The sequence below is a fragment of the Leopardus geoffroyi genome, chromosome A3 (assembly GCF_018350155.1).
Source record: "Leopardus geoffroyi isolate Oge1 chromosome A3, O.geoffroyi_Oge1_pat1.0, whole genome shotgun sequence".
Classification (NCBI taxonomy): domain Eukaryota; kingdom Metazoa; phylum Chordata; class Mammalia; order Carnivora; family Felidae; genus Leopardus; species Leopardus geoffroyi.
In genome coordinates, this window is record NC_059336.1 from 52,243,437 (window position 1) to 52,387,615 (window position 144,179).

General features: G+C 37.4%; 2 protein-coding genes across 3 annotated transcripts; both read right to left on the bottom strand.

Moving 5' to 3' along the window:
• Positions 1–4,885: 4,885 nt before the first annotated feature.
• GCC2 (GRIP and coiled-coil domain containing 2) lies at positions 4,886–71,510 on the bottom strand. Of its 2 annotated transcripts, none has more exons than XM_045445532.1 (23): positions 71,328–71,510; positions 70,906–70,962; positions 69,832–69,916; positions 68,632–68,699; positions 65,559–65,663; positions 62,390–64,858; positions 61,628–61,697; positions 58,811–58,911; positions 58,487–58,585; positions 51,817–51,936; positions 48,903–49,067; positions 48,499–48,603; positions 47,462–47,624; positions 31,569–31,669; positions 31,404–31,481; positions 30,591–30,728; positions 29,567–29,688; positions 27,670–27,846; positions 24,876–25,093; positions 23,018–23,212; positions 21,875–22,014; positions 12,239–12,440; positions 4,886–5,767 (listed from the first exon to the last, which is right to left on the bottom strand). In XM_045445532.1, exons 1-23 carry the CDS (start codon positions 71,331–71,333, stop codon positions 5,697–5,699), a joined length of 5,055 nt encoding a protein of 1,684 aa, XP_045301488.1. In that variant the 5' UTR covers positions 71,334–71,510; the 3' UTR covers positions 4,886–5,696. The 2 variants fall into 2 exon arrangements, with proteins under 2 accessions (XP_045301488.1, XP_045301489.1); XM_045445533.1 differs by having other exon boundaries at positions 71,232–71,447.
• Positions 71,511–119,068: 47,558 nt separating this feature from the next.
• On the bottom strand, positions 119,069–129,658 carry SULT1C4 (sulfotransferase family 1C member 4). The gene is made up of 7 exons (XM_045445534.1): positions 129,231–129,658; positions 126,039–126,164; positions 125,363–125,460; positions 124,957–125,083; positions 124,645–124,739; positions 121,355–121,535; positions 119,069–120,406 (listed from the first exon to the last, which is right to left on the bottom strand). The coding sequence occupies exons 1-7, from the start codon at positions 129,397–129,399 to the stop codon at positions 120,291–120,293; spliced, it is 912 nt and encodes a 303-aa protein (XP_045301490.1). The 5' UTR covers positions 129,400–129,658; the 3' UTR covers positions 119,069–120,290.
• Between the last annotated feature and the right edge of the window lie 14,521 nt (positions 129,659–144,179).

Genomic DNA, 144,179 nt, shown 5'->3' on the forward strand with positions numbered 1-144,179 from the left:
GTTAAGATATAAACCCTTACTTATGGCAAATGATTTTCAACAAAGGTGCCATGACAATTCAATAGGGAAAGGATCAAGTTTTCAATAAATAGTGCTGGGACAAATGGATGACAACATGCAAAAGAATGAAGTTGGACTCCTTCCTGTATCATATTAAAAAGATTAACTCAAAGCGAATCAGAGACCTAAATGTAAGAGCTAAAACTAGAACACTCTTTTAAGAAAACATAGGAATAAATCTTTGTAATTGTTGGATTAAGCAATGAAGTTTGGATCTGACATCAAAAGTACAGGGGATAAGCAAAAAGTAGGTAAATTGAGACTTCATCAAAATGAAAAACTTTGGTGCTGCAAATGAGTCATCGAGAAAGTAAAAAGACAAACCACAGAATGGTGGGAAATATTTGCAAATCATATGTCTGATAAGAGATTTATATCCAAAACTGTATATCACATAAAGTTGTATGTAAAGAACACTTACAATTAAATAATAAAAAGACAAATCATCCAATTTTTAGAATGGGCAAATAATTGAAACAGGACATTTTTCCAAAGAAGAAATACAAAGCACATGGAACACACTTTTTAAAAAAATTTTATTTATTTATTCTGAGAGAGAGAGAGAGAGAGAGAATGAGAATCCCAAGCAGGCTCTGCACTGTCAGCACAAAGCCCAATGCAGGGGTCTATCTCATGAACCTTAAGATCATGACCTAAGGCGAAATCAGGAGCTGGATGAATAACCGACTGAGCCACTTAGGTGCCCTGAAACACATTTTTAACATCATTAGTCATTAGGGAAATATAAATCAAACCACAGTGAGATATCACTTCATATCCACTAGGATGGCTATAATCAAAAAGACAGATAAGTTTTGATGAAGGTGTGGGGAAAATGAATCCATACCTTGTTGGTGGGATTGTAAAGTGGAGTAGTCCTTTAGAAAAGTTTGGCAGTTCTACAAATAAACATACAGTTACTATATGATGCAAAAAGTTCCACTCCAAGGTATGTACATGTACCCAAGAGAACTGAAAACATATCCACACAAAATCTTGTATGCAAATTTTCATAGCAGCAATATTCTTAATAGCTAGAAGTTGGAAATACTCAAATGCCTACCAACTGATGAATATATAAAACATAACATGTTATAGAAGGGATTAGTTTTCAGCAGTAAAAGGGATGATGCATGCTACAATGCAGAGGACCTTGAAAACATTATGCCAAGTGAAAGAAGTCAGTCACAGAAGATCACACACATGATTCTATTTATATGAAAAGCCTATCATAGGCAACTTGATAGGAAGTAGATTAGTGTTGTCAAGGACTGAAGTAGGCTAATGGAGGAGTGACTGCCAATGGGCAGGGAGTTCCTTTTAGGGGGTAATAAAAATTTCTAAACTCAGATTATGGGGATGATTTTGCAACCCTGTAACTGTACTAAAACCGTTGAATTGTACACTTTCAACAAGGGAATTTTATGATATGTAAATTATATCTCAACAAATGTGTAAAAACCAAAACACAATGTATAAGTGATGTCAGAAAAAAAAAAAGATGTTTGCTTATGGAGTGCATTGAGTGAAAATGTTTGAGTAGATAAGAAAACAACTTTCAACTCATTGTCAATCCTCTTTCACTGCCACCCTCACCCACTCTTCTCCCATAATACTTTGGATCAAATATGATTTCAACTGTAAATATTTCATCATGTTTTAAAAGTAATTCTTTTAAAACACAGACTCATCATCAAAACTAAACAAATTAAACATATTTCCTTTAGGTGCTCCTAAAAAGCAAGAGGTGATTATTTTTTTTATTAAAAATTTTTTTAATGTTTATTTTTGAGAAAGAGAGACAGAGCACGAGCGGGGAAGGGGCAGAGAGAGAGGGAGACACAGAATTCAAAGCAGGCTCCAGGCTCTTAGCGGTGAGCAGAGCCGACACAGGGCTCAAACTCATGAACTGTGAGATCATGACCTGAGCCAAAGTCAGATGCTTAACCGAGTCATCCAGGTGCCCCAAGCAAGAGGCGATTATTACAGGCATGTGCAGGTAAATGTTACATTCACTTGTTGATTAATTAAATAACTTACTCATTAAGCACACTTTAGTGTTATGTGCCGTGCACTTAAGTAAGGACTGGGCACAAAAAGAAAAGTGAATTGGTAAACCTTTTTGCAGGCTGAGGAAGTAGGAAGATAACTTCCAAAAGGGGGAATTAACATTGGAGTGCCCACTCTGTGCTGGGGTGATTATGTCATTTAATAACTCACGATTGTGTAATTTGTTGTCTTCCTCTTGCAGATAAACAGATGGGGTCTCAGAACTGTCAAGAATGGGCCCCAAGCCAGTCAGTAGTAAAGCGGACATTCTGTCCAGATCTAAGTGTAGAGTTTCTCCTCTCGTCACTGCACTGTGTTCCAGACACCTGATAGTCACTCTCGAAGCACATGTAGAAGTTTGCTGAGGATGCAGGGACATGGTCTAGAATCCACTGTACCTGTCTCAGGCATTAGAGCAGAATTGAAGTCTCCCAACATTCTCACCCCATATGTATTACCTCTGCCTGTCAGCTTAGCTTTCTTTGTGCTTTCTAGGTGAGCTTTCCTTGCTCTTTCTGGGTCTCCCAGAGCTCCTGTCTTTGTCATAATTTGAGTTACACAGAAATGTGGACTTGACTCTGTAGTACCAAATCCACATCATTGAATCTAATCAATTTTTCCTGGGTTAGGGCTCTGTGCCTGGTTCAGTTGATTCTGGTTGGGCCTATGGTTGCCTCCTGGTATGGTGGTGGGGCAAAAGTTCCCGGTGAGAGGCAGGGGTGGAGAGGATTGTTGTCATCTTCAAGTCTAGGCAGACATTTGGAGCATTAACCACTATGGGTTCTAAGTGAGCTCACCTCAAAGGGAAGCTGGGGTGGTCATCTACATTATTGAAACTGAAATCTTATTTCTTCACCATATTAATATTGAACAATATTCAGTGTTCTATTCATATGCACCTTGCTATTTTTTTTAAAGTAACAATTTGAAGGCCATGTAATCACATTTTGAATGCAGGAGGAAAAGATTTTTCTGCTATATATAACTTATGCATAAATAACCAAATCCTTTTTAACACTCATGGGTAAAAATTAGCTCAAAGACACCTGCAAAGTTGTATCAGGTTGTTTTACCTAGTGTATATTCATTTTGAAATAATAGCTGATTTTCAGATAACCAAATCAAAACAGAATAGTCTTAAACCAAATTGCAACCTACATTCCAACTTACTCATAGTACGAGTACTTTTTTTGTGTCACCAAATACCAAATTGTGTCTTTATTGGAAATTTCACATTCCTCAATACCATGTATTTCCAGTGACATCATTAGCTAACATGGGGCTTAAAAAGAACACAAAACGCTGCATGCCTTTCCAAGCCTTAGCTTTGCTAGTAGGCAATTCAATTACACTTCTGCCAAAGTTTGTTTAAAGGAATGTAATTATGAAAGTTTGTTTAAAGGAATATAATTCTTGATCTTACACAGTTTGGAGCATAAGCAAATCTCACTGTATACAAGAGAGGCCTACATCACAGAGGAGGCTGGAACTTGAGAGGTGCCCAAAGTAAGGCTAAATGTGGCTCCTGGATCCAGCTGGAAGGTAGATGTCAGACATGGAAGGCATCATGGCTACCCTTTATGCACCAAAATGTCAGTTCTCTCAAGCAAATGACATTCTAGGTCCCAACTGTTTGAAGAAAGCAGTGAAGGAATTTGCAATGCCAATTCATGGACTAAAAAACCCCAAAGAGACAGTGTTTAACAGAAAAAGAGTAGGCATAAAAATATAATATGCAGTTAAATATATTTAATAGAAATATTAAAATAATCATTACATTTCCTCTCATTGCTGAAGCCATGAAAGAATATCACTTTTGTAATCAAAGTAATAATTTTATCATGCAAAAAGGTATTTTTGTTATTACATTCATAAGCAGAGACTGTATTTCAAAACAAGTTTATATAGACTTCAAAAAGGCCTAGACTTAAAGTGAAATTTATTTAAATACTAGTAGTTACATAGTATGCTGCTGGCATACACATCTTCACAGTTCATAAAGTAAAAAAGCTAAACTTTTAAAGTCAGCTCTGAAATGGATGCATTTTCATTAATACATTCACTAGTTAAGTCTGTTCTTTTAAAACAGGAGGAAAGACAGAAATAGGAGATATTCTTTAAAGAACAAACTCAACATGTCAGCAGCAAATTTCAATTAAATTGGAAACAAATGTTCTGAGTAACCAAAATATAAAGTCAGTTCACCAGCTGAGACTGAAAATTAGGGTATAAATTGGAAGGCTTAAGAGAACTTTACAGAGCATACTGTGTGGTGATTTTTCCATCAAATAAATATTAAAAATGGAATTCTCAAATTTATGATTTAGGAACACAATTTTTTTTTTAAAATTTTTTTTTTTAACGATTTATTTTTGAGACAGAGAGAGACAGAGCATGAACGGGGGAGGGGCAGAGAGAGGGGGAGACACAGAATGGAAGCAGGCTCCAGGCTCTGAGCCATCAGCCCAGAGCCCGATGCGGGGCTCGAACTCACTGACAGTGAGATCGCGACCTGAGCCGAAGTCGGACGCTCAACCGACTGAGCCACCCAGGCGCCCCTTAGGAACACAATTTTTATCTAGTCTATAAAATATACTCAGAGGAATCAAAGGCAGGTACCACCACCACCTAAAGTTATTCACAAGACCTGTGGAACCATGACCCCGGCCTCTAAGGTGTCTTCCTGAAGCTCCTTGTGATGGAGTTCATGGAATGGCATGTCTGCTGGGCCACGGGAAGCACCACTCTCATATTAGATACAATGCTAATGACAGAGTCAATGTGCTGATAAGTTTTTATTAGGGGAGATGGAAAGAATTCTCAAAACAGATTCATGGCTTAAAAGTGGATGAGTCCCCTCAAGAGCCTGGAGAGACATCATGAAATCACCCCGAGGTAATGAGCTTGGTCCCCTACGTTCATGTTCCGTGTCACACCAGCCAACGGTAGAGTCTCTAACAACATAATGAGTTTTGAGATAATATACTTTAGAGGAAAAAAAGGACAGTTCATTTTAAAGTAATTAAACTGTATTTTAGTTTCATAATTAACTGCACATATTTGCTTTATAATCTCTTAATAAACATGCCAACTTTATTACCAATAAAGTATTTTCCTTCATATTCTAATTAACAAGTTTTCTTCAACAATTTATAATAATAATCCATCTGCAAGTCTGATCTTGCAATAAACAGTCTTGTAACATTATTTTAAAAACCTAAATTCCAGTTGGTACTGTACCAAAATTTAACTTCAAAATTCACAGTACTGCCCAGAAACAGGCGGGTCCTGAGGTTCTACAGAAGAAGGGAGTGACTTCGTTCTTGGTGTTTTCATCTGGTAGCACACATGGGAGGTCACAGAGTCAAAGGGCTGTGGACTGGTATCAACACTTCAGGCTGCTGTACTTACTTCATACTTTTACTTCAAGCGGAGACTTTTAAAATACATCTGACATAGATGTGTATAAATATATGTAGATGTGAATATATACACACACTATTGGACAAAAGAATGACAGCAATGTATGTGAAACTTTTTTGCCAAATGGATTCTATTTGGTAAATAAATAATGTTTTCCTGTCAATCTATCGAAGTCCAGACCAACTATGCAGATAGGATGCCCAGCCAGAGGAACGGGAAGCACTTTCTTCCTCACCTTTGGAAAGTTAAAAAAGAAAAAAAAAGGCATTAATCTTTTCATACCATACTTTGACATTACAAGTATGTTCTTGAACTTTCAGTATTTGCTTTCTCCATTAGACAATTCCAAAATAAACTCCCCAGCACAACTAAGTATTATTGACAGTAAGGGGAATTTTTACATTCTTTTAAAACAGAAGCCTTACATAACTTAGAATCTAAACCCAATAGTTTTGTGGTAAACCTCAAAATGAAACCAAGACAAACAAAAAATCATTGTTTTTAATCATTAAAAAAAATTTTTTTTTAACGTTTATTTATTTTTGAGACACAGAGAGACAGAGCATGAACAGGGGAGGGGCAGAGAGAGAGGGAGACACAGAATCTGAAACAGGCTCCAGGCTCTGAGCTGTCAGCACAGAGCCCGACGCGGGGCTCGAACTCACGGACCATAAGATCATGACCTGAGCTGAAGTCGGACGCTTAACCGACCAAGCCACCCAGGCGCCCTGTAATCATTTTAAAATCAAATACACTGAGGTATAATTTACTCATGGTAAAATTCATCCTTTTTAGGTATAACACCACCATCCCTACCTTTTTGCCTTTTCTAGAAAGTCATAAATTTAATTACATTGTGTATCTTTGGAGTTTGGTTCCTTTCACTTAGGAGGATGCATTTGAGAATTGTCCATGTTCCGTGTGTATCAGTAGTTCATTCCTTTTTACTGCTGAGTAGATTCCTCTGTGTGGCTGTACCAGACTAGTTTGTTTTATTCATTTACCAGTGAAGGATATCTGAGCTGTTTCTATTTTTTTCCAATTTAAAATAACACTGCTAAAAACGTTTGTGCATGGGTTTTTAATTTTAACATTTATTGAGAAATGATCTGCATACCGTAAGATTCACCCTTTTAAAGTGTATCATTCAGTGGTTAGGTTTGTGCAGTTTGTTGTGTGAACAAAGGCTTTCATTTCTCTTGGATAAATACCTCTGAGTGGGATTGTTATTATACAGTAAGCATGTTTAACTTTATAAAAAATGCCAAACTTTTCCCAGGGGATTATATCATTTTGTATTTAGTGTTCCAGTTTCCTTTTATCTTTTTTATGATCGACACAAACAAATCCTGTCTTAAAATTCAGAAAAATTCTGGGCTTCCAAGAAAATTTCAGACAAGGCCTCCTTTATTGTTGTCTTCTTACTATGACTTGAATATTAATATATGATTTGCAAGTTTTACAACCTTAAAAAAAGTGAACCCCTCTTCTTATTACATGTCCTTTGCCACCTTCCCACTTCTCCCCAAAAGTGATGACTATTAAATTCAGTATACTCTCTCCCAGATGCTCTTCTGTGTTTTCAAGCATGTATAATGTATCACAAGTGGATCTCATGCAGAAAGGCATTTTCAAAATTTTAAATAGAGGAACTTTATTTTATTATTATTTAACCTTTTAAAAAATGTTTATTTTTGAGAGAGAGAGAGAGAGAGAGAGAGAGAGAGAGACAGACAGACAGAGTGGGAGTGGGGAGGGGCAGAGAGACACGGAGAGACAGAATCCCAAGCAGGCTCCACGCCATCAGCACAGATCCTGCCGTGGGACCGGAATCCCCAAACTGTGAGATCATGACCTGATCTGTGTCTCAGATCTGGCAGGACTCTGCCCCATGCAGACAATGTTCTGGGCAGCTGGTTTTTTTTTTTTTTTTTTAATGTTTATTTACTTTTGAGAGAGACAGAGACAGAATGCAAGTGGGTTAGGGGCAGAGAGAGAGGGAGACATAGATCCGAAGCAGGCTCCAGGCTCTGAGCTGTCAGCACAGAGCCTGACGCGGGGCTCGAACTCACGAGCCGTGAAATCATGACCTGAGCTGAAGCCGGCTGCTCAACCAAATGAGCCACTCAGGCACCCCTGGGGCAGCTGTTCTTCTCTGGTAAACAAGGACCACAGAAAGGCTGAGATAGGGTGTATTTGCTCCTGCACTGAGTAATTGCTCTCTTCTGATAAAATTCTACATCCTCTTCAAACCAAATCAGGCCCATACAGTGAGTATGCGAGTGTTCTCTTCCTGCCAGTCTGGAGATGATTAAAAAAGCTTCACGGTCTTCACCTTTTTTCCTATTGAATTGTTAGCCTTTTTCTTTTTCTTTCTTTTTTTTCTTCATTGAGGTAAAATTGGTTCTTCTATTAGTTTTAGGTATTTTTCCTCTTTACTTACTTCTATAAAGTATTAGATTTTGGCAACACTGTACAGTAAGGAACAATACACAGTTCTGCAAATTATAACCTAGTTGGGGAGTAAAGATGTAGAGAAGCAAACTTTGCTCTTACTTGAGCAGCCAAGTTGAGATTCTAGTCTTTCAAAGAGAAGCACGATATGACCAACAACCTGCTTACCTCAAGTTGTGGCTCAAGAAGAAGAGAAATCCGCAGCCTGTGAATGGTGCTGGGATCCAACATGAGGGAAGCAGGGGAGTTAACATTTGCACCACATGCAGAGCAACAACCTATGCTACTGAGCAGTATTTCTTCATGTTACTTGTTTGGGGACTAACGTAGCACTTTGTGTTGTTTTGCCTTATGTAGAGATGTGACAGGCAGCTTTGAGCAGCTAATGACACTTGCCCATGGGGCAAGTTGGGTCCTTATTGGGTGTTTATTACAAGGAGTTGGACATCACCTGTCAGAGGTAGAAAACCTACTTTATCCCCTAAGTTAATGTTTCTCAAATATTTATGACCCAGATGCACAGAAAGGCAAACATCTGTCTGATACAGTCAGACAGAAACCAACATTCACACATATACCCAGGGAACTTCAAGAAACAATTCTTACCCTTATCAGATTCAAGATAGTCTGATGTTTGTCTCATTGTCTCAATTAAAAAAAATGTTCTGTATGTGACTCACCAAATTAATTTCAATATCCATCAGTGATTACCAACCTGAATGAAAAATATTGGTATAATCTCTACACAAAATCAGAGTATAAACCCTGCTTCAAAGGAGATGAAGGGGGCAAGAGGTACTTGTGTTCTTTGCTTTTATGGTCCCATTCCTTTCACTGTCAGGAAGAGCAGCCCTCAGACCCTCTCTTCTGGTACTCTGGACATCTGTAATGTGGTCTATTGTTTCCAAGTCTTGGTAAATGTCTTTGGTCTGGCTGGTGGGGCCCAGGACCCTTTTCTGTAGTGTGGTGACAGGTTTCCTGTGCATGGGATTCCTTCTTGTATCTCTGACCTTCCACTTAACTTTTCCTTATACATGAAGTACATAGTTGAGCATTTCCAATGGAGGTGAATTCTTGAAGTTTCTATCAGAAAAGATCTTGAGAAATATTTTCTCAAGGTTCACAGTTATTGTTTTTTTTTAATGTTTATTTTTGAGAGTGCACATATGCGCAGGAGCAGGGGAAGGGCAGAGAGGTGAACAGAGGATTGGAAGCTGACTCTGCACTGACAGCAGACAGCCTGACGTGGGGCTTGAACTCATGAACTGCAACATCATGACCTGAGCTGAAGTTGGACGCTTAACTGACTGAGCCACCCAGCTGCCCCAAGGTTCACATTTATATCTTATAGCATGCGAAAGACAGTACTCCACCAATGTCACGGAAAAGTACACTGTGAGCCTATCACTCCTTTAAAGGTAATGAGGTAATGGGTCTTCTTTTGAGACTTTTCTCTATTCTTTTAGGGGGCATTTTCACTTTTATGTGAAGAGGTACACTTCCTTTTATTTATCCTACTTGAAATTGTATTGAGATTTTTCAAATGTGCGGAGGGATGTCCTTCAGCAGCTCTGAAAAATTTTTAGCCACTCTCTTCAATACCATCTCTACCTCATTCTTTCCTGTCCTCTCCTTCTAGAACTTCAATTATTAAATATATGTTAGATGTCTTCATTCTATCCTCTACATCTATTACTTTTCTGGGTTTTTTTCCTCCATTGTGTTTCCATGCTGAATTCTGAATGATTCCTTCTGACCCATCTTCCAGTTTAATAATTCTCGCTTAAGCTGTATCTCTAGCTGCTGCCAGACTACAGCTGTTTTTAATTCAATTTTTATAAGTTTTCTTTTGTTTGTTCACATAGATAAGAGATAAGTGAATAATCTTTATAACGTATAGTAGTTTAGGGAATTTTCGTATATGTTTACGGGACTTAGCAAAAAACCTGTATTAGAGTTCTGGGTTTCTAATGAGCTTCTTATATACACCCTGTGGGATGATCACTAACATCTGTGTTATCAGAACCCTTAAGTTAGTCTCTTTGAGATCTTTTAATCAACAGGCACTCAACTTACAGGAGCCATGTGAATGTAACACCTACATAACATTAAATATCTGGGCCTTAAAAAAGACTGTTGGATATGCTAAGTATTTTGAGATCATTTCATTGAAGTATGTTTTAATTTAAAAATACACATGTCATTCCTAAAGTCCTGGTTAATTTTACAATGAAAAAAATAGTTTTAACTTTGGTAGAATAAACAAAAAGTAATATATAAAAGCAAATTTATTATCAGGATAACTAAATTACAAAAAATGTACATTATGTATTCTTATTTTGGTTCTTGTGACAAAAATACAATTGTAACTAAGGTAATGTGCCCTACAATTTGCAGAACTGAGGTTACTTGAGAATCTTCCTTCTTCATCATTACTCAGATATATTGTAAGACAACATTTTGAAAGAAACAATCAGCACTACGTACGAAGTATTTCTGCAAAACCAAAACCAAACAAACAAACAAACAAACAAACAAACAAACAACAAACCCCGAATCATATCAGTCCTCTAGATCAGGGGTTCTCAAGGTATGGTCACCAGACCAGGTCCCCAGAGCATCAGTATCATCTGGGAACTTGTTAAAAATGTGAACTCTTGGGGCGCCTGGGTGGCGCAGTCGGTTAAGCGTCCGACTTCAGCCAGGTCACGATCTCGCGGTCCGTGAGTTCGAGCCCCGCGTCAGGCTCTGGGCTGATGGCTCAGAGCCTGGAGCCTGTTTCCGATTCTGTGTCTCCCTCTCTCTCTGTCCCTCCCCTGTTCATGCTCTGTCTCTCTCTGTCCCAAAAATAAACGTTGAAAAAAAAAATTAAAAAATAAAAATGTGAACTCTTGAATCTATTGAATCAGAAACTTGGTGGGGAGGGGGGTATCCAGCAATCTGAGTTTTAATCATTGCACCAGATGATTCTGATACCTGCTCAATTTTGACCACCACTCTCCAGCATTACCAGTTTAATCAGGACTTATAGGGAATAGAAGAACATGTTAAAGAGCACCAACATGAGGTAAACCAGTCAAAAGTGGGACAACTGGACATTCTGGGCTTACTGATACGATGTCTCAGAAATTATACAACATTACCTATGAGGTATTTTTTGTTTCCCACCCCACCCATTTACACCTGGATCTAATCAGAGATCTAACTTCCTATTTATAGGCAATAATGGAACAAATGCTATCTCCAAGTGCCAAATTCAGAACTGAGCTTCTGTAGGACAAATGACCAGTTTCTTCAAATAATAATCGACATACTACAAAAAAGAACATGGAAATGCTATAGATAATAACAATAAGACAGAGCTTAAGGGACATCAACCAGGTGCAGTGTGTGAGCCCTATTTGGGATGCTGTAGAAAGACATCTGTGATAATGGGAACACTGAGGGTGAACTTGGTGTAGACAGCAGAGGGGTCCAATACACAGCAAATATTTGCTGGGGAAATCATATGATGTGTGGAACTTGTTTTAAAATCTCTAGGTCTGCTCTTCCCCTGTCAAAAGAAGTCTGACCATGAGTTGAAAACTGTTAAAGATGACTGAGAACTATAAGGGACATGACAGTATTCTGCCTGCATGCTTGAAAGGGTCAGTGATAAAAACATTTGAAACTAACAAAAATTAAACCATGATCCTTAAGACGCAGTCTTAAGTCAGGTAACTACAGCAGCTGTATGTGCATCATTTTAAAGGAGTTAATGAAATCACAGTATTAAATCTATTTGATAGAAAATCTAAACTCCAAACACAGGACAGCTTTAAAGCTGAATATTCCTTAAGAAATGGACTGTTGGGTATGATATGGACCAAGTGTTGAGCCATATCATTGTTGCTTTGAGACTCTTTGGGGGCAAAGAGGTAAAGGTGGACATGAAGCAAGAAAGACTAAACCAATACAAGTTAAAAAAAAAAAGTATCATATAAAATAAAACCACATTCTTTGATAGAATTCAATGCTAGAATTACAAGTCCACTATTCAAAAGATCTAACACTGTATTGTATTTTGATGCATCTTAAAATTACATAATGTTACCTTTTCAAATCTAGTCACAGGTTACACATATGATAGAACTCATATTTTAAGTCATAGTGTCATGAAAAAGGTTGTAAGAGTACACACAAAGTCTCATCCACAAGGCCAGCATTTAGTGTAAGTTATGAAACAGAAGTTCTAATACTTTCCTTCACGTACCTTGAGCAATTGCAGCAAGTTTTCCCTTTTCTTCAGGGCTGAGCTGCAGCATTGTATCTATAACAGGAAGCAGTCTTTCTTTCTCACTACCTGGTTTCAGGAAAATGAATTGGAGCAAGACATTCTTCAAGTACTCCAGGTTAGCTACAGACTTTTCTCGTTCCTGATTTCTTTCCAGTCTTCTTATTTCACTTTTGAGGAGCTGATGTTAAATAAATGAGTTAAAAATGGTTTTAGGAGCTTTGGGTTAAAAATGGTGGACTGAACACATGCACTTTTCTTCCCTTCCTGCTGAAATGCCCCCCAAAAATGACTAAAAGAGAGTAGGAGAAAAGAAAAAAAGCAGATAGAAATATCAAGAAATTCCTAAAAGATGAGAAACAGAAAAAGTGGACAAGACTCAGTCCAGCAGCTTACCAACTACCACTGACAGGAGGACACAATGGATTCCACAAAAATACCAAGAAGCTCCTGCCTCAGAAGTACAGAGGAGTACGGAAATTGGGGCTGAAAATGGGGGACTGATATAAAGCCTACATAGGTTGGTACTATGGTGCTGCCTCCATCTCCTATTCTCTACAGAAAGTAAACCAGTGGGTTCAGGGCTGTGGAATAAGACATGCTGTGAAGAGGGCAAGCCAGAGTTTGAAAACAAGGGCCACAAACCCCTTCCCTGCCCTGCTCACAGACTGCAGGTAGTCATGGTGTCCACAGTGAAGTTATGTTTACATGATGCACAGCATTTCACCAAAACAAAAGCCAAGTCTATGATAGAGTAAATATAAGGAATATAAGACGATCTAAGATATTACCAAAAAAAATGGGGCAAAGGGTGATAGAAAAGATGGTAAAATGTTAAAGTCTTTGGAGATTTGTGGGTTGAAACAGACAAAAATAGTTATACTTCATCATTTTATGTTAGTCCAGGAAAGTTAGCAAACTCGGTCCTAAAATCTACGGTCATTCTGAAAAGTGACAATAAGGTCCAAGAAATCATTCAGGAATGTAAATTTGTGGAAATATAACATTTGAATAGTCACTTAGACTCATTGGGCTAGTTAGCAATTTGTTATATGTGATAATGTTTGGAATATGTAGAAAATGTTATTTTATACAGATGCATATTACAATATTTAGAAGTGAATGCCATAGTATATACAATTTACTATGAATAATGTAATAACTCAGTATAAAACAGTTAACTGAACAAGGAGAGCTGAGGCTCTCCACTGAAGGACAGCCTATTTGGACAAGCATGTACAGGGCAGAAGCCATGTGCTCTCCAGACATACAAGAGCTGCAATGTTGGTCCCCACTTATCAGCTTCAATCATTTCTCTCATCAGTGATGTGAGGATTAAATGAGATGGTCTATGTAAAGCCAAGGGCCTGGCTCATGAGAATTGCACAATAAGTAATAGGACTATTTTTGGAGAAGTGACTTAGCAGTGAGCCTGGGTGCATTGTGTAACCCTCAACTGCACCACAATCTATCTATTACCACGTGTTTCTAGTGTCGCTTTTATTTATTTAATTTTTTAAATTAAAAAAATTTTTTAATTTACATCCAAATTAGTTAGCATATAGTGCAACAATGATTTCAGGAGTACATTCCTTAATGCCCCTTACCCATTTAGCCCATCCCCCCTCCCACAATCCCTCCAGTAACCCTCTGTTTGTTCTCTATATTTAAGAGTCTCTTATGTTTTGTCCCCTCCCTGTTTATGTATTTTTGCTTCCGTTCCCTTATGTTCACCTGTTCTGTGTCTTAAAGTCCTCATATGAATGAAGTCATATGGTATTTGTCTTTCTCTAATTTTGCTTAGCATAATACCCTTAGTTCCATCCACATACTTGTAAATGGCAAGATTTCATTCTTTTTGATTGCCGAGTGATACTCCATTGTCTATATATACCACATCTTCTTTATCCATTCATCCATCGATGGATATTTGGGCTCCTTCCACACTTTGGCTATTATTACTAGTGCTGCTATTAACATTGGGGTGCATGTGCCCCTTCGAAACAGCATATCTGTATCCCATTGGATAAATACCTCATAATGTAATTGCTGGATTGTACATAGTTCTATTTTTAATTTTTTGAGGAACTTCCATACTGTTTTCCAGAGTGGCTGCACCAGTTTGCATTCCCACCAGCAGTGCAAAAGAGATCCTCTTTCTCTGCCTCCTCACCAACATCTATTGATGCCCGAGTTGTTAATGTTAGCCATTCTGACAGGTGTGATGTGGTATCTCATTGTGGTTTTCATTTGTATTTCCCTGATGATGAGTGATGTTGGGTATTTTTTAATGTGTTGGGTGGCCATATGGATGTCTTCCTTGGAGAAGTGTCTATTCGTGTCTTTTTCCCTTTTCTTCACTGGATTATTTGTTTTTTGGGTGTTGAGTTTGATAAGTTCTTTATAGAATTTGGATACTAACCCTTTATCTGATATGTCATTTGCAAATATTTTCTCCCATTCCATCAGTTGCCTTTTAGTTTTGCTGATTGTTTCCTTCGCTGTGGAGAAGATTTTTATTTTGGTGAGGTCCCAACAGTTAATTTTTGCTTTTGTTTCCCTTGCCTCCAGAGATGTATTAAGAAGTTGCTGTGGCCAAGGTCAAAGAGGTTTTTGCTTGCTTTCTCCTCGAGAATTTTGATGGCTTCCTGTCTCACATTTAAGCCTTTCATCCATTTTGAGTTTATTTTTGTGTATGGTGTAAGAAAGTGGTCCAGGTTCAGTTTTCTGCATATCGCTGTCCAATTTTCCCAGCACCAGTTGCTGAAGAGACTGTCTTTATTCCATTGGATAGTCTTTCCTCCTTTGTCAAAGATTAGTTGGCCATACATTTGTACTGGCACAAAAACAGACACACAGATCAATGGTCAGAATAGAGAACCCACAAATGTATGTCCATTTCTGGGTTCTCTATTCTGACCATTGATCTGTGTGTCTGTTTTTGTGCCAGTACCATACCGTCCTGATGATTACAGCTTTGTAATACAGCTTGAATTCTGGGATTGTGATGCCTCTTTTCAAGATTGCTTTGGCTATTCAGGGTCTTTTCTGGATCCATACAAATTTTAGGATTGGTTGTTGTAGCTCTGTGAAGAATGCTGGTGTTATTTTGATAGGGATGGCATTGAATATGTAGATTGCTTTGGATAGTATTGACATTTTAACAGTATTTGTTCTTCCTATCCAGGAGCACGGATATTTTTCCATGTTTTTGTGTCTTCTTCAATTTCTTTCATAAGCTTTCTATAGTTTTCAGTGTATGATTTTTTTTTCACCTCTTTGGTTATGTTTGTTCCTAGGTATTTTATGGTTTTTGGTGCAATTGTGAATGGGATCAATTCCTTGATTTCTCTTTCTGTTGCTTCATTGTTGGTGTACAGGAATGCAAGCAATTTCTGTGCATTGATTTTATATCCTGCGATTTTGCTGAATTCATGAATCAGTTCTAGCAGTTTTTTGTGGACTCTTGGGTTTTCCATATAGAGTATCATGTCATCTGTGAAGAGTGTAAGTTTGACCTCCTCCTGGCCAATGTGGATGCTTTTTATTTCTTTGTGTTGTCTGATTGCTGAGGCTAAGACTTCCAATACTATGTGGTGAGAGTGGACAATCTGTCTTGTTCCTGAGGATGATACTAGCATTGGGTCTTTCGTATATGGCTTTTATGATCTTGAGGTATGATCCTTCTATCCCTACTTTCTTGAGGGTTTTTTTTTATCAAGAAAGGATGCTATATTTTGTTAAATGCTTTCTCTGCATCTATTGAGATCATATGGTTCCTGTCCTTTCTTTCATTGATGTGATAAATCACATTGATTGTTTTGTGGGTATTGAACCAGCCCTGCATCCCAGGTATAAATCCCACTGGATCGCCGTGAATAATTTTTTTAATGTATTGCTGGATCTGGTTGGCTAAAATCTTGTTGAGGATTTTTGCATCCATGTTCATCAGAATATTGGTCTATAGTTCTTTCTCCTTTTTAGTGGCGTCTCTGTCTGGTTTTGGAATCAAGGTAATGCTGGCTTCATAGAAAGAGTTTGGAAGTTTTCTATTTTTTGGAACATTTCTATTTCTATTTTTGGAACAGCTTCCATTTCTGTATTTTGGAACAGCTTCAAGAGAATAGGTGTTAACTCGTCTTTAAATGTGGGGTAGAATTCCCCTGGAAAGCCATCTGGCCCTGGACTCTTGTCTTTTTGGGATTTTTGATTACGAATTTGATTTCTTTACGGGTTATGGGTCTGTTCAAATTTTCTATTTCTTCCAGTTTCAGTTTTGATAGTGTATATGTTTGTAGGAATTTGTCCATTTCTTCCAGATTGCCCATTTTATTGGCATATAATTGCTCATAATATTCTCTTATTGTTGATTGTATTTCTGCTGTGTTGGTTGTGATCTCTCCTCTTTCATTGTTGAATTTATTTATTTGGGTCGTTTCCTTTTTTCTTTTTGATCCAACTGGCTAGTAGTTTATCAATGTTGTTAATTCTTTCGAAGAAACATCTTCTGATTTCATTGATCTGTTCTACTGTCTTGTTTTGTTTTGTTTTGGTTCTGATAGCATTATTTTGGCTCTAATCTTTATTATTTCCTGTCTTCTGCTGGTTTTGAGTTTTATTTGCTGTTCTTTTTGCAGATCTTCAAGATGTAAGGTTAGGTTGTATATCTGAGACCTTTCTTCCTTCTTTAGGAAGGCTTGGATTCCTATATACTTTCCTCTTATGACCGCCTTTGCTGTGTCCCAGAGGTTTTGGGTTGTAGTGTTATCATTTTCATTGGCTTCCATGCACTTTTTAATTTCTTCTTCAACTTCTTGGTTAGCCCATTCATTCTTTAGTAGGATGTTCTTTAGTCTCCAAGTATTTGTAACCTTTCCAAATTTTTTCTTGTGGTTAATTTCAAGTTTCATAGCACTGTGGTCTGAAAATATGCACAATATAATCTCCATCTTTTTGTACTTGTTGAGGGTTGATTTATGTCCCAGTATGTGGTCTATTCTGGAGAACGATCTATGTGCACTAGAGACAAATGTATATTCCACTGCTTTAGGATGAAATCTTCTGCATATATGTTAAGTCCATCTGGTCCAGTGTTTCATTCAAAGACATGGTTTCCTTGTTGGTTTTTTGATTAGATGATCTGTCTATTGCTGGAAGTGGGGTGTTGAAGTCCCCTACTATTATGGTATTGTTATCAATGAGTTTTTTTATGCTTGTGATTAATTGATTTATATATTTGGGTGTTTCCACAGTTGGCGCATAAATGTTTACAACTGTCAGGTCTTCTTGGTGGATAGACCAATTATTGGTTAATTGTGATATAATTATGATATAATTAATTATGATATAATGCCCTTCTTCATCTCTTGTTACAGTCTTTATTTTAAAGTCTAGATTGTCTGATATAAGTATGGCTACTCTGGCTTTCTTTTATTGACCATTAGCATGACAGATGGTTCTCCATCCCCTTACTTTCTTTTTTTTTTTTTTTTTTATTATATGAAATTTATTGTCAAATTGGTTTCCATACAACACCCAGTGCTCATCCCAAAAGGTGCCCTCCTCAATACCCATCACCCACCCTCTCCTCCCTCCCACCCCCCATCAACCCTCAGTTTGTTCTCAGTTTTTAACAGTCTCTTATGCTTTGGCTCTCTCCCACTCTAACCTCTTTCTTTTTTTTTTTTTTTTCTTTTTTCCTCCCCCTCCCCCATGGGTTCCTGTTAAGTTTCTCAGGCTCCACATAAGAGTGAAACCATATGGTATCTGTCTTTCTCTGTATGGCTTATTTCACTTAGCATCACACTCTCCAGTTCCATCCACGTTGCTACAAAAGGCCATCTTTCATTTTTTCTCATTGCCACGTAGTATTCCATTGTGTATATAAACCACAATTTCTTTATCCATTCATCAGTTGATGGACATTTAGGCTCTTTCCATAATTTGGCTATTGTTGAGAGTGCTGCTATGAACATTGGGGTACAAGTGCCCCTATGCATCAGTACTCCTGTATCCCTTGGATAAATTCCTAGCAGTGCTATTGCTGGGTCATAGGGTAGGTCTATTTTTAATTTTCTGAGGAACCTCCACACTGCTTTCCAGAGCGGCTGCACCAATTTGCATTCCCACCAACAGTGCAAGAGGGTTCCCGTTTCTCCACATCCTCGCCAGCATCTATAGTCTCCTGATTTGTTCATTTTGGCCACTCTGACTGGCGTGAGGTGATACCTGAGTGTGGTTTTGATTTGTATTTCCCTGATAAGGAGCGACGCTGAACATCTTTTCATGTGCCTGTTGGCCATCCGTCCATCCCCTTACTTTCAATCTGAAGGTATCTTTAGATTAAAGTGGGTCTCTTGTAAACAGCATATAGATGGATCTTGTTTTCTTACCCATTCTGTTACCCTATGTCTTTTGATTTGAGCATTTAGTCCATTGACGTTTAGAGTGAGTACTGAAAGATATGTATTTATTGCCATTACGTTGCTTGTGCTTGTAGAGTTGGGAGTTGCTGGTGGTGTTCTCTGGTCCTTTCTATCTTTGTTCCTTTTGGTCTTTATTTTTTTGTCTTTCTTCCAGGGCTGGTTTAGTAGTCACAAACTCCTTTAATTTTTGTTTGTCTGGGAAACTTTTAATCTGTCCTTCTATTTTGAATGACAGCCTTGCTGGATAGAGTTCTTGGCTGCATATTTTTTGATTCACCACATTGAATATATCCTGCCACTCCTTTCTGGCTTGCCAAGTTTCTGTGGACAGGTCTGCTGCAAATCTGATTTGTCTTCCCTTGTAGGTTAAGGACTTTTTTTCCTTTGCTGCTTTCATGATTCTCTCCTTGCCTGAGTATTTTGTGAATTTGACTATGATATGCCTTGATGATGGTTGGGTTTTTTTAATCTAATGGGAGTCCTCTGTGCTTCCTGGATTTTGATGTCTGTGTCTTCCCCCAGCTTAGTTTTCTGCTATGATTTGCTCCCATAACCCTTCTACCTCTTTTTCTCTCTCTTCATCTTCTGGGACCCCTATGATTCTAACGTTGTTCCTTTTTAATGAGTCACTGCTTTCTCTAATTCTTAAATTGTGCTCTTTTTCCTTAGTCTCCCTCTTTTTTTCTGCTTCATTATTCTCCATAAGTTTGTCCTCTATATCACTGATTCTCTGCTCTGTCTCATTCATCCTTGACGCCATGGCATTCATTCGAGATTTCAGCTTAGTTACAACATTTTTTATTTCATCCTGACTGGCTTTTACTTCTTTTATCTCTGCAGAAAGGGATTCTAATCTATTTTCGACTCCAGCTAGTATTCTTATTATTGTGATTCTAAATTCTGATTCAGACATCTTGCTTGTACCTGTGTTAGTTAAGCCTCTGTCATTTCTTCCTGCTCTTTCTTTTGGGGTGAATTCCTTTATTTCATCATTTTGAAGAGAAAAAAGGAATTGAGGTAAAAAAATTAAAATTAAAAAAATTAAAATTAAAAAAATATTAAAATTAAAAAATTAAACACGCGCACACATACCCCCCCCCCCCCCCACACACACAACTCGAATAAGTGATGCTAGATCCTTAGTCTGGGTGTTGAAAGGGGCTTAATAGATCAGAGAAAAAGGGAAAGAAAGAAGGAAAAAAAGGAAATCTTTTGAAAATTTGAAGAAATGAATAGACTAAAGTAGAATAAAATGAAGTGATGGAAATAAAATAGAATTCGAAAAAATTTACATAAATGTAAAAAATATAATAGAAAAAAATTAAAGAAAAATATTTTTAATAAAAATTGAAAACAAAAATAAAGTTTTTCTCTTTCTGTACTCAAGAAAAAGAAATGAAAAAGAGAAAAAAGGAAAAGAATAAAAAGGGAAAATTGAATAAATGGACCAGTGAACAGACTGAAATATGATAGAAACGACTTCATTTTTCTCTAGAAGTCCAAGTATGAATAGCTTTAATAATAGCTTTAGTTTAGTCCATAAACTAAGCAGATGGAGAGACTCATGTTCCTGAAGAGCGAGGTTGGCCTGGTTGGGTGGGGCTTAGTGTAACGGCTCATTCTTCACTAGATGGTGCTGCTTAGCTTACTGGGGTGGATTGGTGTGGCGCTTGTACGTGTGTATGTGCATGTGCAAGAGCGGTGATAATGGTGTCATCCAGCTACCCAGTCTCTCGTATCAGAACTCTGTTCTCCCTGATCAGCAATCACACACACATCCTTTGTCTTCAGTACCGTCCTTTGTCTTTGGCTCCCGTCCACTCCCCGGCTTTACACAGTCTGTGGCCATGCCCCAGGCAGAACCTCCTGAGTTTTATCTCACATGCGGCTGTTTTCCCCACCCCTTATTTCTGAGGAACTGTGGCTTTGACCTGTTCTGTCCCTCTGCGGGAGGGTGTCACCAAGCAATGGCCAGGTGCTGGCTGCACCCAGGAACATTCGTGGGACTGCGCTGCTGCTGGTACCCAGGGACTGCGGCTAGGTGTCAGCCCACCCCAGAAAAAGTTCACGCAATCGGGTAGCAGCAGCGTTTTAGGGATTATGACAAATCACCACACACATTTGGCACCAGGCTTCACCCCCAGCAACCTTGTTCCAGAACCAGTAAATACGGTTGTTCTTCCAGGTCCACTGGGGCCTTTGCCTTTGGGGGAGTCACAGAGCCTCTACCAGGTGTCCTCCCAGCAGGGGAACTGCCTCTCCCATGTGGTCCAAAGACCCCCAGGCTTCACTCTGCTCCTGGGGATTCACCCTTCTCACCAGAGCATCGCCAGGTATTGTGTTGCAGAGCTTCAGACTCTGTACTTGCCCTGTTTATAGAGTCTTAATAGAGTTTAAACCCTTTCTTTTTCCTTTCTCCATTTTTAGTTGAGTCCCTGCAGCTGTTTCCACGGTTCTACTTTCTTTCCAGATGCTTTTGGTGGTGGTGGTGGGGGGGGGGGGGTGCTTTTCCCGTATTCTCCTCACCTCCATCCTCTCCACATGCAAAAACAGCTCCCTGCCCTCCACGGCTTCTCTCTTCCCCAGTTCACCTCTCTGTGCTGCGTACCTGCTGAATTTTGTGGTTCAGGTTGTGCAGATTGTTGTGTTAATCCTCAGTTTTCTAGGTGTGCAGGATGGTTTAGTGTTGATCTGGCTGTATCTCATGGACGTGAGACACAAGAAAAACTTCCATGCTGTTCCGCCATCTTGGCTTCTCCCTTCTACTGTTGCTTTTAAATAGGAAAGCTTCCTATGCTACCTTCCTATCTCTACCCACAATTGTGATAAGTAGTTTAGGGCCATAAATATCAGCTGAATGATATGAATGAGAAGTGTCTACAGTTTATCTTTAGAACTTAAGGGCCCATACCTATTTGAGTTTTACATAAGCACATGTGGAACAATGACTTGTGAATCTACTCTAATCTATTTCTAAATCTATTATGGTTTCTTAGAAAAAGCAGGAATTAAAGTAGTCTTCCTATATATAACACATACCAAAGCAAGTAGTATTTCTCAGTTTCAGGAGTGTAGTGTCATAAACAATCAAGATGTGATGGATGTGTCTCATCTGTGAGAGCAGGGGGTGCGGTCAAGAAAACCAATCTGGTACAAAGAGTATTTTCTGGGTGGCAGTGTTTGATCTTACCTTAATTTGCTCCATAAGGATTGCATTGGTTGCTTCTGTTTCCCGAAGCAGGACATTTAAGTGATCAGCGCTTTTTGTGGTAGAACTGAGCTTTTGAACCAATTCTTCTTTGGTAAATTCAGCATGCCATAAAGGAGGCTCTGCAAGATGTTGTTCCAGTAATTAATTCTCAAAATCAGAGATTATAGATGAAGATTCTAAGTAAGAAGTGTATCTAAGTATGGATATTTTAGTTTGCAATATTACTCAGGTCCACTCTCTGTCATTCTTCTATTCAACATATCTCCATTACATGTTGAGTATAACACTAATAAGGCAGAATCTCTGTTGTAAAGCATGTAATCTAACTGCATTCAAGTTCTATGAACCCCAGTTCTAGAATTTGTAGACAGTTCTATCAGTTTCACTACTCACACTCCTCTATGTCCCAAGAGTTTATGTCATTTTAATTATAAACAAGGGGAGTAGTAATATTCACCAATCGTTTATATCATGGATGCTTGTAAGAATTTTATATGAAGTGGGTAGGTATCATTATTCAAATTTTATAGAGAAGGAACAGGCTCGAAGTTGACAAGGAATTTTGGCAGATCTGATTCTTGAGTCTGCTGCCAGTCTCTCATGATGCCTCCATGCCATTACTACTAACCTTGCCTGGAGGACTAACTGCAGTTTCCACCCACACCACAATCAGTGACCATGGACACAAACAGTCCTTACTCTAGATCCTGAAACTTCAGTTAGAGGATAGAGTCTCTCTGAATTATGAACATTAATGTTCATGACAGGTAAGACTAACATGTACCAAAACTTTACCATATTTAAATACGTTTAGCACTACTAAGTCACCCAGAGGAATAAATGAAAGCTGTCAGTTTCTTAGAAGGGTGAGAGAATAGTTCATCCTACTTTCTAATACTACATAGCTTACAACCATCTATTTCTGGCTCAAGCTTAGAGCAGAACTAGCATTAAAAACAAACAATTGCTTCATTCTGTAGAAGAGTCTTCCATTTGGGGTGGAACACTGAAAGAAATTTTCCTAGAGTAGTTAAAAAAAACAAGTATAACTTAAGGGTTAGGATTTATTAGACAAGACAACAGAGCTAAATAAGAAAAACATACCCAAAGAGAGAGACCTACCAAGTTTAGTTTCAGGAGAATTAAGCAGTTGCTCTAAAGACTGTGTGTGAGTGCCAGAGGAAGATACAGACTCTGTGTCAGTTGTCTCCATTCCTTCTCCCTCCTCCCGGGTTATGGTGTACATGTCTGGTAGGGGAAGGTCTGTGCTTCTCCTTTCTCGAAGGTTCTTCAAAGGTTGGTGGGAAGAAGCTGGGCCTATTAAATTTTTTTTTTAAAGTGTGAGATTGTTCAAAACCATGGATTCAGCATTCACTGAGATACACGATGAGATTAAAATGATCACAGGGATGTCAAATGGTATGATAGGGAATTTGAAGAACTAGAAGACAAGTAATAGGTGCATAAAGAATTTCTAAGCTAGGGGCGCCTGGGTGGCTCAGTCGGTTGGGCGTCTGACTTCGGCTCAGGTCATGATCTCGTGGTCCGTGAGTTCGAGCCCCGCATCGGGCTCTGGGCTGACAGCTCAGAGCCTGGAGCCTGTTTTGGATTCTGTGTGTCCCTCTCTCTCTGACCCTTCCCTGCTCATGCTCTGTCTCTCTCTGTCTCAAAAATAAATAAATGTTAAAAAAAAAAATTAAAAAAAAGAATTTCTGTCAGTACTAAAAATTTATTAAAATAGAAGTTATTGAACTTTTAATCACTTAAATAATTTCAACAGAAGCTATAAATTAATTGCTACCACCTAGATAAGATATACTATTAAATACTGTAATAGAGCTATACTGTTGCAAAATACTGGCAGAAATTCTAAAACTAGACTCTGTTTTTGAGGATTAGTTATTTCAGATAGCTGCATGCTTTCTGACACAACACTCTTGCTGAAATTTGCTGGACAGATATTCTTGTTTATTACTGCCTTACACCTTTACCTCTGCTGGTTCCTACCACTGCCTCTTCATATCTTCAGTGTTTAGCCAAAGAAAGGCCTAGCATCCAGGGCAGGGATCTATTACACTCCTCAGGCCAGGCTTTCCTGTTTGCTGATAATGAACACTTGCATAGATATGTAAGATCTGTAAGGCACTTTCAAACACATTACTTTATTAATCCCAAGAAACCCAAAGGTCAGAGAAATTAAATGACTTTGTCCAAGGTATCATAGTAGGGTTAGGGGTAAGAATTCTAACCCAGATCTGTTAAATTCCAATTTCATTTATTTTCCATTCCATGAAGTTACCTCATTTCTTTCTTTCTTTTAAGGTTTATTTATTTTGAGAGAGAGAGAGAGAGAAAGAGAATATGCACATGAGCAGGGGAGGGGCAGAGAGAGAGGGAGGGAGAGAGAATTCTAAGCAGGCTCCATGCTCAATCTCATGAACCATGAGATCATGACTGAGCCGAAATCAAGAGTCGGACACTTAATCAACTGAGCCACCAAGGCACCCATCTAATTAAGCAGAAATTTTAAAGGGAAGAAACTATATTGGCCAATTGATCCTACAAGTTCAATGTTGCCCAGTTGCTGTTAGTAAGCTGCTAACTCTCATAATCCTAATCACAAAACAGATACATTTGGTGATCAACAGTGGAGAACATCAGATTCAGTGAATACTGGAATTTGGACACATGTCATGAGACTGCAGGTTATGTCTGAGTGAGAGAACAGGAAATAGTGTTACACAGAGGGTAACAAACACGTGAAAGTCAGTACTGTAAGAGGTGAGGAGGTGGCTATAAGTATAATCAACAAGGGTTCAAATGGTTCAAATATCTTCTCAGTAAGCTAATCCAAAATTCACTGGCACTGGCTTTCACCTGATACATTTTCTATTTTCTTATGAACTTGTGGAGAATGTATTTAAGTGACATAAATACATGAAAACATGAACAACCAATGTTTTCATGCATACACACATACTTCTTGTGGTCGGTTCACTCTTAAGCTGGAAAAGCTGAGCTTCCACTTTGGAGAGTTGCTGCTGTAAAGTTTCCATTGTCTTTCTGTGCTCTTCCTGCAAATGGCGCACTTGATCACGGAAGCTGCTGCGAAGGACCTCATTTTGGGACGTCAGTTGACTCACAGTCTGTGCATGTTCAGACTTTAGCATCATGTTCTCAGACTGTATTGAACACAACCTGAAGGGTGAGAGGAACTTACTTCATAGGAGATCTTTCAACTTGTCATGCTGACTCAGCTTTTCTCAACTGGGTTCTATTAGATCATTAGCCCTGAGATATTTACTAAATGTATGAATTAACTTCTAAAAGCATCTATAATGGTACTAGCTGTGCTAACCATCTGTGGACTTTGGCAGTCATCTAGTTCAAATCATTTCTGTGTTCTATAGTTCATGAGGAACCTCATTTGAGTAACCATGTTACAATGGTTCAGATGAGGAACTTCCTTCATCATTTATCAAAAAATAGGGTTAAATTTAGAGCATAAAATAATTATATTTTAAATTGTCCCCCTTTCAAGTTATCTTATGTGGTAATAGGATTACTGTACCTTTTCTGTATTACCTTGGAAACACAAAAATGAATACTTTCTTTTGATTCATAAATAAAGCCTTAGGAAAAGCCTTATGGAAAGTTTTCTGAGCCATTCTGAGCCAAGTAATGCAAAACTCTGAAACACATAGACTTGGTTTATTACAGCTGTTTTAAGATCTTGCTGCACAGTAGAATCATTGGGTCCCTTGTTAAAAACATACACATCTAGTTCTCATCCTAGAGCCACTGAATCAGAATGTCTGGAGGTGGTCCTAGAAATTGCCTACTTTTAGCAGTTTTGCATGCAATTTGTATGTTGTCAGCCTGATGCTAGCCATGCAACTATAATTTAGGAACCACTATGTTTAATGGTTCACTCATAGTCTTGATGTTTTATGTTTGGATTTGGTAAAAAAAAAAAAAAAAAAAAAAAAAAAAGTTTTCTTTTAATGCAAGGGAGCCACAAGTACTCTCATAAAAATTCAAACAATATGGAACCAATTACAGAAAGAAGTAAGAGTCTTCTTTTATTCAATTCCACCCCCCACAGTGTAAAATCCCAACTTCAGGCACAGACATTGTTAATGGTTCAACATGTAGCTTTCCAAGAGCTATTTCCTATGTGCTACACATATGCACACCATATAGTTTTAAAACAAAATTTAGTGGCTAAAGGGTGACATATAATAAAAATATCATATGCTTCAGAAAAGGTTTCTTAATTGCCAAATTTATACTGGATCAATGAATTCAGAAAATGCGAGTGTATATGTTACCCCTCAAGCCTGCTTTTTTCGTAAGCCTTTGTTTAAATAGTATCTGCCACGAAAGTAAAGGAAGAATCATCAGCAGTCACAACAATTTTCTAAGGAAGATAATAGCTACATTTTAGAGCTAGGGTCAGGTTGGTAGTTTGCAGGTGGTATCAGTGACACTTCTGACTTTACCTAGTTAAAAGCTAGAAGCCTGAATCCCAACCTGGACCCAGAACAATTGTGCTGATGGAAGTTTACCATCCGTCTCAGCTGTTAATGATGTGTTTATAGTAGCTGTACCCTCTGGGCAATGTAGTAGGTATTAGCTTCTCAGCCCAGTTATTCCTCTTGAGATGTTTTTACAATCTCATATAGAGAAAGTATGAATATTAAGATGTTTAAAAAAGAAGAGGATTTATAAAGGAAAGGCTATTTCTTCATACTGGGACACAGATAGTAACAATATTACTCTTAATATGTGTGAAGAAGGGGGCTAAGACCTCTAAAGATATCTCAAATGCTGTGAAGTTTCTAGGACTAAGAGTGCCTGGCACATAGTAGGTACTGAAAAAATATTTATTGAACTTTAGAAGCATCATTTGCACTTTTATTTGTGTTAGCAATATATTTTGCAATAACTTTTCTAGAGTAAAGAATAAGTGTGGGAAATTTCTAATGTAAAGAGCAAGCAAGCATCACCATACTTAAGCTAATCTCATGGTAAACTCCGATGATAAGGAGCTAGAAAATTGGTAGATCTTCCTGGAAACTTTTGATTTACATGTTTAACTTATATAAATTACACTGCTAAAAGATTAGAAAGCCAATAAAATGAAGTTTTTGAGATTACCATAGATTAGGTAGGTATTAAAAGCATACCTGAGGCATGTAAAGTATTCCAACATCCTTGATGAATGATGCTCAATGAAGAACTCTTTTCCTTAGTCTAAGATACAACAAATATTACCACCCAACTTCTTCATTAGGAATCCAAAGTTCCTTGTTCACAATAATCTACTCCTCCTGCCAGTATCCCTAAGGTCTACTGAAGGTACTGATTAACAGTAATAATATAACAAGTTGAAGACAGTTGCAAAGGTAAGTTGTATATTCCTTTTCAGCCAGCAGCTGTCTGAATGTTTTCCTCTCGAGAGAAAGAAAAATGCTTAATATTTGAAACTTGAGTTGGAAAGTAGGTTTTTTTAAAAGAAACATTCTGGTCACGAAGGCCATAGGAGAGACAGAATATTGGATGAACAGATAAAGTTAATTGTTTTTTAAAAAAGTGAAGCATAAAAACAATAAAAAAGGAGGGCTTTAAGATAGGAAAACAAAGTTACCAAGCCTTTAGGAATATCTGTTTCTTATTTTCAATTTATCCCAAGGAGCGACACTTTAGGAGTTCTAGCAAGGAAATATTTTGCTGCCCAGTATAAACACTGTTAGTGCTGCTAGCAACCTTACTTTTCCCGGAGTTCTGCCTCTTTGGATACAGTTTCCTGCAGCATCTTGTTATGTCTTTCTAGCAGAGTGTCATGTTCAGACTGTAACATCTGAAGTTCGGATACGTTGATCTGTAAGTTATTTTGGGTGTCCTGTAATTTGATTTTTAGTTGATCAATCAGCATTTCCAGGTGTTCTCTAAAACAGAAACAGTTTTACAAAAAATTTTGAAAGACGTAAACCTGGTTTCAAATAAATTTTACTTTAATCATTTCATCTTTTAATGTCATATTCTTGTTATTATTATGGACTATTTTAAGCGAAGTATAATTGGAAGAACTCAGTTATAGAATTCATTAGAGTCAGATTTTGTGTCTTAGGCAAATGCAGATTTACAAAAAAGGCTGCGAATTTATAAATTTCATATTCAAATGGAGAAGAGAGCATTGAATGGTATTAAAATAGCCCATTTTGTTATAGTGCTACGCTTTTAGTTAAAAAAAAAAAATCAGGTCTAAGCTTAATTTCCTTAAAAAAAAAAGCATTTAGTGCATAGGCAAATAGAAGGAATGTAAAACATTTACATTAAAATAATTTGAATCCAAAATTCCAGCACGATCAAAAAAGGCTCTAGAGGTGCCTGGGTGCTCAGTTGGTTAAGAGTCCGACTTGATTTCGGCTCAGGTCATGATCTCATGGTTCATGAGATCAAGCCCCATGTCGGGCTCTGCGCTGACAGTGCAGAGCCTGCTTGAGATTCTCTCTCTCCCTCTCTCTCTGCCCCTCCCCCACTCACACTCTTTCTCTCAGAATAAACACTAAAAAAAAAAAAAAAAAAGAACAGCACAAAAATTTTCAAAAAAGGCTCTTGCAGATGCTGACATTTTCATATTAGATGTGTCAATATTCAATTTCTGCTTTGAAATTTGAAAATGGGTTGACAGAGAAAATATCTCATTTTTCAGTCTATAGTTCCCATATTTAATAGATACTTAAATAAAAAGTAGCAAAAGTGTAAACATACAAACATTGCAGAATATTTAGTCCTAGAATAGTAAGCGGCAGATGTAAAATTGTTTTCAACACTGAATCTCTACTTATAAAACACATTTGCTGTAGAATACCTTGTTTAATATTCCTAGCATACCTTCAAATAATTTACAAAAGTGATCTTATGCTAGTTTTAAAGATGCATTAAAAATATACTACAGAAACAAATAATTGACATGGTCATAAATTTAAAAAGAATAATTTAATTCCAGACTAGAATTTAGTACTTAATTTAAAACTTTTTGAAATAAGTAAAATGTTTTAAAGCAATTTCTATTTAGCTTAATTAAATTTTAAATGTTTGTTTTTGAGAGAGAGAGAGAGAGAGGGAGACCCAGAATCTGAAGCAGGCTCCAGGTCCTGAGCTGTCAGCACAGAGCCTGACACAGGGCTTGAACTCACGTACCATGAGATCATGACCTGAGCCAGAGTTGGACATCCAACTGACTTAGCCACTCAGGCACCCCTATTTAGCTTAATTAATGGTGGGTATATCAAGGAAGCATTTTTTTCCCTTCTATTTCTAAATTTTCAAAATGGGAAAAACTAATCATAATGTAACTTCAATGTCTGTATTTCTACTATGACCAGATCCTACTACAATAAGATGGCACTATTTAGTCTATACCTCAAAGACTATCTCCTCATTTCACTGCCTGTATTACACAGTTTCTGAGTTTGTAACAGTGCCCTTGGTAGTGACATTTCCCTGCTGCTGCCTGGAGATAGTGAAGCCAAGACACCCTGCTCTCGTTGCATGTAAAATTCCACAGTCAAATGAAATCAGTCGGATTTTCAACATACTTGGTGGAGGACCTATCTCGGGGAGGAAGGGAAAGCTGCATGTTTCTTTTAATTTTGACTTTACCTTTCTTGTTTAGCTCCCTCGGTTTCAGTCTGAGACACAGATTTATTTTTCTGTTGTTTTAGAACATTGTGAACGCGGACTTTGTAGTTCTCAAATTCAGAGGCTATAGTAGCTTGTTCTGCCTATGACATTTAAAAGAGAGAGAATAATTTTTCTATTGTGTTTTCTATTGTAACATAATCCTCTTATTTTCTTTCAGATTAATGACTTACAATGAAAACCTGTTTTAGAAAATGAATAAAATGGCTGACACTCTTTATCCCTTTGATTAACTTACCCTAAAAAGTGTGTTTCTGTTGGCCTTACACTTTTTAATTCTTTGAATGATATAATTTTGTTTGACAGGAGATGTTTCTACATGTTTTCCTCCCTGGTAGATTCATTGAGTACCCATAAATTTTGTAATGGCACTATTTTTGCCTTTGGAAACTTGGAAAGATTTTTACTTAAGATAGTCCCTCTTTTCATAAATACAAGAAAAATTAATTCAAAGAAATTCAACTACTTGAACTTCAGATTTCTAAGGAGAGAGGGAAAAGTGAAATTCTAGGTCTTTCACTTTCCCAAGGTGATCTCCCATCACCCTTCTGCCAAAATTGCTTAGATGATAGCTGCACCTCTCACAAAGCTACTGTATTGAGTTTGTTTTGTATGCTGAAGAAAGCAGGCCCTCAGAGCCATTCTAGTAGAATGTTATTTTATAATCATTTGGCCCTCAGAAACAACTATATGCTTTTTAGATTATAAAATTTAAAGAAAATAACTCTTACATACAGAAATTGCAAAACAAGGTTAAAATGGAAACATGTACCTATGTCTTCCCTTTTAACAAAAAAAAAAAGGTTATGCACATGACAGGATTGGGATGGGGTTGGGGTTAGAGTCAGATGAGCTGCACCAAGTTTTCCTCTAATAAGTGCTCTTAAATAACAGGAAACACTAAAAGGCCAGACCACAGCCCTCCTGTGAACTGCTTGCTAGGTGATAACAACACCTGTCGTCTGTGTCCATGTGAAGCATGTACCTTGGCAGCGTGGCATTCTTCTTGAAGGGCTGTCACTTTTTGCTGGTATGCGCTCAATGTGCGCTGGTGCTGGTCTGCAGAGGTCTTCAGCTGTTCATGAACTTTATGTTTCTCAGAGGTTATGTCAGCCAGCTGAATCTGGGACAAAACCTTTCAATTAAGCTCTAGCAAATTGGATCTTCACTAATTAAAGATGTTCCTTTAAATAAACTTGAGTTTTGGATCATGAGTATGTATAAGGTATAAAACTAAATAGAATTTAAAATATCTATTATTATTAAAAGAGTAAAGGCAATATAATAGAACATTTCCCCAATAAATTCAGTTTTCCTTAAAAATCAATCATGAAAAATCATAAATTCCAGACTACTTGTTATAGTTCAATGTTTAATTGAATATATCAAGATATTATATAAATATAAGTTATAAAAATATATATAATAATGGAAATATACATACATATATATACAATATAAACATATGAAACCATTTTATAAACTTATTCTTGTGACTGCACTATCATTTAGAAAGCTCAGATTAGCTCTGGGGCCGTGTTGATTTTGTGTTGTACTATTCTTAGTGCATTAAGGATTTTCAAATACATGAAGAGAATCTAGCTTAAGCTAAATGGGATACTCCAGTTATATGCCATACCTGGCTCACTGCTTCTATTTTCAAAATGTTGAGGAAGGATATTGGGGGGGGGGGGGATGTGTGTGGGTATATAAATATATGTACATAAGGATATTTAGAAAAATCCCTACATGGTACCTTACTTCTTTTGTAAATCCTCAGAAGTAAAAAGAATCTTACTTTATAGACTTCTACTTGCTGCTGGCTTGCCTCCAGCTCACCCTTTAAAGATGCTTGAAGTATTAAGTGATCAGTTTCCTAAAGAATAAGAATCCTGGTTATATTTAGAAAAGAAGGGATTTATAGATACATAAACTGAAATATGAAAATGGGAAATTAACATACTGCTTGCTTTGAATCTGCCAGTTCTTTTTTGGTTTTCACAAGTAACTGCTTGATTTTGGTATTCTTTTCCTCAGATTGTTGCACTGAAGACTGTAGTGAAGCTAGCAAAGGAAATAATTTCAGAAGAGGTTGAACAATTTTTCTGAATGACTTTAAATAAATAAATGACAAGTCTTTTCTTTGTATTAACCCATATTTAAAAGAAATTTGTCTTAGCCTTTTATTATGGAACATTTCAAATATACACGACAGCAGTGCCAACAGTGTAATAAACTCCCGGCACCCCTCTCTCAGCTTTAACAATTACCAATACATGGCCAATCTTATTTCACCCAGAACAGGAATCTGGTCTGCAAGCTAAAATCTGGCTGCTGCCTGTTTTGTAAAGAGTTTTATTAGAACACAGTCAAGTTCATTTATTTACATATTGTTCACATTTGCTTTAGTACAACAATGACAAATTTACTAATGGCGATAGAGATTTGATATGACCTGTAAAGCCTAAAATATTTACTGTGTGGCCCTTGAAAGAAAAAGTTTGCCAGCCACTAACCTATACCCTTACCTATTCCTTATGCCCTCACTGGTTTTTGGGTGATTGTTTTTGTTTTTTGTTTTTTTGGTTCTTCACAAGAAATCCATTGAACTGTAAATATTTCAGTATACATCTCTTAAAATAAAGTTATATACTTAGTGTATAACTAAAAGATAAAAGCTTTACTTTTAAGAAGTATCTCAAAAGAGGTGCCTTGTATTTCCAATCATATCACAGCAGAGGCACATACCTGGTTGTCTGTTTTTGTGGTACTAATTGTTTTATGGAATGGGACTGTCAGTGACAGTTCACTAAGGAACAAATAAAACATGATAAAAACAAAAAACTTTTATGCTAACAGAGGTAAAAAAAAAAAAAAAAAAACAACATCATATAGGAATAAGTGGATTTACTGTCTAGATCACAGGTGCCCAACTACAACCAGCAGGCCAAATCTGGCCACAGCCTGTTGTGAAAGAGACGAAGAGTGTATGATAGAGACCACATAGCCTGTGAAGCCATGGAGACTGACTTCCTGGTCCTTCAAGAAACAGTGTGCTGGACACCTAGTCTAAGCCAATTACATGGGCACTATGTAATTGTGCTACTAAAGTATATTATAATCAATGATTAACTTTATGTAGTTGTACTACATGTAAATATGAACACATATACTTTAAGAATATATCTTAACTATGACTTCTTATAAGTCTAATTTAGTTAACTTCTGGCAACTATTTGCTCAGTCTGAAAATCATTTTCTAAAGCACAAATTACATATAAAACCTTTGTTAAGTGCTTCAGGAATTATGATAAGATACAGTAAGTTCCTGAGCTCAAACCGTCTAAAAATGAAATTGGGGGACAACATTTCACATGATAACATAAAGCAAGATATAAATGTATGAAAGAAATACAAAAGGCTACAGAGATCCACAGGAGCCAAAGGCTATATAAAGTTTGCACAGGACAAAAAAAAATTCATAGAATAGGAAACACTGAAGATTAGGAAGGATTCCCAAATGTGGGCATGATGGCGGGAGTGCGAGGGCATGAAAGGAGATTTCCTTTAGATATGAGATATACAGTTACAGAGTGGGGATAAATGTTGGAGGGGTTTCAGATTAAGATGTGTGTTGCTAATTTATTAAGCAACCTTCCCCCCGCCCCCAGAACATTGTCTGGACGTTTCATCTTTTTCCTACTCTACCACATCTCCTTAGCCCAGCCTTCCAAGGCCCTTCTTGCCATTAGCCTGGCGGCTTTTGGCAGATTCTACACCATTCCATTTAATCCAATATGTTGGCAGACCAATCTTCCCCCACTGTCTTTAAAAAGGGCCCCAATACATTCTTCAGGTACTTCATGAACTGGATCAAAAATGTCTTCCTAATCATACCTCACTTCTCCCTGGCAGGTCAAGTCTTTCACTCCAACTGATCAAGACTTCCAAAATTATGTTACTTCTTTTAACTTTTGCTTGTACCATGGCTGCATAAAGGAATACTCTTTCCCTGTCTGCTTTTTCTCTCCAAACCTTACCTTCAGGACTCACCTTGAGGCCCAACTTGCAATTGTTTCAGTCTACAGAATCTCTCTCCTCTGAACTCTAGTACTCACTTCCTGTACCATTTATTTCTATACTTATTTATTGAATAAATATCTTTTTTTTTTACTTTTTCCAAGGTATCAATCAATCTTCTCTTTCAGTTTAGTTGATGATCAAACATACACGTAATAACTAATTCATAAAACCAAATGTTTGTAGAAGGAAGATGGCGGCGTAGGAGGATGCTGGGCTCACCGGTCACTTAGATTCCACCTAACCCTGCCTATATAACCCAGAAAACCGCCAGAAGACTAGCAGAACGGAGTCTCTGGAGCCAAGCGCAGACGAGAGGCCCACGGAAGAGGGTAGGAAGGGCGGCGAGGTGAAGCCTGCTACACGGACTGGCAGGAGGGAGCCGGGGTGGAGGGGCAACCCGCCGGCCAAGCAGAGTCACCGAGTCTGGCTTGCAAAAGCGGAGGGGCCAGACGGAGTGTGTTCAGACAGCAAGCGGGACTTATCATCTGATCAGAGAGCCGGAGGGCTGGAGGACAACAGGAGGTAGAGTTGTTGAGCCCCGGACAACAGAGCTCGGCTTGGCTGGGAACAGAGGTGCTGCCAGTGCCATCTCCCTCGCCCATCCCCCAGCCAAACCCAAAGGGAACCAGTTCCTGCCAGGGAACTTGCTTGCACCTGGCAAACACCCAAGGTTGTGCTTCTGCGGATCCATCCGTCCAGCGACAGGTCTGACACCCTCCGGTGCCACAGGGACCCTCCCGAAGCAGATCACCGAAGGATAAGCGAGCTGAGCCTGCCCCTCCCGCCCCTGTACACCTTGCCAATCCATTCCAGCTAATACACCAGATCCCCAGCACCACAAGCCTGGCAGTGTACAAGTAGCCCAGACGGGCCACGCCACCCCACAGTGAATCCCACCCCTAGGAGAGGGGAAGAGAAGGTACACACCAGTCTGACTGTGGCCCCAGCGGTGGGCAGGGGGCAGATGTTAGGTCTGACTGCGGCCCCACCCACCAAATCCAGTTATTCAAGACAGCACAGGGGAAGTGCCCTGCAGGTCTGCACCACTCCAGGGACTATCCAAAATGACCAAATGGAAGAATCCCCCTCAAAAGAATCTCCAGGAAATAACAACAGCTAACGAACTGATCAAAAAGAATTTAAACATTATAACAGAAAGTGAATTTAGAATAATAGTCATGAAATTAATCGCTGAGCTTCAAAACAGTATAGAGGAGAGCAGAAAATCTATTGCTACAGAGATCAAGGGACTAAGGAATAGTCAGGAGGAGCTAAAAAATGCTATAAACGAGCTGCGAAATAAAATGGAAATGACCATGGCTCAGATTGAAGAGGCAGAGGAGAGAATAGGTGAACTAGAAGATAAAATTATGGAAAAAGAGGAAGCTGAGAAAAAGTTACAAAAATCCAGAAGTATGAGGGGAAAATTAGAGAACTAAGTGATGCACTAAAGAGAAATAATCTACGCATAACTGGTATTCCAGAGGAGGAAGAGAGAGGGAAAGGTGCTGAAGGTGTACTTGAAGAAATCGTAGCTAAGAACTTCCCTGATCTGGGAAAGGAAAAAGACATTGAAATCCAAGAGGCACAGAAAACCCCCTTCAGATGTAACTTGAATCGATCTTCTGCACGACATATCATAGTCAAACTGGCAAAATACAAGGATAAAGAGAAAATTCTGAAAGCAGCGAGGGAAAAATGTGCCCTAACATATAAAGGGAAACCGATAAGACTTGTGACGGATCTCTCTTCTGAAACTTGGCAGGCCAGAAAGGAATGGCAGGAGATCTTCAATGTGAAGAACAGAAAAAATATGCAGCTGAGAATCCTTTATCCAGCAAGTCTGTCATTTAGAATAGGAGAGATAAAGGTCTTCCCAAACAAAAAAAACTGAAGGAATTCGTCACCACTAAACCAGCCCTACAAGAGATCCTAAGGGGGATCCTGTGAGACAAAGTACCAGAGACATCACTACAAGCATAAAACACAAAGACATCACAATGACACTAAACCCATATCTTTCTATAATAACACTGAATGTAAAAGGACTAAATGTGCCAACCAAAAGACATAGGGTATCAGAATGGATAAAAAAACAAGACCTATCTATTTGCTGTCTACAAGAGACTCATTTTAGACCTGAGGACACCTTCAGATTGAGAGTGAGGGGATGGAGAACTATTTATCATGCTACTGGAAGTCAAAAGAAAGCTGGAGTAGCCATACTTATATCAGACAAACTAGACTTTAAATTAAAGGCTGTTACAACAGATGAAGAAGGGCATTATATAATAATTACAGGGTCTATCCGTCAGGAAGAGCTAACAATTATAAATGTCTGTGCACTGAATATGGGAGCCCCCAAATAAATAAAACAATTACTCATAAACATAAGCAACCTTATTGATAAGAATGTGGTAATTGCAGGGGACCTCAACACTCCACTTACAGAAATGGATAGATCATCTAGACACACGGTCAATAAAGAAACAAGGGCCCTGAATGATAATTGGATCAGATGGACTTGACAGATATATTTAGAACTCTGCATCCCAAAGCAACAGAATATACTTTCTTCTTGAGTGCACATGCAACATTCTCCAAGATAGATCACATACTGGGTCACAAACAGCCCTTCATAAGTATACAACAATTGAGATCATACCATGCATACTTTCAGACGACAATGCTATGAAGCTTGAAATCAACCACAGGAAAAAGTCTGGAAAACCTCCAAAAGGATGGAGGTTAAAGAACACCCTACTAAAGAATGAATGGGTCAACCAGGTAATTAGAGAAAAATTAAAAAATATATGGAAACAAATGAAAATGAAAATACAACAATCCAAACGTTTTGGGATGCAGCAAAGGCAGTCCTGAGAGGAAAATACATTGCAATCCAGGTCTATCTCAAGAAACAAGAAACATCCCAAATACAAAATCTAACAGCACACCTAAAAGAAACAGAAGCAGTACAGCAAAGACAGCCTAAACCCAGCAGAAGAAGAGAAATAATAAAGATCAGAGCAGAAATAAACAATATAGAATCTAAAAACTGTAGAGCAGATCAACGAAACCAAGAGTTGGTTTTTTGAAAAAATAAACAAAATTGATAAACCTCTAGCCAGACTTCTCAAAAAGAAAAGGGAGATGATCCAAATAGATAAAATCATGAATGAAAATTGAATTATTACAACCAATCCCTCAGAGATACAAACAATTATCAGGGAATACTCTGAAAAATTATATGCCAACAAACTGGACAACCTGGAAGAAATGGACAAATTCCTAAACACCCACACACTTCCAAAACTCAATCAGGAGGAAATAGAAAGCTTGAACAGACCCATAACCAGTGAAGAAATTGAATCAGTTATCAAAAATCTCCCAACAAATAAGAGTCCAGGACCAGATGGCTTCCCAGGGGAGTTCTACCAGACATTTAAAGCAGAGATAATACCTATCCTTCTTAAGCTATTCCAAAAAATAGAAAGGGAAGGAAAACTTCCAGACTCATTCTATGAAGCCAGTATTACTTTGATTCCTAAACCAGACAAAGACCCAGTAAAAAAAGAGAACTACAGGCCAATATCCCTGATGAATATGGATGCAAAAATTCTCAGTAAGATACTAGCAACTAGAATTCAACAGCATATAAAAAGAATTCTTCACCATGATCAAGTGGGACTCATTCCTGGGATGCAGGGCTGGTTCAACATTCGCAAATCAATCAACTTGATATATCACATTAATAAAAGAAAAGATAAGAACCATATGATCCTGTCAATCGATGCAGAAAAGGCAGTTGACAAAATTCAGCACCATTTCTTAATAAAAACCCTTCAGAAAGTCGGGATAGAAGGAACATACTTAAACATCATAGAAAACACCATAAAAGCCATCATAAAAGCCATTTATGAAAAGCCCACAGCTAACATCATCCTCAATGGGGAAAAACTGAGAGCTTTTTCCCTGAGATCAGGAACACAACAGGAATGTCCACTCTCACCGCTGTTGTTTAACATAGTGTTGGAAGTTCTAGCATCAGCAATCAGACAACAAAAGGAAATCAAAGGCATCAAAATTGGCAAAGATGAAGTCAAGCTTTCACTTTTTGCAGATGACATGATATTATACACGGAAAATCCGATAGACTCCACCAAGAGTCTGCTAGAACTGATACATGAATTCAGCAAAGTTGCAGGATACAAAATCAATGTACAGAAATCAGTTGCATTCTTATACACTAATAATGAAGATACAGAAAGACAAATAAACTGATCCCATTCACAATTGTACCAAGAAGCATAAAATACCTAGGGATAAATGTAACCAAAGATGTAAAAGATCTGTATGCTGAAAACTATAGAAGGCTTATGAAGGAAATTGAAGAAGATATAAAGAAATGGAAAAACATTCTGTGCTCATGGGTTGGAAGAATAAATATTGTCGAAATGTCAATACTACCCAAAGCTATCTACACATTCAATGCAATCCCAATCAAAATTGCACCAGCATTCTTCTCGAAGCTAGAACAAGCAATCCTAAAGTTCATATGGAACCAGAAAAGGCCCTGAATAGCCAAAGTAATTTTGAAGAAGACCGAAGCAGGAGGCATCACAATCCCAGACTTTAGCCTCTACTACAAAGCTGTCATCATCAAGACAGCATGGTATTGGCACAAAAACAGACACATAGACCAATGGAATAGAATACAGACCCCAGAACTAGACCCACAAATGTATGGCCAACTCATCTTTGACAAAGCAGGAAAGAACATCCAATGGAAAAAAGTCTCTTTAACAAATGGTGCTGGGAGAACTGGACAGCAACATGCAGAAGATTGAAACTAGACCATTTCTCACACCATTCACAAAAAGAAACTCAAAATGGATAAAGGACCTGAATGTGAGACAGGAAACCATCAAAACCCTAGAGGAGAAAGCAGGAAAAGACCTCTCTGACCTCAGCCTCAGCAATTTCTTACTTGACACATCTTCAAAGGCAAGGGAATTAAAAGCAAAAATGAACTACTGGGACCTCATGAAGATAAAAAGCTTCTGCACAGCAAAGGAAACAACCAACAAAACTAAAAGGCAACCAACGGAACGGGAAAAGATATTTGCAAATGACATATCGGACAAAGGGCTAGTATCCAAAATCTATAAAGAGCTCACCAAACTCCACACCCGAAAAACAAATAAACCAGTGAAGAAATGGGCAGAAAACATGAACAGACACTTCTCTAAAGACGACATCCGGATGGCCAACAGGCACATGAAAAGATGCTCAACGTTGCTCCTCATCAGGGAAATACAAATCAAAACCACACTCAGATATCCCCTGACGCCAGTCAGAATGGCCAAAATGAACAAATCAGGAGACTATAGATGCTGGAGAGGATGTAGAGAAAGGGGAAGCCTCTTGCACTGTTGGTGGGAATGCAAATTGGTGCAGCCGCTCTGGAAAACAGTGTGGAGGTTCCTCAAAAAATTAAAAATAGACCTACCCTATGACCCAGAAATAGCACTGCTAGGAATTTACGCAAGGGATACAGGAGTACTGATGCATAGGGGCACTTGTACCCCAATGTTTATAGCAGCACTCTCAACAAGAGCCAAATTATGGAAAGAGCCTAAATGTCCATCAACTGATGAATGAATAAAGAATAGTGGTTTATATACACAATGGAGTACTACATGGCAATGAGAAAGAATGAAATATGTCCCTTTGTAGCAACATGGATGGAACTGGAGAGTGTTATGCTAAGTGAAATAAGCCATACAGACAAAGACAGGTACCATATGTTTTCACTCTTATGTGGATTCTGAGAAACCTATCAGAAACCCATGGTGGAGGGGAAGGAAAAAAAAAAAAAAGAGGTTAGAGTGGGAGAGAGCCAAAGCATAAGAGACTGTTAAAAACTGAGAACAAACTGAGGGTTGATGGGGGGTGGGAGTGAGGGGAGGGTGGTGATGGGTATTGAGGAGGGCACCTTTTGGGATGAGCACTGGGTGTTGTATGGAAACCAATTTGACAATAAATTTCATATATTGAAAAAAACAACAAAAGAATCCCAAATGTTTTATTGAAGGAATATAATCTAGAATTCTACCATTCAATGCACCAAGAACACAGTTGGAAAATATGGTATGTACATAAGAAGAGATACATGCATAGTGAATTGTCTGGAAACTCTACAGTCGTTTCGATTATCTGAATATGTTATTTTTTCCCCCCTGGATGCAGGCAGATATCAGAACTCTGCATATGTGGCTTCATTCCTTTGTTTATTCATGGAATCACGTTTATTCAGCTGTGATTTGGCTACAGGTTGAATGAAGTACCCATTATGAAACATTCATGGGAGATTTGTTACTTTATTTATTGTGGGGATGCCATTGAAAATACAAATCTGGATTATCTGGATTATCAGTGGTTTCTGTTAAAAGTAAATATAAAATGGATACTGGGTTTGAAAATTCCCCAAGCAGACAAAACCATTTAAGTCATATAACTGAAACTTATTTAGCTTATTGTGCAAAACAAGTGAACTTGTCATCTGGGAACCCCCATTGTAATAACCAATCATTGTAAAGGTTAAATTTACTTATTTTCACTTTACAAGCCAATCCTGTAAGGTAATACCCCTGGGCTATCAGTCTCTGAATTTGAAAACTCCCATTTTGTGAAATGTTCTTATATGCACACGAGATTCATACTAAATATTATTTATTGATTTGGTGGTTTTAATTTTTGCTATTTCTGGATGTTTGACATTCCTAAGGTAGCATTAGCTTCAAAATCACATATGAGACTATTGAAATACTGATTTTATTAAAAAAAACCTTTTTTTTTTACATTTATTTTTATTTTTGAGAGACAGAGGGCAAACAGGGGAGGGGAAGAGAGAGAGAAAGATACAGAATCAGTAGCAGGCTCTGAGCTATCAGCACAGGCCCCAACGGGGGGTTTGAACCCACAATCATGAGACCATGACCTGAGGTGAAGTCAGACGCTCAACCAACTAAGCTACCCAGGTACGCCTGGAAAACACAGATTTTAATGCCCCACACTTTAAGATTCTGATTCTTTATATCTGTGCCTGGGCTTTCCAAAAAGCTCTCCAATACTGTGTGATATTCAAGTTAGGTCTGGGAATATTCAAGTTATGGTCTGGGACCACATAACACAGTGTTTCTTTCATAAAAATGTCTTTAAAACATTTTTTTTTTTCATTTATTTTTCATGGATAGAGAGACAGAGCACAAGTGGGGGAGGGGCAGAGAGAGGAGACACAGAATCCAAAGCAGGCTTCAGGCTCTGAGCTGTCAGCACAGAGCCTGATGCAGGGCTTGAACTCACAAACCGTGAGGACATGACCTGAGCTGAGGTTGGATGCTTAACCGACTGAGCCACCCAGGCACCCCCTTTTATAAAAATGTCTTAAAAAAAAGTTCTCTCACACATCTTAGTACCAGGAAAAGCTATGTTTCTTGCAATTATCACATTTGTTTTAATATTGTGGCTATTATAAACCCTGTATCTGAGAATGTTTCTGTCTTTGTATGGCTTCTGGGAAACTCCAAGCCAATTTATGGAGACCAAAGTGATACCAAAAGCACGGAGAATATACACTTTATGTCTTGATCTTATGTCTGACTTTACTGTATAGTCCTATATCTCAACATTTGCTTTTATCTCATTTCATCATTTATATATCTGAAATATTGTACGGTAGTATCTTTGCAGCCACCTCAAATCATTTTATGGGACTTCTGCTTCTTGTCATGTGGGAGTAACAAGTCTTAGACTTACTTTCAACAGTAATCAATTAGAAAACTGAACAAAATATATGAAAAAAAATCCTGCTTTCTGACAGTAGACAATAAGCACTATAGAGCTGTGATCCCTGAGAGAAGGTAAACAAGGTGAGCCCTATTACAGTCCCAGCTTTCGGTCAGGAGGCAATTTCTAGACTGTGGTACAGAAAGGGACTCCCAAACAGAGCAGTGGTCTTGCTGAGATTCAAAGAACAATAGCTTTGGAAAGAACAGTGAATAGGGAACTATAATTGGAACAATTCCCAGGGCTAACAAAGGGCTATAAATTGTTCCAACCAGCCAGAGTAAAGAGACTGTTTAATACATAGGCACTCAGTAGAAATCAGAAGATCCCTATTTTAGTAGAGAGGCTGAACTAAATCTGTATGAAAGGGCTCTCTACACTTGTCCTAAAAAATAAAAAAGAAGGAAAAACAAGCTACAAAAGAATAAAACTGATCTATAAATGCCTGCCAAAGTTTAACTCTGTAAGTGAATACAAAAAATCTAGCACTCAACATGTAAAATTCACATCCAATTAAAAAATTATTTCCCATGCAAAGAAGCAGGGAATTATTACTGATAACAGGAGAAAAAATTCAATCAATAGATTTAGAACAATAAATCACAGAATATGCTTAAAGACTGGAAGGAAAATATAATGAAGAGATAAATGGAAAGCAGGAACAAAAAAAAACACAAATGGAATTTCTGGAGATGAAACATATAATACCTCAAGAAAATATCACTGGATGGTAATAAAATATTAGACTCTGGAGATGAGAGAATTTAAAAATTAGTTACTAATAGAAACAACTAGAATAGAAACTATATTATATTTAATAATAGAAAGTATCCAAAAAGAAGCTCAGAAAGTGAAAAAAGAATAGAAAAAATGAACAAATTATCACTAATCTATGGTGATATATCAAGTGGTCTAATGTGTGTAATTGGAGTCTCAGGGGAAAAAAGGAGGATTTAAACAAGAAAGAATAAAGTAAACAATGGCCAAAAATATGATCAACTTGAAGAAAACTAGAAAATCTAAATACAGCAAAGAAATGCAAAAAACCACAAGCAGGATATAAACAGGGAAAGAAAACATAACAAGGCACATCATAAAATTCTATACCCAGCAGAACTATCTTTCAAAAATGAAGGCATTCTCCCCTCAAAATGACGAAACGAAGGAATTCATCCCAAAAGAAAGAGGAGGAAGAAATGACAGGAAGGGGCTTAACTAACACAGATACAAGCAAGATGTCTGACCAGAATTAGAATCATGAAATAAGAATACTAGCTGGAGTCCAAAATAGATTAGAATCCCTTTCTGCAGAGATAAAAGAAGTAAAAGCCAGTCAGGATGAAATAAAAAATGTTATAACTGAGCTGAAATCTCGAATGGATGCCATGGCGTCAAGGATGGATGAGACAGAGCAGAGAATCAGTGATATAGAGGACAAACTTATGGAGAATAATGAAGCAGAAAAAAAGAGGGAGACTAAGGAAAAAGAGCACAATTTAAGAATTAGAGAAATCAGTGACTCATTAAAAAGGAACAACATTAGAATCATAGGGGTCCCAGAAGATGAAGAGAGAGAAAAAGAGGTAGAAGGGTTATGGGAGCAAATCATAGCAGAAAACTTTCCTAAGCTAGGGGAAGACACAGACATCAAAATCCAGGAAGCACAGAGGACTCCCATTAGATTAAAAAAAACCCAACTGTCAACAAGGCCTATCATAGTCAAATTCACAAAATACTCAGGCAAGGAGAGAATCGTGAAAGTAGCAAAGGAAAAAAAGTTCTTAACCTACAAGGGAAGACAAATCAGATTTGCAGCAGACTTGTCCACAGAAACTTGGCAAGCCAGAAAGGAGTGGCAGGATATATTCAATGTTCTGAATCAGAAAAAATATGCAGCCAAGAACTCTTTATCCAGCAAGGCTGTCATTCAAAATAGAAGGACAGATTAAAAGTTTCCCAGACAAACAAAAATTAAAGGAGTTCGTGACCACTACACCAGTCCTGCAAGAAATTTTAAGGGGGGTTCCCTGAGGGAGAAAAGACTAAATAAATAAGTAAGTAAATAAATAAATAAATTAATTAATTAAATAAATAAATAAATAAAATAAAGACCAAAAGGAACAAAGACTAGAAAGAACGAAAGAACACCAGCAGAAACTCCAACTCTACAAGTAACATAATGGTAATAAATTCATATCTTTCAGTGCTCACTGTAAATCAATGTATTAAATGCTCCAATCAAAAGACATAGGGTGACAGAATGGACAAGGAAACAAGATCCATCTATATGCTGTTTACAAGACACCCACTTCAATCTAAAGACACCTTCAGATTGAAAGTGAGGGGATGGAGAACCATCTATCATGCTAATGGTCAATAAAAGAAAGCCAGAGTAGCCATATTTATATCAGACAATCTAGACTTTAAAATAAAGACTGTAACAAGAGATGAAGAAGGGCATTATATCATAATTAAGGGGTCTATCCACCAAGAAGACCTGACAGTTGTAAACATTTATGCGCCAACTGTGGAAACACCCAAGCATATAAATCAATTAATCACAAACATAAAAAACTCATTGATAATAATACCATAATAGTAGGGGACTTCAACACCCCCACTTCCAGCAATAGACAGATCATCTAATCAAAAAACCAACAAGGAAACAATGTCTTTGAATGAAACACTGGACCAGATGGACTTAACAGATATATGCAAAAGATTTCATCCTAAAGCAGCGGAATATACATTCTTCTCTAGTGCACATGGATCGTTCTCCAGAACAGACCACATACCGGGACACAAATCAGCCCTCAACAAGTACAAAAAGATCGAGATCATACTGTGCATATTTCAGACCACAATGCTATGGAACTTGAAATCAACAATCAGTAAAACTAAAAGGCAACCAATGGAATGGGAGAAAATATTTGCAAACGACATATCAGATAAAGGGTTATTATCCAAAATCTATAAAGAACTTATCAAACTCAACACCCAAAAAACAAATAATCCAGTGAAGAAAAGGGCAACAGACATGAATAGATACTTATCCAAGGAAGACATCCAGATGGCCAACAGACACATGAAAAATGCTCAACATCACTCATCTTCAGGAAATACAAATCAAAACCACAATGAGATACCACCTCACATCAGTCAGAATGGCTATAATTAATAACTCAGGCAAGAACAGATGTTGGCGAAGATGTAGAGAAAGAGGAACCCTGTTGCACTGCTGGTGGGAATGCAAACTGGTGCAGCCACTCTGGAAACAGTATGGAGTTTCCTCAAAAAAGTAAAAACAGAACTACCCTATGACCCAACAATTGCACTACTAGGTATTTATCCAAGGGATACAGGTGTGCTGTTTTGAAGGGACACATGCACCCCAATGTTTATAGCAGCACTAGCAACAACAATCAAAGTATGGAAAGAGCCCAAACGTCCACAGATGGATGAATGGATAAAGAAGATGTGGTATATATAGACAATGGAGTATTACTCAGCCATCAAAAAGAATGAAATCTTGCCCTTTGCAAGTATGTGGATGAAACTAAAGGTATTATGCTAAGCAAAATTAGTCAGAGAAAGACAAATATCATATGACTTCACTCTGAGGACTTTAAGACACATACCAGATGAACACAAGGGAAGGGAAGGAAAAGTAATATAAAAACAGGGAGGGGGAAAAACATAAGACTCTTAAACATGGAGAACAAACAGAGGGTTACTTAAGGGGTTGTGGGAGGGAGGGGGGGATGGGCTAAATGGGTAACAGGCATTATGGAAGCTACCCTGAAATCATTGTTGTATTATATAGTAACTAACTTGGATGTAAAAAAAAAAAAAAAAGAATAAAATTTTACAGTTAAGAAAAAAATGAAGGCAATTTTTTGGGGGTGAAAGACACGACAGAATTCAATACCTACAGCCCACAGTACAAGATATGTTAAAGGAAGTCCTTCAGGCAAAAGGAAGGTCATACTTGATGAAATCTGGATATACATGAAATGAAGAGCAACAGAGATGGTAAATATGTGGGTAAATAGTTAAAAATTTTTTTCTAGTTTTTTATTTCTTTAAAACAGGGATTGGAAAATGTTTTACATGGTGAGGTAATAAATATTATAGTGTTGCAGGTGATACAGTATCTGTTACAACTACTCAACTGTGCTGTTATAGCATGAAAGTAGCCATAGGTGATACACACAAATGTACATGGCAATGTTTCAATAAAACCTTTATATATATATATATATATACACACACACACACACACACAAATATAAAAACCTACATATATATATGAATAACTGTGGGCCATGGTTTGCATATCTCTCTTTAATAAAGAAATATTTTTAAAGGAAAACAACACAGTTATTACATTCCTAACACATGTGAAAAACATGTGAAGCAAATGTGTGATAAAAATAAAGCAAAGACCAACAATGGGGAAACAAACAGTACTGTAAGATTCTTATACTATATATGAAGTGGTATAATTTACTTAAATGTAATCTGTAATAAATTTATGATATATTATAAACCCTAAACCCACCACTAAACACTAACAATGGTATAGCTAATAAAAGAGATAAAATAGCATCATATAAATTAATTCAAAAGAAGGCAGATAAAAGAGGAGAAAGGAAATGAATTACAAGAACAATAGAAAATAATCAGCAAGATAGATTTAAATCTAATCACATAAATATTTATGTTAAAAATAAATGACGTATATATTCCAATTAAATAGCAGAGACTGTCAGCTTGGAGAGAAAAGGAAGACCCAACTATATGCTATCTAAAAGGAATATTTTATAGACTTAGGTCGCAAGCCAAAGGATAGGAAAAGACATGCTATGTAAACAATAAACAAAAGAAAGCTGGAGTGGTTACATTAATATCAAAGTGGACTTTAGAAAAATAAATATTACTAGTAATAAGACACATTTCATAATAATAGAGGAATTAAATTACCAAGAACAAGTAATGATTCTAAATGTAAATGTAGCTAATTCCAGAGTTTCTAAATATATGAAGCCAAAACTAACAGAAATGAAAAGAGAAAGAAATCCACAGTTATGTTCAGGAAATTCAACATCCCTCTCTCCATACTTGATAAAGCAGTAATCAGAAAATCATTAAAAATACAGAAAACTTAAACAGTCACCTAACTTGACTGAATTGACATTAGTTAGAACACTCTATCCAACAACTAATACAGTTGAACACATTGTTTTCAAGTGCCTAAGGAGCATTCACCAAAAGAAATCTTATTCTGAACCCTAATACAAAACTGAATAAACTTAAAAGGACTGAAATCATGCAGAATATGTTTTTTAACCATAACAGAATTCAGTTAGAAATCATTAACAGAAAGATATTTGAAATTCCTTCAAACAAATTAAATAACACACTTGTAAATAACCCATGGGTCAAAGAAGAAATCCAAACGAAATTTAAAAAATCTTGAGTGGAATAAAAAGTATAACATACCAACTTATGAGATGTGGCTGAAGGAGTGCCTGAGGATATTTAGAGCTTTAGGTGCATACATGAGAAATCATTTTATGGAAAGAATGGAATGTAATCACCTTAAAAAGAAGGTTTAATTGCTATTTGATGTTCCCACTCTGCTGACAACCAGCAAATTGTGGATAAGACCATTTCTTACCTTTGTATCACTCACATAGCAGGTACTTAAGAAATGTTTAAATAAGTGAATGCATTATTCACCAACGCGGACTGTACACATCCAAACAAAACATGGTTTTACAACCCTCCTGGTCCTTAAGAATAGTGAGCATTGTGTGAAAGCTCTGGTTGGCAAAGACTGGTGAAATGAACAACTAATGTTGCTGCCCTGTGTTCTGTTATGATGAAATTATTGTAAGTTAAAGTGAATTTTGTTTTACTCACCCATTTCTTCTTGCAGGGTTTCTTGTTTCTGCTTCTGAATTTTTATTTCTTGCTCCAAATCTTCTATCTTGCTGTTTTTATTAGCTAACTTTTGATTTAGTTCTTTCATCAAACGTTCATAATCAGCTATTTCCATATTCATCAATGTGGTTTGCTGGGCATCCTGCACATATCAGAAATAAAAGATCCACATAATAGTAGATCAGTTGATTTGCAAAACTGTTAATTGCATAATTATAAATTATGCCACAGGAATAAACATATTCTATTATGCTTTTCTGTAATATGGAAAGTTTACACATATGAACAAACTAGAAATTGGTACTTTCTAATTTGTAATTTTATAAAATAAAATATTTTCTAATAGTTTAATCTAACTTTCTCAGTTTCACTGAATTTCATCATAATTTTCATTAACCACAACTCATAGTTCTACCTATGGAGCTCTTATTTATAAAATATTAACATTGAAAAATTTTTTTAAATTAATTTATTTATTTTGAGAGAGAGAGAGACAGGGAGGGACAGAGAGGGAGGGGTAGAGAGAGAATCCTAAGCAGGCTCCATGCTCTCAGTGCGGCTCAATCTCTTAAATTGTGAGATCACGATCAATAGTCAGACGCTTGACCAACTGAGCCACTCAGGTGCCCCTAAAATATTAACATTTTAAGCAGCTCTTACAGTACTTTTCTTTTTGGCCTCATCTTTGAAGAAGTAGAGAAAAATTAGCCAAAGTTTTAAGTATAATACAAATTCCCATTTTTGACACTAATTAGATCTTCATGTGTCATAGAATAATCCTGTACAAAAAATGAAGTATCAAACCAAAATCTAATCATTTTTGAGCCTAGATTCTTCTGAAAAAACAGGACTGAGAGAAATAAGTTAAACTTGCAATTTTTTGAGGCTGACAATTTACACATGATTATTTTGGTACCTCAAAAACCTTATTTTTGACATATTTCCTTTCTAAACTATTAGAATAGTTTAACACTGTGAATATTGATCTTAGTTTTGAATTTAGTATTTTATTTTACCTTTCTAACCAGCTCTAATTCTTGCATAGTTTTCTGAAGCTGTTTCTTTTCCTTCTGAAGTTGAAGTTGAAGTTCTTCAAGTTCATTTACAGAACTGGCATGCTCCTGAAATTAAAAATAAAAATATTGCCACCTCATCCCCCCAAGCCAACTAGCATTAAAAAAAGGTATTTGTAAGGGTCTATAAAATGAATTTGACATACTAAAATACAAAAAAAAGCTTGAAAACCTTTTAATATTTAAAAAATGTGCACCCCAAAATTATATCTTGGGATTCTCAAATTCATAGTTCACATACATTAGGGAATTAATGAACTCTGTTGTATTCATAGTCTTTCCTTCACTTAAGTAATATAATAAAAATATCACTATATAACAAATTAATCCCATGGGACCGTTTGTACCTTTATCTTCTGTTCTTTCTGAAGTTTTTCGGCTTCCAACTCTTTGTCTGCCACTGCTTTGGCTTTTTGGACTTCTAATATCTGTACTTCTAATAACTTTGCATTAGACTGTAGTGTCTCAATACGAGCCAGGAGATCTTCATTATCAGAATTTAATTTTTCACACTAGAATGACAAATGTTCACTACTGTAAACATGCAGAAAAATATGTACAAGACAGGAAGAATACAATAATACATTATGAGATTATGGCACAATTTGAAAACTGAAGATTTCAAAAACAATTCCACATAATGTAAAATCGAGAAGAAGTTTAAAACACTATTGTTAAAATAAATTTGGCAAACATTACAAGAGACCACAAGCACTGGCAGAGGAAAAGCAAAAAAGAAACAAAACCAAAAATACCCCAGGGAGCTGAGATTAGAGCAGTAGATAAGACAGGAGAGTTGCCAGCTGTTTTGTCATAGTCTTCCCCCAACAGGGGGAAAAAGAAAATGAAATTAAGTTTATATTAACTTTAATTAAAAGTTTTTATGCAAAAATACTGAAATTTAAACATATTTATTACAATTTTCATGTTTGCTTTTACTCAATTTAAAATTACCTGAAAAGTCCTTTCAACCAAGTGGGTGTGTAAGGAATGTACCTCAACATAATAAAGGCTGTATATGACAAGCCCACAACTACATCATACTCAATAGTGAAAAGTTTTTCCTCTAAGATCAGGAACAAGACAAGATTCCTACTTGTGACATTTTTATTTAACATAGTATTAGAAGTCCTAGCCACAACAATAAGCAAGAAAAAGAAAAGGCATCCGAATTACAAAAGAAGTAAAACTGTCACTATTTGCAGATGACAGGATACTATGTATAGAAAACCCTAAAGACTCCACCAAAAAACTGTTAGAATAAACGAATTCAGTAGAGCTGCAGAATACAAGATCAATATACAGAAATCTGTTGTGTTTTCTATACACTAATGACAAACTATCAGAAAGAAGAATTAAGAATAAACAATCCCACTTAAAACTGCATCAAAAAGAAAAAAAGTACCTAGTAATAAATTCAAAGAGGTGAAAGACTTAAAACTTTAAGACACTGATGGAAGAAATTGAAAATGACAGAAATAAATGGGAAGATATTCTATGCTCATAGATTGGAAGAATTAATATTTTTCAAAAGTCCAAATATTGTTATCCTGACCAAAGCAATCTACAGATTCAATGCAATCCCTATGAAAAATTCAATGGCATTTTTCAGGGAACTAGAACAATCCCAAAATTTGTACAGAACCTAAGAAGAGCCCAAATAGCCAAAGCAATCTTGAAAAAGAAGAATGAAACTGGAGCTATCATGCTCCCCAATTTCATACTATATTACAAAACTATAGTACTCAAAACAGTATGGTACTGGCATAACAGCAGACATGCAGATCAATGAAACAAAGAGCCCAGAGATAAACCTATGATAATATGGTCAATTCACTTATGACAAAGGAGCCAGGAATATACAATAAGAAATGTACAGTCTCTTCCAATAAATGGTGTTGGACAAGTTGGATGTCCACATGCAAATGAATGAAACTGGACCACTACCTTCATCTTACACAAAAATTAACTTAAAATGGTTTAAAGATTTGAATGTAAGACCTGAAACCATAAGACTCCTAGACAATGGCAGTATGCTCCTTGACACTGGTCTTGTCAATGATATTTTGAACCTGATACCAAAAGCAAAGGCAACAAAAATAAAAATTAACAAATGGGACTGCATCAAATTCAAAACCTTCTTTATAGCAAAGGAAACCATCAACAGAATGAAAAGGCAACCTATTGAATGGGAGAAAGTATTTGCAAATCTTGTATCTGATAATGGGTTAACAGCCTAAATAAAGAACTTGTACAATTCAAAAGCAAAAAACCAAACAATTCGATTTAAAAATGGGCAGAATATCTATACAGGTATTTTTCCAAAGACATACAGATGGCTAACAGGTACATGAAAAGATGTTCAACATCACTGATTATCAAAGAAATGCAAATCAAAACCACAATGAAATACCATCTTATATCTGTTAGAATGGCTATCATCAGAAAAACAGAAACAGCAAGTGTTGGCAAGGATGTGGAGAAAAGGGGTGAATGTAAATTGGTGCAGCCACTGTGGAAAACCTTATGGAAGTTCTCAAAAAATTAAAAACAGAACTACCATATGATCCAGTAATTACATTTCTGAGTATTTATTCGAAGAAAATAGAAACACTAACTCAAAAAGATATATGCACAACCACGTTTACTGCAGCATGACTTACAATGGCCAGGATAAGGAAACAACCTGAGTGTTCACTGATGGATGAATGGATAAAAAACATGTGGTATATGTATGTATGTATGTGTATGTGTGTGTATATATAAAATGGAATATTATTTGGCCATACAGCCATACAGAAGTATGAAATCTTGCCATCTGTGGCAACATGGATGGACCTTGAGGGCATCATGCTAAGTGAAATAAATCAGAGAAAGATAAATACCATATGATCTCTCATATATGTACAATTAAAAAAAAAAATGAAACAACTAAGCTCATAGAATATGTGGTTGCCAGAGGCACAGGGTGGGGGTGGGTGAAGTAAGTGTAGGCAGTCAAAGGTTATAAACTTCCAGTTATAAAATAAATAAGTCATGAAATGTACAGCATGGTGCTATAGTTAATAACACTGTATTGAATATTTGAAAGTTGTTAAGAGAGTAAATCTTAAAAGTTCTAATTGCAAGGAAAAAAAATTCTGTAACTACGTATGGATAGGTGTTAACCAGACTTCAAAATATATGCAAATCATGATGTACACCTGAAACTAAACTAATATAATGTTGTATGTCAATTATACCTCCACAAAATTTTTTTACCTGAGTAGTTGAATTCCTTAATTGTCTTGTAAGTTCTTCTATGTGATGTTCAAAATTATTAGCACGTTCTTTTTCCACATCCAACTGCTCTGACTGCTTATCATATTCTAATAAAAGATTCTTCAATAAAAAACAAAATGATTTAACTTTAGACAATTATACATTTGACCAATCAGACTATATTACCAAACCATCTTGATATAACATGAGTCCATTCTGAAAGTTTAAAACACTTAGCTAAGTTCAACATTTGACAGAACATCTAACTGGCACTGTATAATAAAATCAACATAGTTCAGAGGACTTTAGTATGGGATGGAACTATTAAAGGGCAAAAGGATTTTACATTTATACAGTACCAGCAAGTTAAATATATTCTAGTCATCAATAAAAATAAACTCCTGTAACATAAACAAAATTTAAAGAGGGAGGAGAAAAAGCTTAACCTGGTGGCCTATTAACTCCACCTAAAGAATTGTGATGAGGGAAATGTTTCAGGCCTGGCCTAATATAAGGTATAAGTGCTAATGGAAGGACATAGGAAGATATTTCATACAATCAGTGTCTCACTCTCTGTGGCAAGATGTTTACCATTTTTTGGACTCTAAAACCAATGGAATTTTGATATTTTTGGTTGGTCCCTACTCAAGAACAAAATGCCCAGGCTGACCTTTTTGCAACATACTGGCAAATTAGGTTATCCTCCAAAGTATGTAAATGAGATTCACTGTTTTGAGACTGTGTGTACTGTTTTTTTTTTTTTTCCCCTCCTCTAATAAATCCTGCTTTTGCCTTGGTTCTTGGAAAACTACCGACTGTTCTTCACATAATGAATTTGTGTACAGAATAACTAACAAAATCTGAGTTTTCTTTGAAAGTTTACTTTGGAAAGCCTAAAAAGTGACCTTCATCCAGACCAGGACTTCTTGAGTCCTTCCCAGGCTCCTCTGGGGTTTCATGTGTGACAATTATAGGCTCTTTCTAGCTCTTGCTTGCCAAATCCGATTCTTGGCTAAGTGTAATTTTGTTTCTAATTCTGATTTATACATAACTATTATCCACACTAGTAGCTGAATGTTGGGATCTGAGTTTCAATTTTATGGTCTACCCATCTAATGATCAGCAAAAAACAGGATGTGGGAACCAAAAATCTGGCTTATATATATATGTTTGTCCATGTTTATTTGTCTGAGGGTTCTGCTATTTCCTGGCTTAAATGAATATGGGGTTGAGAAATCATTTGTCTTCCACAGAGAGAAGATTCCATGCTGTTTTTGTATTTCGTGCAGATTCCTCTAAGTCTATAGATCAGAGATCTTTATCTTCTTAAACTCTATCTCGTCTTCGTATTTACTTGCTATGGTTCTAATAGTTGTCAAGAGCTGCAAAAATGGGATTCCTATAACAAAGCTGACTTAAATAAATAATGGCTCGCCACAGGAAATTCTGACTATAATCACATATTATTCCTAAGGGGAGCACTGGAACAAAAAATGAATGCCATGCGTGCAATGGTCTAATTTCCTCGATGCATATGCCTATATTGATTCCAAGCAAATGAATAATTACAAATTATCACCGCTTCAGAATTGTTGCACGTTCAGATCTTTTTTTTTTTTAATATTTTTAATGTATGTTTACTTTTGAAGGCAAGAGAGAGACACACACAGAATCTGAAGCAGGCTCCAGGCTCTGAGCTGTCAGCACAGAGTCCAACGTGGGGCTTGAATTCATGAGCTGTGAGATCATGACCTGAGCTGAAGTCAGGTCCAACTGACTGAGCCACCCAGGCGCCCCTGTTCAGATCTTTAAAACAACAACAACAACAACAACAACAACAACAACAACTGAGAGGCATCTGGGGAACTTGGTTAAGCATCCAACTCTTTATTTTGGCTCAGGTCACGATCAAGCTCTGCATCAGGCTCCACACTGAGCATGGAGCTGGCCTGGGATTCTCTCTCTCTCGCTGTCTCTCCTCCTCCTGTTCATGTGTGCGTGCACCTGCTCTCTTTCTCTTAACATAAACATTAAAAAACTGATAAAAATGATTATTTTAAGTGATATGAACACTGAAAAAAGAAACTGGCCAGGTTCACAAGTCTACAAAATTCCTCAGCATCCTAATATTGATGTTCCCTGAGGAACCTAGTGGAGCTCAGTTATGTCTATTTTTATAAAAAATGATCATGATTCTTAAACACGTCAGCAGGACCGATTTAATCGTACATCCTGTTGTTTCCTCACAAATGGAATCCCTAGCTTATTCAAAGACTGAGAAAATTCTACAACTATAAAATGTATTTTTAAGTTTATTTATTTACTTTGAGAGAGAGAGAGGGAGAGAGAGAGCAAGCTGGTGAGGGGCGGAGAGAGAGACAGAGAGGGAATCCCAAGCAGCCTCCACACTGCCAGCACAGAGCCTGATGTGGGGCTTGAATAATCAACTGAGCCACCCAGGTGCCCCTAAAATGTATTTTTGAAAATGTTTTAATAGACTTCATTTTTTTAAGAGCAGTTTTAGGTTTACACCAAAACAGAGAGGAAGGTACAGATTTCCCATTACTCCTCTACCCCCAAATGCAGATGCATAATGCATGCAATAATACATGGCACATTTGTTACAATTGATGACCTTACACTGACACATCACCATCCAAAGTCCATAGTTTACATTAGGGTTCACTTCTGGTGTTGTACAGTCTCTAGCTTTGGACAAATTTATAATGACATACATCCACCATTAATCAGTATCATACAGAGTAGTTTCACAACCTAAAAATCCTCTGTTCCATCTATTCATCCCTTCCTCCCCAACCACTGATTTTTTTGTTTTTAACTGTCTTTTCCCTTTTCCAACATGTCATGTAGTCGGAATCATACATTATGTAGACTTTTCAGATTGGCTTCTTTTGCTTGGTAGTAGCATGCATTTAAGTTTCCTTCATGCCTTTTCATGGCTTCATAGCTCATTTCTTTTCAGTGCTGAATGACATTCCATTGCCTGGATGTACCAGTTTATCTATCCATTTACCTACTGAAGGCCACCTTGGTTGTTCCCAAATTTTGGCAATTATAAACAAAGCTGTTTATAACACCTACATGCAGGTTTTGCGTGGATATGTTTTCAACTCTGTTGCATAAACACCAACAGTTACTAGATCATACGGTAAGAGTAGGTTTAGTTTTGTGAGAAATTGCCAAACTTCTGTTAAAATGGCTGTACTATTTTGTACCCCCTACCAGATTTTCTGAATGAGAGTTCCTATTGCTCCATGTCTTTGTCAGCATTTGTTGGTGTTGGTGTTTCAGATTTTGGCCATTCTAATAGGCATGCAGTGGTTTTAATTTGCACTTCCCTGATGACATATGGTGTGGAATATCTTTTCATATGCTTATTTGCCATCTGTTTATCTTTTTTGGTATAAGTTTTTTGGCCCAGTTTTAAATCAGGTTTTTTGTGTTCTTACTCTTGAGTTTTAGTAGTTCTTTGCATATTTTAGGATAACAGTCCTTTATCAGATATACGTCCTTTGCAAATATTTTCTCCCAGTCTATGCCTTCTCATTCTCTTGACATTATCTTTCGCAGAATACTTATAATTTAAACATATATGTGTGTGTGTGTGTCTGTGTATGTATGTGTGTGTGTGTGTGTGTGTGTGTATACATATAGCTTATCAATTCTTTCATGGATCATACCTTTGGTGTTCTAAAAAGTCATTGTTACACTCAAATTCACCTAGGTTTTCTCCAGTTATTTTCTAGGAGTTTCACAGTTTTTTGTTTTACATGTAGGCTTATGATCCACTTTTGAGATAATTTTTGTGAAGGGTATGAGGTCTGTATCTAGATTCAATTTTTTTTTTTTTTTTTACAGGTGGATGTCTAATTGTTTTAGCACCATTTGTTTAAAAGATTATCTTTTCCTCCACTGACAAAGATCAGCTGACTATATTTATATGGGTCTATTTCTGGGCTCTCTATTCTCTTCTACTGATCTATTTCTCTATTCTTCTACCAATATCACATTGTCTTGATTGCTGTAATTTTATAGTAAGTCTTGAAGTCAGGTTAATCCTCCCATTTTGTTCTTCTTCAGTATTGTTTTCTGAGTCTGACCTACATCATTTTCCTTCTCTAAGGAACTTTTAAAATTTTTAAAAGAGTTTATTTAGAGAGAGAGAGAACACGTGTGAGACTGGAGGAGGGGCAGACAAGGGGGAGAGAGAATCCTAAGCAGGCTCTGTGCTCTAAGCAAAGAGCCCGATGTAGGGCTTGAACCCACGAACTGTAACATCATGATCCGAGCTGAAATCCAGAGTCAGATGCTTAACTGACTAAGCCACCCAGGCGCCCTAAATTTTTAACATTTCTGAAAGGCATGTCTTTCTTTTCCTATGAGCATTCTCATTATGCAGTTGTACCTTTTGTAGTTGGCTCACCATTCTTTGATATTCTTTTTTTTTTTTTTTTGTCTTTTGAAATCTATATATATATATATTTAATTTTTATTGGTTTTTGAGAGAGACAGTGGACATGTGTAAGGAGAGAGGGGCAGAGGAAGAAAGAATCTTAAAAAGGCCCCATGCTCAGCACGGAACCTGACACGGGGGATCCCACAACACTGGGATCATGACCTGAGCTGAAATCGAAAGTTGGACACTCAACCGACTGAGACACCCAAATGCCCCTGAAATCTATATTAAAAAAATTTTTTTTAATGTTTGCTTATTTTTTGAGAGCAACAGAGTGTGAGTAGGGGAGGGGCAGAGAGAAAGGGAGACACAGAATCCGAAGCAGGCTTCAGGCTCTGAACTGTCAGCACAGAGCCCAATGCGGGGCTCGAACTCATGAACCGTGAGATCGTGACCTGAAACAAAGTTGGATGCTTCACCGACTAAACCACCCAGGCATCTCTATAGTTTAAACAAAGAAATTGGCATACCTGGTCTACCCATTGATAAAAATTAATAAATTAGATTAAAATGTAAAGAAGCAAGCTGCTAATGGCTCATAAAAGACAAATGAGCCTATATTTAAATTTCAAATAAGTGTTTTAAAAAAATGGATGTGTCAAATACCTTTATATATTAAGGATATTAATCCCTTGTCATATTTTCATGTTAATTTTTTATTTTATATAGTTCAGTCTATCTTTTCCTTTGTAAATTCAATTGCTTTTAAGTTTAGAAACATATATCCAGCAGTAAAATGATTGTTTTATACCAGGTTTTAAAAAATCCTTTTCACTTTTCACAAAACTCTTTAAATCCACCTACAATTTATTTTGGTGTGTGGGAGTAAAGTAAAAATCTAACTAAATTATTCTGAAGTAATTACCTAATTCCTTCTTTGTTGGTTTCAATGTTTTCAAATCTTACTGGGCTAGTATACAATCTAGTTTAGTTGGTGATAGAACAGATCTGGAACCAGACTTCCTGACTCCAAACTTGACTTTATTCTGTTACTTGCTCTGTGATAGCGGCAATGTTAATTATATGTTTCTTGTTTTTTTGTTTTTTTTTTACTAAAAAAATTTTTTTTTTAGAATTAAGTGTGATAAGATATGTAAAGTGCTTTGAAAAGAGGCTGGCCTAGAAGTGTTTGTTGTTATGCAGAGGTCTCTGTCTTCTGTTAAATTAATGTCTTATTTTTATATCAGAACTGTATCACATTATTATGGTTTTGTAATAAATTTCACACCTGCTAGAGCAAGATGCTTTTCTTTTTTCACTTTAAAAAGTATTAACTATCCTTGTGAGCTTATTTCCCATTTGAAACTTAAAATAATTGTCAAGATTGCCTAACCAAAATAGATAAATAAATTTTTAGTGAAAGTGTTTCAGAACATGTAAACCAACCTGAAAACAAGTATATCAAATAATAATAGTTGCTATATATACGTTTTGCAGTTTTCTTCATGAAGTGCCAAATTTTCTCATTAAAGTTCTTCCTGAAATTTTATTTTTTGGCTTCTATGGAATTTTCTTCTTTCAATCAATCCCATTTGGCTCACTCTCTTGTTGATACCATCCTCTTTTATTGTTATCCACTGTAAGTTTCTTAAATTTTTTTTGTGTACTTCTCTGTTATTGCCATTAGAATTTAAGTCCTTAGAGGGCAGGAATTTAGTCTATTTGGTGGACTGCATCTCCCTAGTACTCAGTACTCACTCTGACTGTATAAATATTTGCTGAATAAATACATACAAGAATGTAAAGGTATTTATCTTACATTCAGGGATTTTGTTGCACTCTCTTATTTTAATTTTAAATTTTTTTATAATATTCTCAAGTTAGGTTGATAAGCATATTACCTCCAAATAATGCTTTTACTTTCCTTTTAAACCTGTTGTTTGAGTTTCAAGTTTATTCACTTGGCTAGAATATAAAATAATAACAGTAATAATAGTCATCTTTTTTGTTACTGATTTTATTAGGAAATCCCAAGACAGAATTTTGGTTTTAAAAAACAATAGCTTGAAGGTACTTTAAATCTCAGACACTTAAAATCTTGATACTAGGATGCTATGACATTACAAAAAAAAATAGAAACAAATTTACTAAAAAATACAAGGTGACTGTCTTATGGACAAGTTTTACATTTCCAGTACATTCCTTAACTTAGAAGTTACAAATATAACTTGCTATTAAAATAACTATTTTTACCTTATAGCTTTCTGCTCCTTGAATGAGATCTCTCATGGAAGTAGACAACTGATCCTTTTCTGATCGAACAGATTCAAGCTCTTCCCGTAGAGTCTGGGCCTATTTTAAATATATGATAAAAAGTTTTGTTTTGTTTTTTAAAGATTTTATTTTTAAGTAATCTCTACACCCAATGTGGGGCTTGAACTCACGATGCTGAGATCAAGAGTCATGTGCTCTACCGACTGAGCCAGCCAGGCGCCCCTAAAAAGTTTTTTATGGACAGAAAAACTAGATTTTCTAATATGCAAGATTATTGAATCTTGTATTTTTAAGTCACCTTACCTCTCTTTTGCTAGAATCTAGTTCTTTTTTTGCCTTCACAGCAACTAGTTTTATCTTATTTATTTTTTCCTCTTTCTCTTTGGATTCTTTTTCCAGATATCCTAAAAACACAAAATGAAAGGATTATATATATGAACTCAAAAGGAAAAAATCCAAATTATTTACTTGTTTTAGCCTTAGAAATTGACCTTTAATCTGGAACACAAAATCTGTAATCTGTAATTAAAAGTAATAAGTAGCAAAAATATTAGTATCTATTTTTTTAAGTGAAAGTTTAGTCATTACCTAAGCAAGGGAAACAATGGTAAAAATGTCCATTTCCTTCCAACTGTCAAAATAGCCTACTCATTTCATAAGTGTCTAGGAATTGGAGAGGCTATTAGTGCTCCTTTAATGTTAGAAGATTTCCTAGAAACTCAACTATGGTAGGATTTTAGGCGGCAATTTGCAAATCAGGATCATATGGGGAAATATCAGATACAGTTAAATACTTTTGATCTGTAGACACACTCCAATCCTGATCTCTTCCTTAACATCTTAAGCCATTTCCTCTATTTCAGCTCCTGTGTTCCAGATCTTATTTCTTGATATCTCTGCTTAAGTTATCTGAATTTCTGTCCTCGCTCATTAATCCAGATGCACCTGTGCTCACAGACTCTGCCTTTCTCTGCTGCTACAGGTGATTATTTTGTCTGTGTGTTTGTGCAGCACTGGCCAATTGTTCCACTTTTGCATTTCATCCTACACCTCTCACGTACTCAAGAATCAGTGCAGCAAAGCTCCCTCTTTCTTGTGCAGCAAATCCCCCTCTCTAATGGAGTTTTCTTTTTTCTTTCTTTCCTTTTTTTTTTTTAAAGTTTATTTATTTATTCTGAAAGAGAGAGTGAGAGTGGGGAGGGGCAGAGAGAGAGGGAGAGAAAGAGAATCCTAAGCAGGTTCTGTACTGTCAGCATGGAGCCCGATGCAGGGCTTGAACTCATGAACACGTGAGATCATGACCTGAGCTGAAATCAAGAGTTGGCCACTCAACTGACTTGAGTCACCCAGGTACCCAGTGGAAGCACCAAAGAGGATGGGAAAGGTCATAAAAGGATTGCTGAAACAGCACACAAACAAAAAAAGGCAAACCACCACACTTCCCCTCTGGATACTGTCTCATCTCTTTTATAAGCAAATCCCTTTGTAAGCATGTGTACACATGCTCTCAAATTTGTTTTTTTTTTTTTGAACATATTTCATTCAGGCTCTGGCTTTAGCATATCACGGAAAAGGTTATCAAGTTACCAATGCCCTCTAGTTTGCTTAATCCAATGGTTAGTTCTTTGTACTGATGTTACTTTACCTATTCTAGCATTTGCCATGGTTAAATATTTTTTCCCTCTTTAAACACTTCTGTTACTTGCACTTCATCGATCTTAATTTCCAACACATTTTATGTTCTGGGTTTTCCCAACTCACTGGCCGCTCCTTCCCAATCTCCTGTGCTGTTCCCATCTTTCAGACTTTTAAATGACAGAGAATGGTCTCTGGTCTTCATATTTTTTCTACATTCACTTCCTTGGTGATCTCCATCTCATGGCTTTTAACTGTTCTGTTAACTACAACTTTTTACCTCAGATCTAGCTCTCTCCCCATAACTCCAGATTTGCATATTTAGTAGTCTACCTGACATCACCATCTGAGTTGTTAAATTTGTCTCAAACCGAGTTCCTAATCTCATTTTTAACCCCACTTGTCCCAGTCATCCACTATAAGAAAACTAGCATTCATTTAAAAATCTTCCAGCTTCCCCTGCTACCTCTCCCTCACTAGACTAACTAGACACTAAATTGAAGATTTATGGGCACATTACTTAACACTTCTAAGTATTTGTCTCTTATTTTTAAATGGGAATAAAATAGCTACTCCATAATGTTACTATGACAAAGATGTGTATAGGACAAAGTCTCAACTTCTTTGCACACATTCTAGTGCTTTTGTGGTCATACTCCTGCCTCTCTAGGAACTTCTTGGTATGCTCCTTGATGTTATGTATGTTGATATTCACACACCTGCCATTCTCTCCTGCCAGAATACCTTTCTTCTCATGTCAAATTTCTCATTCTTCAACACAAAAGTATAGCCTATTCTGTGATGTTTTTCCTACCTGAAGACAGACAGCTGATCATGCCTTCCTGTACTTCCAGCATTACACCTTGTCGACACTTCAAACTACTACAAGAACAGCCCCTCTGGCACTTGGCTCTTTGAAGACATGGTCTGTATTTTAATCACTTGCTATTACTAGTGCCTATCTAGCTAGGCATTCAAATAAACTTTGCTAAATAAATGAAAAATCCCCAAACCATCATGGAACCATTTATAAATGGAATCACATCAGTCCTTTAGATTAAACAATTATGCCTTCCTGTACTTCCAGCATTACACCTTGTCGACACTTCAAACTACTACAAGAACAGCCCCTCTGGCACTTGGCTCTTTGAAGACATGGTCTGTATTTTAATCACTTGCTATTACTAGTGCCTATCTAGCTAGGCATTCAAATAAACTTTGCTAAATAAATGAAAAATCCCCAAACCATCATGGAACCATTTATAAATGGAATCACATCAGTCCTTTAGATTAAACAATTAAACAAGAGAGTGGTAATTTTGGAAAGGAAGGCAAACAGATGGCAGAGAAGCAAAAATGGGGGCATTAGAGACAGCTAGTTATCATGATTTAACAACTCATTAATCAGCTACATTTCTCAATGTATTCTAACTCTAGAAGAATCTGTGTAATTCATTGTGACAACATATACAAAACCATACTTACCTATCTTTTCTTCCAACTCTTTTACTAAAGAAGGTTGATCATTTTCTACAGGTGATTTCTCTAAGGAATCCTAGATTTTATACGAAAAACAAAAAGAAAATCACTTCATTTCCCATGATGAACTAATTGGCCATCATATCAAGCATGAGAAAATCCTAATTAAAGAAAATTCACACAAAAAGCAATTTGATGAGCAGTCTTTTTCTTACCTTGATAGACCAAGTAATACTGACCTTATGCATATAGAATTTACTGTAAAAAAACAGTAGTATCCAAGGCCAAGGTGAACAACCTGACACATACCAAACACATAATGCAATAAAGAAAAGATTAAATGATTATAGTTTATCATACTTCCACAAATTTTGGACAAAAATCTAAAATTTTGGCTAAAGTTAAATACCACAATAGCCCACTTTTCTGCTCAATAGTGCTCTTTAAGAAAGGTAAAATGTATATCACACCAGAATGAAATTCTAGTTTTTTCATGTTGTAGTTTTGATGTTGACTAGTTATGCAATTTTGACCAAGACATTTAACCCCTTAATCATTTAATCTTATGCCAGATCAAGATTCTAAAATGATCTAAAACCAAAAAGTGACCAATATGGATACAGAATACGTAACATGAAAATGTTTAATGTACTTTTCAAAAAACAATTTACTTCTGACCTAAAAGTGTAAAAATTTAATGTATGTATTTTCTAGTCTAATACTAGAACTAAGAATTTATTTAAATTAATAAAATTGAAATAATAGTACCTTTAATAACAACAACTCTGCTCTCACGTCCTGCAATTCAGCTTCTTTTTGTTCCTGCGATAGCCTCAGGTTTTCAAGCTCCCTTACAAAAGACTGTTCTTTTTCATTTTGGGTTTTATTTTTGCTATGTAAATTTTGAGAGGCTTCTTCAACTTGACTTAAAAGATTCTGATTTTCAAGCCTTGTTTTTTCATTAGCATTCTTCATTTCTAGAAGATCAGACTGCAAGGCCTCTTTATGTGACAGGGTTTCTTCTAATTCTTTCCTTAAGAGAACTTTCTCTTGTTCATGGTCTCTTAGTAGAGACTGAAGCTCTTCATGCTGAACTGCATTCTCTTCTTGAAGGCACTTAATCTTTTTTTCTAACTCTGCTACCCTTTCATCATACTGAAATATCAAGTTGTGTTTTTCCTCATTGATTTTAGCTAAGGATTCACCTACAGCTTGTAAGATATTTACAACATCTTGCTCTTCATCTTCTTCTGAAACTTTTGACTCCATCTGCTTCAGAAAACCATATAACTGAGTTTTGACAAATAACTTCTGAACCTGCTCATTTTCAAACAGTGTACTTAAATTATCTCGTTCTGCAATTGTTACCTGAAGTTTCTTTTCTAATTCAGAAATGTGTTCCTTAAGCATAACATCTTCTTTTTGGGACAGGAGAACTTCCAAATCCCTATTCAACTCGTTCTTTTCTGAACTTAATCTATTATTTTCCTCATAAAGAGACTTAACTTCAGATGATAGTGCTTCCTGGTCCTCAGAGACAGTTTTTAATTGAACCATAAGTTTTTCTAGTTTTTGGTTATTTTGATCCTTTTCTTTTAAAGTTTCTTCTAGTTCTCCTCTTAATTCATTTACCTTTTGTTCCAGTTCACTGTTGCAGTGGCTAGTTTGCTCTACTTTTCCCCTAAGTTCTACAATCAATCTTTCTTCCCTTTCACATTTTTTATGGAGATTATCCATCTCTTCATGAGAAGTTTTTATTTTACTTATGAAATCATTTTTTTCCTCAGTGAGGGAACTTATCTTTGCTTCAAGTTCTTGTAACATGGTATCTCTCTGACTGAGACTAACTAAACACACTTCATTCTTTTCTTGAAGACTTTTTATGGTATTTTCAAGTTCTGGCACTAATTCTTGTTGGGACAATTTTTCATTTTCTCTCTGGAGACGATTCACAGTTTCAAGAAGAGCATCTTTTTCATTAAAGGCAGTTCTGAGTTTCTGCTGAAGTTCGTTAACATCAGATGCTTGCTGTTGCTTCATTGATTCAAACTCTTGACTTATTTTCCCAGCGGATTCCCCCAGTTCTGTTTGTAAGATCTCCATAATCTCCCTCAGACTCTCATAATTTAAAATTGCTTCTTGCTTTTCTTGCTGTAGGTTTTCACACTGCTCCTTAAGACCTTGTATTTCAAACATTAGTGTTAATTTTTCTTTTTCTGAACCTGACAAAAATGTCTCCGTTAGTTCTGATATTTCTTTTTGATGCTGTTCCTTAAGTCTCTGTACTTCTTTGTTATGTTGTTCTACAATATAGCAAAATTGTTTGTTTGAATCTTCTAGTTCAGATTTTAATTTTTCAATTACACAGCTCTGTTCTTCTTTAGCTAGCAATAATTCATTAATTTTAAACTCTAAGTCTTCCCGTTCATGAAAAAACTCATCCTTTATATGTTGTGCATCAAGTTCAAGTTTTAATTTAAGATTATTCATGTAAGTTACCTCATCTTTTAAGATACTATGTTGAGACTCCAGTTCTTTTAAGGTGTTTTCTAAGTGTTTGATTTTTTCGTTTACTACTTGTTCTACAAAAGTTTCTTCTTGTAAGAGCATAGGACACATCTGATTTTCGTGGTTTGCATCTGGCACATTCTCTAAGTTTTCTAATTCACATTCATATTTCTCCTGAATGTTCTTCACACTTGCTTCACATTGTCTGACTAAATTCTCCTTCAGCTGGTTTAAATTACTCACTTCTGCTTCCCGTTCTTTTGCAGATGCTTCTATTTGGCACATCAAATCTTTCACCTCTTCTTGGTGTGCAACTTTCAACTGCAAAAGCTCTTCTTGCAAACTATTAATATCTTTTTGGTAACGCTGGGAATTAGCCTCAATGACTTCTTGGAGATGCGTAATTTCTTGCTCCTTTTCATTTGTGGCAGTGCTTAATTGTTTTTGCAGATATAAAATTTGTTCCTCAAAGACTGGCTTGATGTTCTGAATCTCCTCTTGTAGTTTTTTAACATAATCTTCACAGTTACCCTGAAATTTAAGTTGTTCGGAAAGTTCTAATTGTTTTTTTGTTGCTTCTTCCAGTTCCTTTTGCAAGCTAGCTTTATCTTCACTGTGTTTGGAATGTACGGCCATTAATTCATTTTTCAGATTTTCAATTTCTTTCACATAGTTTCCTTGTGATTGTTCAAATTCCTTGTGCACATCTTCCATCTTAGTAATAGAATCCTATTATAAAAATCAGCACACAAAAATACCTAATTAAGACAAAAGAAATGCCTGCCTTCAGGAAAAATATTAGCCACAGGCTAACTGGAGAGAAAAGAAAGTGAGCAAAAATGTACATAGAACAATATGACACTGAGACTCCCAAGAATTCTGTTCAGGCTGCAACTACCTTAAGTATCATACTGCACGTTGCAGTACTAAATGTGTTATTCAGGGTAATAACTAAAATCTAAGAAATCTCTGGATTTAATTTCCTTTTAAAAAGGGATAAATTACGGAAGTTATATTGAGTCACAAAGTTTTAATGAGTTATCTCCTGAGTTGAACAATAGGGGACTTTTGGGGAAAATCAGCCCAGACCCAATAGGCAATTGACTATTCCAGAACTGAACAATGATTCATTTAGAGTATGTGTGAGAGTCAACTTACTTAAACAAGTACTTTTTCACAAAACAAGTAATTTTTAATAATTCTCATTAAAGAGTAACATTACAGCAATAAAGAGGATTAAGAAATGCAAAAACTAAATGCTAGTTCTATCTCTATGTAGATGAGGGATTTCAGTTGTTTTTCTTTTTTAGATATTAATTTGTTGTAAATTATTAAAGTCATCAAATCATATGCTTGTTAAGATTTTAGCTCTAAAATTCATGACTATAATAAATAAATAAAAAAACCAAACATTAAATTGTTGCCTTACCTCAACCTCTTGCTTCATTTTAATATTTTCTTTCTTCAGATAAAGACACTGTTGCTCACTCTCTGCTTTTTCCAGAAGAAGAGCATCCAGACGTTCAGTCAATGCCTGTTTTGGAGCAGGGTGATTTGTTTGCCAGAGGTTAAAAATGGTGGATTGAACACATGCGTAATTTTTTCTTCACCATTTCCAAACCACACTGAAGTAAGAATAAAAGACTTAAAAAGGTCTATACGTAAGAACAAAGAGAAAAGGAGAAAATAATTAAGGACTATGGGAAATTTCACCATATTTTTGAAAAACTGAAAAGTGGAGGAAGAACTGAATTAGAAAGAGGAAGAAAAGTAAAACTTACAGTGTCTTCACAGGGAAACACACGAGAAGCTGGCAAATACTCTAGTAAATTAAATGTCCAGAAATTGGAGGCCCTAGATATTGTTGAGGGAAGTATAATGTGTGGGATTCAAAAACTGGGGATTGGTTGACAATATGAATAGGGAGGATGAGAATAAAAGGCAAGAAATCACCCCTGTCCCATCTTCCTCAGAGACAGGTTTGTTCTCTGCAGAAATTTAACAGGATAGAAAGTAAATGAAATGGAAACTAGATCAACAAGAGTAAGTAAAACTTCTAGCAAGACTGATTAAGAGAAGACAGAAGTCACAACAATAAAAATAAAAAGGAAACATATCTACATATAAATCAGAGATTAAACAGCTAAGAGAATATTATGAACAATTATTTGGCAATGACATTAAAAACTGAAATGAAAGGAATAAAAATATAGCTTTATTAACTCAAGAAAAAAAATTAAAAAGCCTAATACTGTAACAATTTAAAAATTAAACTAGTGGTTTAAAAACTGTCCACCTAAGGTGACAGAAGGAATAGTTTTACAGGTGAATTCTATCAAATTTTCAAAGAACAGATTATCCCAATTACATATGAACTTATTCAGACAAAATAAGAAGCAGATTCCGTTATTCTACAAAATTTGCATAACATGATACAAATATCGAAAGACTTTACAAACAGGAAAATCACAAATCCAATTCATCATGAATCCAGATTAAGTTAAACCTAAATGTTTAAAATCTATAAAAATGTTAAAATCTTAAATAAATTAGTCTACTATCACTCTATATCTGTCTACTTCTGAACTTATGTAAAGTAATAAAAACAAACCAAACAACAGATGTAGAAAATTTAGAGTTCTATATCAAGTTATAGCTATTATTCAAACACAGGTAGAATAAAGCCATTTTAAAATATGGGATGACATCTTCCTCCCATACATCCCTTCTTAGGATGCTACAGAAGGGCATACTCTATGAAGATGAGGTTAACTACCAAAGTGAATAACATGTCACTTAGCAAATGGGGGGTCAATATAGAAAAGCAGTGTAAAAATTCACAGGATCATGGCACAAGGCCATTTCCAGGAAAACTGGGTGGCAGACCTAGAGAACAACCAGAACAAATTAATGCAGGACAGAAGGCTTTAGAAGGGGGGTGGGGGGGTCCAGGAAAAAACAGTAAAGATGATCTGATCTATCTGATCAATGGAAAGTAGGAGTTACTGGGAAAGATAGCAAAATTTTCATATGCTGTTAACAGTAAGTTAATAGCTAAATGTCTAAAATGGATAAATCAAGGAATAGCAGTGTAACTGTATTATTTAGAAATACAGAAATAATTTCTAGAAGTTATTAGTGTTTTAATAAGTTATTTAGTTATTAGCATTATTTGTAAATTATGTGCACAGATTACTTTGGTTAAAACAATTTTAGTTTTAAAATTAGCTTTTTCACATTACATAGAATATTGCAATATAAACTTCTGATTGGTAAATATCAGGGCAATCCTAAATACATTCACTGATTTTAGGGGATATATACAGGTCATTAACTGAAAACAGCTATAAAAAATCTTGAAGATTAGAGGCACAGATTCACAGTTATTTCTTAGGAAATACAGACTTGATTCCAGCAAAGAGATAATAACAAGAGTGACAGTACTAGAAATTTCATTATCTTAACATGCAATTTCACCTCCCCCTTGCATTTGGAAGCAGCATATAACTTCATATACCTTCAAATTTTGACATGGAAAATACGATTATTCCTCTTCTAAAAATGAAAGTCAAATACATCAGCTTTGAATAAAACTTTAGATGTATCCCAATGTGGTAGAAGATAACTACTAGAAATAAGATGACTACTAGAAATTTAGAAAATTTAGAAAAGCATGGAAAAAAACATTACAAAGCTTTGAGAAACAAAAGAAACTCTAAAGATTAGACCAAATGGGTGGGGAGGGTACATTTAGTTAGCATTAGGGGCCTGTAAGTAAGAATAAGCAATTCAGGTTCTTCAACAGATAAACAAGATAAAAACAATACCCTGTGATCTGGCAAGATCATATAAAACAAAAAGAGAAAAGAGAGCCGGGTTAGGGAAGAGAAAGTGTACTGATAAACTGCAGCATTATCCTGAAGGAACTATAGTTCACTGGTGGCTGACACATGTACAGGATAAAGGAAACAGGAAAACTGAAGAGTCTCTAAAGTTAAAAGGTCTGAAAAACAGTGCTGTCACTGGTTGTCCAGTAAAAGGGATTTGGCCATGCTAAACACAAAGAAAAGACAAGAGAAATGGGTGAATATTTAAATCTTTCCCCAAACAGCTAGAGATTCAACTGTGAGATGTGGGTCAGTAATCACATCCAGGTATATATATCTATTTATAGATTTTATGCATCCATTGGCCTAAAAATCACCATCAAATTCCTGAGCACGGGTTTTCTGAGGGGGAGAGGGAAGAGCAGGGCTGAGATTAAGGCAGCGCCTTAATTACAGAGTGTGTGCGATGGAAAATAGAAGAGAGTACCACTCATTTCACACAGAAAGAGAGGTAAAAAACTTAACCAAGGGCAGAGAGGAAGTGGAAAAACAGAGGCAAAAGCCAGACAGCGCTCTGGCACATTGACAGCTTTAAAGGAAATTTGATTTGTTATTACACATTTCCTCTAAGTAAATAAATAAAAATTAAAGCAATATTTGCAACTTTTGCATTACCTTAATAATATCACCAGTTCCTCCAGCAACAGGTTTTGTTTTGAATTCCTCAATTTCTTTCTCCAATTCTAAATAATTATTAAAAAAATTCCAGTTCAGAAATGAAGAGAATAATTATTGTCTAAAGTGGTAAGTACATTCTTTAAGAAAAAAAAAAAGACACTATAAATTAGAATAAAGCAGCAGATATTTTGAGAAAGTACTAATTTCACCCTATATTACCTTTTATTTTCCTTTTTTCTTACGGAAAATTCCAGACAAGTAAGAAAAGTAGAAAGGATAGTATGATTAATACCCCCATCACCTTAATTTAGCAATAATTACATGGACTCTTGTTTCATCCTGACCCGTATTTTTCCTTTTTCTTACCTATCTTGATATTTTTGATGCAAATCTGAGACATTATAGTATTTTACCTGTAAATAACTTCTTACTGTATAATCTTAAAGCAATAATTAACCTCATATTAAGCATAAATACTAACCTATTCCATCAACTCATGTCCAGGTCTGGAGCCTAGAACACGTTTCCAAATATATTTATTACTCTCTTTATCACAAACTGGCCCAATCTCCCTAAACACAATGCGACCTTTTCTAGTAGAAAATAAATCTTGGCTTTTAGCAATTAACATTTGTTAAGTCATTGGAAATTCATGACCTCACCACACATATTGAAAAGAATACTAATATCTACATTCTTTAGGAATATAAAGTTGAACAGGCAATCAATCAACTTCAACAAATATATTTCAACATTCCAGGAATGGAAATATTTTATTACTTTACTTGAGGCCTCTTTTTACTTCTTTGGGCTCACAATCTTCTATCTCTGACATTTCAACTGACTACCCTAGAAAAAAATGATTTATCTAGATCAATATACAATCCAAATCCAAAAAAATGCTTAATTTTAACCAAATTTTTCTTTAAGATCCTCTTCCTTGACTTTTATTATTTTATTATTTAAATTAGTTTAATAGTTCAAAAATAACTGCCGTTTAGAGATGTGTAATGGTAAAAAAAAAAAAAAAATCACAGGTAAATGGTTAGAATGTTAAATAATAATAGATTTCACACTGAGTAAGATTTTACTGGATTCACTGGTAAACAAAATAAGCCAATATACAACTAAAAACCTAGTATTTTAAATCATGATTCAATGAGATTATGGTAAAGATGAGTATTTTCAACTCAATACCTGTACATCGGGCTTTAGCTTTCTGTATTAGCATCATCTGCTTCTTGGCAAACTTGATAAGATCTTCCTTGGGCAAGGTTTCCAGCTGAAAGATGTAATGATATTACTAATTTGTTATAACTCATGTTCCTTTTAGACCACAAAAAAAGAAATATAATATCTTCTTAAAAACATCCTACTGAATAAATCTTCATGTCAACCAAACCATATTTTTTAAAAGTAGCAATTGCAACTTCAACTCAATAAATACCAGTTAAGGGACTGCTATGAAATATAAAAAACAGCACATATCCTCTTACATAAATTCTTGTTTAGGTTAAGATACTTTCTGGGTTTTGATTTAATTGTAAAATTAGGGGACTGGGACTAATTCTACTTAACGTTCCTTGGAGCTGTAAAATTATTCAAGGCTGAAATGTCTTTGGCTACCTGAAAATATGTAAGCATAAATATAGCAACAAGACAAATCAGGGTGCATTTAGTCTTTTTAAGAAATCAGGGAAATTACTTAACCTCTGGGCTCAGTTTTCTCATCTGTAAAATTGGGATAACAAAAGTACTTGTCTCATGGTTACCATGAAGCTTAAATGATGAAGTAACTGTTCAGGGAAGTACTGAAAACTTAGTATGCAAGCAATAAACCACTATCTTTTTAGAATCATGGAATGTTAAACGTTGTACCAGACCATAAAAATTACCTAATTCAACCTTTTTTTCATACTGTAGGAGTAACCTACAGAATTGAGTCCGTTGACTCCTACTTAGTGTCACTGCTCTTTCCACTACACTATATAAATCCTCATAGATTAATGTTTGAAAAATTACAGAATCTCTCAGCCGTGCTAACCAGGAGCAGGAAGTAAACAAGGTCCACTCCTTTCACACCATGAAACTTAAAAAAAAAAAAAAAAAAAAAAAAAGATAACAGATTGGTTACTGTGTCAGTTAGAATCGAGAGCCCTTGGGGAAGGGTTTCTTTTAAATAGGCCACCCTCCTACCCATGCCAAAGTTTTCCATTCATCACCCTTCCACTCTTCAGTGAATTGGCTAGTCAAGTACTGTATTCTCTTCACCTTAGATTTCCCGGTCCCAGGGGTGGCTGGTGAAGCCACCCCATCTTGAACAGGATCCTGCAAAACAAAATCAAACCCACGTATCAAGAACTCTTCTAATCTCAGATAGAACGCTGGAACCTTTACAGGTAAAGCCTCTCCGTGGAATCAAGTGTAGGAAACTCCTATGTGAGTTAGGGAAGGTGGGGGTCTGTCGCTGTGGCAAATCATATACAATCTGGCTCTAAGGAGCCAGGTAATCTAGGGACTGAGTTTGGGGCAGTAGGGGCAGAGACCGGAGCAGCGCAGGGCTGCGGGGCGCAAAGGGCAAGCTGCCAAGAACTCACACGGCGCCCATCCCCGTGTCTCAAACCGCGGCTCGGGAAGGCCCCGCGGGGAGATGGTGGGCCCCGGTCCCAGTCCGGTCGCCCAAGCAGCGTTACCTCCATGGCAGCCGGCCTGCAGTGGCCACGCAGCCCCGCTGCCCCGCAACCCCACAGCCCAGCCGCCGCCGACTCCGCACTTCCGTCTGCTGTCGCCTCCGACGTACCCTCGGCTGCAGGTTAAAGGTCGCGCTTCTCCGTGGCTACCCGCCACCCCCCGCGTCTCCATGGCTACCGTCTGGTGGCGCTTCCGCTTCCGCTTCTCCTCCGGGAGGCGGGTCCCTGCGCGCGCCTTGCCCCGCCATCTGCCAGCTCCGCCCGACTCCCTGGCCTAACCCGGGGTGGGGGAGGTTTCTGCACGTTCCGGTGGGCGGGGGGGACAAACCCTGGTGTTGGGTGTCACAAACCCTGGTAGGTTTGAATCCTGCCACTGCTATGTTTTAGTAGCTGTGAGAATTGGGCAAATCACCCCTGAGACCCTCGTTTTCCATACCTTAAAATGCTGTTAGGATGATGGGAGTACTGTATTGAGGGTCAGGTACCCCCAAAAGGCCAGTTACCTTACTCTTTAAAAAAAAATTTTTTTTTAACGTTTATTTATTTTTGAGAAAAAGAGACAGAGCACAAGCAGGGGAGGAGCAGAGAGAGGAAGACAGAATTGGAAGCAGGCTACAGGCTCTGAGCTGTCAGCACAGAGCCTGAGGCAGGTCTCGAATTCATAAACCGTGAGATCGTGACCTGAGCCAAAGTTGGTCCCTTAACCTGAGCCACCCAGGCGCCTGGTCAGTTACCTTACTCTTTATGGAAAGCCTCAGATGCCTGTCAGATAGCTGTTTTCAAGAGGATTCTTAGGCAGATGCCGTCCAGCAGGGTGCCCTGTGAGTTCTCTCCGAAGCTGATGGAGCCAAGGATGCGGCCTCCCGAAGCAGGCATTTTTTGGCTCTCAAGGCTGTGAGGAGGTCCCCAGGGGAGCTTTTGTCCAAGGAGGCTTTGAACCCTTGCTGATGTGGGAAGCAAGAGAGACGGCCTCTCTCAGGGCCAAGATGGAGGAACAGAGATGGTGAGAGACAGCACCTTATGTGGAACTAATGGGTTGTTTGTTGGTGCTTCCCCATCCCACAAGGAGTGTTCCCAGTGTACATTCTTGCCTTGATCTGACCTAAGGGAAGCAGCATTCAGTCTTTAACCATTAAATGTGATGTTAGCCATAGGTTTTAATACTGATATCCTTTATCAACTCTCTGTACGTGCAATAATAACAATAATAATACTCCCTTTTAAAAAACATTATGTCTTGATTATGAACATAAAATTTTGGTCTGATGAAATTAAAAATATGATTTTCCTCAGTCCACTATACTTCTGAAAATGCTCATGTTCATGTTGTGTCCCCTTCATCTCTCTCCTATTTTGTGTACTGTTTGATGACATTCTGATTGCATTTAAGTCTTTTAAGTGAGGGCCCAAAAGTTATGGTTTATGGTTTTGTTTATTGGGGGCCTCTGTTCCACTGTGGTAGCATGGCCTAGGAGATGACCACATCCTTTTATCTCTGTCTTTCTCTTTCTCTCTCAAATATATGGTTAACCCCTCCTGGATATACATCATCAATCCTCAACAATTGACAATGCATGGCTAGTCTCATTTCACTTTTACTCACATTTACCATATCCTTAATTCTCCTACATTATTTTGAAATAAATCCCAGGGAGCATATCATTTAATTTATAATATTTCTGAATGTATTTGTAAAATACTTTTTTTTTTTAAAAGTGGACAAATACTATTATGATACAATAAACAGAATTATTAATATCATTGCATATACAATTAATGTTCACGTTGGCCAAAGTAGTCCTTTTAGAATTTGATTGTTTGATTCAGAATATTAACACCCATTCTTTGCAACTGGTTTATATGTCTCTCTCTCTTTTTTTAATTTTGAAGAAGGTATTATAATATCTTTTATTTTGTTATTATTATTATTATTTTTATTTTTATTTACATCCAAGGTAGTTAGCATATAGTGCTATAATGATTTACAGAGTAGATTCCAGTGATTCATCCCCTATGTATAACACCCAGTACTCATCTCAACAAATGTCCTCCTTAATGCCACTTTACCCATTTAGCCCATCCCTCCACCCACAACCCCTCCAGTAGCCCTCAGTTTTTTCTCTGTATTTGAGAGTCTCTTATGTTTTGTCCCCCCTCCTTGTTTTTATATTATTTTTGCTTCCCTTCCCTATGTTCATCTGTTTTGTATCTTAAATTCCTCTTATGAGTGAAGTCATATGGTGTTTGTCTTTCTCTGATTGGCTAATTTCACTTAGCATAATACCCTCTAGTTCCATCCATGTAGTTGCAAATGGCAAGATTTCATTCTTTTTGATTGCCGGGTAATACTCCATTGTATATATATACCACCTCTTCTTTATCCATTCATCCATGGATGGACATTTGGGCTCTTTCCATACTTTGGCTATTGTTGCTAGTGCTACTATAAACATTGGGGTGCATGTGCCCCTTCAAAACAGCATACCTGTATCCCTTGGATAAATACCTAGGAGTGCAATTGCTGGATCCTAGGGTAGTTCTATTTTTAATTTTTTGAGAAACCTCCATACTGTCTCCCGGAGTGACTGCACAGTTTGCATTCTTACCAGCAGTGGAAAAGAGATCCTCTTTCTCTGCTTCCTTGCCAACATGTGGTGTTGCAGGTAGTATCTCATTGTGGTTTTGATTTGTATTTCCCTGATAATGAGTGATGTTCAGCATTTTTTTATGTGTCTGTTGGTTGTCTGGATGGCTTCTTTGGAGAAATGTCTATTCATGTCTTTTGCCCATTTCTTCACAGGATTATTTGTTTGGTTTGGTTTGGTTTTTTTTTTTTTTTTTAAATTTTTTTTTTTTTTTCAACGTTTATTTATTTTTGGGACAGAGAGAGACAGAGCATGAACAGGGGAGGGGCAGAGAGAGACAGAGACACAGAATCGGAAACAGGCTCCAGGCTCTGAGCCATCAGCCCAGAGCCCGATGCGGGGCTCGAACTCACGGACCGCGAGATCGTGACCTGGCTGAAGTCGGACGCTTAACCGACTGCGCCACCCAGGCGCCCCTGGTTTGGTTTTGTTTTGATGTTGAGTTTGATAAATTCTTCATAGATTTTGGATACTAACCCTTTATCTGATAGGTCATTTGCAGATATCTTCTCGCGTTCCATTGATTGCCTTTTAGTTTTGCTGATTGTTTCTTTTGCTGTGCAGAAGCTTTTTATCTTGATGAGGTCCCAATAGTTCATTTTTACTTTTGTTTCCTTTGCCTCTGGAGACGTTAGATACGAAGTTGCTGCAGCTGAGGTCAAAGAGGTTTTGCCTGTCTTCTCCTTGAGGATTTTGATGGCTTCCTCTCTTACATTTAGGTCTTTCATCCATTTTGAGTTTATTTTTGTGTATAGTGTAAGAAAGTGGTCTAGGTTCATTCTTCTGTATGTCGCTGTCCAGTTTTCCCAGCAGCATTTGCTTTATTCCACTGAGTATTCTTTCCTGCTTTGTCAAAGATTAGGTGGCCATACGTTTGTGGGTCCATTTCTGGGTTCTCTATTCTGTTCCATTGATCTGAGTGTCTGTTTTTGTTCCAGTGCCATCCTGTCTTGACGATTACAGTTTTGTAGTACAGCTTGAATTCTGGGATTGTGATGCCTCCTGCTTTGGTTTTCTTTTTCAAGATTGCTTTGGGTATTCAAGGTCTTTTCTGGTTCCGTACAAATTTTAGGATTGTTTGTTGTAGCTCTGTGAAGATGCTGGTGTTATTTTGATAGGTATGGCATTGAATATGTAGTATTGACATTTTAACAATATTTGTTCTTCCAATCCATGAGCATGGAATATTTTTCCATTTTTTTGTGTCTTCTTCAATTTCATTCATAAGCTTTCTGTAGTTTTCAGTGTATAGATTTTTCACCTCTTTGCTTAAATTTATCCCTAGGTGTCTTATGGTTTTTGGTGCAATTATGAGTGGGACTGATTCCCTGATTTCTCTTTCTGCTGGTTCATTATTGGTATATAGGAATGCAACCGATTTCTGTGCATTGATTTTATATCCTGCGACTTTGCTGTATTCATGGATCAGTTCTAGCAGTTTTTAGTGGAATCTTTTGGGTTTTTCATATAGAGTATCATGTTGTCTGTGAAGAGTGAAAGTTTGACTTCCTCCTCACCGATTTGGATGCCTTTTATTCCTTTGTGTTGTTTGATTGCTGAGGCTAAGACTTCCAATACTATGATGAATAACGGTGACGAGAGTGGACATCCCTGTCATGTTCCTGACTGTAGGGGAAAAGCTCTCAGTGTTTCCCCATTGAGGATGATACTAGCATTGGGTCTTTCATATATGGCTTTTATGATCTTGAGGTATGATCCTTCTATGCCTACATTCTTGAGGGTTTTTTTTTTCAAGAAAGAATGCTGTATTTTGTCAAATGCTTTCTCTGCATCTATTGAGAGGATCATGTGGTTCTTGTCCTTTCTTTTATTCATGTGATGTATCACATTGATAATTTTGCAGTTATTGAACCAGCCCTGCATCCCAGGTATAAATCCCACTTGGTCCTGGTGAATAATTCTTTTAATGTATTGTTGGATCTGTTTGGCTCATGTCTTGTTGAGGATTTTTGCATCCATGTTCATCAGGGAAATTGGTCTGTAGTTCTCCTTTTTATTGGGGTCTTTGATTTTGGAATTAAGGTAATGCTGGCTTTATAGAATATGTTTGGAAGTTTCCCCTCCATTTCTATTTTTTTGGAACAGTGTCAAAAGAATAGGTGTCAAATCTTTAAATGTTTGGTAGAAGTCCCCTGGAAAACCATCTTCCCCTCAACTCTTGTTTTTCAGCAGAATTTTGGTTATTAATTCAATTTATTTACTGGTTATGGGTCTGTTCAAAATTTTCTATTTCTTCTTATTTCAGTTTTGGTAGTTTATATGCTTCTAGGAATTTGTCCATTTTTTCCACATTGCCCATTTTATTGGCATATAATTGCCCATAATATTCTCTTATTGATCAAACTGGCTAGGGGTTTATCAATTTTGTTGATTTTTCCAAAGAACCAGCTCCTGGTGTCATTGATCTGTTCTACTGGGTTTTTTTTTTTTTTTGTTTGTTTGTTTTTGGCTTTGATAGCATTGATCTCTGTTCAAATCTTTATTATTTCCTGTCTTCTGCTGTTTTTGGGTTTTATTTGCTGCTCCTTTCCAGCTCTTTAGGGTTTAAAGTTAGGTTGTGTATCTGAGACCTTTCTTCCTTCTTTAGGAAGGCCTGGGTTGCTATATACTTCCCTCTTATGACCACCTTGGCTGTGTTCCAGAGGTTTTGGGCTGTGGTGTTATCATTTTCATTGGCTTCCATATACTTTTTAATTTCCTCTTTAACTTCTTGGTTAGTCCATTCATTCTTTAGTAGGATGGTCTTTGGTCTCCAAGTATGTTATCTTTCCAAATTTTTTCTTGTGGTTGATTTCGAGTTTCATAGCTCTGTGGTCTGAATATATGCACGCTATGATCCCGATCTTTTTGTACTTGTTGAGGGCTGATTTGTGTCCCAGTATGTGATCTATTCTGGAGAATGTTCCATGTGCACTGAAGAAGAATGTGTATCCTGCTGCTTTGGGATGGAATATTCCTAATATGTATGTTAAGTCCATCCAGTGCAGTGTGTCATTCAAAGCCATTGTTTCCTCATTGATTTTTTGCTTAGGCTACCTGTCCATTGCTGTAAGTGGGGTGTTGAAATCCCCTATTATTATGGTATTATTATCAATGAGTTTCTCTATGTTTGTGACTGATTTATATATTTGGTTGCTTCCATGTTTGGAATACATGTTTACAATTGTTAGGTCTTCTTGGTAGATAGACCCCTTAATTATGATATAATGCCCTTCTTCATCTCTTTTTACAGTCTTTATTTTAAAAACTAGATTGTCTGATATCAGTATGGCTACTCCGGCTTTCTTTTGGTGATCATTAGCATGATAGATGGTTCTCCATCCCCTTACCTTCAATCTGAAAGTGTCTGTAGGTCTATAGTGGGTCTCTTGTAAACAGCATATAGGTGGATCTTGTTTTCTTACCCATTCTGTTACCCTATGTCTTTTGATTGGAGCATTTAGTCCATTGACATTTAGAGTGAATACTGAAAGATATGAATTTATTGCCATTATGTTGCTTGTAGAGTTGGAGTTTCTGGTGGTGTTCTCTGGTCCTTTCTGATCTTACTTGCTTTTGGTCTTTTTTGTTATTTTCTTCTTTTCTTCCCTCCAAGTCCCCCTTAAAGTTTCTTGCAGTGCTGGTTTAGTGGTCATGAATACCTTTAGTTTTTGTTCATCTGGAAAACTTTTTACCTCTCCTTCTATTTAGAATGACAGCCTTGCTGGATAAAGAATTCTTGGCTGCATATTTTTTCTGATTCAGCACATTGAATATATCCTGCCACTCCTTTCTGGCTTGCCAATTTCTGTGGATAGTTCTGCTGCAAACCTGATCTGTCTTCCCTTGTAGGTTAAGGACGTTTTTCCCCTTGCCATTTAATGATTCTTTCCTTGCCTGAGATTTTTGTGAATTTGACTATGATATGCCTTGTTGATGGTCGGTTTTTGTTGAATCTAATGGGAGTTTTATGTGCTTCCTTGATTTTGATGTCTGTGTCTTTCCCCAGGTTAGGAAAGTTTTCCACTATGATTTGCTCACAAAAACCTTCTACTCCTTTTTTCTCTACTTCATCTCTTGGGATCCCTATGATTTGGATGTTATTCCTTTTTCATGAGTCACTGTGTTCTCTAATGCTCATATCGTGCTCTTTTGCCTTGGTTTCCTTCTTTTTTTCTGCTTCATTATTCTCCATAAGTTTGTCTTCTATATCACTGATTCACTACTCTGCTTCATCCATCCGTGCTGCCATGGCAGACATTTGAGATTGCAGCTCAGTTATAGCATTTTAAATTTTGTCCTGACTAGATTTTACCTCTTTTATCTCCACAGAAAGGGATTCTATGCTTTTTTCAACCCCAGCTAGTATTCTTATTATTGTGATTCTAAATTCTGGTTCAGACATCTTGCTTGTATCTGTGTTGATTAAGTCCCTGGCTGTCCTTTCTTCCTGTTCTTTCTTTTGGGGTGTATTCCTTTGTTTTGTAATTTTGAAGGAAGAAAAAGAATTAATAAATAAAAGTGAAAATAAATAAAAATAAAAACAACACAAAAAATCAAATAAAGGATGCTAGCTCCTAGGTATATTTCAGTCTGGTTTGAAGGATGTTTGATAGATTAGAGAAAAAAGGGAAAGAATGGAAAATAAAGAAAAAAGGTTAAAAAAAGGAAAATGTTAGAAATTTAAAAAAAATGAATGCAATAAAATAGAATCAAATGAAATGATGAACGTAAAATAGAACTAAAAAATTTACAAAAAAGTAAAAAATATTGTAGAAAAATTAAATCTTTTTCATAGAAACAGAAAATAAAAATAATTTTTTTCTCTTTCTGTATTCAAGAATAAGAAAAGAAAAAGAAAAAAAATTGAATAGATAGACCCATGAACAGAATGAAATACAATTGAAATTATGTCCAGTTTCCTCTAGAAGTCAAACTATGGAGCACTTTACAGTATGTAAACTAAGTAGGCAGAGAGATTTGTGGTGTTCCACTAGAGCGCTATGGCCCATTTGGGTGGGTCTCGGTTCAGCAGCTCCATTCTCCACTAGATGGAGCTGCTTAGTTAATTGGACTGGATCGTTATGTAGGTATACATGTGCATGCGCATGTGTGGGAGGGGTGAAAATGTCATCACCGAGCTACCCAGTCTCTAGTATCAGAACTCTGTGCTCTCACAGACTGGAAATCAAGCACCCCTTCTTTGTGTCTGGCTTCCATCCACTCCCTGCTTCTACACTGTCCATGACCAAGCTGTCAGCCTGCCAGGTGTCACCTCCCTCCTGAGTTTTATCTCAGATGGGACTGTGTTTCCAAACCTCACTTCTGAGTGCCCTGTGGCTTTGACCTGCTCAGACCCTCTGAGGGAGGGTTTGCTGAGCAGTGGCCGGAGGCCGGCCTGCCCCCAGGAATGTTTGCAAGACTGTGCTGCCACAGATGCACAGAAACTGCAGCTGGTGCCAGACTGCCCCAGAAAAAGTTTAGGGGATTGTGTAGCAGCAGCGTTTCAGAGATTATGGTAAATCACAATGCCCATCTGGCTCCAAGCTTCAGTGAACCCTTAATGTCCCTGTTTCAACACCAGTGAAAGTGGCTGTTCTCTGGGGTCTGCTGGAGGAGACTGTACTGCCTCTATCAAATGTCCTCCCAGCAGGGAAAAAGCCATTCCCCGTGTGGTCTGAGGACTCCTTGGACCTTGCTGTCTGCTCTTGGGCTTTGCTGTTCCCACTAGAACTCCTCCAGGTATTAAACTGTGGAATTTCAGACTCAACTCCCCTTTTTATGGCGTCTTAGTGGAATTTAGACTGTCTCCTTTATCCTCCCCCCCCCTTTTTGTTCAGTCCCTTGTAGTCCCTTTCTCCATTCTTCCTTTTTTGCTCACTCCACTCTCTTTCTCTCCAGCCGCTCTCAGGGGGCATAGAGCAATGCTTTTCCTGGACTCTTCTTCTGTTTCCATCCTCTCTCCACAGGCAAAAACAGCTCCCTACCCTCAACAGTTTCTCTCTCCCCAAGTTCACCTCTCTGCACCACGTACCTGCCAAGTTCTGTAGTTCAAGTTGTGCAGATTGTTGTGTTAATCCTCAGATCAGTTTTCTAGCTGTGCAAGATGGTTCAGTGTTGATTTGGCTGCATTTTAGGGATGAGGGATGCAAAAGAAAAGTTCCATGCTTCACTGCCCTCCTTCTGGATTTATATGTCTCTTAAGTTTCTTAATCTAAAGGTCTCCTCTGCCATCTATTCCTTTTTCCTTTCACTTATTAGAGAAATGGAGTCATTTATCCTAAACAGTTTCTTACAGTTGGATTTTTCTGATTGTGTCCCATTTACCATATTTCTTTTCCCTTTCTGTTTGCTATAAATTACTAGTTACATTTGAAGGTTTGTTTGTGTGTGTGCATGTGTGTGTGTGAGGAGTACTTGATAAGGGATGCTATGTACTTCTACCCAGAGATATATAAAATCTGTTGTCTTGTGATGTGAGCAATCACTGATGATCATTGCCTAGATCATTAGTTGCAAAATGGTGATATTCTGATTCTATCGTTCTTCAACTTATTAACTGAAATAATTCTTCAAGGAGAAATTTCCTCTCATTAACTATTTTGTTACCCTGAGGATAAGACTTCGATTTGCACTTTACTTGCTAGTTTTCAAAGCAATAGACTTCAAAATAATCCTCCCAGATTGACCAGTTAAATATTTTTCTTCTTGTAACTATTTAATATTCATGGATTTAAAAATAGTTGATGAGGGGTGTCTGGGTGGCTCAGTTGATTAAGCATCCAACTCTTGATTGTGGTTCAGATCTCACCGTTTGTGGGTTTGAGCCCCACATTGGGCTCTGCACTGTCAGTGCAGAGCCTGGTTGGGATTCTTTCTCTCTCGCCTTCTGTCTCTGCTCCTCCCCTGCTCTCTCTCTCCACCCCCCCCAAATAAATAAATAAATAAACATTTAAAAACTTATAAAAAATAAAAATAAAAATAGTTGATGAGTTTAAATTTATTGCAGTTCTTATTCTTTCTGTTGTTCAAATAGTCCCATTTTTGGTTTATGGGAATCCCTACAGATTGGCTCTGCAGTTGGCCATGTTCTTTTAACATAGATCTTTGGTGCTTAGCTCTCCAGGTTGGATGGTACCCTTTCTGCTCCATTGACACTCATTTCTACTTGCCATTCATGGTAACTTCCTGAGGCACCCTAATTATGTGCTTATAGCTAACTTGCTTCTTGTGCTAAATCATCCTGTTCTTTTTGAAATCCTCTGATCTCCCACTCTTTTCAAATTTTGTTCCTCATGACTGAGGGTAAACAGCATCATCTCTACAAATAATTAAATAAATAAAGTTACTGGGATTTTTTCCCCTTTAGCATTCCTGACTCACTAAGTCTTGGGGTGAGAGGAAAAACTCAAATGTGTTCATTTCATGTGCCTTCTCTATAGTGGGCTTAGGGGCTCACATGCACACATGTACCATATATAAATGTGTGTGTGTGTGTGGGGGGGGACTATATATATAGTCCCGAAGTATACACTGCTTTTAAAGACCCACATTACTTCACCTTCATGCACGGCAAAGTATTTTCCAGACTTAAGAGAAATTTATGGTAAACTCTATTTTGATTAATAACCCAAAGGAAAATAACTTGCCATAAAATAGCAGGTTAACCAGCTATACTGTTCACTCCAATCCTGTAGAAGTTGTTCAGAGAAACACAGCAAGAAATAGTCATATTCTAGGAATGAACTGTATGAATAGCTACAGAAGAATTGTTGTTACAGTAGAATTCTGTCTTTCCCACATTTGACACCAAAAGGACCTTTCTTCCTTTTGATCCTCCATCCCTCATCCTGTTCTCTCTTAGCATTAGGTTGAGTAACACTGTCCATAAATTGTAGGTCAGGTAGAGCAGCATGGAATCCTCAGGGAGACAAAGATCAGTGCATCCTTAACAGTGTCCCCAGGCTGCCTGGCAACCAAATACCTCACTCAGTTCCAGTTCACTGCCAGCTGTCTTTCTGGATATCATTTGTGCAAGAATTTTATTCTCTGAGATGACATAGACAGGCATAATGTCCTTGACCATATGGTAGCTCTGTTCTTGTTCCTCTAAAGGGAAAAATTATTTTATTTCTTATTCTACTAGTTACAGTGAGCACTGAAAACCCCAAAATATATTTACCATCTTTCATACTTTCTTTTTGATTTTTTTCACATTTATTTATTTTTGAGAGAGAGAGAGAGAGAGAGAGAGAGAGAGAGAGAGAGACAGCATGAGTAAGGGAGGGGCGGGGGGGCTGGACACAAATCTGAACCAGGCTCCAGGCTCTGAGCTTTCAGCACAGAGCCCAACATGGGGCTTGAACTCATGGACCGTGAGATCATGACCTGAGCTGAAGTCGGATGCTTAACCTACTGAGCCACCCAGGCGTACCATACTTTTCTTTTTTTTTTAAGGTTTATTTATTTTTGAGAGAGAGAGAGAGAGAGAGCATAAGTGGGGAAGGGGCAGAAAAAGAAGGGCACAGAGGATTCAAAGCAGGCTCCGCGCTGTCAGCAGTGAGGCCAATGTGAGACTCAGACTCTTGAACCATGATATCATGACCTGAGCCAAAGTCAGATGCTCAACCAACTGAGCACCAAGGTGCCCTATCATCTTTCATACTTTCTTAAGTGAAATAAACAATATTTATGAATTGATTGTGAGTACTCTGAGGTCTCCTGATATTCTTCAGTCCATAGTTAATACATATTTAGATTTTAGAAAAATTATTATTGATATTTTACATTTTTTGACTGCTAATTAGTTCATGTTTTTGAGATATATATTAATGTAATGATACTATCACCAGTTTAATGATGTGTTTCTTTTCAGTTGTAAAGATAACATCTGGAACATAGAGGAAAATCTCAGAAAATAAAAATCACCTTGAAAATGTATTAGAAATAGAAAATAGAGACACTTGTCATTGTGTTTGTCAATAATACATGCTATGTTACTGGGCACATTGTATGCCAGATGGAGACTGCTTTGTGTCAACCAGCATTGTTCACATAATATAATTTGAGGATGTTGAAAGGCCCTGCCTAAGTAAATATATCTTCTTCACCAGCTTGCCATGGTGCCACTGTTCTCTCCTTATATGGTTTAGGTGACAAAGGTGGGGCATTATTTCCAGAAAAGCCCCATTACAATACATCTGTTATTTAGGGTTCTGAGAGACGCCTGATCTTTTTGTTAGTACATTAGCAAGAGTTAGTTCAGGAAATTAGTTCTTGGCTCACTAGTGCTTCAGTTATGTTTCTTAAAATATGACTCTTGCCCACATACTTGTAAGTAGGCATAAGAAACTAAGGCCAGAATTTAAGGTATTGATTAAAGACCATAAAATGGCTAGTAGCAGAACCAGGACCAAAACCAAGGATTCTTTTTTTTTTAATTAGAAAATTTATTTATTATTTATTTAATTCCAATATAATTAATGCATAGTGTTGTATTAGTTTCAAGTGTACCAAATGCTCACCAATTCTTTTTTAAAAATTTTTTATTAAAAATTGTTTTTACTGTTTATTTTTGAGAGAGAGAGAGAGAGAGAGAGCATGAGCTGGGGAGGGGCAGAGAGAGAGAGAGACACACACAGAATCTGAAGCAGGCTCCAGGCTCTGAGCTGTAAGCACAGAGTCCGACGTGGGGCTCAAACTTATGAACTGTGAGATCATGACCTGAACTGAGGTTGGACACTCAACTGACTGAGCCACCTAGGTGCCCCAATATACCCACCAATTATATACATTACTCAGTGGTCATCATAAGTGTACTCTTTTTTTTTTCCTTTAAGAGATGAGAGGGCATAAGTGAGCAAGGGGCAAAGAGAGAGAGAGATAGAATCCCAGTAGGGGCAAAGAGAGAGAGAGAAGTGGGGCTCACCCAAAGCAGGACTTGTGTTTTACCCAAAGTGGGGCTCACATGAAGTGGGCTTGTCCTCCATGAGAGTTCATAGCATCGTGCCTAGATAACAGTAAGTGCTCATGAAATGTCATTTTACCCCCACTAATCCTAAGACTCTTTAACTGGGTTTATTGGGATATTTTAAGCAGATTCTTTGACTAGAGAGAACCCACTTGCCTGGGTTTGTAAAGTGGGTTCTGAAATATAAGAAGGCTGCTGACTTCACAAATATAAAATGGAGAACTTGAACAAGACAACAGGCCAGGTCCTTCCAACTCTTACATTTTACAGCCCTGTCTGGATGACCTTTGGAATTCCTTCCAATTCTGGTCCACACATTCAACTATCTATACAGTATTAAAGAGAAGGAAACTTCTCTTAGTTTCCCTTGTATTCACCTCCAGCATCTATTATAACACCAGTCACATTTAATAATTTGTTGAATGAATGAGTAGAAAAAAGTGACAAATATAATCTCCTTAAAGACCCTATGCTGTGGTTGTCCAACAGTCATTTGAAAGAGTTGGTTCTGAGAACCATAAATATTAAATGTTAGTTGTAGTTGTCTGCTATGGACTGAATACTACTCCCCCCCCCCACCACCAAATTCATATGTTAAGATCCAATCCCCATACCTCAGAATGTGACTATATTTGGAGGTAAGGTCTTTAAAGAGGTAATTAAGATAAAATGATGTCCTTGGTGTAGGCCCTAACACAACATGACTGGTGTCTTTATAACAAGAGGAAAATTGGACACACGCACACACACAAAAGGAAGACCATGTGAAGACACTAGGAGAAGATATGGGGCATATGGGTGGCTCAGTCGGTTAAGTGTCTGACTCTTGATTTAGGCTCAGGTCATGATCTCACAGTTCATGAGTTCGAGCCCAACAATGGGCTCTGCACTGACAGTGCGGGGCCTGTTTGGGATTCTCTCTTTGTGTTTCTCTCTGCCCCTCCCTTGCACACACTCTTTCTCTCAAAAATAAATAAATACACTTTAAGACACTAGCAGAAGATAGACATCCATGAAGCAGACAAGAGGATTTCAGAAAAAAACAACAACCCTGTTGGCACCTTGATCTCAGACTTCTGGCCCTCAGAACTGCGAGAAAATAAGTTTCTGTTGTCTAGGCCACCCAATCTGCAGCCCTAGAAAACTAATAAATTAACCAACAATGAATTAAGGAATCTGAAAATTGTTACTATAATGTTAGTTGTATCAGTAAAGATTGTTTTCAGCAATAACGTCTGACTAACAATGGCTTAAATAGATTATTTTCTCCCAAACAAGACATCTGGAAGTAAGGAGATAATAATTTCATACTAGAGCTAGAGTCTATTATTTTCTTGGCCATTTCTCCATGATCAAGGGATGGCTTTCATAGCTCCAAGGAAAATAGGAGTCACCAGCACAATTTTTTCCTACCATCAAAATAGCAAAATATTTCCAGAAAACCCTTCCTCAATAGACTTCTTACTGCATCTTACCACCCAGAACTAGGCCAACCTAGGTTTAAGGGTTAGACTAATCATGAACCTGATCATGAGGCCACCATAATTCTGAACAAAGTTGAGGCTCTCTTGACAAGGAAAACGAGTAAATGGGTAACAAGAAGGCAACAGACAATGTCTATAACCTACCTTTTTAATCTTGTGAAAAGTCACCACACTGTTCCACTGGCTCACTGTTTCCTCTTTGCTGTACCCCCTGCCATCAGAACAGACACTTCTGGACCCATACCAATGACCCATCTAATACTTCAGCCTCATAATTCTAGAACCAGCTTAACTACAATGACATCCATTTGCCCTAAAATTCAGCACTTCATGGATTCTGAATCACTCAGCCATACCCCACACCAATATCCCAAATTTTGAGATTTCTCTTCGGAGATTAGAGTGTTCTTATTTTCAACATTTGTTATTCCCACACCATTTCCCATGGTGTAAACAATGCAAACTTTTTGAGAGAAGGGGGATGTGATGGTTGGAATTTAAAGAAAGGATAGTGTCCTTCAATGTGAATAGATGACTGTCTTCTAGATGGTTGCAAGCTAGTTCAGTTCCCTTGTTGCCTTCAGAACGTGGGAGACATTTGGGAAGTGTCTTGTTTGAACACTTGTATGTTTACATTTCAGTCCAACACTATGAAGGACACATCAAATGTGGCATCTAATGTGTTATAAAGGCCAATAGGTCCCTTGTCTTATCTCATTCTGTACTTCATTTCTTCAATTTGTGTGACTGTATCAGCAAAGGCTGAATACAGTCTACTAAAATTCAGTAATGAATATAGTTCTAGAAGCAACGGTGATTCCAGTCTGCTGGTAAAAACTCGATGCTTGGTAGGTACATAGAATTGATACACAGAATTGATACAGACTCTTTTTTTAATTAAAAATTGTTTAATGTTTGTTTATTTTTGAAAGAGAGAGAGAGACACACACACACACACACACAGAGTATGAGTGGTGAAGGGGCAGAGAGAGAGGGAGACACAGAATCTGAAGCAGGCTCCAGGCTCCAAGCTGTTAGCACAGAGTCCCACACGGGGCCCAAACTCACAAGCTGTGAGATCATGACCTGAGGCGAAGTCGGAGGCTCAACTGACTGAGCCACTCAGGCGCCCCCACAAAGACTTTAAAAAAAAATTTTTTTTTTTTGAGAGAGAGAGAGAGAGAGAGAGACTGTGAGTGGTGGAGGGCAGAGAGAGAGGGAGATACAGAATCAGAAGCAGGCTCCAGGCTGCGAGCAGTCTGCACAAAGCCGGATGCGGGGCTCAAACTCATGAACGATGAGATCATGACCTTAGCCGAAATTGGACACTTAACCAACTGAGCCACCCAGGTGCCCTGATATAAAGACTTTTTAAAAATCACTTTCCAAATTCAGTCTCCTCTTATTCTGAGGTGCTTGTCCAAGTACCCAAACTTGTTTTTAATCTTTTGGTTCAGAATTTTGTCCTAATATAAACTAAAATCTATACTAAATTATTCTTTCATTCAGCCCTGGTTACCACAAGAACCTGTTATTCAGGTTGTTGTTGTTGTTCTATATAGTCACCACATTCTTTTTTTTTTTTTTTTAATTTTTTTTTTTCAACGTTTATTTTATTTTTGGGACAGAGAGAGACAGAGCATGAACGGGGGAGGGGCAGAGAGAGAGGGAGACGCAGAATCGGAAACAGGTTCTAGGCTCTGAGCCATCAGCCCAGAGCCTGACGTGGGGCTCGAACTCACGGACCGCGAGATCGTGACCTGGCTGAAGTCGGACGCTTAACCGACTGCGCCACCCAGGCGCCCCTATATAGTCACCACATTCTTTGTGTAAAGATGATACTGTTCATTTATGTAAGTGACAGGTACATACTGATGGCCATTGACCTACTTATGCATATTTGAGGTCTGTTTGAAAATAAGAAAAGAAATGTATAATTTTTGTTCTGCTTTTGATCATAAATTATAAAATAAACACCATTTTAGTCACCTGGGCAAGACACACACTAGAAGACATTTGGTTTGATTGTACAGTAAGTTTAGAGCAATTCAGTTTAACTTTTGTCTCTCCTAAGTTTGACTGACTAATTGAATTTATCTTGTTGGGTGTTTATTCTTAAATTGATCTGATTTATTTAGATGCCATTGTATTACTTACAAATGTTGCTGGTTTTATACTTTTATAGTGGAATATTTAGATTGCTTTCTAGACTATAGTTCTCTAGATCTGTATCATGGGCCTAGTCATAGAGACAATCCATGGTCTGGACAGGCAAGAAATGAATTTATTGGCGTTGCTTTTCTTTATTTCATTACTGTATTCTTAGGGTATAGCAGCAAAATTGCTGCAGCATGTTCAAACCTCATATCATACACATGAAATGCACAAAGGAAGTGAGAAGATCAATTCTTGAAGCATTCCCAGACTAGGGAGAAATTTCCTGCAAATCAAAATTCTCTGCAAACCTCTTCATGGCTTTTATTGGCCAAAGTGCATTCCATGCCAATTCCTAAACTAATCACCACCCAGGGGAATGGGATTATATTTAACCAATAGGCTAATATTGGAGAACAAGAAGCCAGAGCCACCATAAGAATGTCCTGAAGGAAAGGGACGGAGCAGCAAGGAATTGAAAGCAGTTCCGTTCCCAGGCGGAAAACCTTGGACTGCACGTTCTCTTCAGAAGGACATCATGTGGGCCCCGGGCCTGGGGATAAGAATGTTTTGTCTGGCGCCAAAGGTACTCATGACCCAGTGTGGAATACGCTTCAAGTGCATGACCTGGCAAGATGACAAACACTATGTTGTATGTGCTTGCTGTTATCAGACATATTGCAAAATTAAAAGAGGCTTGAGGCAGGAACCGGTGCTTTGGCTACTGGAGAGTCAGCCCCCTGCTTTGTAATTCTCTCCTCACCGCACCTTTAGGCCCTGTCTCTCTTCAGCTGGTGCTGGAACAGGGGCCTGAAGGTCGAAGCGTGCAACACCGCTGAAGAAGTGGGGAGGGAACCGAAGCGAACCTTTGAGCCGGGGAAGCTCATCCTTTGGGATTTCTGTGGGGCAAGTATGGGGAATGCCACCTCATTTAGTTATGACTCATATATTCAGCTCCTGCAGGCGTTACTAAAGAGCTCAGGGATAAAAGTGAAACGTTCGCATTTGAGGATTTGTTTTATTTAGTAAAGAAACATTATTATTGGTTTATGCCCTCTGGCAAAAATGCTTTGAATCAGAAACAATGGAATTTGATTTTATGTGGTTTGCTCGAACTCATCAACAAAGAGAAGCCATCCCTCTCTCCATATGGTCTTTATGTAATTTAATTTCCCTGGCTTTACAGCCCTTGAAGTCAGAATCGGGGGAAGGAGGGAGCATTGGTCCTCACAACCCCTCACTGGCTGAAAATGATCATGAGCTTGTAGATAATGAGGAACCCGAGCCCCTACCCCCACCACCGGAGGAACGGAAACCTACGGGGTGCCGGGTTAATGGCCTAGAGATAGTCTCAGCTCAAGCTTCCGCACCCCTGCCTCCTGCACTGCCCCACGGCCCTGGGCCTGTCAATCTTTTTGAGGAAACTAAATGCTCCACTTATTCAAAAAACCCATTTTTTGATACCTCCGCTTGGAGAATCACAGTTCCTGTGTCCTCCATGATGCAGATGCTACAACAAGCTGAGGCTGCAGGGACACTGAATTAATGGCTAGTATGCCTGCAGTTTATCCTGTCAACATTCCCCAAATTCCTCCTGATCACCAATATACTCAGGAGGGCAACAATTTGATGATGTTCCTTTAAGTTTTAAGGTAATTAAGGATTTGAAACAGGCTTGCATACAATAAGGTGTTACTTTCCCCTATATGTTGGGATTGGTGTCTGGTTTAGTGAAATATAGAGTGACTCATTCCGTAGGACTGGGAGGTCCTAGGTCGCACTGTCCTAAGTGCTTCTGAATTTTTGCAATTTAGAACTTGGTGGGATGAAGCACAGATACAGGCCCGGCGTGATGCCGCCGCCAAAGCTCCTGTGCCCATTATCCTAGAACAATTTACTGGCTGGACAAGGGTTTGGCATACAGGTTCGGCTTCAGCGTGATGATCAACCAGTGATGCAAGTTACATTGTGCTGCCTTAATGCCTGGGAGAAAATAGCTATCCCGGGACAGGTGACACCCTCTTTTGTTCAAGTTAAACAGAGTCTTAACGAGCCTGATGTAGATTTCATCGCTCAGCCAAAGGATGTTGGCTAAATGATGTTATTATAAAAACCGTTTCTGGGGCGGGCTTGCCCGATCTCCTCTTACAGCTGCTGTCTTTTGGTAACGCTAATAAGGAATGCCAACAAGCTTTATGCCCAGTGAAGTCTCAAGAGGGTGATTTAGCTGATTATTTAAAGGCCTATCAAGATATCGGCTCAGAGGCCTATAAAATGGGGTTACTGTCCGCGGCTATTCAAGGCACTGGACCTTTCAAACAGTCCAAGTGTTTTCGCTGCGGCAAATTGGGACATTATAAAAGGGATTGTAGACAGCCGAATCGTAACAATTCCCAGGATCTACCTTGGTTCTCCTACCAGAACGAAATACTAAACCTCCTAGGTTATGCCCCGATGCAATAAAGGCTATCATTTTGCTAATCAATGTACATCCAAAGTCGATAAAAATGGAGCTCCCTTGCCTCCTCGGTCGAGAAAGGGGATAATGGGCCCTCCCCAGGGCCCGAAGGTAAACAATATGGGGAATGAGATTCCACGTTGTTATCCCATGAGCGACGGGGATTTATCACTCAAATCTGTCCATGACCTCCTCCATGCCACACGAGGGAGTGCTGCATTAGATATCCCTGCCCCAGATTCTTTGGTCCTCGAACTCTCCATTGGAATTTATCAGGTTAAAATTGGGATTTATGGCCCTCTTCCTTCAGGGTCTGTTGGTCTTCTTATTGGATGAAGTAGTCTTGTCCAAGGGAGTTCATGTCCACTTAGGAATCATAGATGCTGATTTTAAGGATGAAATTTTAGTAATGATTAGTACTTCTGTTCCTTGGCGTTTCATGGTAGGAGATTGCATTGCTTAACTATTATTGTTGCCTTACATTGCTTTAAATCCCATGCCGATAGAACGGCAGGGAGGGTTTGGATCTATTGGCAAACAGATATTTTGGCAAACATTTCTAAAGGACAGAAGGCCTTAGATGAGCATACAATTCATGGAAAATAGTTTTCTGGCCTGGTAGACTCAGGAGCTAACGTCACCATCATTGCTTCCAAGTTTTGGCCTAAGAATTGGCCACTTTGGTATGGCCAACTAATCTTTGACAAAGCAGGAAAGAATATCCAATGGAAAAAAGACAGTCTGTTTAACAAATGGTCCTGGGAGAACTGGACAGCAACATGTGGAAGGATGAAACTAGACCACTTTCTTACACCATTCACAAACATAAGCTCAAAATGGTTGAAGGACCTGAAGGTGAGACAGGAAACCATCAAAACCCTAGAGGAGAAAGCAGGAAAAAACCTCTCTGACCTCAGCTGCAGCAATTTCTTACTTGACACATCTCCAAAGGCAAGGGAATTAAAAGCAAAAATGAACTATTGGGGGGGGTGCCTGGGTGGCTCAGTCAGTTAAACATCTGACTTCGGCTCAGGTCATGATCTCGCGGTTTGTGGGTTCGAGCCCTGCGTCGGGCTCTGTGCTGACAGCTCAGAGCCTGGAGCCTGCTTCAGAGCCTGTGTCTCCCTCTCTCTCTGCTCCTCCCCCACTCTCACTCTATATCTGTCTCTGTCAAAAATCAACGTTAAAAAAATGATTAAAAAAATGAACTATTGGGACCTCATGAAGATAAAAAGCTTCTGCACTGCAAAGGAAACAATCAACAAAACTAAAAGGCAACCGACAGAATGGGAAAAGATGTTTGCAAATGACATATCAGACAAAGGGCTAGTATCCAAAATCTATAAAGAACTCACCAAACTCCACACCTGAAAAACAAATAATGCCGTGAAGAAATGGGCAGAAAACATGAATAGACACTTCTCTAAAGAAGACATCCAGATGATCAACAGGCACATGAAAAGATGCTTAATGTCACTCCTCATCAGGGATATACAAATCAAAACTACATTGAGATACCACCTCATGCCAGAGTAGCTAAAATGAACAAATCAGGAGTCTATAGATGTTGGAGAGGATGTGGAGAAACGGGAACCCTCTTGTACTGTTGGTGGGAATGCAAATTGGTGCAGCCACTCTGGAAAACAGTGTGGACGTTCCTCAAAAAGTTAAAAATAGATCTCTATGACCCAGCAGTAGCACTGCTGGGAATTTACCCAAGGGATACAGGGGTGCTGATGCATCAGGGCACTTGTACCCCAATGTTTACAGCAGCACTTTCAACAAGAGCCAAATTATGGAAAGAGCCTAAATGTTCATCAACTGATTAATGGATAAAGAAATTGTGGTTTATATAGACAATGGAATACTACGTGGCAATGAGAAAGAATGAAATATGGCCTTTTGTAGCAACGTGGATGGAATTGGAGAGTGTTATGCTAAGTGAAATAAGCCATACAGAGAAAAACAGATACCATATGTTTTCACTCTTATGCGGATCCTGAGAAACTTAACAGAAGACTATGGGGGAGGGGAAGGAAAAAAAAAGTTAGAGAGGGAGAGAGCTAAACCATAAGAGACTCTTAAAAACTGAGAATAAACTGAGGTTTGATGGGGATTGGGAGGGAAAGGAGGGTGGGTGATGGGCATTGAGGAGGGCACCTGTTGGGAGGAGCACTGGGTATTGTAGGGAAACCAATTTGACAATAAATTTCATATTAAAAAAATAAAGAATTGGCCACCTCATCCTGTATCCGCAGTCTTTACGGGTGTAGGACAAGCTACTGATATCCAGCAGAGTGTTGAAATTTTTCTATGTAAAGAGCCTGGAGGCCAGGTTGCTACTATTCAGCCTTATGTTACTGGTAGAGCCATTAATCTGGGGGGAAGAGACCTATTAAGTCAATGGGAAGCATATACTAATGTTCCTTATGTTTCTCCTGCTGCAACCAATATTATGTCCAAAATGAATTATAATCCATTAAAAGGGCTTGGATGACAAGAAAATGGGTGTATGGAGCCAATTACTGCCAAAATGCAGCCTCCTTATATGGGACTGGAATATCCTATACAGAATTCAAATTTAGTGTAAGGGCCACTGTTCATGAACAACATTATGCCTTACATTAAAATGGTTAACAACTGCCTCAAAAGTAAGCCTCAAGCATAGCTATCTATTTTTAAAAACAGGAACCAGCACAAACATATTTTCTTACTATCAGCCCATTCTCTGGCTCCAATCTTACAATTGATGGCACTCCTCCAATGCTTCTGTCTTGTGCTACTTGTATGTTGTCAGAATGGGATGGATGGGTGACTTGGGAAACATGTAGAGGGGATATGGAGCGAGTTCTTTTAAATACTTCCTATGGAAGTGTCATTGATTAGAGCCTTATGGGCTCAGCTGGCCTTAAAAATTCATTACAAAATCTACAATTGTGTGTTCAGAATCAAACTATCAACACCACTACTAATGGCTCAATTGTTGGGCATGGTGAGGGATTTTCTGCACCCAGTCCTCATTTACAAGAAGGACCGTTACAGAAGTATATATGGAAATTAACTGCTGCCCTCAACCATTTACAAACCTGGAAGGGCACATATTATAAAAACAGCTCCAGCGATATTTCTACTTTATCCGTCATGGTCAATAGTACCTGGTACATACAGGCTTGTGTCCATTTGCCATACATACTGTTGAAAGTTTGGAAAGATGCTGAGGCCCTGTCTCTCTTCAGGCTAACTACTGGAGTAGAGGTTGACATCAATTTATCCTGAGGCACATGGGCTACATGGAGAAGGGGTGGATACCTGAATTGGCATAGTAGCTAGGTATGAAACCAGCAATGCCAGCAATATCCATACTGGAAGGAAGTGGGAGAATTTAAGAAATATCAAGACTCTAATGTGTTCGTGATATGTTATGGGGAATGAGGGAAGAAGTTTAGGATGATATATGGGTGTGTCTGGCCTTGGCAGTTGGAAGCATGGTGGGCTACTGATGAAATAAGAGACCAGAGAAAATAGACTTAATGGAGGAAGGTGGTAAATTTGGTTTTGTGTGTTGAACTTGAAGTGCCAACAAAATGTCCAATGGACATGTCCAATGGACATGTCCAATGGAAATGTCCAATGTTTGATGTGCTCTAGAATAAGATTTAGCCTGAATATACATATCCAAGTGACATCAGCATGTAGAGAGAATTGAGTGGGTGAGATAACCCAGGGAGTGAGTGGAGGGAAAAAAAAGAGGAAGAATTTAGAATCATTGAGAAAGAGGATGAGAGCAAATGAAAAAGTAATATTGGAAATGTAGAAGGAAAAATCTGGAATATTTGTTATTAGGGAAGCTGAGGGATGAGAGCAATTTAAGAAAGTGATAATGGTTATACACTGTTACATGATGCAGAGAAATCAAGAGATACAGACTTAAAAGTATCCATTGGATTAGTGGCATGAAGGTCCCTGGGTGACCTTGACAATAATACTTTTTTTTTTTTTAATTTTTTTTTTAACGTTTATTTATTTTTGAGACAGAGAGAGACAGAGCATGAACAGGGGAGGGTCAGAGAGAGGGAGACACAGAATCTGAAACAGGCTCCAGGCTCTGAGCTGTCAGCACAGAGCCTGACGCGGGGCTCGAACTCACGGACCGCGAGATCACGACCTGAGCCGAAGTCGGCCGCTTAACCGACTGAGCCACCCAGGCACCCCGACAATAATACTTTTGATGGACTGCTTGGGACAGAAGCATGACTACACCTAGCATGAGAAGGGAGTGGAAGAGAGCATCAGAGAAGGTACATGCAATCAACTATTTTAAAAGTCAAATCTAAGTGTTTTTTATTTAAAAAATTTTTTTTTAACGTTTATTTATTTTTGGTACAGAGAGAGACAGAGCATGAACGGGGGAGGGGCAGAGAGAGAGGGAGACACAGAATCGGAAACAGGCTCCAGGCTCTGAGCCATCAGCCCAGAGCCCGACGCGGGGCTCGAACTCATGGACCGCGAGATCGTGACCTGAGCTGAAGTCGGACGCCCAACCGACTGAGCCACCCAGGTGCCCCTCTAAGTGTTTTTTAAACCAAGAGTGATGTTAGTGTGTTTAAATGCTGAACAGCTTTCTGATTCAAGATGACTGACTGACTCAGTTACACAAGCTCCTTTCCAAATTCTTCATTGTTTAACAGTAGTGACTGCAGCGGTACTAGAAATCATGTATATTCTATTGGTGCAACAGAGGAGGGGTTTCTGGAAGATGTGAAGGAAGGGATTGGATTTTTGGCAAAAGCAAAGACCCTAAAAAAACAATATACTGGACAAGTTAATAGTCATAGATGCTTGGAAGAATGCAGTGGGTAATAGGCTGTGGGAAGATGGTAGGATCATTAAGTCAAGATTGCTGGAGCTGGGTCAGGCCCAGAGAGTGTCCATATGGGCATTCCCTCTTTAGGCAGTAGCTGAAGACAGCCTTGTTTTTCATAAGTGGCAGGGGGTGGAGTGGGGTGGGTGGGTCTTCCTTGGAGGGTGGGGTGTCATAATCTGAGTCCACTGAAGTGGACACAGAGATTTGCCTTATGAAATCAATTCCTCAAGAAGCATGAGAGGCAGTTCTCCTGGCTTCACTTTTGTGTCCATCCACCACGGCCAGGGCTCTGCTCTCAAGAGAAGAGTGCAGTGATTTTGATACACTAGCTAGAGATGCTTTGCATTTATAAACTCTGGGTAGATTACTAAAAATCACTAGACATTGTTAATAGTGTGAAGAAGAACAACTAAACTAGTAAATAAATGAATACTGAGGAAACAGTTAAAGAGGAAACTGATGACTTAAATTCTCTTTTTTTTCCAGAAATGATTGAGATGATATTGTACTCACAAAATAAAGGCTACTCTGAAAAAGAAACAATTGGAGAGTAAGAGAAAACTCTTTGAAATGAAACAAAAGAAAAAAACTTTATATAAGTTTATAAGTAGACTAGACATGGCTGTAATCTGAAAATATGAATATTGTGAAATATGATGCAAGTCATAACAATCTAAAATATGATGCAAATGAATTCCCTAGAACTTAGTGCTAAAAGACAAATAGTTGAAAATTATGAAAGACAAGTTAGGAAACATTCACTATTTGTTTCATTTTTTGGGGGGATAATGAAACACTTTCATTTCTTATTAACACAAATTTTTAAATATTGAGATATAATTGACATATAACATTGTATTCACTTTTGGTGCACAACGTAATGACTTGATATACGTATATACTGTGAAATGATTCCCACGATAAATTTAGTTAACATCTACCATCTCCTAGAGTTTTTTTATCTTGTGGTGAGAACTTTTAAGACCTACTCTCTTAGTATATTTCAAATATACAGTACAGCAAGTTAAGTACAGTCACCATGATGTACATTATGTCCCCGGGACTTATTTATCTTATTGCTGGATCTTTTGCATCTTTTGACCGTCTTCACCCATTGTACCCACCTTCTATCTTTGCCCCTGACAACCACCAGTCTGTTTCTCTGTGTCTATGAGTTCAGTTTTTTCTTTTTTTTTGATTCCGCATATAAGTGATAGCATACAATATTTATCTTTCTCTGTCTGACTTATTTCACTTAGAATACCCTCAAGTTTCATCCCTGACATTGTAAATGGCAGGATTTCCTTCTTTTTCAAGGCTGAATAATATTCCAGTGTATGTGTATATCACATTTTATTTTTTATTATTTTTTTCAATATATGAAGTTTATTGTCAAATTGGTTTCCATACAACACCCAGTGCTTATCCCAAAAGGTGCCCTCCTCAATACCCAGCACCCACCCTCCCCTCCCTCCCACCCCCCATCAACCCTCAGTTTGTTCTCAGTTTTTAAGAGTCTCTTATGCTTTGGCTCTCTCCCACTCTAACCTCCTTTTCTTTTTTCTTCCCCTTCCCCATGGGTTTCTGTTAAGTTTCTCAGGATCTGCATAAGAGTGAAAACATATGGTATCTGTCTTTCTCTGTATGGCTTATTTCACTTAGCATAACACTCTCCAATTCCATCCATGTTGCTACAAAGGGCCATATTTCATTCTTTCTCATTGCCATGTAATACTCCATTGTGTATATAAACCACAATTTATTTATCCATTCATCAGTTGATGGGCATTTAGGCTCTTTCCATAATTTAGCTATTGTTGAGAGTGCTGCTATAAACATTGGGGTACAAGTGCCCCTATGCATCAGTACTCCTGTATCCCTTGGGTAAATTCCTAGCAGTGCTATTGCTGGGTCATAGGGTAGGTCTATTTTTAATTTTTTGAGAAACCTCCACACTGTTTCCAGAGCGACTGCACCAATTTGCATTCCCACCACCAGTGCAAGAGGGTCCCCGTTTCTCCACATCCTCTCCAGCATCTATAGTCTCCTGATTTGTTCACTTTGGCCACTCTGATGTATATCACATTTTAAAAATACAATTCATCAGTCAGTGGACACTTCGATTGTTTTCGTGGCGGCTATTGGAAACAATGCTACAATAAACATGGGGGTGCAGGCATCTTTTCAAGATAGTGATTCTGTTTCTTTTTATTAAATACCCAGAAATTGAATTGCTGGATCATAATTATTTATTTCATTCAAGAAGTATTTCAAGTGTCTACTAGATTCCACTTGCCCTCATAGAGCCTACAGATTGGTGAGGGGAAAGACAATAAGCAAATTATGACAAAAAATGTGTATATAATCAAATTGTGATAATTTGCTATAAAGTACAAAGAGTTTCAGTATTAATGATATCTGAAATTTTTATAATTTTGAACTCTGTGCCAAGTACCGTTTTAAGTGCAAACTTTAATATATTAACTTATTTACTGTTCTCCACAATGCTGTGAGGTAGATACTATCTCTGAGGAAATGTCTACAACCATGAAAAATGTGAGATTTTATATTACTTTATAAATTAACAAGTTACATGGAAACTGATGAAATATATGAGACTCCTGGGTCAGAAATAAATACTCCAGGCAAAGCAGGCTGCATGGATTTGATGTTCGTAGGTAGATGCACATGCTGTGGGTTTGTGTTATAGTTGAGGAACTCAGAGCTCAGGGAACCCAGATCTTTTGTAATGGGCTCAAGAAGGCCTGCTCTTTTCCTTAGAGGGAGATATTATCATTAGATGTTGTCATTACTAGACAGTAAATAAGATGCTCTTTACTCCAGAAGGACACTTTATTCTAAGGCTGTTCTTTTTACACATATCCTTAAAAAGGTAGTCTAGAAAAAAGTTATTTAGTTCCTCTGCTCACAAGATGTGCAGAAATGACATAGACCATGGGTAATTGCCTCCCAACAGGAAACTAAAGCACAGAGAGGTTGAGTGATATGTCTTATTCTTGAGTTGACTAGTAGCAGAAAAAAGATCTAAATTCAGACAATCTGGACACCATACTTTTACTAGGGGTTTACAAAGTGTGGTCTTCAGGCCAAATCCAGGCCTGTTTTTGTATGACCAATGAGCTAAGAATGGTTTTTACATTTTTAAAGAATTGTAAAAAACAAACAAACAAACAAACAAACAAAAACAACAGAGAATATGTGGTAGAGATTACATATATCCCATAAAGCCTAAAATATTTACTACCTCGCTGGACCTTTATACAAAAAGTTTGCCAAACTATGATATTAACCAATGGAACTAACTGCCTCTATAGGATGTTTAGTGGAGTATGTATGTATGGATCTAACCTAGTTCAAGGCGATGGTGGTAGTAGAAGGCACAGATTGATATTTGAATTGAACTTTGAAAGGTAAATAGAAGTTGGATGAAGACAGGCGAGGAAATGGATTCCGTGAAGAAAAATTTCACTGAATGAAGAAATACTTGAGTTTTTAGGTCAAAATTCAGTGATGACAACCACTGTCCATGTTGGTATGAACATGCACCATTCCTGAAGTCCAGTGTAGGTGGTAGCTGTGATCACTGAGTGCTCTGCACAGTATGTGGGACTGGGGATAAAATATGGGACAAAGTCTTCTAAGAATATGAGGCTGACTGATGTGGGTATTTCACCATGTTCACAATTCTCAAACCTAGAGTTGTTCTTGATTTGTTTTTTTTTCCTTCCCTGTATCTAATCCATCCACAACTTCTATTGGCACCACCTTCAAAATATACGCTTAATCCAACTGTTAGTAATTTCCACTGCCACTCCTGCAGTCCAAGCCATTATTACAATAACCTTCTAAACTGATATAATTGCTTTCACTCTTACTGCTTACTTCCTATTTTCCATACAGCAACCAGAATAATACTTAAAAAAATTTAATTCCAGTGTAGCTAACATACAGTGTGATATTAGTTTCAGGTGTTCAATATAGTGATTCAACAGTTCTATATATTAGTGCTCATAAAGATAACTGTACTCTTAATCCCCTTCACATATTTCACCCAACTCCTTACCCACCTCCCTGCTGGTAACCATCTATTTGTTCTCTGTAGTCAAGAGTCTGTTTTTTTTGTTTCTCTCTCTTTTTTGCTTTGTTCATTTGTATTGTTTTTTAAATTCCACATATGAGTGAAATCATATGGTATTTGTCTCTCTCTGACTGGAGTTTTCCACTTTGCATTATACTCTCTAGATCCATCCATGTTGTTGCAAATGGCAAGATTTCATTCTTTTTTTTTAATAACCAAATATTTCATTATATACATAAACCATATCTTCTTTCTTCAATGGATGGATACTTGGGCTGCTTCCACTTGGCTTTTGTAATTAATGCTACAATAAACATGGGGGTGAATATATTCCTTTGAATTAGTTTCTTCATATTCTTTGGGTAAATACCCAGTAGTGGAATTACTAGATCATAGGGTAGTACTATTTTTAATTTTTTAAGCAACCTCCATACTGTCTTCCACAGTGGCTGCACCAATTGCATTCTCACCAATAGTGCACGATGGTTTCTTTTTCTCCACATCCTTGCCAACACTTGTTGTTTCTTGTGTTTTTAATTGTAGCTGTTTTGACAGGTGTGAGGTGGTATCTCATTGTAGTTTTGATTTACATTTCCCAGATGATCAGTGATGTTGAGCATCTTTTCATGTTCCTGTTGGCCATCTGTATTTGGAGAAATGTCTGTTTATGTCTTCTGCCTATTTTTAATTAGATTATTGTTTTCTTGGTTTGAGCTGTGTAAGTTCTTTATATATTTTGAATACTGTTTATCAGATAAGTCATTTGCAAGTATCTTCTCCTATTCGGTAGATTGTCTTTTAGTTTTGTTGATTGTTTGCTTTGCTGTGCAGAGGCTTTTTATTTTGATGTAGTCTCAATATTGTATTTTTGCTTTTGTTTCCCTTGCCTAGGGAAACATATCTAAAAAGATATTATAGCCAATGTCAGAGTGATCACTGCCTGTGCTCTCTTCTAGGATTTTGAGGGTGTCAGGTCTTTGATTCATTTTGAGGTTTTATTTTTATTTTTATTTTTTCATTTTGAGTTTATATTTGGGAATAGTATAAGAAAGTGTCTCAGTTTACGTCTTTTCCATGTAGCTGTCCAGTTTTCCAAACACTATTTATTGAAGTGACTGTCTTTTTTCCATTGTATATTCTCGCCCCATTGGTTGAAAATGAATAGCCTACATAACTATGGGTTTATTTCTGGGCTCTATTTTGTTCTATTGATCTATGTCTCTGTTTTTGTGCCAATATTATAATGTTTTGATTACTACAGCTTGTGATATAACTAGATGTATAGAATTGTGATACTTCTAGTTTTGTTCTTCTTTTTCAAGATTGTCTTGGCTATTTGGGGTCTTTACGGTTCCATACAAATCTTGGGCTTGTTTGTTCTAGTTCTGAAAAATGCTAATGGTATTTTGATGTTTTAAAAATGTTTATTTATTTTTGAGAGAGGGAGAGGGAGAGAGAGAGAGAGAGAGAGAGAGAGAGAGAGAGAGAGAGAGAGGAAGGGACAAAGAGAGAGGGAGACACAGAATCTGAAGCAGGCTCCAGCCTTTGAGCTGTCAGCACAGAGCCCAATGTGGGGCTTAAACTCACAAATCGTGAGATCATGACCTGAGTCAAAGATGGATGCTTAAATGACTGAGCCACCCAGTCACCTCCCCCCCTTTCAAAAATTTTTTTTTAATGTTTATTTAGTTTTGAGAGAGAGACAGAGAGACAGAAAAATGCTATTGGTATTTTGATAGGGAGTGCATTAAATATGTGGATTGGTTTGGGTAATAGGGACATTTTAACAGTATTTGTGCTTCTGATCCATTAACAGCGTATGTCTTTCCACTCGTTTTTCATCTTTAATTTTTTTTTGTCATTGTTTTATAGTTTTCAGAGTATGGGTCTTCCACATCCTTGGTTAAATTTATTCCTAGGTATTTTATTATTTTTGGTGCAATTGTAAATGGATTGCTTTCTTAATTTTTCTTTCTGTTGCTTCATTATTAGTGTATAGAAATGCAACAGATTTCTGCACATTAGTTTTGTATCTTGTGACCTTACTGAATTCATTTGTCAGTTCTAGTAGTTTCTTGGTGGAATCTTTCAGGTTTTCTTACCTAGAAAAGCATCATATCATCTGCAAATAGTGAAAATTTTGCTTCTTCCTTAACAATTTGGATGCCTTTTGCTTGGCTGATTGGCTGTGGCTAGGACTTCCAGTACTATGTTGAATAAAAAGTGGTGAGAGTGGACATCCTTGTCTTGTTGCTGACTTTAGGGAAAAATCTCTCAGTTTTTCTCCATTGACTATGAGGTTAGCTGTGGGTTTTTCATATAAGACCTTTAATTATGTTAAGGTATGTTCCCTTTAAACCTACATTGTTGAGTGTTTTTTTTCATGAATGGATGTTGTACTTTGTGAAATGAATTTCCTGCATCTATTGAAATGCTCATATGGTATATCTTTTCTTTTTTTGATGTGATGTATCACTTCGTTGATTTGCAAATACTGAACCATGTATGATTGCATCCTGACAATAAATCCTACTTGATTGTGGTAAATGAAATTTGAAATGTTTTGTTGGATTTGATTTGCTAATATTTTGTTGAGGACTTTTGCATCTATGTTTATCAGAGATATTGGCCTGTAGTTTTCTTTTTCAGTGGTGTCTTTATCTAGTTTTAGTATTGGGGTAATCCTGGACTCATAGAATGAATTTGGAAGTTTTTCTTTCTCTTCTATTTTTTGGGATAGTAGGAGAAGAATAAGTATTAACCCCTGTTTAAATGTTTGGTACAATTCACCCGTGAAGCCATCTGGTCTTCCGCTTTTGATTATTGGGAGTTTTTTGATTAATGATTCAATTTCTTTGCTGGTTGGTAATCAGACTATTCAATTTTCTATTTCTTTCTGTTCAGTTTGGTAGGTTATATGTATCTAGGAATTTATCTATTTCTTCTAGGTTGTCCAATTTGTTAGCATATAAGTATTCATAATATTCTCTTACAATCTTTTGCGTTTCTGTTCTGTCAGTTGTTATTTCTTCTCTTTAATTTTTAATTTTGTTTTTTTATTATTAAATATAATTTAATGTCAAATTGGTTTCCATACAACACCCAGTGCTCATCCCAACAGGTGCCCTCCTCAATGCCCATCACCCACTTTCCTCTCTCCCTCACTCCCCATCAACCCTCAGTTCTCAGTATTTAAGAGTCTCTTATGGTTTGCCTCCCTCCCTCTCTGTAACTTTTTCCCCTCTCCCCCACCATGGTCTTCTGTTAAGTTTCTCAGGATCCACATAACAGTGAAGACATATGGTATCTGTCTTTCTCTGCCTGACTTATTTCACTTAGCATAATACTCTCCAATTCCATCCACGTTGCTACAAAAGGCCATATTTCATTCTTTCTCATTGCCACGTAGTATTCCATTGTGTATATAAACCACAATTTCTTTATCCATTCATCAGTTGATTGACATTTAGGCTCTTTCCATAATTTGGCTCTTGTTGAAAGTGCTGCTATAAACATTGGGGTACAAGTGCCCCTATGTATCAGCACTCCTGTATCCCTTGGGTAAATTCCCAGCAGTGCTATTGCTGGGTCATAGAGTAGATCTATTTTTAATTTTTTGAGGAACCTCCACACTGTTTTCCAGAGTGGCTGCACCAGTTTGCATTCTTACTAACAGTGCAAGAGGGTTCCAGTTTTCTCCACATCCTCTCCAACATCTATAGACTCCTGATTTGTTCATTTTAGCTACTCTGGCATGAGGTGGTATCTCAATGTAGTTTTGATTTGTATATCCCTGATGAGGAGTGACATTGAGCATCTTTTCATGTGCCTGTTGACCATCTGGATGTCTTCTTTAGAGAAGTGTCTATTCATGTTTTCTGCCCATTTCTTCATGGCATTATTTGTTTTTCAGGTGTGGAGTTTGGTGAATTCTTTATAGATTTTGGATACTAGCCCTTTGTCTGATATGTCATTTGCAAACATCTTTTCCCATTCCGTCGGTTGCCTTTTAGTTTTGTTGACTGTTTCCTTTGCAGTGCAGAAACTTTTTATCTTCATAAGGTCCCAATAGTTCATTTTTGCTTTTAATTCCCTTGCCCTTGGAGATATGTCAAGTAAGAAATTGCTGCGGCTGAGGTCAGAGAGGTTTTTTCCTGCTTTCTCCTCTAGGGTTTTGATGGTTTCCTGTCTCACATTTGGGTCCTTCATCCATTTTTGATTTTATTTCTGCGAATGGTGTAAGAAAGTGGTCTAGTTTCATCCTTCCGCATGTTGCTGTCCAGTTCTCCCAGCACCAGTTGTTAAAGAGACTGTCTTTTTTCCATTGGATATTCTTTCCTGCTTTGTCAAAGATTAGTTGGCCATACATTTGTGGGTCCAATTCTGGATTCTCTATTCTATTTCATTGGTCTATGTGTCTGTTTTTGTGCCAATACCGTAGTGTCTTGATGATTACAGCCTTGTAGTAGAGGCTAAAGTCTGGGATTGTGATGCCTCCCACTTTGGTCTTCTTCTTCAATATTACTTGGGTTATTCAGGGTCTTTTGTACTTGCACACAAATTTTAGGATTTTTTGTTCTAGCTTTGAGAAGAATGTGGGTGCAATTTTGATTGGGATTGCATTGAATGTGTAGATAGCTTTAGGTAGTATTGACATTTTGACAATATTTATTCTTCCAATCCATGAGCATGGAATGTTTTTCCATTTCTTTGTGTCTTCTTCAATTTCCTTCATAAGCTTTCTATAGTTTTCAGCATACAGATCTTTTATATCTTTGGTTAGGTTTATTCCTAAGTATTTTATGGTTCTCGATGCAGTTGTGAGTGGGATCAGTTTCTTTATTTCTCTTTCTGTTGATTCATTATTGGTCTGTAAAAATGCAACCAATTTCTGTACATTAATTTTGTATCCTGCAACTTTCCTGAATCCATGTATCAGTTCTAGCAGACTTTTGGTGGTGTCTGTCGGGTTTCCCATGTAGAGTATCATGTCATCTGCAAAACGTGAAAGTTTGACTTCATCTTTGACAATTTTGATGCCTTTGATTTCATTTTGTTGTCTGATTGCTGATGCTAGAACTTCCAACAGTATGTTAAACAGCAGCGGTGAGAGTGGACATCCCTGTCATGTTCCTGATCTCAGGGGGAAAGCTTTCAGTTCTTCCCCATTGAGTATGATATTGGCTGTAGGCTTTTCATAAATGGCTTTTATGATGTTTAACTACGTTCCTCCTATCCCAACTTTCTCGAGGGCTTTTTATTAACAAAGGATGCTGTATTTTGTCAAATGCTTTTTCTGCATCGATTGACAGGATCATATGGTTCTTATCTTTTCTTTTATTAATTTGATGTATCACATTGATTGATTTGCAAATATTGAACCAGCCCTCCAGCCCAGGAATGAATCCCACTTGATCATGGTGAAGAATTCTTTTTATATGCTGTTGAATTCGATTTGCTAATATCTCATTGAGAATTTTTGCATCCATATTCATCAGGGATATTGGCCTGTAGTTCTCTTTTTTTTGCTTGGTCTCTGTCTGGTTTGGGAATCAAAGTAATGCTGGCTTCATAGAATGAGTCTGGAAGTTTTCCTTCCCTTTCTATTTTTTGGAACAGCTTGAGAAGTATAGGTATTATCTCTGCTTTAAATGTCTGGTAGAATTCCCCAGAGAAGCCATTTGGTCCTGGACTCTCATTTGTTAGGAGATTTTTGATAACTGATTCGATTTCTTCACTAGTTATGGGTCTGTTTAAATTTTCTATTTCTTCCTGTTTGAGTTTTGGAAGTGTGTGGGTGTTCAGGAATTTGTCCATTTCTTCCAGGTTGTCCGGTTTGTTGGCATATAATTTTTCATGGTATTCCCTGATAATTGCTTGTATTTCTGAAGGAGTGGTTGTAATAATTCCATTTCCATTCGTGATTGATCTATTTGGGTCATCTCCCTTTTCCTTTTGAGAAGCCTGGATAGAGGTTTCTCAATTTTGTTTATTTTTTCAAAAAACTAACTCTTGGTTTCATTGATCTGCTCTACTGTTTTTTTTTTTTTTTGATTCTATATTATTTATTTCTGCTCTGATCTTTATTATTTCTCTTCTTCTGCTGGGTTTGGGGTGTCTTTGATGTTCTCCTTCTAGTTCTTTTAAGAGTGCTGTTAGATTTTGTATTTGGGATGTTTCTTGTTTCTTGAGATAGGCCTGGATTGCAATGTATTATCCTCTCAGGACTGCCTTCGCTGCATCCGAAAACATGTGGATTGTTGTATTTTAATTTTCATTTGTTTCCATATATTTTTAAATTTTTTCTCTAATTGCGTGGTTGGCCCATTCATTCCTTAGTAGGGTGTTTTTTAACTTCCATGCTTTTGGAGGTTTTATGGACTTTTTCCTGTGGTTGATTTCAAGTTTCATGGCATTGTGGTCTGAAAGTGTGCATGGTATGACCTCAATTCTTTTATACTTATTAAGGGTGTTTTGTGACACAGTATGTGATCTATATTGGAGAATTTTCCATGTGTACTCAAGAAGAAAGTATATTCTGTTGCTTTGGGATGCAGAGTTCTAAATATATGTGTCATATCCATCTGGTCCAATGTATCATTCAGGGCCCTTGTTTCTTTATTGATTCTCTGTCTAGATGATCTATCCATTGTTGTAAGTGGAGTATTAACGTCCCCTGCAATTACCACCCTCTTATCAATAAGGTTGCTTATGTTTGTGATTAATTGTTTTATATATTTGGGTTCTCTCGAATTTGGTGCATAGACATTTATAATTTTTAGCTCTTCTTCATGGATAGACCCTGTAATTATGATATAATGCCCTTCTTCATCTCTTGTTACAGCCTTTAATTTAAAGTCTAGTTTGTCTGATATAAGTATGACTACTCCAGCTTTGTTTTGACTTCCAGTACCATGATAGATAGCTCTCCGTCACCTCACTTTCAATCTGAAGGTGTCCTCAGGTCTAAAATGAGTCTCTTGTAGACAGCAAATAGATGGGTCTTGTTTCTTTATCCATTCTCATACCCTATGTCTTTTGATTGGAGCATTTAGTTCATTTACATTCAGTGTTATTATTGAAAGATATGGGCTACAGTCATTGTGTTATCTGTAGGTTTCATGCTTGTAGTGATATCTCTGGTACTCTATGGTCCTTGCAACATTTCATTCACAGTGTCCCCCTTAGGATCTCTTGTAGGGCTGGTAGGGTGGTGATGAATTCCTGCAGTTTTTGTTTGTTTGGGAAAACCTTTATCTCTCCTTCTATTCTGAATGACAGACTTGCTGGATAAAGGATTCTTGGCTGCATATTTTTTCTGTTCATCACATTGAAGATTTTCTGCCATTCCTTTCTGGCCTGCCAAGTGTCAGTAGATAGGTCTGCTACTACCTGTATATCTACCTTTGTATGTTAAGGCCCATTTATCCCTAGCTTCTTTCAGAATTTTGTCTTTATCCTTGTATTTTGCCAGTTTCACTGTGATATGTCATGCAGAAGATTGATTCAAGTTACATCTGAAGGGAGTGCTCTGTGCCTCTTGGATTTCAATGCCTGTTTCCTTCCCCAGATCAGGGAAGTTCTCAGTCTGATTTGTTCAAGTACACCTTCAGCCCCTTTTTCTCTCTCTTCTTCTTCTGGAATTCCTATGATACAGATATTGTTCTGTTTGATTGTATCGCTTAGTTCTCTAATTCTCCCCTCATACTCCTGAATCTTTTTCTCAGCTTCCTCTTTTTCCATAATTTTATCTTCTAATTCACCTCATCTCCCCTCTGCGTCTTCAATCCTCAGCAGCTGTTTAAAATGGCTTTCCCCTTTGAATGTTTTTAAGGTCAGATGTCTTTTGTTCAATCATTATAGAAGAAAATAGTAACATTCCAGGTGACCTAGAATATATGAGAAAATGTGAAAGCATTTCCACACGAGTGGAGAAATGGAGTGGCTTATGAATTTGGTGGAACTAATGAATTGTCTGTCATTGGATTCTTCTTCACTACACCAAAGAAGGTGTGATTATCACTTTAGTCTAGAATTTCATCTGATTACTTCCCAATGAATTCCAGCACCTTTTCAAATTCACACTTTGGATCCTAAGAAGAAAGTTAAAAGAGAATTGGGAATTTAATAAATATAAAAACAGGTTTTGAAGTATATCAAATTAGCATAGGTTTGGAAGTATATCAAATTAGCATACTATAAATAGAAAAAAAGGAACTAGAGTGATGATAGGTTCAAAACACTGACCTTCATGAGATAAATTGGTATTAAATATTCTCACTCTTCTTAGGCTATATTGCTGCTGGTATTATTTGTGTCTTGATATAGAATTTTTTTAAAGTTGTAATTTTAAATATATTTTTTCCTCTTACATAAACACACACTAGTAAGTATTAACAAAATGTCAAGCAATTATTGCAAAACTAGCCTTGGAATTTTGAGGATCAAGGAAGTGTGTTAACTAGAGGTGTACCTAAATGTATACTAGTCAGTCTTTGTGTTCACAGACCAGGGAGGATTCCATGAATTTCCATGAGAGCTTCCTTGATTCATGACTTTATGATATTCCATGTACATGTTGATGAATATACAATATTTCCTAATTGCCACTATTTTCTCCTGTCTCTTCATGGGTGAGTACCTGGTGGTGGTGAGTCAGTCAGTGCAAAATAGAACATGGCACATAGTCAAGCAGTCAATAACTGTTTGTTGAAAGAGTGAATATGTCATTATTTCCAAAGCATGCCTTGGAGATATGGAAAATTGTGCTATGCCACACTGTCCCTCACCTCCGTTATATCTTCATAGAAGAGGTAGAGAATGCAGTGTTGCTTGTTGACTTTCTATCAACCTTTCATGTCATGCCAAGAACTCCAACACAACGCAAGACATAGAAGAAAAATGGGGCAGTGTGTCTTGACTGTCTACATGATCCCAGTAATTCACTGAAAGGATTTATGAAGATAGGAGATAATCCACAACAATAATTCCCTTATTTTAGAGAAGGTAAAACCCATGTTACAGTGTCCAGATATTATTTCTAACATTTTCTACAGTACTTGCCAGCATAAATAAGATTATTGATAAAAGAAGAAAACTTAGCTAAATTCTCTCACCTTTCTTAGTTGGAAAACTTTCATAAAACTCATCCCATGTTTCTGGAGCAGGAAGTGTTTTATTCTTCCTCTGAAATAGGACACCAAATTGTCCTTGAGACTTTTTCTACAGAGATTTCTGAAAGTAGATGGTAAAGTAGAGGGTTGGGGGTGAAGAAGAAAAAATGAGAGAGAAATTTTAGTGATGTCAGAGCCATAGTTTTTAGTATAATAAACAGTGAGGGAGAAAAGTTTTAATGACTTTCTATTTTTATTCATCACTGAGAATTGTTACTGCATGAAAACAAAAGTTTTATATAGTTAGTGGTTATTTTGTGAGCAATGATGTAGACTGGAAAGTGATGCATTGAAATTCTGGTTTTGGCAGAGCACCAGCACATGAAAGAAGGACATACATGAAGAAATGAATGCACTTAGATGCCTCTCTACTCTTGGCTTTTTTCATGAGCTCAGTAAACTTTCAATAGTAAGTCTCCTGATTTTGATTTAGGTATTAAGTATTTAGGTATTTAGGTATTAAGTATGTAGTCATATCGTGGCAATCTGTGTTGCCGGGGTTTTTTTTGGGGGCGCCTAGGTGGCTCAGTTGGCTAAGCGGCCAACTTCGGCTCAGGTCATGATCTCGTGGTCCATGAGTTCGAGCCCCGCGTTGGGCTCTGTGCTGACAGCTCAGAGCCTGGAGCCTGTTTCAGATTCTGTGTCTCCCTCTCTCTGACCCTCCGCTGTTCATGCTCTGTCTCTCCCTGTCTCAAAAATAAATGAAACGTTAAAAAAAATTAAAAAAAAAAGACATGAATAGACATTTTTCCAAAGAAGACATCCAGATGGTCCACAGACACATGAAAAGATGCTCAACATCACTGATCATCAGGGAAATTGCCAGAATGGCTAAAATTAACAGCTCAAGAAACAATAGGTGTTGGAGAGGATGTGGAGAAGGGGAAGTCTCTTGCACTGTTTGTGGGAATGCAACCTGGTGGAGCCACTATGGAAACCAGCATGGAGGTTCCTCCAAAACTTAAAAATAGACCTACCTTAAAATCCAGCAATTGCACTACTAGGTATTTACCCAAAGAATACAAAAAGACTAATTCAAAGGTATATGTGCACCCTGATGTTTGTAGCAGCATTATCTATATAGCCAAATTAAAGATGTGGTATGTATATATACAATGGAAAATTAGTCAGCCAAAAAAAGAATGAAATCTTGCCATTTGCAATGTCATGAATGGAACTAGAGTATTATGTGAAGTGAAATAAGTCGATTAGAGAAAGGCAAATACCATATGATTTCATTCATATGTAGCAGTTAAGAAACAAAACAAATGAACATGGGGGGAGAAAACAAAGAGGCAAACCAAGAAACAGACTTTAACTACGGAGAACAAACTGATGGTCACCAGAGGGGAGGTGGGTGGGAGGATGGGTGCAATAGGTGATGGAAATCAAGGAGTGCACTTGTTTTGATGATCACTAGGTGATGTATATAAGTATTGAATCACTAAATTGTACACCTGAACTATTATTACACTATATATTAACTAACTGGAATTTAAATAAAAGTTTAAAAAAAGAAAAAAGATAAGGAAAAAAATTTTCGTTTATTGAAATGATCATGGGGCGCCTGGGTGGCGCAGTCGGTTAAGCGTCCGACTTCAGCCAGGTCACGATCTTGCGGTCCGTGAGTTTGAGCCCCGCGTCGGGCTCTGGGCTGATGGCTCAGAGCCTGGAGCCTGTTTCCGATTCTGTGTCTCCCTCTCTCTCTGCCCCTCCCCCGTTCATGCTCTGTCTCTCTCTGTCCCAAAAATAAATAAACGTTGAAAAAAAATTTTTTTGAAATGATCGTGTGGTTTTTTTCTGTTATGCTATTAATGTGGTATATAATTCTTTTTTTTTTTTCAATGTTTTATTTTATTTTTGGGACAGAGAGAGACAGAGCATGAACGGGGGAGGGGCAGAGAGAGAGGGAGACACAGAATCGGAAACAGGCTCCAGGCTCTGAGCCATCACCCCAGAGCCCGACGCGGGGCTCGAACTCACGGACCGCAAGATCGTGACCTGGCCGAAGTCGGACGCTTAACCGACTGCGCCACCCAGGCGCCCCTATAATTCTTTTTATACATTATGTATTGCTGGTGATACAGTTGCTAGTATATTGTTGAAGATTTTTTACATCAGAGATGCTGATCTGTAGTTTTCTTTCTTATGATTGTCTTTGGCTGACTTTGTTATTAGGGCATCATAGGATGAATTGGGAAGTGTTCTTTCCTTTTTTATCTTGGAAGAATTTGTGAAAGACTGATATTAATTTTTTAAATTGTTTGACATAATTCACCAGGGAAGGAATCTAGTCTTGGGCTTTTCTTTATAGAAATTTTCTTGATTCTTAATTTTTTGTCTCTTTATTTGTTACAGATCTATTCAGAATTTCAATTTCGTGAGTCAATTTCAGAAGTTTCTAGGGATTTATCCTTTTTCCTGTGTTATACAATTTATTGGCATACAATTATTCACAGTGATGTCTCCTCTTTTCATTCCTAATTTTAGCATGATGACTCCTCTTTCTTTTTTTCTTGGTCTGTTGAACTAAAGAACTGATGTAACGATTTTGTTGATATTTTCAAAGAGCTACCTTTTCATTTTACTGATTTTCATTATTGTTTTTCTAATCACTATTTCACATATTTTTGCTCTGCACTTTATATTTTTCCTTCTTCTTCTTTTGGACTTAGTATACTGTTCTTTTACCAGTTTCCTGAAGTACAAGGATGTAGGGGATAAGCTTAGGAATCCCCCAGGCTTATACCAATGGGTTAACAAGGCATAAAGAGATACAAAGCCAGAATATACTCACACCGAGTTTGGGTAAACCAAATTGGCACCCCAAGAATAGGGGGTGCAAAGGCACCCCAAGAATATGCAGGTGCAAAGGCGCCAGGAATAGGGTGGTGCAAAGGCATCCCAAAATAGAGAGGGGATGCAGAGTCCCCAGAATAGAGAGGGAGGGGCAAAGCCCCAAATAGGAACAGGCGCAGAGGTGCCCAATACATAGGTATATGAAATAAACAAGATTAGATATTCAGGGTGGAAGCATCCCCGCTTTAGTACTAGAGCAGAAAGGCTGCTTTCACAGGAGGATAGGGCCAGGTTAGGTGACTTAGACTATGGACTGCTGCGTTGCAGGCAAAGCAGCCCAGAGCGGAGATGGTTAACAAAAGAAAAGGTGCCTTCTTAACCCTGAGGTTATTTCTCCTATCTGTCTAGCTAAGATAAACAGATGTGCTGCCTCATGTCTGCTGTAAACAACCTTCCTCCCGACTGCCCGGCACCCATATTTTGTTTTGTATTAACCCAAACCCCTAACCTTGAATATCTTCAAGACCCCCTTCCCCTCATGTCCACAAGTTAATGTTCACAGATTCATTGCCTCTTTATGCACATCCATTGCCATGTTTGTGAGCCTTCTGATCCTAATAAAAACAGGGCAAGGACCCTTATTTGGGGCTCTTGTATTTTCCCAGACATTAGCCATCTCTCGCTTTTCATCCTGCATCCTGCTCTCTTGCTAGACAAGAGAGAACTTTAGACTTAGAGTCTATGACAGAAGGAAATAAATTGTTATTGATTTCTTCTATGTTAAAATTTTTTTTATTATAGCCATTTATAACTGTAAGTTTCCTGATGAGCATTTCTTTAAACACTGCATTCTATAATTTTTGGTAAGTTGTATTTCATTCAGCTCAGAGTATTTTAAATTTCCCTCATATTTTCTTTTTTGACCCATTTAGGGCTGTGCTGTTTAATTATTTGCATTGAGAAAAATCTTACATTTAAAGAAGAGTTGCAAAAATAACCCATAGAGTTCCCATATTCTCTTTTCTTTTTAAATCAGCTCTACTCAGGTGTAATTGACATAAAAATTGTAAGATATTAAAGTGTATGTTGTGGTAATATCATGTGTAAGATATTAAAGTGTATGTTGTGGTTGATATACAGGTACATTATGAAAGGATTCCTGCCATGCAGCTAATTAACACATCCCTCATCTTGTATATTTATCCTTTTTTTAAGTACATTTAAGTTCTATTCTCTTAGCTAATTTAAGTTATACAAAACAGTGTTATCAACTATAGTCACCATGTTTTACATTAGGTTCATCTTATTCATTTTATAGTTGAAAGTTTGTACCCATTTACCAAACTTTCACTATTTCCAACACTCCCCAGCTCCTGCCAACCAATTTCCTACCCTCTGCTCTACCAGTTTGACTTTTTAAAAAAATTTTCACATTTAAGTGATACCATGCAGTATTTGTCTTTTTCTGTCAGGCTCATTTTACCAAACATAATGACTTTAAGGCCCATTTATGTTATCACAAATGACAGAATTTCCTTCTTTCTCATGGCTAAATAATATTTTATTATATGTACATGTTTATGAATATATGTTTCCATCCATCCATCCATCCATCCATCCATCCATCAATCACATTTTCTTTATGCATTCATCCACTGATGGACACTTAGCTGTTTTCATATCTCAGCTATTGTGAATAATGCTACAACATGGAAGTGCAGATATCCAGTTTCTATTTTCTTTGGATACATACCCAGACGTGGGATTGCATGATCATGTGTAGTTCTATTTTTAATTTTTGAGGAATCTCCTTATTATTTAACACAGTTGCTGCATCAATTTACATTCCTACCAACAGTGTACATCTTTACCATAGTTTTCTCCACATCCTTTCCAACACTTGTTATCTTGTCTTTTTGATGATAGCCATTCTAACAGGTATGAGATGGTATTTCATTATGGTTTTGATTTGCAATTTCTCTGATTAGAGATGTTGAGTACTTTTCACATACCTGTGTCCATTTATATGTCTTCTTTGGAAAAATGTATTCAGATCCTCTGTCCATTATTTAATTGGATTTTTTTTGGTATTAAGTTGTATGAGTATTATATATGTTTAGGATATTAACCACTTAGCAAATTTATGACTTGGAAATAGTTTCTCCCATTTTATAGTTTGCCTTATTATTTTGTTGTTTCCTTTGCTGTGAAAAAGCCTTTTAGGTTGATATAGTTCCAGTGTTTATTTATACTTATGGTGCCTTTGCTTTTGGTGTCAAATCCAAAAATCATTGCTAAGACTGATGTCAAGGAGCTTTACCCTGTATATTGTCTTCTAGGAGTTTTATAGTTTTAGGTCTTATGGTCAAGTCTTTGATCTATTTTGATCTGAATTCTGTAAATGGTGCAAGATAGTGGTGCAATTTCATTGTTTCGCATATGGCTATCCAGTTTTCCCAATGATACTTATTGTAAAGACTATCATTTTCCCATTATATTCTTGGCTTCTTCGCTGTAAATTAATTGACCATTTATATGTAGGCTTATTTCTGGGCTCTTTATTCTCTTCCATTTATCTTTAATTCTTTGGCAATACCATATTGTTTTGATTAGTATAGTTTTGTGATACAGTTTGGAATCAGGAAATGTGATGCCCCCAGCTACTGCTTCTTTCTCATAAACCCATTGGTTATTTTTCATAACCCATATTTCTCATAAACCCATTGGTTTTTCTTCATAAACCCATTGGGTATTCGGTAGCATTTGGTTTAGCTTCCAAGTGTTTGTATTTTTTCCAGTTTTTTTTTTAATTGTGATTCATTTTTAGTTTCATGCAGTTGTGGTCAGAAAAGGTGCATGATATGATTTCAATCTTAAATTTATTGGGACTTGTTTTGTGGCCTAACATGTAATCTTATCTATTTCTTCTTATGGCTTGAGTTACTGTCTAGTATCCTTTAATTTCATTATGTAGGACAGGTCTAATGAAAACAAATTCTTACAACTTTTGTTTATCTGGGAATATCTTAACTTCTTTCTCACTTTGAAGGACAGTTTTGCTGGCTATAGGACTCTTGCTGATAGTATTTTTCTTTTAGCAGTTTGAATACATTAACCCACATCATTCTGGTGTCTGAAGTTTCTGATGAGGAATGTGCTATTATTAAAGATCCTTTTATGTTAAGAGTGCCTTATCTCTTGCTCCTTTGAAGTTTCTCTCTGTCTTTCAAAAGTTTAATTATAATGTATCTTGTCTCTCTGAGTTCATTTTACTTTGAGTTTATTGAGCTTTTTGAATATTCATATTCATGTCTTTCATAAAATTTGGGACATTTTCAGCCATTATATCTTCAAGTATTTTCTCTGCCACTTTTTCTTTCTCTTTTTCCTTTTAGGACTCCCACAACACATATGTTGGCCCATTTGATTGTGTCCCACAGGTCCCTTAGTTTCTGTTCACTTTTTTTTCCAGTCTTTTCCTTTCTGTTTCTCAGACTGATAATTTCCATCATTCTATCTTCAAGTTTGCTGATTCTTTCATCTCTCTGTTCAAAGCTGCCTTTGATTACCTTCAGTGAATTTTTTATTTCTGTTATTTTAATTTCCCATTCTAACATTTATTTTAGCTTTCTGTTTATTGTTATCTCTTTATTGATATTTCATTTTGTTCCTAAGTTATTTTCTTTACTTTCTCCATGTCTTCCTTTAATACTTGGGGAATCTTTAAGACAGTTGTTGTAAAGTCTTTGTCTGGTAGATCTACCATTTGTTCTTTTCCTGGGAGGGTTTCTGTTGATTTTTTTTCCTTTGAAGGGACCATACTTTCATGGTTCTTTGTGTGCTTTGTGATCATTAAAAACTGGACATATGAATCTAATAATGTGATAATTTTGGGAATCAGATTCTTCCTCTTCCCCAGGGTGTGCTGTTTTTTTGTTATTGTCTTTGTTTATCTTTTTTTTTTTTATTGCTATCAGCTGCCTCTTTGCAAAGACTCTTTCTGAGATGTAGACTTAAGATATTCTCAAGTCTTTTCTGAACCCATGCCTTTCCTTGGGCATATAAGTGGCAACTTTTTAATTTTCTCTGAATATGTAGTTACTTTAGAATTTCCTAGTCATGGGGCGCCTGGGTGGCGCAGTCGGTTAAGCGTCCGACTTCAGCCAGGTCACGATCTCGCGGTCCGGGAGTTCGAGCCCCGCGTCGGGCTCTGGGCTGATGGCTCAGAGCCTGGAGCCTGCTTCCGATTCTGTGTCTCCCTCTCTCTCTGCCCCTCCCCCGTTCATGCTCTGTCTCTCTCTGTCTCAAAAATAAATAAACGTTAAAAAAAAAAATTAAAAAAAAAAAAAAAAAAGAATTTCCTAGTCTTTAATATTTGACTTTCAAAAAGGGGAAAAGAGGAAAATGAAGAGAGAAAAAGGGTACCAGTCCATTAAATCCCCTGGAAACCACTTCATCTAGAGAAGGAGGGGATTGCAACAATTGGGGGAGGTGCACTAATGATGGCCAGCTACCTCTTTGTCAGCACTGATGTGTTTGGTGCAATCAGTGATAAAAGCACAGATACCTGATAGTTATCTATCAAAAAGGAGAGGGTCCTTTTTGCCCACTTTGGCTCCGCCAAAAAACTGTGTGTAGTTTGTTTCAGGAACATGTGTATAGTTGCTTGCCATGGTGCTGGCAGCAGCTTATGGGAGCTACTATTGTTCTAAGGGCTGAAATTGGCTCAACTTAATGGCAAGTTACAGTTCAAGCCTTTCCTTTGAATTTACAGGTCTTCAATGGACTCCAGAGTTCCAAAATGGTTATATCATGGGTATTTTGAAGGTGCACTTGTTGTCTAGGTGGGGGACACAGATTTCTGGTGCTTTCTACTCTGCTATCTTCCCAGGGTCCTTCTCTCCTTCATTTTTTAAGGTAAGTTTTTGCAAGATACAGTATTCTTAGTTGGCAGTTTGTTTTCTTTCCACACTTTCTGAAATATATCACCTGAATTTGTGTGTGTGTGTGTGTGTGTGTGTGTGATCCTTGTCTTCTGGCCTATAAGTTTTCTGTTGAGAAATTAATTGATAATCTTAAAATGCTTTTTCTTATTGTATGTGATGAGTTGCTATTCTCCTCCTACTGTTAAAATTCTCTCTTTGTAATTTTTACAGTTTGATAATAATGTGTATTGGCAATTTGTTGAGATTCTTGAATTTCTCTTTACATTACTTTCCTCAGATTTGGGAATTTTTCACCTGTTCTTTTTTGAAATAATCTTTCTGCCCTTTTCTCTATTCTTCTGGGACTTCCACATTGTTTTTGATGGTCTCTCATGAGTCCCTTAGGCTCTTTTTGATTTTCTTCATACTTTCTTCTTTTTGCCTTTCTGACTCATTTTCTCCATGTTCACGGATTCTTTCTTCTGTTTAATCAAGTCTCTTGTTTAATACCTCTAGGAAATTTTCAATCTGGTTATTGTATTCTTTAGCTCCAGAATTTGTTAAGTTCTTTTCTTTTCATTTTGAGAGAGAGAGAGAGAGAAATTGAGGGAGAGAGGCATAGAGAGGGAGGGAGAGATACAGAGAGAGAGAGAGAGAGAAAAGAGAGAGAAAAGAGAGAGAGAGAGAGAGAGAGAGAATGAATGTCCTGAGAAGTCTCCATAGCCAGCATGGAGCCTGACATGGGACTTGGGCCCATGACCCTGGGATCATAACCTGAGCCAAAATCAAGAGTTGGATGCTTACCTGACTGAGCCACCCAGGTGCCCCAAGTTCTTCTTCTTTTTTTTGTAGTTCCTCTTTGTTGATATTCTTATTTTATTCATGCATTATTTTCCTGATTTTATTTAGTTAGCTTCCTGTGTTCTTTTTTTTTTTTAACCTTATTGAGCATATTTAAGATGATTATTTTGGATCTTTGTCAAATAATTCATAGATATCTGTTTGTTTAGGACTTATTTCTGGAGATATATTTTGTTTTTTTGATTGGCTATGTTTCTCTGTTTCTTTTTATGCCTTATGACCTCATGTTGTGATTTGGGCATTTGAAAAAAAATAGTCACTTTTTCCAGTCTTTACATATTTGCTTTGTATAAGGGAAGACCACTGTCAATCAGCCTAGCTAGAAACTCTGAGGACCTCTCAAGCCTTTTTGCGGTGTGACTTCTTTGATCTTCTTGTATACCTTCTCAGTTAAGTTTTTTTTCTTAAGAACTTGTAATCTCTTGCTCACGTTGGTATCTTTCATATTGTAGTCTCTCTGGTGCTGTGGTGAACTGTGGCATTTACTTTTGTCATTAGTGCTCTAGTCTGGGGAGTCAGAAACCATTTACTTTCTTATTTCCTGTTTTATTGGGGAATTTTTGGGGTTCCTGAGTGGGTCAGTTGGTTTAGTGTCTGACTTCAGCTTAGGTCATGATCTCATGGTTCATGAGTTTGAGCTCCACATTGGGCTCACTGCTGTCAGTCTGTCAGTGCAGACCCTGCTTTGGATCCTCTGTTCCTCCTCTCTCTCTTCCTGTCCCCCACCTACACTCTCTATCTCAAAAATAAATAAAACATTAAAAAAGAAAATAGTAAGGAAAATCAAAGTGCATGTATAGAGATGCAAGAAGTAAAATAGTGCAAAAAATCAGTATTATGATTCTATATAAAACATTAAAAAGAACATATATTCTTAGCAATGTTAGAGACAATTTGGTGTGAATGAACCATAATGCTACTTGGCTCCTGTCTATTAGTAAAGTATCAATAGAAATATAATTTTAAAAATAAATACATTTCATACCAAATCAAGCTTTCTTAATTTTCTTGATTCAAACCTAGACTTCTTCCATAGGAGTTAAAGGTTATTGCTCACATATGATAAAACATAGAATGTGCACTCTGTATTTGATAGATTCTATGTATCAGAAGGATTACAAAGACTAAATACATTATTGCAATTTTCTGCTAAAATGGAAACAATTTTGACTAGATCTAGAATATAATATGCTAATCAATGGTTTTGAAATACTGAAGGGGAGAGGAAGGTAAGAGGTAGCAACTTGAGTGCAAGGTCAAAAGTCCAAGAGCCATGGGCTGAGCACATGCCCCCTTCCTCTGAGTTATCTTTGTGAGGCAGCAGGGCAGAGCATGGATTTTGGTGTCTTGGGGGTAGTGGTGGTATGTGGGGGAGAACTGAACATAGTCACAGAAAGCACTGCATTCAGATAAGAGCCTGCAGGTATTGTAACCAATTTCAGGGAGAACTTTAGAGATATAAAGGTATAAAAAAACATATTTCAGACTGGACAGATGTTAGGGGTGCCAAGTGGGAAGCTATTGTTGGCTTAGGACTCTGTCTACTTCAGAGCATGCGGACAGTGGGAATATTTTAGATATTCAATAGACTATTGTTAAGCTTCACTTGATCATGGTGGGGAATGGCTGACATCTTGACAGTCTGGTTATTTTTAGGTCTGGGTCTGGGTTGGGCATCCTTTAGTTAGCAGTGATCATTATGAACCTGTGATGGGACTGTGGTAAGAACAGGAAGGGAGAGACTCTATTTTGAACAGTTAAAAATGCGGGTTTTGGAACCATTGGAGCTGTGTTTGAAAGTAAATTCCAACATTTCTTATTTGAGTAACTTAACTAATATCTCTGAACTTTAGTTTTAGTTTTCTCTGTGGGATAATACTGCCACATTCAAAAGATTGTTATAAAAATAAAATGTCTTATCCAATACAACTTTTCTGGATGATAGAAATATTTTCTAATGTCCAAGTAATAGCTACTACGTATGTGTGGCTAGTGAGCATTTGAAACTTAACTGGTGGAAATGAGGAACTAGATTTTATCTATTTTTAATTAATTCAAATAGGCACTTGTAGCTAGTATATTGGACAGCAGTTAAAGATGATAACTTTTATAGGTACTACTTAAAATATAAATTTAGGCACTACTATATAAAAAGTTAGCTGTTTTGAATTTCCTTGACAGACATATTCTTTCAGTTACTTATTTTCATGCTTGTCCTATTTTGTTTGATGCAATGAAGTATATAGCAATGTTTCTATCTTGGAAAAAAATAAATAAGCGAAAATTTTAATAAGCACAAGAAAGACAATATATACATATAAGAGATGTAATATACTTTAATCTTAATCACAAAAGAATTATACTAAGTGTAGAGAACTTCAGAAGAACAAATGATCTCTTCAGTTTTCAGTATTTGCAGAAGGAATGAACCACTTGCCTTGGTTATTGAAGCATGTTATATGTTTTGGATAGGTAGAATATGTTTTCAGATAGAGGCAAGGTGAAAATAAAACTAGTAGGGTAGGAACCTGCAAGATATCAGGGCTCAGTGAGTAGCTAATTTGCTGAAGTAAGGAGATGGTTTAGAAGATGAAATTAAGCTAGAAAAGTGGTTTGGAAGATGAGATTAACCATATCATATGTTTATAGCTGCCTATGAATTGATGGTTAAAAAGCATGGGATTTATCTTTCAGCCACTGTAAATTCAGCGTCATTGAAGTATTATTTAGAGCTAAGGAAAAATACAATCACAATCCTGTTTTAGGAAAGTAACCCTAATAGATTTGCGAGGAAGAGAGAAATTAGTTAGGAAGCTTACACTAGTATGGGTAAAAGGTTTCTGAACCAGAAGGGTGGCTATAGAATTGAGACTTCATACAAGAAAAACTGAGATATTGTTGGTGGATTAGCATATGATTATGGATTCACTGGAAGGAGGCAAATCAAGATATGACTCCAAGACTGAATCATAGCACTGGCTGAGGTGAGAGAGAGAGAGTTAAGTATATAGGATGTGGTAATTGATAGGAATAGATGTATTATAGAAAGAACACTGAAGTGAATTGGAAAGTTTCATGGGGAAACAGAGTTACACGATGGTTACTTGGCTACCAATTACTTTCTGGGAGAAATAGTCACTATCTACATACTTTAGTGCTGTGTTGAGAAGTTAGTCTGAAAGAACACTTACTCTGAAAATTTTAGTGTTTTCTTATATAAGGAATGAAGAATTTTTAATGTTAACAAACACATGATCTGTAGAAAACTTAAACATAATGATAATTAGCAATGATGCCAGGATTTTAACTAGTGATGATTGAACCTCATTCCTTCCACACTGCCATTCTCCTCACACTCTCCACCTTGTCCCCAATCTCTGTTAGCTTTATCCCCACTTTTTTAGAGTGAACAAAAGCAAACACAATAAACAACTAGTCTGAGAACCTAATCCAATATTATGTGATCTGAGCAACAAAATTTAATTATTACCCAATAAATTAGGTAATAAACTAAAAAAATTTTTGTTTTCTTTTTTATGAGAATTGGAAGTGGAAAGTTAGACTGGAATCAGCCATTTTCTTCTTGTAGTCTTCATCAAATCTCTCATTCTGAGCCACAGTAAAGTGATTTTTCCAGTCTCCAACTGTCCCTGAAACAGTCATGTGGGAGAGAGTCAATTTGTATTTCTCTATTTTCCCTTTTCTGTGTGAATATTTCTGTTCTACCGTCCTGGGAAGCAATATTGAACAAAACATTTCTGTTGCTAACCTGTCAATTTCATTCTGAAGGGAAGAAGAATTTCTTATCTGATCTGGTAACAGGAGAGTCCATTACCCACTGAGTCACATTAATGGGGGAAATGAAACTACAATAATTAAAACAGCAGGCATGGAGGGATTTCTTGTCTTTTTCTCCTGTCCTCTTTGCACGTCAAAGTGTGGTAGGTGCTTATGCCTATAGCTTTCATTGCATAGACCTACCAGGAAGGGCTTGTATGTCAGAGAATTCAACGTATAGTTCTGAGGAAAAAAACAAAAAAAAAATCCCCCAAATTCTCCAATTGCAACTCCTGTCACCTTTTCACAGATTGCCTTTTCCCCCTGTAGTGCTTACCATCATCTATTACCCTGTGTATTCTTCTTGCTTATTTTATTTGTGGCTAGAATATAATGTTCATGAGGGGAGACAATTTTGTGATTTTTTTCACTGCTCTAGACATTACCTAGAACAATGCCAGGCACATAGTAGCCACTCAGTAAGTATTTTGGAATGAATTAAATCTAACTGATAGCATAAAGCCCTTGTAAATCCATTATAAAATGGATTCTTTGCCTTATCTCATTTAATTCTGTGTGTTTTCACCTTATCAGTAAGATCTCTGAAGAGTTGGGGGGGGAAAGGGGGTGGGATTTAGACACCACACCTTACTCTTCAATTATCTGAACATTGTTTTCATTTCATTTGTGGTTTCCTAAGAATCCCAGAATCATTTGTTATAGAGCTTTTTTTTTCTTAGCCACAGGAAAGAAAATTCCCCCAAGGCTGTGAAAGGTTGCCCAACACTTTTAAGATTATGATCAAAATAAAATATAAAAACCTTTTCTCATGAATGGAGAAACAGAGTGGTTCATGATTTCAGTAGGAATTGATGAATAGTTTGCCATTGAATTCTGCTTCATAACATCAAATGAAGTGTGATGGAGAATTTTATCTAGAACTTCATGATCTAGGTTTTTTCCAATAAATTCTGCCAGCTTCTGAATTTCCTGCTTTGGATTCTATGATGAGAGTTGAAAGAAAAGTGAAGATTTGATATAAAACAATTGGTTTAATAAGAATACTGAAATGAATTAATAACAGTAATCAGTAACATGCCATGAGATAAAATTAAAAAATCTTATATCACAAATGCTCAACTATCCATAAATGACTCATTTTAACATGATGGTCCATAATATTCTCTTTTTTATTAACTGGAATTATTAAGCTTTTCTTGCTCTAACATAGGAGCAAAAACTGAAGTGTTAGTGAAACATTTAGCATACAGTGACATGCAGTGCAGGGAGAGTGTTTCACTAAGAGTTATGCCCAAGTGTCCCATGCAAGTCAGTTATCTCGGGGGGTGGGGATCTTGGTCAATTAAATATCCAACAAGGAGAGTCCATAGACTGGTGATAAGAGCAAAGGTATTGTGGAAGCATAGGGTAAGACAATTTAAGGAGGCTGTCTCCTGTTTCATTGATAGAAATGTTCCCAGACCATTTCAGTGGTGGAAGTAAGTGGTGGCAGGAGAATGGGAGAGGACTATTTTGCACCCATGAAGTGCCCAAGAGACACCCATGACTAGTAACTCTATTACCCAGCATGTCCAGATGTTTATGTGCTCCTGAGAGTTCCAATGTTTCCTCATCAGAGGGACACACCACCCTAGGGAGCTGTGGCTGTGGGAAGTCCCTATCTCTAGGAGGAGTGGCAGGGGAAAGAAAGTAGAAAGGCACAGCCTGACATCTGTGTCTTCTGCTTTAAAAGTTTGGATGTCAAAAGTGCTTAATTAATTGGCTTCAGATAGACTAGGAATCCCCGACGTTTATACCAGCACTATCAACAATAGCCAAATTATGGAAAGAGCCCAAGTGTCCATCGACTGATGAATGGATAAAGAAGATATGGAATATATATACAATGGAATACTACTCAGTAATCAAAAAGAACGAAATCTTGCCATTTGCAACAATGTGGATGGAACTAGAATGTATTATGCTAAGAGAATAAGTCAGAGAAAGATAAAAATCATATGATTTCACTCATATGTGGAATTTAAGAAACAACAGATGAACATAGGGGAAGGGAAGGAAAAATGAGAAAAAACAGAGAGGGAGGCAAACCATAAAAGGCTCTTAAACACAGAGAACAAACTGAGGGTTGCTGATGTGGTGTTGGGTGGGGAGATGGACTAAATGGGTGATGGGCATTAAGGAGGGCACTTGTTGGTATGAGCACTGGGTGTTATATGTAAGTGATGAATCACTAAATTCTGTTCCTGAAACCATTATTAGTTTATGTTAACTAACTTGGATTTGAATAATATTTTTAAAAAAGAGGAAAAAAAAAGAAAAGCTAAGAGAAATTACACCAGAAAAAAAAAAAGAGTGCAGAGAATATTGAGCTTTGAGTGACTAGTTAGGGGACATTCCAGAACATGATCACAGAAATATTTAAAAGGGCTCTAGGGATTCTAAGGTTAGACTACCTGTTCAATAAAGTTTCTTCCTGGCATCATAATACATTAGGATATACCCCATTAAAAGGGCATCATTCCTGATGATATATTCTTATTTTTACCCTGTAATGATACATTTGATATCATGTGGACAAGCATCACCTACATGGAGTTTTCCTACTCTGTGTTTAACAGCAGAGTATTCCTTCCTTCTATGGCTTCCTCAGTTTGTCGTATCTATTCATGAAAGAGCAAACATTTCCCTTATACGATTCCCTGCCATAATATTTCTTAACTGAATATCTAAATGTAGAATTCTGTAGAGAACTCTCTGCACTAAAATAGGGCGCATATCTGACCTTTTCTGTTTGAAGAAACTGTAGAGTGGAATCTAAACAACAACCACCAAACTTATAGATACAGAGAACAGATTGATGTTGCCAGAGATAGAGAGTAGGATGGGCAAATGGATGAAGGGAGACAAAAGTTACAAACTTCTAGTTATAAAATAAGTCCTGGGTATGTAATGTGTAGCATGGTGACTATAGTTAATAATACAATGTTGTCTATTTGAAAGTTGCCAAGAAAATAGATCTTAAAAATTCTTATCACAAGAAAAAAATTCTCTGTCTGTGGTGATAGATGTTAACTGGACTTATTGTGGTGCTCATGTCAAAACATATACAAATATTAAATCATGTTGTACACCTGAAAATAATATAATGTTAATTGTCTATTGTATCTTGACTAAAAAAATAGAAAAATGATTCTGTTTTGCTCTTTTGATATTCTGTAGAAACAGCTAGATGAGGCCCAGCAGTGACTGAACCCAGGAGACATACATCTAAGCTAATGTGCCCACAAATCCCCTAGGCATTTTATAAGGTATCTTATAAGGTGCACATTCTGACTTAGTAGGCTTGATGTGGGGTCTGAGAGCCCCATGCAGCTAGTCTGTGAAACACCTTTTGAGTAGCAAGGCTTTCAGTGATAATTGAAGAACAGAGACTCTAATTTTCATAGATCCCTGTATTTAGTTAAGTCATAGATAGTATTGGGTAAATTATAATATACCCATGGGAGTAAACTCCCATGAACCTCATCTTATTTAGTCCTCACAGTAGATCTTGGAAGAGTATACATTACTATCTAGTGTTTGCATTTAGGGAAACTAAGTAAATCTCTAAGATGTTAAGTGTCCTTACCAAGAATAATTGCCAGTAGGTAAAGCCACAATTTGAATTCAAGAATTTTGAATCTAAATCATTAGTATTTTCCATTACACCCTAAATTCTTAACCCATTTCTCGAAATTATGATGTTTCTCAAGTACTAATGAAAAAACACAAAATGTGCTAGGAAATGTTTTTCTTTCTAAATGGAATTTTAAAATAGCTATGAAAGAGGAAAATAAAGGTATCGCTTGCATTTTGCCTATATGGAAACAGTGTACTATACCCCAGAGCACCAGGAAATTGTAGATGAAACTATGTGATACATAAACTCCTGATATCCCATGTGTTCTTTGATTCATGGACAGCAGTAACCAATGAAATGCAGCATTTTCTATTCCCTGTTTCAATCTATGAGTCCCCAGTAGGGTCCATACATTATGACTTAAATGTCTTATGGTCCAATGGGAACATTTTATATGGCACTGCCCCTCACCTTCTTCAGGTCCTCATAGAAGAGGTAGACAATGCGGTGTTGATCTTTGGCTTTCCACCATCCTTTCACATGGTCATGCCATGATCCCCAGCACACTGCAAGGAGGGATGAAGAACAGGGTAATGAATCACAGAAGCCCAACAAACAAATATTCCACTGAAAGGAGATTTCCTAAAGAAAGGGAGAGTATCATAGTGATGATTTCTTCACAGTAAAGCAGGCAGAGGCCCAGATATTCTAAGGAAATGATTTTTTCTTTTTAGAGTGTTTGAGAATTTTGAGGCAGAAAAGAAACAAACTGAATTCTCTTACCTTTCCCAGCCAGAAAACTCTCAAAATACTCTTCCCAGGTTCCTGGAGCAGGAAGAGCTTTATTCATTCTTTGGAAATGGTAATAAGACACCATATTGTCCTTTGGATTTCTTGCTACATAGATTATCTAGGAAAGTAGCAAAAATAGGATTAGACTTATATTTGGTTATTGCTCATACAAATTATGTTCAAGTGGGTACATTCCATACAGATGAGATTTTCTGATGCTGCATTCTTATGATTTTGACTTTTGTGGGACTTGAAAAAGACTCAAATCAATTTGCATATTGATTATTGTGAAGAGATGGACTCTCTCTTCTTAACAAGTGAAGTGCCTTAAGAGGAAATTAAAGACCACTCTAGGGTTGTTTTAAGGAGTAAACTGTGAATTCCTTTTGGTTTTTACCTTACAGTTTTTCTCTAGGAAGGATGGTGGCAGCAATTGGATGGGAAGATGTGTTTTCAGGGTCCGTGGTGAGGGCATTTGCTTAGCTTGTTCCAAACCTGCAAAATTGATTTTTGATCACTCACCACCATTTTTTTTTCTATTTGCTTCAACATCTTACTGCTTCCATTATTACTACTTTAGGAACAGTTGAACAATTCAAGGCAACTATGAGAGCACTGTAACAGTAGATCTGATATGAGATAATATGTGTAGCTTATGAATGACTTTTTAAAGCTAAAACAGTCTTTAGCCATAACAAACAAGAAACCAAACAAATAAGAACCTAAAAGATTCAAATGCTTCCATGATGAAATTATGTCACTTGGGCTCAACTTTGTGGAATACAATTAATTTCTAATGGAGAATAAAAACTTGTGTATAATCAGTAACTCCATTAGAAAATGTCTGGAGTTTAGCAACGGCCAGACACAGTTAAAAAAATACAGTCACATAATTCATTAGTAATGCTTGAATGCCTAGAATTTAATTTTTTTCTAGTTTTTCGAAGTGGTTGTATTAATTCTTATGTCTTTTCTATGATTTTTTTTTCAGCTTGAATGCCTGTGAATGTGATAGTAAAAAATCCTAAGTGTATATTTAGGATCATAGTCAAGTGTTGCTATTCCATACTCACCAGATCTCATGGATGGGACTATCCATTCGATGAAAGGAAATCGTATGTAAGTAGGTGCTCGTTGACTTTTGTCAACATCACCTTCATTTTGTATTAAGTCCACTATCTCCTGAGTCCATGTTGTTCCTTATTCCACATGTAAGATGAAGATGCACAGACATTTAGTATACTACATTTCTTAAAGATTATGTTTATTTATTTTTGAGAGACAGGGAGAGACAGAGCACAAGTAGGGGAAGGGCAGTGAGAGGGAGACACATGATCTGAAACAGGATCCAGGCTCTGAACTGTCAGCACAGAGCCCGATGTGGGGTTCGAACTCACAAACTGTGAGATCATGACCTGAGCCAAAGTTGGATGCTTAACTGACTGAGCCACCCAGGCGCCTCTAGTATACTACATTTCTTAAAATATGATCATATTTGTTAGAATACCTCTCTGAATTTTAAAGCTAGGTTTATAGTGGGATTCAGAAAACATCATTTTTTATTTATGTCTTATGTTATCACAATATGAATTTTTATACAAAGGCTGCAATTTGGAGTGGACACTATATTGATAACTATGCAGTTCATTTTTTTTTTTTGCCTGTCACAACCATTAATTTGAATTGTTATCTTATTGATATAGCTGCATTGTTCATAAGAAAGCTAGAATGAAAGGTCTTTCTCACCTGATTATGATCTCCTGGAGAGTAATCACTATGTGGTTTTCAAACCGTTTCCCAAGCACATAGTGGGGCTGCTACAGAGGAGCTACTTAATATGTGTTGGCTGAATGAACAAGTGAATAATTAGTATCTGGGCTGGATATTGATCATTGGTACTTAGTATCAATTTTCACCCATTTCTCAATTTTCCCCTTATCTCAGGGACTGAAATGCTAAAAAGTGCATTATCTAGACTTCTTTGCCACTAAGATTCTGAATATTATTTAGATTCCCCTGATGAAATGCATTGAAACGTGGAAGAGAGATAGAGGTCATTCTTCCCGAAAGGTAGCTTCAACAGATAGAAATTTTGCAGAGGCCATACCACATTTTGCTGCCCAGTGTCTCAAATGCAAGAAGCCACTGGAAGAAGGGCCCTTTGTCTCCCAGGCCCAGTTAGTTTCTGTGTGCTGTCTGATTCTGACTGATACAGTGCCTACCAACTAAATCTTCATCCTTTGATAAAGAGCTGTTGTACTAGACATTCTGACAAATCCATGTCAGGAAGATGAACAATTTGAGAATGGTTCTCTGAATCCTGAATCTGGGCTAATCTTCCTATTTTCTCTGAAATCAGATCTCTATAGACTCCTTTCCTCATACTGTCAATTTAGTGCTTTTAGCTCTACAGGAAGGGCATAGGTTAGGAAACAATGAAAAAAATTACATTTTATATCGTAGATGAGTTGGTCTCTAATATTTTCTGGCACCAACTCTTTTATTACAGGATAAAAGAACAATATTTCTTCAGCTATCTAGTCAAAGAAAGAGCTATTTGTACTGGTTTTAGGTGGTCACTCTGAATTTATAGCCATGGGCCAGCTAAAAATGGGGCAGGCTCACATGTTGCTAGGGGTTTGGGGATGAGTGGAATTTCTCAATACATCCTCTAGAGGTCAGTGATTTTATAATATATTTTTTCTCTTGGCTCATTCACAGAGTATTTATTACTTTTTTAAAAATTTAGGTGTAAGCCATATTTTTCATCCATGCTTGTTCATTCTTCCCTCCAATAAATTTAGCCTTTATTAATGGATAAGGTTTTAGTGATGATTAAATATTACATTAGCTGGCAAGCATATTATTTATTTAGTGTGTTATTTGGATTGTTGAAGCCCCATTAATCCTAACCCATGAAAACCTTAAATAAACCAAATCTTGCTGCTCACATTTGGGAGGCGGAGAAAGATTAACTATTAAACATTATGCTGAAATGATGATCGAGTAGAGTTGTGGACAAAATTAAGACTATGACATGTGATTCTTACCAGTGAATTCTTTTACATTCACAAACTTAGGAAAGTTTAATCCTGAACAGGCTCACGATGAGTAAGATTAGAAAATTAGGAGTCTAAGGCTCTCATCTGCTGGTAGTCTTTTATTAGGATCATTAGATATAAAACTCAAGAGAGGTTTGAACATAAAATCTCAGAAAATGCTTAGGTTTAGATTTCTTGGTGTGTGTGTGTGTGTGTGTGTGTGTGTGTGTGCGCGCGTGTGTGTATGTGAAAGAGGGGTTATTGACAGGTAACTTGATTTTTCAAAGAGCAAATGTACATGCAATCTGGCTGTGAATTAAATAGTGTATTTTTACTACATATGTAATATGCACAAAAATCTGTAGAGAACTATTTCTCCCTGCTCATCCTAAAATTTTTATGATACAGTGGCTGGGCTCAAGTATTCTTACTTTTATAGCAACTTCTGTTAAACTAATTACTGAAACAAGGAAGTAGGTTCACAACATGCCATGATGGAAGATGGAAATCAAAACAGTTCTCAGACCCTGAACTGAGAGAATTTTGAGGGCTTCTGGGGGCTGCTGAGGTGAAATCAGCATTGCAGGACCAACGCTCCCATAACTCTTCCCCAAATAAGCCTTGGGATCCCCTTTTTAGCTCACACACACAAAGAAGTTTTTTTGTTTTGTTTTGTTTTTTCTTTTTTTTTCAGGATCTGCAGTAAGGGCCTGCATTGGGAACAAACAAATCAATAAATCTAGCCCTTTAGTTCTCAGCTCTTTCATTCACTCTTTACTGGGGAAGTAAAAAAAATGTACATCAGGGGCACCTGGGTGGCTCAGTGGGTTAAGTGTCTGACTTTGGCTTAGGTCATGATCTCGTCATTTGTGAGTTTGAGCCCCACATCAGGCTCTGTGCTGACAGCACAGAGCCTGGAGCCTGCTTCAGATTCTGTGTCTTCCTCTCTCTCTGCCCCTCCCCTGCTCACACTGTCTCTGTCTCACTCTCAAAAAAAAAAAAAAATTAAAAAAATATGTACATCATAGGAAGAATTAAATTCTTAAAATTTGTACATCATTTTAATATTTTTTTCTGTAGTTTCAGTTTCCACAAGATATATATCTTAGCCATATCACTCCGTCCAGTAAACAATTTCCCACTCCTTTATTTCATTATTAATGTACTTTCCCCACTTACCTTCCTAACTCTCTTCTTCACCTTCCCCTCTCCCCTACCCCCTACCTGCTTTAGGATAGGTGGCAATAAGCAGATCATCAGACTTGGCTTGGAAGTTCCAGATCTGGTCCCAGATGTTACAGGTAGGTATGGGTTGCATTATCCCCTTCACGTAGTTGACAGGTATGCGCTCTTTTCCATCAAATTTAAAATCCTCCATTTTACTTAAGGCCATTAGTATCAGAAATCAGAGTAATGTACCAGATAAAATGTTACTGCTCAGTCAGCACAAAGCTGCATTCTTGTTATTGTACAGGCAATGCAAGACTCAGACTGCAAGTTCTACCTGGACAGCCTGGGGATGGTTGGCAATTAATGTGCAAACCAGCTACAGGCCTGCTAGCCCCAGTTCCAGGAAACAGGGCACTACTGTTTAGGCCTTTGTACGCAGGCCTTTTCTTAATGAGCTCCAGCCCTCCTCCCATCCAGGCTCTGACGTAATGCCATAGGCCCTCCCAGATCCTGGCTGCTGTGTCATGTTCACGTTCAGTCCTGTTCTTCTGTCTCAGTTTAACAAGAGTTAGTGCCATGTTGTTTATGTTTCTCTTATTTGTGTTCATAAAATAATTTACATTCATTTGTTGTCTCTTCTGTGAATGTTAAGCAATTAAAAAGTTGCAGGAAATTTGCTCACAGAACGGAGGTAGTGAATGGAGGTAGCAACATAGAATAACTTCCCTGAAAGGCTGAAGGGAAATTTCTGTGGGCTGTTGGCAAGAAGGTCCTAGATTTGAATCTCCCAGCACAAATATCTGGAAGGGTCAGTGTTGTTATTTTTAAGAGTAAAATAAAATATGCTCTATTAGAAAAGGTTCTCTTCATTTTGTAGGCTATACAGTGTTAGTATCAGAATATGCACGTCTCATTTAAAGCAAAAGAGATGCAGAAAACTCCTTGCTTTTTCCTTGAAACCATTTCTGGTTCCTTCTTGGGTTTTCTCCTCCTGTTTCAACCATAACCTCTTTTCACCTCTAAAACAAGGCCAGATACCTTTTAGTTTTTAACTGCTAAATATTACAGGACACCCACTTAATTTTCCTGTCTCTTGTGATATAATAAAGAATATATAGGGGAGCCTGGGTGGCTCAGTTGGTTAAGCGTCCGACTTCAGCTCAGGTCACGATCTCGCGGTCCGTGAGTTCGAGCCCCTCGTCGGGCTCTGGGCTGATGGCTCAGAGCTTGGAGCCTGCTTCGGATTCTGTGTCTCCCTCTCTCTCTGCCCCTGCCCCATTCATGCTCTGTCTCTCTCTGTCTCAAAAATAAATAAACATTAAAAAAAATAAAAAAAAAAAGAATATATTTGGTATTTGTCTCTGATTCCTTGAACAGAGTTTCAAAAACTCCCGGAAGTTCCTGAGTGATTGGAGTATCTTTGGTTATCCATAATGAGTCCCTTTAGACTCTACCTGAATTTATACTAAATGAGGTTTCAGTGTCATCTGAAGTAGGTCCCTCCTATTTCCTTGCTTGGGGCAACTTTTTTTCCTTTAGAGCAGTTATCAGAATTTAGTCTTGTTTATTTACTTGTTAACATTTTCTATCTCTTATTCTACACTCAAAGGCATGTAAAACAGGGCCTGGGCTCTGTCTTGTTTCTCACTTATGCCACCTAGTGCCTAGCATGCTATTATTTCTTGAGATAAAGAATGAGTAAACCTAAATAGAAAATTGAAGAAGTGAGTTCTCTGAGCCATCATTATTGTGGGGAGTAAGCCTGGGGATTTGGTAGGCCTTAGAAGTCAGACTGCCTGCATTTGAATCCTGTGCCAAGTCCTAGTAGCTGTGGACCTGCAGACTTGGCACACATTGGGCACCAAAGATAAAGTTATGCCCTTTTCCCTTCCAATTCTTTCCTGAACCTTCCCCCTCTTCCTCTCCCCCTCCTCCCCTCCTCCCCTTCCTCTTTCTCCTTTTCTTTCGTCCTCCTCCTCCTCCTCCTCCTCCTCTTTCTCCTTCTTATTCTACTCTGTTACTGTTACTTTCTTAGTGTGGAGAGGAGATTGCAACTCTCATTGCATTCTTTGGATGTCAGATGCAAACTGTAATAGGTGTTCAGGCCACAAGTGTGATCCATTGGAAAAAATTATGACTGGACTTTCTAATATATTTTTCTTAGAAAAAGTCAAAGTGCTGGTTACTCTCCTTAAACAGGTTCTTTTAAAAATGTTTTTGCAAAAAGAATATGTCTAAAATGTATTTTGGTACAGCAAACTGTTGTAAAACACAACTATTGGAAAGTGAGTTAAATTTATTTAAATAAATATTGAATAAAATTTAATTGAAATTGTGTTCACTCCTTGAATCAATATTTAACTTAAGTTCATTAAAAATGTCTCATTTGTTATCCAAGCCTTCAAACCAACCCAGGAGGAAGAAGGAACAATAAGATCATAATCAACAGGACTTGAACATCCAGACTATACAGGGATTGAGAAACATCTATGGTTTACCCATAACTTGTTTCCATTCCACCATTTTCAATTTAAATTGCTTTTCAGCCATTCCCTTTGCAAAACTCTGTTCCAGAAGTGAGTAGGGAAAAAAATGAAACTGAAATAAATTGTATTGATACTTGCTACTTTAACCAGCTCCAGAGATTGGGGTTGGTTATGAACTCTAAGTGAAGTAAGGATGAAGGGAATCTTTAATCTCAGATAATTCCTTAAGACATAAACCCAAGAATCCATTACATTCTTGGAAAAATAGGCTGTGTCAAAATATAGAACATTCAGTTAAATTTGAATCAGATAAGTAACAAATGTAATTTCAGTATAAGCATATCCCATGCGATATTTGTGACATGCTTAAACTTAAAAAATTTATTTGTTGTTTATCTGGAACACAAATGTAACTGGGTGTTCTGTATTTTATTTGGAAACCCTAGGTAGGCAGGAAGATGCTTGTTAAATCTAACTTCAAAACAGAAAAACTCTGGAAGCTTAATGAGTGGGATTAGAAACATGACTGAACCAGAAAACTCTTCAGAATATCACATAAACTGAGTGACCGCCAGTCTCTTTGGCACTGGTTTGTGGGCAAATGTGTACTGTTTGCACTTCCCAGTTATTAGCATCTTTGCAGGTTCTTCTCCTAGCCTGCGATTTACTTAGCTTCTTTTGTGGAATGACACTACCTCATGGGTGACTATGGGTGACTATGTGTGGGTGACACATAAAAATTTCAGTGTGGAAAGCAGTGAATGAACAGAAATTGGTATAAGTCGAGTGTCTTAGATGAGACTTTATGTATGCTCTGCCCTGACCTATCTTTATTAATTTTGAGGGATTTAGGGACAGGGAGAGATGGTGGGCACATGTGGACCTCTTGATACTGCTGTTTCATGAAACACTTCATTGTGCTACCGCATATCCCAATACAGCATATTCTCCAATATCCAGATTTCTCACATGAAAAAAGGCAGTATTTTGGTGCCAAAAAAGGAGTTCTTGAGTTCCCAGCATCAGTGAAGAAAGGCAAGAAGAGCAGGGAAGCTGCTATAGCTAACATGTTAGGAATTCTGATTGATGGTAAGGTCCCTAAAGGGGAGGAGGCACCCTGGTCTCTAAAGCAGTTTTGCAAGAACCGCAAGAAGATCTCTGTCTCTGGACTGGGGGCCACTTTTGCTTTGTCAGTGTTCCTAGGTGCTCAGGTATTTCCCTTTTTTTTCTGTGAAGCAGCCACCACCAGCCTCTTTTCCCAGCAAGCCAGACTTGGGGAATGAGTGGGGTCTACTCTCCCTTCCTTCCCCTCCTCACTCATCTGAAGACAAGCACACAAGCTCTTGCTCTTTTCAACCTTTGATGATTATTTCTACAAGGAAACAGAAGGGTAACAAAAGATAGCCAGTGGGGGATATATAGAATTTGGAATTTTACTGGTCCCTATTTCCTGACTTCCCTGCTGAGTCTCTCTGAACCTTCATGTGCTTCCTGGACCAGGATTTAGCTGCTTTCAGAAATTAGAAGATCAGAGGAGGTAGCAGTCAGCATTGACAACGGGAAGAAAGGATGGAGACCGAGAGCAGGAGCCTTTGGCCTTTGATAAATAAACCCACACAGATGAAGAGGGGAGAGGTAATTCCCATTTATTAAGTGCCTGCCATGTGTGGGATCTTGTGACTGCCTCAGAGGACAGTCTTTGCTGTCAGGGAATTTGCAGTCTGATGCAGAGATATATACTCAACAAAGCAATTAGTATATAGTATGATATTTACTTTAATGGGGTATGGACACAATGCCCTAGAGCATTGGAGAAGGAGAACTGGGGTCCGCCTGGACTTGGGAGAGGTCATCCAGAATAGAGAAAACATTTAAACTGAAGCTTAACAGATGAACTGAGGTTGGCCAAGTGACTAAGAGAGAACAAGGTGTTCTAGGTAGAGGAACTAGCACATGCAAAAGCACAGAGAGGTTAGGTGTGTTCACGGGTCAATGGGAAGCATTGCTGGAGGGCAGGGGGAGTGCAAAGAATGGTGGAAGAGGAGGGCACAGGCCCAGTCTTGCAAGACCTTAAATGTTGCAAAGGAGCTTAAGTTAGATACTGTGTAGGTAAGGGACAGCTATTGAAGAGTTTTCAGGGTGGCAGCTAATGTTGTCATATTTAATCTTTGCATTAATCTTTTGAGGTAAGCAATTGTGTCTTGAATTTAGGTGGAAAATTGGAGAGGTAAAATAAGGGCCTAAACTTCAGAGCGTAGTAAATGGTAAAGTGAAGACTCAATTCCATTTGTGTTCTACTGCAGAGTCCAGTAGAACTATGGTCTGGAGAGGAGGAATGTGGGAAGAAGCAATTTTCAAGCATCTGTACCCTACTAAGAGCATATCTACTAACACACAGGTTAGTGTTGGGTCTGGATGTCACTGCCTCTAGGAAGACAAGTGAAGTCATGGACCAAGCATCTGGTCCATGCTGTCAGCATCCAAGACTGTAGCTTGACAACTTACAGTTATGATAGTGAGGTCAACTGTACATTTTAGAAAGATTTAAAATGAAACTCAAAATTTACAAATTAACTCCCATCTATCTAGAGTGAATGACTTATATGAGGAAAGGGCTGTGTAACCTGTATATTGGTGGAGGCACCGTTTATTAATAAAATGAAAGCCTTTGAAAAATGTGGCCACAAGAAGTCTTTAAAGGTTGGTATAGTTGATTGAAGTCACACACACTGTATGACTATTACAGGTCGAAATTACCAATAATAAAATTTTAATCCCTGGCAAGGTATGTGAGTATTTTGCCACTGATACAAGCAGGTCATGTAAAGCAGGAGGAGTGTGCCAAAGCTAAAAACCTCTGTGGAATTCACTCTTCCTTTGAGTCCCCAAAGTTTGAAACTGTAGACTATTTAGCAACAACTCTCTGGCTGGTAGTAATTGGTGCAGGTCTCAAACCACATGGAGGTTTATTGAATGAATACAAAATACTGAATGTGAATGCAAAACATATGGACAGTCTTTACACTCATGCCCTGGTCTAGGCAAGCCTTCAGTGCTCTTGCAAGGAAAGAAATGCCAAAAAGTTGCTAATATTACTCATGAAAATATTAATCTCATGCTGAAAATATATGGTGTCCTTAGTTTTTATCAGAACTAAGTAGCAGAATCAGTGAAAATTTGTTCTACTATTTTTGACTTTTGCATCAGTTACAAGTACTTCATTTATCATGATACAATTCTATCAACAAGCACTGAACATAATTAATTTGAAATCCTTCAATACTTACTCTAATACCAAAGCAAGGACTTTATTCTTTCCTTTTCATTCCTCTTCTCTCCTCTTTCCCCCTTTTCTCTGGTTCCCTCTCTTTCAGCACTTCTTATCTTTGAAATGGATGAATTTCTTCTTGGGCCTTTGTACTGAATTGACTATGTCGGGATGTTTACCTATCTGGATGCCTGTGGTGCTGAGGTAAAAATTTAATAGAGTGTTTTTGGGGACTGTTCAATTCCCAGGTATATCTCATTATCTCCTCAGTCATGTCTTATGACTTGAGAGCATGTGTAGGGAATTGGAAGAGCAAAAAATGATGGCTAAATTCAAGTAGTGATGTGGCAGAGACCTGGTAATAATGCCTCACATTTGTCTAGTGCTTTGCATCACCTTTGTGTTCCGACATATCCACATGAGGATATGCTACCATGGGTCTTGGCGGGGGGGCAGCAGAACATAGCAAACTAAGGGGAATGGCAGATGACCTTGATGGGGGGTACAGGCAAGGAAAGCTTTCTGTTCCTCCTTCTCACCACTGTTCACTGGTTATGATGAGACTGATGGATGTCAGATTCAGATTGCCTGATGAGCTTCTCAGTGTTATGCCTACTGTCCACCCAATGTTCATGCCTACCATCCATGCATTTTCTCTAATAAGACTCTTTCCAGTAGTCTCAGGAATGATGGAAAGTGGTAGAGGTGGAATTATCCACACAGAGGGTAGAAAGAATTGAGGTAAATCATCATGGCACAGTACCATCATTGGTGCATGTAAGACCTTTCTTTCTTATATTTTTTCCCTTAGACCTCATCTCCATTGCCCTCTTCCCATAGAATTTATGACACTTAACATGTACCTTTTGGGTGTATGTGTTCTTGCAAAATGAATATTTTTGGTTTGAGTGTGTGTATTTTTTAATTTATATAAACAATATTGGTTTATATGTATCTCATTTGGTTACTTTTTTTCCTCTAAGCACAGTATTTTAGAGATATCTATATACTGCTGTGGGTAAATCTATTGCTTATAATTAATTGTTTTCTGATATCCCAGAATGTGCATCACCACATTTTACCCTATTTACTTTCCTGGAAATGGGCACCCAGATAACCTTTAACTCCCAGCCAGGAAAAATAAGGCCACAAGGACCATGAACATGAGTATCCTTATGCACATCCTTTATGAAATCGCTTATGCATTCATTTGGGGTATATACTAACAGTGGAACTTCTGGGTCAAACAATATTTGTTTACTTATTTTGCATAGGTATTGCCAAATTGCTCTTCTAGATAGCTGCACATGTGTACATTTCTCCAGCAGTATGTTATCTAACTTTCTAATTTTTGCTTGTTTAATAGATATGAAGTGGTAACTCATTGTTTTCATTTGTATTGATTCTTGCTTACTAATAATTTTGAGCATCTCTTCAAATGCTTATTAATTTTTTTATTTTCTCTTCTGAAAATTGCCCTCCTCTGGTCTCCTTTGCTCATTTTTCTATTTAGGTTTTATCTTTTTCTTTCTGGTTTGGCAGTTTTATGTATATTGTGAATATTGGTCTTTTTGGTTTTAGATATTACAAATAACTTTTCTCATTCTGTTCTCTTTCTATTAAGCTAAGTTAAAATTTTGATGTATCAAATTTATTAAATATTTTTTTTGCCTTACATCTTGTTTCAGTCTCAGAGTTCTTTGTGAATTAAATGAACTTCTATCCTTAGACTTTTACCATTCTTTCACATTTAGTCTTTAATATGCCCAGAGCCTACACTTGAATAAGTTGTTAGATAGGAATTCAGTCTTTTCTTGTCCATGTAGTAAGCCATTTTCCCTACTGTCACCTATTTACCATGAATCCTTTTCCTCTTGATTTGTAATGTCCCCTCCAAGTTCCCATATATTCATCCATCAGCCTCTGAGCATTCTGTTCTGTTCCATCAGGCTGTTTTTCTGGTCTGGTGACAATACCATCCAGTGTCATTGCTTTGGCTCTGCAGTTGACCTCTAGTCTGGTCTGGCAGATGCTCCTTTTAATAGCTTCTTTTTAAGGTCATTTGTGAACCTTTTATTTCTTCCTGTACATTTACATAAGATTTTTTAAGTTTGACTGGGGTAATGTTGAATTTTAAAGCAATTTTAGAACTGTGCTAGTAGATGTGGTTCTCTTTTTTATAATTCTTAAAATACATTTAGAATTTCTCTTTGGCTGTGTTGTTAAACATGTAGGTTTTTCTCCACATAGGTTTTTCCATCTTTATCCTGTCCAACTCTCTGTGACAGAGCCTTTTCAATTTCACATCCTTTTCTTTAATTTTGGGAACTTTATCTCTACTACTTCATTGAACAATTCTTCCTGTCCATCTTTACTTCTTCCTCATTGTGCAGATATTAGCCCTTTCTACTTCTCTCCTTATCTCAGCTTTTCTTTTACACTTTCTATCATTTCCTGCTGTTGTTTGTCTGGGAGAATTCCTCAATTTGATCTTGTATCTCCTTGATAATTTGTTCTTTGGATGTAGCTTATTCTACTATTTATTCCATCTGTTGTGTTCTTTACCTCAATTATTCTATTTTTCATAATTAATTTTTGTTTGCACATGATTTCTCACTTTGTGTGTTCTCATACTTTAGTAAATGCTGTCTGATTGTCTTCCTTTTGAAGTGGCTATATTCCTCAGATATCTGATTATCATGGTCAGTGAGTTCCTGTTCACAGGACTCTGTGTGTGTGTGTGTGTGTGTGTGTGTGTGTGTGTGTGTTTGAGCTCTATTGTCTAATGACTGGCACTGTGTTGAGAAGGGCTGTAGGCCCTTCTGGGCCTGGGCTCTGTCAACCCCAGTGAGTTTTAGGAGAGGAATCCAAGCTCAGAGCATCTTAAGCTACCTCTAAACTATTGATCCCTCCTATTTACTGACTCCCTTCCATCTTCAGTTTTAAAAAATTCCTCAAAATGCTTTAATTTTATTTTCTTTATGACAAAAAGGGAACTATTTATTTCCCTTATTTCAAAAAGAAATTACATCGGTTAAGAAAATCATACAGAAATACAAACATACAAACAAATGAGAAAGCAAAGTTGAAAATCAGGCCTTATCTTAGAAGCCCTCACAGAGAAGCAGCCCCTGGAGGAGGCAGTCTATTTCTGATCACCCAGCAACTCTGGGGGTTTGAAGGCATGGAGGAATGACACGCAAGGGACACTGCTCTGTCTGTAGATATTTTCATCAACAACTCACTGCAGCCAGCTTGTGGGCTGTCCTGTGACTTGAAAGATACCGGCATGGTGGTCTGATTGTCACTCTTGAGGGGTAGGCAATGATGGCCTCTGGGCAAAACACAAGAAAGACCAATGCAAAAGATTAGCAGCTTTCCTCTACCAGTTCTTCCCTGTCATTGCTTCCTCCAGCCACCCTTCTGCTCCAGGCTGCTGCCCGTCCCTAACCCCTCATCCCAGCTTAAGTCAGCAGAGGGTCTCCCCAGGACTATAGGGTTTGTCCCTGTAATCCACATGCCCATTCACTTCAGTTTTCTGCAGAGTTGGTTTTGAGGGAAGCAGTTGGTGGTCTAGGAAGAACCAGAGACCTTTGGGGATAATTCCTCAGCTGATGGCCTAAGGAATTCATGGAAAAACAAGACTAAAGCTGCTTTTAAACTTAATAATAACCAACATTTTGCCAGTCTGCAAACATGCTCTTAATAAATGGTGTTAGGTCTACTTTTTTAAAATGAGGTCTTCAAAATGTGGTTTTGAATTCCAGCTTAGACACTTTCTGTCTGTGAGGCCTCAAAAAAATTATTTAATCTTCTGAGCCTCAGTTTCCTTATCTGTAAAATGGGGATAATATTACCTATCTCATGTATTGCTGGAGATTCAAAATGCATTTGAACTTAGACATATTTAAACATCACAGTGTCCAACACATAGACCCCTTATACAATAATTCCTTTTATATGTGGTATAAAGCACATCTCTCTTCTTTCTTTAATGAGGGAGCACTTACCTTCTGTGCTGTTTTCTGTAGATACCTTGATTATCAGAGCAGGTTTGGTATTCTGAGCTTACTGGGATATCTGGTTGACACTTCCATGTCCTAGCTTTTATTCCCAGGACTTTCTAAGACTTCTATGAGAGAACCTCTTCAGTTGGCATTCTGTTATATTCTTTTTTTTTTTTTTTTTTTTTTTTTTTTTTTGGCATTCTGTTATATTGTTGAGCTCATCTTCAAGTTGAAATGAATGTTTGGTTGTTATTATGTCATCAAGCCTGGCTTCTGTCAGACGTTAGAAAAATAAACATTAACCTCGTAGAGACAAAGTCTCTGGGGCATATTTTCTCTCCATGAAGCATCTGCTACTGTACTTTCCCTAACCCTGTCAAATGGGCCAGGCGAGGTTGGGAAGTCAGGTCCTATCTTAGGAGCAGAAAATGGCTACTGTGTGTGTTCTGTTTGTTTTAGATTATTATTTTTTAAAAAGTATAGCAAAAATCCATATGGATTATTAGCTGCATTGAAAACAAAATGTTCTTCAACTGCATTGTAGCTGGTTAACGTAAATAATGAGGTGGTCTTTATGACTGGTCTTGATGTTTAGCTTTACTTCTGTGAGCTCTATGCAGAAAGACAAAAAAGTACCAGCCAATTTTTTTTTTGCAGTTTTCGTTAAATTGTTCATTCTGAACCATTAAGCAATAATTTTTCCCTCTGCCTCCAGTAGTACCTAAGACATGCCAACAAATGATACTTTAACATGAAAATACATGTATAGAAAAACTTGAAGAATGTATTCTAAAATGTTAAAGTTATCTCTGGGAGGTGGAATGATATATAATTTAATAGACTTCTGGAATTTTCTTTTTTTAAATATATATATATATATATATATATATATATATATATTTACATTTATTTATTTTTGAGACAGAGAGAGACAGAGCATGAACGGGGAAGGGTCAGAGAGAGAGGGAGACACAGAATCTGAAACAGGCTCCAGGCTCTGAGCAGTCAGCACAGAGCCCGACGCACGGCTGGAACCCACAAACCGTGAGATCATGACCTGAGCCGAAGTCGGACGCTTAACCGACCGAGCCACCCAGGCGTCCCTGGAATTTTCTATAATAAGTATGCATTAGTTTACAATAAAGTTATTTAAAATCTAAAATAGTTTATAGTTAATTACAATAGACAAATATTTTGGAGAATTAAAGTATTTTAAAAGTTGATTTTCTCCTAATGCTTTAGTGAGAAAGGAGAAGAATTATTATTAAGTCCCTAAAACATGAAGAAGCATGGGTCAGGGACATTCTGTAACTTTGACCTGGATAAACACATGAGAGATCAGAAGAGCCTGTCATTTTGACTCCTACCTCTGTGTTAATTATATTTATTTACAGAGGGCCTACAGTATGCCAGGCACAGTCCTGACCTCTTTGTATGGAATAACTGATCTATTCCTCACAACACCTGCTTGAAGTAGATGCTAATATTCTCTCCAGTTTATGGAGGACACCACAGAGGGGCAGAGAGGTTGAGTAACTTGTCCAAGGTTATACAACCTGTCAGTGGCAGAGCTCAGATTTAAATACAAAAGTTTGGCCTCAAAGACAATAGACTGCAAAATGGAAAAAGGTATATATACAAAATGACATTCTATTATTCTGCTTTGCATGTGTTTTTGAGAGCAACAAGATGAAAAGGTATGACTATAACTTTATTTACACTTAAAATTATGAAGTGTTTATTATATGTGATATATTTTTTTAAGTTTGTTTGTTTATTTATTTATTTATTTATTTATTTATTTATTTATTTACAGAGTGCACAGAGGAGGGTCAGAGAGAGAGGGACAGAAAGAATCCCTCTGTGCTGTCAGCTCTGGGGCTGGATATCATGAATGGTGAGATCATGACCTGAGCTGAAACCAAGAGCTGGACAGTTAACCAACTGAGCTACCCAGGTGCCCCTATGTTAGGTATGTTTTAAGGTAATGAGGACACAAGAAGAAGTATGTTGGCACTGCTGCCCTTGGGAAGCTCATAATGTAGTGGGGTAGGTAGCAGTGGAAACAAATAATTGAACATCATGTAATAAACACTGAATATTAAATGATATATGAAGCACATGATCTTACACAGTGACAATGAATTACCCCAAAGCAAAGAGTTTGGGTGTCCTCATGTTAAATTTCTTGGTAGATAAGGAAATAACTACAAATAACAGTCACATATATTTGGAGTTATTTCTAGAGAGTGTATTGTAAGCCCTGGGAAGGTGAATGGGGCAATTGCTGAAACATTGGCAATGTTCTGGTTTCAAGGCTGTTGAACGTGATAGCACTATGAGAACAGAGCCCCATGATCTCCCAGGAGCCAGTTAGGGAACAGACCCTCTGTAACTGCCTAGCAGTCCTTGAAACTGCACATCCTCCTGCATGCTTTCATGTAAACACCAGATGTGTGTTTGGTCTATGTCTGGAGGCTCTTTGTGTTTTCCTTCCATGCTTTAACATTCTTTGATGTTCATACCCGGTGAACATGAAATAAAGACTATGTGCAGTTTGATGCTGCTGTTTTACTGGCAGAGGTTTCCCTGTATGTCTTCTCAGTCTAAGTGTCTGAGAACTTTTTCTTCAGTTCATGGCTACACTTATAGTTTAGAAAAGCATTTTATAAATTCAGAAATGGTGAAGTAAATAGTGCTAATTGTTGTACTAAGAAGGTTGTGACAAAAAATAATGGTAAGCCTCCTATGAGTTTATTCCTAGATGGTGGAAATTTAGTTTTTCTATATACTGGGGAGGTTTTAAAACAATCTATTCTAAATTTATTTAGAAAATGTAAAATTCAGACCTACTTTTTTGGCGGTGGATACCGCATGAATGTTTTAGGTCTAAAAGGTACAATGTCAGTATGGTATTTCAGGTGGTACCAAAGGCTAAAGGGGCTGTGCTGGGTTCTTGGAACTGTTACACCAGATCGACACCCTGGGAAGGGACAATGCATTAAATTACATCAGCTATGATGATAAAATGTGATATTTGCCCATGTTTTCTTTCTTTCTTTGCCAGAATTCCACATCCATATAGAAAAACATGATGTCAAGGATAACACAGCAGCTACTATAGTGGCTGATCCTATCTTTCCTTGTGAGCTCTAGCTGACAGAGTTGACACAGTCTTGTGCTATTTGGAGTATGATGAACCATTGTTCCTATAAATGGAGAACAACCATACTGAATGTGCCAGGTAATTTTCAGAGAGGCAATATTGCTGATGCTGTAAGTTGGCCTGACTCACCTTATTTGTAGGTTCTCTGGAGTATGTTGGATCACATGTCTATTAAAAGGCACTAAATGACCCCCTAGGATTTTCCAGCAGTTAATACAGTTTCATAAATAAAATAGAAATTGAACACAAAAAGTAGGATTCCATTCTGGGAAGAAAAATGGCCTATAAGATATTTGAAACATTAGGTTATATTTTATTATATACAAAATAATTAAACAGAAACATGGAGTAAATAAAAATTTGTTCCTAGACTCTTAGAATTCTGTGACAAATCTTCATGCATCTTTTAAATTTGGTCTTGATAGTTTTAGGATAATGAAATGGAAGTGAAGTGATTGAAGAAAATGATCTCCAGGATCCATTCAGCTTTAAAATTTTGTTCTTGTGTGATTTGAGTTAGGTGGTAAAGTTCTGGAACAAATTCACTGAAGGATTGAACAGGATAATAATTGTTTTAGGAAACATTTAGATTTCATTAATCTGAAGTTGCTGACTGGATGGCAGTTTACTGAGAAAAGCTAGGGATGCTAAGTCATGTGCAGGTCATTCTTGGTTTCATAGCCATCTTTGGTTCATTCACAGCCTGAATATGGTGCTAGTGAGACAATGGGTCTGACACCTTATAGGGATTCTGAAATTCTTTCCAGGGAGAATTAGAATGTTAGGTATATTTTTTTCTCTAAACTTATCCAACAGTTGTTTTCCCACAATGATGGAAACAATTGTCACATGGGGAATGCATTGCAGGGTCCTTGGGGAAGGCAATGCATTAATTTGAAAGACACAAAAATGGTTTTGGGTTGTTGCCCTTATGTGTTTCCAAATCTGCTGGCAGAATGTGAACACTTTAGAAATCTGGCATCCCTTGGGTCATTCCTCTCATATGTATTGTAATATACTTTATTTGTGAGGCTTTAAAATAAGAATAAAATTACATAAAGAAAACCTTGGGATTTACATATAAAATACTTAATAAGTTCACTTAGAAACCTAAAAAGCCTACTGGTTTTTAGTTATTTCCATCTTAGCAAAATAAAATATCTTTATAAATCTCCTGGAGAAGACAAACTGTTTATCTATCTATCTATCTATCATCTATCTCTCTGTCAATCATCTATCTATTTTTTGTTTGAGTAAAGTTCACAAATTGGCAGGCTACTGCCAAATCAGGTCATACATAAGATGTATCTTTGGACTTTATTAAAATTACTAACATTAAAAATTTGGACATTTTCATGTAAAACGCTGTATTTTTCAGCTCCTCCAGAAAAAAACAGATGGTCTGGGCCCATGAGCCCATGCCAATGGTTAGCTGGAATATGCTCCCCAGTTTGGCACAGCCCTCAGTATCCCCTGTGGTCCTTCATCCAATCAGCTTCATTCACTCTTATTGCTTGCCTGGATCTTCTAGGTAGTAATATTTGAGTTTGAGAGCCCAGTTCTAGAGCATTACATTGTATGTGACCATTACAAGTTACACTCTTAATTTTGCTTGGCCAACATAGCCAGTAACATTTTAAAGTAAACTCTAGGTTATTAAAGAATGAATTCTATAAGCTCTTTTCAAAAACAGCGTTAGACACAGAAATACAACACAAATAGGGGCGCCTGGGTGGCGCAGTCGGTTAAGCGTCCGACTTCAGCCAGGTCACGATCTCGCGGTCCGTGAGTTCGAGGCCCGCGTCGGGCTCTGGGCTGATGGCTCAGAGCCTGGAGCCTGTTTCTGATTCTGTGTCTCCCTCTCTCTCTGCCCCTCCCCCGTTCATGCTCTGTCTCTCTCTGTCCCAAAAATAAATAAACGTTGAAAAAAAAAAAAAAGAAATACAACACAAATAAATATTAGTAAATTACTTATTTTGACAAAAGTGTGTAACGTATTAAAAAATTTACACATTTTAGGGCACCTGGGTTGCTCAGTTGGCTAAGGATCCAACTCTTGATCTCAGCTCAGGTCTT

Excerpts from the sequence above, each read along its gene's own strand:
- GCC2 (XM_045445533.1), bottom strand. The coding sequence starts at position 71,333 with ATGGAGGTAACGCTGCTTGGGCGACCGGACTGGGACCGGGGCCCACCA. Across the intron at positions 69,917-70,905 it reads CTGGGACCGGGAAATCTAAG|CTGGAAACCTTGCCCAAGGA; the intron begins GTGAAGAGAATA and ends TACATCTTTCAG. Across the intron at positions 49,068-51,816 it reads TAAGGAATTCAACTACTCAG|TGTGAAAAATTAAATTCTGA; the intron begins GTAAAAAAATTT and ends TTGTCATTCTAG.
- SULT1C4 (XM_045445534.1), bottom strand. The coding sequence starts at position 129,399 with ATGGCCTTAAGTAAAATGGAGGATTTTAAATTTGATGGAAAAGAGCGC. Across the intron at positions 121,536-124,644 it reads TCTATGAGGACCTGAAGAAG|AATCCAAAGCAGGAAATTCA; the intron begins GTGAGGGGCAGT and ends CTCTCATCATAG. Across the intron at positions 120,407-121,354 it reads TTCTCCATTCATGAGAAAAG|GGACAGTTGGAGACTGGAAA; the intron begins GTTTTTATATTT and ends TGACTGTTTCAG.